Source organism: Biomphalaria glabrata, chromosome 12 (genome assembly GCF_947242115.1).
Source record: "Biomphalaria glabrata chromosome 12, xgBioGlab47.1, whole genome shotgun sequence".
Lineage (NCBI taxonomy): Eukaryota > Metazoa > Mollusca > Gastropoda > Planorbidae > Biomphalaria > Biomphalaria glabrata.
Window position 1 is genome coordinate 15,863,538 of NC_074722.1, and position 139,296 is coordinate 16,002,833.

Below are 139,296 nucleotides of genomic sequence, written 5' to 3' on the forward strand. Positions count from 1 at the left end.
ATATTGATGCGATTAACAACTGTCCTTTTTTTTTCCAGTTTTATTGTGAAATATTCTTCACAATTTGTTTTTCGTTCTCATTTTGTTGGTGGGTTCAGATGGCGCTATCTGAGGTGAACTGCGCAGTGGTGCCCAGATCAAGCAGTGCTCCGTATTCTCCTACAGGTTGTGTTTGGGGCCAGAGATGTGTTCGGGCCTCTGGAAATAGTATACAGCGTTGATGGACATGTTCTGCAATATCTGTTGAAACTTCACAAGGGCTGTAGCCCCAACTTTTAGCTTCGGGAACATATGTTGTCTCTTTTAGCTGTGTCTGGTGGCAAAAAAACTTAGACGTTAGTCGTGTCAGGAAAGCTTAAAAGAAATGAAACACTTTAACAGCCCCACCACTTACAATATTAAACAAAAGACTCGAAAATTCATTTATATCAGAAATTGAGGTCTGTTGCACCCTAACTGGTGTAACGCCCGAGACTAAAAGAAGGAGAGAAAGACTGCACCCTAACTGGTGTAACGCCAGAGACTATAAGGAGAAAAAGACTGCACCCTAACTGGTGTAACGCCAGAGACTATAAGGAGAGAAAGACTGCACCCTAACTGGTGTAACGCCAGAGACTATAAGTAGAGAAAGACTGCACCCTAACTGGTGTAACGCCAGAGACTAAGAAGGAGAGAAAGACTGCACCCTAACTGGTGTAACGCCAGAGACTATAAGGAGAGAAAGACTGCACTCTAACTGGTGTAACGCCAGAGACTATAAGGAGAAAAAGACTGCACCCTAACTGGTGTAACGCCAGAGACTAAGAAGGAGAGAAAGACTGCACTCTAACTGGTGTAACGCCAGAGACTATAAGGAGAGAAAGACTGTACCCTAACTGGTGTAACGCCAGAGACTATAAGGAGAAAAAGACTGCACTCTAACTGGTGTAACGCCAGAGACTATAAGGAGAGAAAGACTGCACCCTAACTGGTGTAACGCCAGAGACTAAGAAGGAGAGAAAGACTGCACTCTAACTGGTGTAACGCCAGAGACTAAGAAGGAGAGAAAGACTGCACTCTAACTGGTGTAACGCCAGAGACTATAAGGAGAGAAAGACTGCACTCTAACTGGTGTAAAGCCAGAGACTATAAGAAGGAGAGAAAGACTGCACTCTAACTGGTGTAACGCCAGAGACTAAGAAGGAGAGAAAGACTGCACCCTAACTGGTGTAACGCCAGAGACTATAAGGAGAGAAAGACTGCACTCTAACTGGTGTAACGCCAGAGACTATAAGGAGAGAAAGACTGCACTCTAACTGGTGTAACGCCAGAGACTATAAGGAGAGAAAGACTGCACTCTAACTGGTGTAACGCCAGAGACTATAAGAAGGAGAGAAAGACTGCACTCTAACTGGTGTAACGCCAGAGACTATAAGAAGGAGAGAAAGACTGCACTCTAACTGGTGTAACGCCCGAGACTATAAGAAGGAGAGAAGACTGCACCCTAACTGGTGTAACGCCAGAGACTATAAGGAGAGAAAGACTGCACTCTAACTGGTGTAAAGCCAGAGACTATAAGGAGAGAAAGACTGCACTCTAACTGGTGTAACGCCAGAGACTATAAGAAGGAGAGAAAGACTGCACTCTAACTGGTGTAACGCCAGAGACTATAAGAAGGAGAGAAGACTGCACCCTAACTGGTGTAACGCCAGAGACTATAAGGAGAGAAAGACTGTACTCTAACTGGTGTAACGCCAGAGACTATAAGGAGAGAAAGACTGCACTCTAACTGGTGTAACGCCAGAGACTATAAGAAGGAGAGAAAGACTGCACTCTAACTGGTGTAACGCCAGAGACTATAAGAAGGAGAGAAAGACTCGTGTACATTTAGAGGTCACCTTACTTTGGGGATGAATCTAAAAAAGACATTTTGTGTTTCCACATAGCACCAAGGTTTCAGGAAAGTCTGTTACATGTGTCAAACTTAAATCGGCTCTTAGATGAAAGCATTCCGAAATTAAAAACTAATACAAATAGACTCTACAGGACGAACACCTTTTTTTTTTTTTGTTTAAAAATAAAAGAACAGTGTAAAAAATATTTAGTATCAAATATCTTACAACATATCCTATATATATATATATCATGAGCGTACCCGGGGGGGGGGGTTCAAACACCCCTCCCCCCAAATGAAATCGGGGGGGGGGGAATCAAAATTTAGTGACTGATTTTTTGCTTTGATTTTGTTTATTTTAGGTGAGATTTTAATACTAAACCATCACTTCTGCAGTTAAATCCCCCTCTATAAAACAAAACAAAAAAAAATGCAAACGACAATCCCCAAATTCCAAGAGCACAGTTAAGGAAGATTTTGATTTTAAAACCCCCTCCAAAATTTACGATAAACCCCCTCTTCGATATAAAAAAGGCAAATTACACACTCAAAATTCTATGAGCGTAGCCAAGGGGTTTTGAGTTTACATCCCCCCCCTCTTCAGTAGGGTTTGAAGCTAAAAAATACCTCTTCAATATAAAAAAAGCGAATTACGGACTCAAAATGTTATACGCGTAGCTAAATGGGTTTTCACTCAGTTTTGAGTTTAAACTTTAAGCAAATTACCCACTCAAAATGCTATGAGCGTTGTCGAAATGGGTTTTTAGTTTAAACCCCTCTCCTACAGATGGCTTTTTTTAAAGTTTAAAACCCCTCCAGATGGTTTTGAGTTTAAAATCCCCCTACAGAGCGTTTTGAGGTGGAAAACCTCTATCTTCAATATTATTCTAAAGCAAACTACAGTTACTAAATTATATTACCGTAGCTACATGGGAATTTGAATTTAGAAAAAAAAAACTCCAGAGAATTTTTATTTTAAAACCCCCAACAGATGATTTTGACGATAAAACTTCCATTTTCGATATAAATCTATAGCAAACTACATTCACTTAATTCTAAGAGCGTATTCAAGAGAGGTTACACATTTCTACCAGTGGCGGGGCTCCATTAATAAAGTGCAGTGAATAGTCATCTGCCGAAATTAAAAAAACACTAAATGTGGCTCAACAAAGATGGCTAAGACAGATTTTAGGAGTCAGTTATAGAGATCGGGTCTAAATCAAGGAGATCCTATGCCGAACTGGGAGTCGACCCCTTAGCAAGATTGTGACAGAGTCGCATGAGGTTTGTGGGACATGTTATCTGACAAAATAAATTACGCATAAGAAGAGTTGCGATGACATCCTAGTACAATTTGACGCCACACATTCATGGAGGTCCTCAGAGCTGGTGGGAGGAGGCTTCAGACATTACCAGTGACAGATTTTTGTGGAAACAGCTTGGTGGCAAATGCGCCGAACGGCGCGGGAGGGTCTAAATCAGTAAGAATAGCACATTAGGGTTTTGAAATAAAACTTTTTAATAGCAGGAAAATGCACTGTAGATACCTCAGAATATGCATTTTGTTGGCTTTCAATACCAGAAATAGTGCTTGGCGGCGGGGCTTAGCCCCGCGCTGGGGGAGCTCCTAATGCTCCCCCAGATCCCCTTGCTGGCAATAGCGTGGAATCTACTATTTTTCCACTAACTCCAGGAAAAACCTATTCTAGGGCACAATAAACGTCTTCCGAAAGAATGAAGGGTCAGAATGTAATGAAGATTATGTACACACACACACATAAATACATATAAATATTTTTTTTCGCAGAGGGGGGGGGGGGTTGGGGGGGAGAAGAACCCCCCGAAAAAAATCCTGGCTACGCCCATGATATATATATATATATATATATATATATCCTAAATTATAGGGTTACTAGATGTCCAGATAAAGCATGTCTTTTTCTCCTTTATTTTACAGTTTCAATGAAACGTCGCTTCCTTATTATACTTTTGGCCCGTAAATTCCAGTATCCCTTACGTTCAATGGGAACGGACCATTTTATATTTCCTAATTTTCCTACTTTTACCTACTTTTGGCCTGGAAATTCTAGTATCACTGTTTGCTCCCCCCCCCCCTCAGCAGGTTATGGATATGTTTATTTGGCACATCTCGATGGTAAATTGTTCGAAACCAGTCCGTCGCCATGTCCCGCCGTCCTTTTTCGGAAGGTTTGGGCTTGGCTGTAAGAATAATTTATCCGGAATAAACATTTGAAACAATTTTAGACCTTGTTAGAACTTCAAGGACTATCTATTCCCCTACCCAGCCAAACCTAAATGGAATTTTTCATAATGACGTACCCGCCCCCCCCCCCCCAAAAAAAAAATAGTCCTAGATACAATCCCTGATTATTCGTCGACTTCCAAAGTCAATATCGAAACATTTTATGAATTATCTTCTAGGTTGTGACAGATTTCGAAAAGAAAATGTATTATATCTCATGAAGACATATGTTAAAAAATAACTGAGTGAAATTTCACATAAAAAAACAACTCAACCCACCCAGAACAGTCCTCATATTTACAGTGATAATTAATTAGTTGGATTTCTAGGGGGGGGGGGGTTTAGATCTTAAAAACAAATTTCAATTTGGTTTTATTAATTGCGTTTTTTTTTTGTTTTTTTTTTTTTGGATTGTTGTCCAGTTGTACCAAGATTAAAAAAAAGGATATCTGTAGAATTAAAAATTTGATCTATAAATTGGAGCAAAAAGGAAGTAGAATTTCTTTGCTTTTTTAAAAAAGAAGAGTAAATTTTGTTCTATGCTGGCTTTAAAAAACAATATTGGGTCGAAATTATGAATAAAACTCGTCTTTGTTAAATTTGACAGCTGCGGTTTCGATCGAGTAAATGGCTTAGTGGTTCTAGTCGCAAGAAAAGTAATAACAGGTTAACTTTACGTAGGTCTACTTATAAATATAAAATGGTTCCCTGATCACTCTATGTTCATAGAGGTAAAATCAAAAGCTCATAAAGAAGAGCGTGTTCGCTTCATAGGGCGTGACATGGAGTCATAAACAGACCTATGCATGTAGTCCATGTCTCGTGCAGAATTTTAGCCATTCAAACCCTGGCGAGTACACAATAAAGGGACGCAACTCTTTCACACAGGTACCTAAATACTAAGAAAAAAAAACAACAACCTCCCACAGATCCCAGTATCACACCATACATGACACCGACAGTTGATGAACTAATCAATATAGAAATATTTATTTTCACGATAATCAAGTCTGAGTTTTTTTGTCTTTTAACTTAAATAGAAACTTGATATTTCATTCAAGATTCTAGTCTGATTACATTCATGGGGTTAGCGTCCCTGCATTCAATAACGCGTCCCACCTTTACACAAGCTGGTGGCTGCTTCTCGTGATCCGAGCGTGTGAATGGAATCAACTACGCCAGCCTTCCGTTCGCTCACTTTAGTAGCGACATCTAGATTTAGATGGTGTCCCATGTTTCAGTGATACGATGAGCCTTTACGTCCTTCCTCTGGGCATAGTTTCGCTGTTCGGTAAGTTTAGGCAGCACCTTGGTTTTGAAAATATTATTTCACTACTTTTATACCACCCACCAGGGTCCTTTTATAAACGAGATATAGATATCAAACTTTTCATGTCTTTTTGTCATAAAATTATTAAACGCTAACATTAATAAAAAAAAATAATACTTTTTTTATAGTGACATTTACAGTCTATAAAATGCTCAGTACCCAATACGCTATCTCTTTTGTGGACCTGTGTGTGTTGGGTTTAGTCCCCTGAAATAATTGTTAACGCTGTTTCTACCTCACGCATTCTCCGATCTACTTGAAACTTCAAACAATTATTTATTGTACCTAACAAAACATGAATCAATAAACAAAAATACTCAATTAGTCAATTATTTATTGGTAATTAATTATTTTGTTTCATATTGAATAAGGGAAACAACTTGTACATTACTGGTGGATATAGTTTTAAGGACATAGTTCTCCCCTTTAGAAAAGCTTTGATTTTTTAAATATTTTGCTTGTTGGGAATTATCACGATAAGTCTTCGATTCTGAACAATGTCAAAGTTGTTCTATTTAAAGATCACTGTTGTCAACTAAATAATGATTTTAAATAAAAAGGTGAACGACCTGAATTCCAACTCGAGGGCTAAAGCTTCCTCAGCCTCCTCAAGACAATACACTAACCACTGCGCCAGTATGGTGCTTATGAAAATAAAACAAGCCGGCGATATCTATTATTAGTTTCAAACTTTTCTCTGTACCAAATATAATTCAACTTATAACACCTTTCAGTCAATTACAATGTTTTTATCTTGTTCGAGATACCAAACAAAATAATTAATTACCAATACTTAATACTTAATAATAATCTTTATTATCCATAAGGATAACTGATTGTTTTTTTTTTTAATTGATTCTTGTGTTTTCAGATAGAAGAAATAATTGTGAAAAATCTCTGCTTGATCCGAGATTGGGTGTGGGAGAAATAAAGTGTACAAACTTTTTACCAGACAGACAGACAGAGTTGATAAAAGCTTTGTATAAATTAGTTTATGCTACAAATGAAAGAGCTTAGAAATTGTATTTTACACTGCTAAACTGTGCCTTAAATGTATCGCATACCTTCTAAATTATTTAGCTAATCCCATAGACATAAATAAATATAGACTGGCCGATTAAAGAGTTTTATGAAACGAAAATTTGTGACTTGCAATTTTGTGTACTTTATTATACAGCATTTATGAGCAGTATAAAAGTTAGGTATTCATATCTATTTCAGCTACACATTACACACCTATATATATTGTAAATAAGGAGGCAGTGTAGTTTTGTTTAATCTCTAAGAATGAAGATCATGGAATTTTTCATAATTCGGAAATCCGAATACAATAGATATACATGTTTTCAAGTTACACGAAGTTACTTCCTTCGGCCAGTTTATATTTATTTATGTCTATGGCTAATCCACACTTTCCATTTTCTGTACACAGGATATACCAAATAGATACATAATTATAGTTATCCACCATAGATGAAACTCTCCGATAGTTGAAAGGTAATGAATATAACTGTCAATATTTCCTATATGCAGTGTGGAATGTGAATGGACTGAATGGCAGTTGTACTACTAATACTTACAAAATGGACAGCGTGAACTGCTCTGTCTACTATCAGTGTGACGTCAACAGTCAATGGACACAAAGAGTGTGCCCCAGTAGCTTAGTGTTTGATGAATCCAAAAATACTTGCGATTGGCCTCCCGGGTCTTGTGGTAGGTGACTAAACAATACTATACGAATTTTTAAAAAAGTAATCAATTTTTAGTTCTTTTTTTTATCTAAAAAAGTTGTTTTTTTTAACCTAATGGTGTACTTATATAATTTAAAGAAACTATAAATGTTGTATTCAATGCAATATACATTGAGGTAGTAGCTGTTTCTTTACATTAACCATTGCAATGTTGTTGTGGTTGTTGTGGTTGTTTTCCTCTGTTTATAATGTTATTTTCTTATTAATGTTAGCGTCTATTTTTTGTTGTTGTTGGTGGTGTAGTTGCTTTGTTGTTGATGATGTTATCATTATTAAATGTTGTTGATGTGAATGGTAATATTTTTCGATGATGCAGATGATGTTTAGTTGTTAATGGGCGTTGTTAATACAGGTTTGGCTTTTTCTTTGATTGGTCTGTAATGGTGACACGCTATTGTTGTTATTGATGGTTTTTGTTTACGATGTTGCAAATGGTGTTATTGTTGTCAAATGTCATGATATTTTTATGTTGTTGATTATTGTACTTTTGTTGATGCTGTTATCATTATTGAACTTTTTAAAAAATATTATTTCGCTGTTCTTGATGCGGTTAATGTTGTTGTTTATAATCATTTTATTGTTGCCTCCAATTACTATAAAATTCTTGATTTTGTTGGTGATTATGATGGTACATGGTGTTAATGTATTTTTAACATGATGTTGTTACTGCTGATGGCGTTGTTGTAGTGGAAGGTATTGATGTTGTTGTTGACGATGGTGCTTTTAATGTTGATGTTGCTAATGATAATTGTGGATGGAGTGTGTGTGTGTGTGTCTATGGTGACGGTGAGAAGAAGTTAGCGATGGTGGGTGGCTATGCACTGAGACTGATGAAATAGGAATTGAAAAGTCGTAATGCACATGATGTGAACGGAAGACCACATAGAGATTTAAAAAGTAAAGACGTTCTATTTTGTTGTTGTTCAGAAATAGATTTTGCTTACAATACTATTTTAGATTATTGCTACTACATTTATTTCATTTCATCTCAAGTTGAATTATATAACATATAAAGCATTTTCCTGCATTGTGACTTTCATAATTTTTTTTCTCTGGCGTCTACAGCGCATTTTTCCTCCCGTATTGAGAAGAGCCCATGTCAATGTTAAAGTATAACGGAGTGGGGCAGGTTTTGTCAACTTAACGATGGTAAACACTTGAAAGAATTTTGACCCTTCGAGAAGAATCACGTAAGCGGAAAAGTTTTGAAAGGTTCTTAATCGATATTGATATATATCACGAAAACGACAATGGATGGCTGCCTAAACGTGCGGTTTGCAAGCTGGACTGTCGTTTGGATTTATCGATGGTCCCGGGTTTAAATCCTGCCCGCTCCCACCCCCGTCGTCCTGCGGGAGGTTTGGATTAGGAAGTAAATTATCTTTATCTCTGAAGGAACATCTGAAACATGTAAAACATTAAACAAACATTTTACAGATGCATTTTTGTAGTTGTAATCTTTATGAAGTTGCTTTTAAAGTTTTTTTCTTTTTTCTCTTTGTCTTGTGTCCGTACACATCATTTAATATTTGTAAGACTAAATTATGAGAGTCATTGTGCTCTTCATAGTAATGTTTATACTTCTACATACCAGGTTTGATCTCTACACAAGCTGCGATGCCACCACCTAACACCACCGCACCTGCAGTAACCACAGAGCCTGTAACCACACAAGCGCCCAACTCAGTCACATCTACCACTGTGCCCTCAAACACAACCGAAAGAATCACCCAGATAAACACGACCGCAGCGCAGAGCACATCACCACCGGATACAACAAATACGCCCTACACAAACTCGTCCACCGCAGCCTCTATGACAACACAGACGATCTCCACACCTCAGTCCACAACCATCGTCTCGCCCAGCAGTGTAGCAGCCTGGCCAGACATGACCTACCGCTACTTTGTGCCGATGATTCTAATGGACTCCTCAACGGACAAATCTGACTTGGATATATCAATTTCCACAACATCGTCCAACGTCACGTATATCCAGCTGAGAATTGTATCATCTAGTGTGACACTCTACGATCGTCGTATTGAGGTTACTAATTATAGTCCGATAGTCTTAACCAACTTCTCCTATTTTCTTACACTAGAAACGAATTCAACGAGTGTATGTGATACCTTGGTACACTTGTTGGCCAGTGATCCGATTTATGTCTTACTTTTTCACAAACACAGTGATCTGTTAGCGGCAACGATGGCGTCCATCTCTCCAATATCGTCTGCTAATTATTGGTTTATTATCTCCGTTGCTCATCCAGAGAACCAAACCTTTACAGGCTTCGAGTCCTACATCGCAGTTGTGGCAGTTGAAAATGCTACGCTGGTATCTTTAGCATTTCCGTTGGGGAGGCTACCCAGAGTTTCGCTTAAGATAAATAGAATAGAAGTTGCAGGTCCTCGCCAAGGCCTGGTCTTGCTGGATAGTATGCAGACTTTACTTGTGGTAAGCGGTGCTGATATGACTGGAACATTAGTTAACTGCAGCAGACCTGTTGTGGTTTTCGCCGGAGCTGTGACGGTAAGTATAAATGTTTGATGAACAAATAAAATGAAAAGTCATTTTTTGTTTTAAACGTATACATAGTCTTATTTATTTTCGCAGGCTACATTTGGTTTTTAATGGATATCCCATGAAATAATTTGAAATAAAACTCGTTGCGTAAAATTAAAATATTTTTCAGTTGAAAAAAAAAAGATGGGCTTATAAAATGAGATTACGTTTTAGAAGCTTCATTAAAAGTCGAGGCAGCAGGCCTCCATACCCAAATATAAATGTGAAGCTAGGTACTGAAACAAATAAATGATACATACATGTTGGTTCCTGGTGCTGCTTTTCATTTATGTTCAACATGTATGTATCACCTAAATACCTAAATGAAGACCAAAACGAAGGACAAAGCCTTACAAAGGAGGACCAAAAAAAAAAAAAAAGTAAACTTTACAAACTAGACGTATATTAAGCTGATTAAACGTTTAGTAAATCGAAGGCTGTAATGTGACTTTAATACACAACATATTTCTGAAAATAAATAACTTTTTGGCAGTAGTTCATCATTGGCGCAGGACATCATCTTCAATGCACTTTGTGAGAAGAATACCTCTCACTGAGTCATGGCTTAGTTTCTCTCTTGTGTCTACTCAGCTTTTATCAGTGAAAAACTCTCTAGCGTTGGCCCTGAAATGCAATAGAAAACTTCACAAATTTTGAGGAGATCTAAGCAACAAGTTGAATTAGAATAGCTTTGTATATACGCATAGCACTGCTCACGAAGAAATATATATATATCATTAAAACCTTGTTATACTTCTGTTCTGCTAATAATTTCAAATCGCAGTACTGGTCAAACAATGGAACATTGTGGATAATACCTTTTCCCGTTAGGAACTGTATGCGTAACAATAAATCATCGAACGTGGTCTCTTTTTACGTATTTAGAGACATCCATCGAAATCACTGGAATTCCTCAAATTGTGCCATCCATTTTTCAAAATATTCAATGCTTCTTTGGTATGTAAATTGACTGTGTGTCACAAATGTCATGCGTTCGCACAGTTTTTTTTTTTAAATTCTTCTTTTGATCTGATATAACACATCTCTTTATTTTACTACTAGCGCTAGCGTTAGCCGACATGATGATAACAAAATCAAATTGTTAAACACTACAGCGAGCACGAAACGATCGGTTGATGCTATGCATGAAAGGTCACTAGTTGGTCTCATTTAGTCGTAGAATGACAATTGTTCATCTTGTATAGCACTTTTTATGTTACTGTAGAGGGACTAGAGACATATTCTGGAGATAAATTCTAGTCCTCATATAACGCAGTAAATGTGGCATTCGTTTTGGTGGTAGAGGGACCGGTCATTTCTCGTTTGACTCGCTTTCTTTCAGAGCTAATGCTTGTAGCTTTCTTGGTCACCATCTCTCTCCACTTAGTGCTGTCCAGGGCTATGACTTGCCAGTAGTCACCATCTCTCTCCACTTAGTGCTGTCCAGGGCTTTGACTTGCCAGTAGACAACATCTATGCCCACTTAGTGCTGTCCAGGGCTATGACTTGCCAGTAGACAACATCTATGCCCACTTAGTGTTGTCCAGGGCTATGACTTGCCAGTAGACAACATCTATGCCCACTTAGTGCTGTCCAGGGCTATGACTTGCCAGTAGACAACATCTATGCCCACTTAGTGCTGTCCAGGGCTATGACTTGCCAGTAGACAACATCTATGCCCACTTAGTGCTGTCCAGGGCTATGACTTGCCAGTAGACAACATCTATGCCCACTTAGTGCTGTCCAGGGCTATGACTTGCCAGTAGACAACATCTATGCCCACTTAGTGCTATCCAGGGCTATGACTTGCCAGTAGACAACATCTATGCCCACTTAGTGCTGTCCAGGGCTATGACTTGCCAGTAGACAACATCTATGCCCACTTAGTGCTGTCCAGGGCTATGACTTGCCAGTAGTCAACATCTATGCCCACTTAGTGCTTTCCAGGGCTATGACTTGCCAGTAGACAACATCTATGCCCACTTAGTGCTATCCAGGGCTATGACTTGCCAGTAGACAACATCTATGCCCACTTAGTGCTGTCCAGGGCTATGACTTGCCAGTAGACAACATCTATGCCCACTTAGTGCTGTCCAGGGCTATGACTTGCCAGTAGTCAACATCTATGCCCACTTAGTGCTGAACTTCCCGTTTGATTACTTCCACATATCGGAGATGGATACATCCAACTTTCCTTGAGCCCATCGTGAGTTGTGGATGGATGACTTTCGGGATAATATTACCCTTCATCCTGCGGACATGATTAAGCCGTCACAGGCGACGTTGTCTAAATATTCTAAAGTATTGGGAAGACCCTTCGAGCGAGTATTTCAGTGTTACACACTCTTTCTTGCCATTTGATTTTCAAGTGCAATTATCTTGCCCCTCATATGGTGAAGCTTTCCATGGTAAAATAGGTTTTGTATATAAACCAGATGAAGTATTAAATTCAATTAAAAGATTATATGTCAATACAGTAAACAACAGGGGAAAATGCTAAAACCACCCTCCCCATCTCGAAATGAAATCGCCCCTTCCAACAATAGGAAGAGCAAAGCTAGAATTACTCAATTCCATTAGATTTGGTTTTTGACATATATTTTTTTTATGAAGAGCATCAATAACTGTAGATACCTCAGAATTTGCATTTTTTTAAAAAGTTTTAAATGCGCAAAATAATGCTTGGCGCCGGGATTCCTCCCCGGACACCGCAGAGGGAGCTCATAGCGCTTCCCTAGACCCCATAGCCATATATATATATATATGGCTCCTTCTGTCTCTGAAGACATTGGATGCGCCCAGATGAGTCACTGACTTTGGATACGTCTGGAGATGGGTCAGAATCTGGCGTGACTGATCAATCCAATTCTGGAGCGTCAGAGGTTGCCACAGTTCGTGTGTATATGCATCTGTCCTAGAGCTAGATGGCAGGGCAGATTTCTTTTTCTTTCTCTTGGCTGACGCAGCTTCGTTTCTTTTGCATTCGGCGAAGTTCGTACCAGCACGTACATTCTGATAGATAGATAGATAAATAGATAGATAGATAGATACATAGATAGATAGATAGATAGATAGATAGATAGATAGATAGATAGAGCGTGTGTGTGTTTGTGTGTGACTGTGTGTGGGGTGAGAGTAAAATCCGGGCCCGGGAGGATTTTCTAATTCCACCCCCCATCCCCCACCATAGCTACGCAACTGCAGTTACATCTTATTTTATATAATTGTTTTCTTCAAATTGAGCTGTTTTAATCTTCAGGATTCAGCTGGCGGCAGGAGAAGCTGGGCACTAGAACAGCTTGTGCCGGCTCCAGTATCCAGTTTAGTTTACGTGACGTTTCCATCTCTGAATCTTTCCTCGGAGGCGTACAGGATTGTGGCCGTACATAGTGACACAACGGTTCAGGTCAGTCATAAGTGTAACATTCATTTGTTTTGAGACATGGTTCAACGTCTGAATAGATGGCTCATTGTCTTGTCTTATTTGACCAGTGTGAAAAACAAACTTGGGTAGGTTAAGACCAGTGGTTCCCAAACTTTTCAGCCTTGTAGACCCTGTGCCATATTTTCCGTTTGTCAGTAGATCCCCCCCTCCCCCATCCCCCGCTTTTGTAAATTAATAAATAAATTAGATTTTGAATGTTTGTTTTATTTTTAGTGATTCATCTCATTGTCAAAATGTTGTCAAAGATTTCATAAAGAGCTGTTCTTCGTGGGGTTACCGACCCATAATAAAATGAAAATATGCCACTAGTAATGCTTCTTATAAAAGTTCAAGTCTAGACAAGGTTCGCTCACATACGGTAAAAATCATATATATATATATTGTAAATTCGATGGTGGTAAATAAAAATTAATTAAAATCACCACCTTCGGTGGACCCCAATTTATTTTTCACTTACGTAGACCCCTTGGAAGTCGTCATGGACCCCCATGAGTCTATATTGAACATTTTGGGAATCACTGGTTTAGATCGTGAATCGGTTTTAGGACATGCGATCTTTTGCCATTTAGCAAAAACGTTCAGAATACGACAAACTATACGCTTTGCTGGGTGAACTCAAACTTGTTGGCAAATCTAGCAGCAGACTTGAAAGTAGAATGTGTTTTTTTTTAGCATTTTCATTTCTTGTTATTAATGTGTGCTTCACATTGAAGGCAGAGACCTCCCAAAGCTTAATTCGAGAATCAGTTTTTGTTGACTTCCCTGAAGCTTCTCAACCCAAACGTCACCAGCACCGGCCTTAGGCAGCCGCTTAGGGCTTCGGATTGGTAGGGGCCTCGTTCAGGATTGTAAAAGTATTTTTTAGGTAAGAAATAGCCAAATATATTTCTATTTCATTTGGGGGCGACCAAAGTCACTTTGCCTAGGACCTCCAATTATCTAAGACCGGCCCTGACGTCACTCTAGGGTAGAGAAGACGAGCAAGCTAACAGGGAAGCAAAATAGGGCTGCGGTTGGAGTGTCAAATGGAACCCTGTTCATTGCACTGGCAGGAATGAAAGAAAGCCTCAACAACCTGTCATAAATGTACAAATAGATAAGGAACTGAGAGGGTCCCTCTAGCCTGAGTGCCTTACGTTGGGGTTTGGATCTGCTTGCAAACTGCCTCAGACAAAAAGATAGCTTTCGTTCAGACCGGTGGAGGGGCGCCTCCACTCAAACAAGGCCTCTATAAATCGAAACATAACATATTTTACTTTGACCTAGTTCCAAATAATGAACTAACTGCATACAACACATGCCCTCTCCATAGAACAACAGCAGCTTTATTGACCAGCGTTCTCTCTTTGTCTAACTGATCTAGTGGTCAAGTAAAGTTCCCCCTTTCAGACCTTGCGATCTATAGGTCAGATGATGTTAAGGTCATCTGTTTCTTTGGCCAACGGCTAACGAGCAGGGTGTCATGTGGTCAGGACAACGACCAACTAAACACATGAGTTGGCTGGACTCAGAGGCACCCTAAAAATCTCGAAATTCAAAATCCCGGTGCTCATAAAAGAGCTAAGCGTTTAAGCACTCAGCCACTAAAACTCATGCCATGTTTTGTTCACTTTGCTTAATTCTACATGTATATAGGGATTAAGTTCCTTACACTCTGACACAAAGACTTCAAATTTGATCAACAAAGGAAACAAAGACGCTTTTCGTGCCTCTGTTTTATGGACACTTCTGTTAAATAACCGAATTGAACTACATAATATTATGTTTGTTAACCCTTTGCCGACTGATAACAATGTCTTGGGATCAATATCTCGAGAACAAAATAAGTGAAGTGTACAATTTTCTTTAACTATTATCAAAGATCAAACAAAGCTTCCCACTGTTCATATTTCGCTCAGTTGTTCTTTTTTTATTTATTTCTAAGAAACTAAATATATCTGTTTCTTGTAAAAGATTTAGAACTTAATTCAGCTCTTTCAAAACGGAAACGATTGATGTAAAGTCCATTGGAATAGGACAGGCCGACTCCTACTATTACACCGGGACAAGCGTTCACTTATCTTTGAATACCTTACTGAATTAAATGAGTTCTGCCTTGACAGCCCGGGGACTGTGAGACCCAGAGCCACGATACCGTCTCACGCCGCATGGGAACAGATGATTGGTTGGTGCCTACTAAAGCCAAGGGAGATGTCATAAAACAAGAAATCGTTGCCACGGTCAGGAAAGATAATCTCGGGCAGGCATGTGATTAAATAAAACTGGATTGAGATGGGTCGACTGAAAAAAAAATAGGATCGGCATGTTTCATAGGCGTAGTGAGGGAAGGGTGCAAAGGGTGCATCATGCACAGGGCGGCGCCACACGCAGAGAGGGCACCAACAGATTTTGAAAACAATTATGATTTTTTTTTTGGAAATTGTGAATAAAAAAAATGTTCTAGAAAATATAATGTTCACTAACATCTCTTCTCACACAAATCTTATTAGTTTTTTTTCTTCTTGATCTGTTTTACATATGTCCGTCAAAGGGAGGTTTCACCCCTTTGATTATCAATTTTCTTATAGTTTTTACATTTTTCAAATAATTATTTATCCATGTCTCTACACTAGAGTAGGCCATGGCTGATGATTCATATCTGTAAGGGTTTATAAAGTTAGTATTCATTGAAAAAAATAGATTTTTTCCTTTGTAATTAATTTTCCTCCAGTTTATTTTTGTTGACTAATTTTCTGACATTGATTCAAATTTTAATTAAATTTTACTTCTAAAAGGGTCCCTCACTGATGTAATCGCCGTTCCAGATACGATGCACTGTGTTTATCACAAAGTGTCTATGTGCTATTGCTATAATCTGGTGTTCAATGAAAACATTTTTTTAAAAATAATTAACAAATCTGATTCTCGATTATAATTTAGTGAACAGTGTAGAAGTAAAACTGTTATAACAGCGTTCAATAGACTAATTAAATAGACATTAAAAAGACAATATTTAAATTATCTACAATCTAAATTACTACCGTTTAGAATAGTATAAGTTCTCTTTTCTGTTTTGTTAAAATTTCTCAAACTATATGGAGGAAAATTAATCTTCATTTGTTTTCTTTTATGGACTAAAACAAAAATCTTGTATTTGCATTAGGCCCTACAATCCGGCCTACAGTTATAATCCATATTTGTCTATTAATTAAGTAAAAATAATAATATTACCAATGTTTCAATAAAATAATATATCTTCCTGAACACAATTATGATCTTTGGTTAGCCTGTTACAAACGAAAAGGCTTTTACGCCTGCTGGTGTGGTATGCACGCTGGACTGTCATTCGGTCTTCTTGATGGTCCCGGGTTCATACCCTGCTTGCTGTCCTGCGGGGGGCTTGGACGAAGAAGTAGATTATCTTAAACTCTGAAGCAATATCCGAAACATGTAAAATATTTTACTTTTTAAAATTTACAATTAGGAAGCCTGCAATACATCAATCTGAACGTGAATATGATCTGCGATCAAGACCATTACTAACGACCATGCTCAACTGCCTCGAATATATCTCACAATTAAGTATCGAACCGTCCCAAGCTTTCTTACTTTGACATGCGCTTTTCTTCCTAAGAGAAATAGTGTATTAGATATACATCAATGGATAGTGAATTTCTGAAGCTTGCAATGCAGACAAACGCTTGGCCCCGGAGTTTACAGACCCATTAGCAGGATATGGGTGGGAGGTGCCAACGTGATTTTTTTAAAATAGGAAAACCTACGCTTCGAGATTTAAATAGAACAACAATACATCCAATTGTTATATCACTCGATGGTTCAATGACATTTGACCTCGCAGACCTTCAAAGCATTGATCATACCTCAGTAGGTAATTGTTGCTAGTCAAAAAAGCGATACTGCTTCAGATCTGCCACATCATTACAAAACCTGCTAGTTCGGGCACTGTTAAGGGGAGACTACCATAAAGTGTATTTTTCCTTTAATGAATCCCGATCAGAGCCAGAGAATGACTAACAATAAATCCTAATAATATCTAGGTCAGTAGTGGAGCTATTAAGAAAGCTAGTTAATGATGTACAGTTCTTAGCAACAATGCAGAGACAAATATTTTATAAACTGTGTTATATCTGTTGGCTGTCTCAAGAGCGCAGACTGCTCGATGACCTTCTAAAATACTTATAACAAAGAGGTTCTCAAACCTTTTTGCCCCATGGCCATTAATATAGTCAAAACTGAAGTGAAAAATTCTACATAAATGCATAGACTATAAATTACAAATGTATTTAAAAAAAAACATTTTGTTGAAGGACTGTTTATTAAAATTATTACTTTTGTTTCAATTCAAATTTAAACAAAGTAATGACTAGGATAAGAAAAGAGCATTTAACCAAAGGAAAAAAAATAATTTAAAAAATTTTTGTTTACGGAAATGTTTGTTTCTTGTGAAATAAGAGATTGACCCTTTACAAAACAATTAGATCAATTAAATATTCATTATAAGTCATCAGTTAGGCCAGGTTCACATCTAACTTCACATTCACTTTCACCTATCCTTTGGTCCGGTACGTGACGTTTTGGCGCCGCAGTTTTGGCGCCGGGACGTTTTGGCGCAAGCCGTTTTGGCGTCGGGACGTTTTGGCGCGAGATATCATTTGACGATAATTTAATAAGCACGTAGCTTTAATAACAATGTTTATTTCACTCTACCATAATATTGTATGTATAGTATGAATTCTAACACCGTTCAGCGAATTTTATTTTTTTTTAATTATAAAGGTTTTGCTTATTTCATGAATATAGGCCTATAATAAGTCAGATTTCTGAAAGGTAATGACATGCTATATGTGAGTTCTGCTAATCACACTGGATGACATTTTTGGATTTCTTTCCAATAGATTTTTTTTATTTGACATTAGTGTAATATACGAACTAGCTAAGTGTCACACTTTAATATAACAAATACAATGTTAACATCTAAAGCTTTATTACGCTGAATGACGACAATAACTCCACACATAGTAAAGATCAAGACACGGAATGTGGTCAGTACAAACTCTAACGTGAATCCACAAATATAAACAAACACTCTGGGCGACAATAGATAGAAACAAATTCACGACACTAAGATACTTTGAAAAGATATATTTGAGAAATTGGGTAGGGGTGCTTTGGATGACACATCTCGCATTGACGCAGGTAGAGTTAAACAAATGAAGACAAGACCAGCACCGAGCACTGGTTGATGGAATACGAGCTGTCCAGAAAGGCCTTGACCTTATATATGAACACTATATCAGGGGAGACCAGCCATCTTCTAAACGAAAAAAGTATATTGACACAGACAAAAGAATCAAATCTAATTGTACAAACTTATCAACAGAGGAACATCATTGAATACCTCTAGGGACTTGCACACAACTTTTTAATGAACCCTTGAATTCCAGCGACTTAGGCAAATACCATGGTGTCTATGTATACTTAACTTAAAGTATTTTGAGAAACATGGTACATGTATTATATTTTTACTTAGTATTAGCAAGTGTTTGGTATGTATAGCTGGAGATACCATACAGTCATTAAATAAACCAATGTTAATGTAAACAAATAATTGCATCAATTTTTAGTCCATCATCGTTTCATTTTTTTTTTGATTTTTGTTTTTAATTTTGAAGTAAATCTTAAAAAACTTTTTTGAAAATAAAAGTGTGCCTCTTAATAAACACACTTATACAAGCCAAAATGTTTATTAAAGAAAATGATGTGAAAAACAAACACATATTTACATTTAGTACGTGAAAAATATGTCTTAACACAAACACTCATTGTCAAGACTCATTTCTTCTCTAATATACGTATGTGTATTACTAAATGTACCCAAGTCCTGGGCAATACCACCACGACACATACAACGATAAAACAAAGATTCAGAATGCCAACTCACGGACATATAACATGTTTATTACATTATCTGTACTATAATACAGAATCAGTTAGGACATTTGAAATATCCGGTATCGATTAAAAATATATCAGCTTAATATTCCATAGACTGAATAGTGACAACACAGAAAAATGATTAGAGTCCACACTTAGACTATATCTATATCCAAAAGTCCAACTGTCCTGGACTAGGAACAAAAAACACTCTGCCTTATTATGAGTTACATTATATTCAACAAAAACATCTCACCAAGTAAAAACAACCCAAAACAATAACAGTTTTGAAGTCAACAACCTGAATTGCCCCCTTTCTCCTCTACAGTAAACAGGAGACCCAGGCTGACCAGAACTCAGTCCTGACACTCATACTAAACATAGATATGAATAGTTCTTTTAAAAGAAATAATACAATAAACGTAATTAATGTATTTCGCGCCAAAATGTCCCGTCGCCAAAACGGCTCGCGCCAAAACGACCTTCGCGCCAAAACGGCGTCACCAAAACGGCGGCGCCAAAACGTCCTGCTTCGCTTTGGTCTGCTGGACCGCTGGGGCACCACACAAGATCTGTTAACCTTTTTTCTCCATTCTTCTCTGTCATTTGTCTTTGATAGAATTTCATTCTGATAATATTTAAACCTGCCTTTTTACCCGCCTGGGTGGACCACTTCAAGGGCCGATTTTCAGTTTGTGTGGAACACAAACTGTCTTTGTAACCTTGTAACCTTCTGAAGTAGCTAACCGATTTGGTAATCTCAATTTTTTAACATTTTTTTTACAGTTGTTCCAATCGCTCAGATTGTGCTTAAGAAATTTGAATGGGTAAATCTGTATGGAAGAAATGCTTTTTTTTTTTTTTTTTTTGCAAGAAGAAAAATAATAAATATACAAGAGAGATAAATGACCTGATAACATTTATTTTCAATTTGTATCAAAGAATTCAATCCTCATTGTTTCGACATTCTTTCAATGAACGTCTAAATTAGATGAATTACAGAAATGGGAATCAAATTGGAGCATGTCTTTCCACCCAGAAAAATGTCAGTTGTTAAGAGTAACAAAAAAACTAAAACAAATTAATTCCACTTATCTTATTCATGGCAAACAAGTAACACAGACTAAAAACGCAAAATACCCAGGTGTTATAATAAATGAAAAACTGTCATGAAATCCACATATTGATGAAACTATAAAAAAAATCAAACAAAGCATAAGGATTTATTAAAAGAAATTTCTATAAATCAAATAAGAACATAAAACTAAAATGCCATTTAACCTTGGTTAGGCCAATAATAGAATATGCATCCTCCGTTTGGGACTCCTCAACTCAAGAAAACATTAAGAAACTGGAACAGACACAAAATAGAGCAGTGAGATTCATAACAAACGAATATTCACATTTGACTAGAGTAACACCTTTAGTAAAATCACTAAATTTAGAAAGCCTTCAGGACAGAAGACTCAAAAGTAAAGTAGCAATTAAACATAAAACTGAACCATAATCTTCAAATACAAAAACAAAATTTAATAAAATACTCTGAAAGACACAAAGATAAAGGCACATTCCTCGTCCCATATGCTAGGACAAATTTGTACAAATACTCCTTCTTCCCTAGTGCTATTAGAGCATGGAATGGGTTGCCTGAGCTAGCCAGGAAAACCAGTGACTTGGCTGAATTTAAGTCATTGGTTAATATGCATGACTAAATGCATGACGCGTAGGACGTAATCATCTTCTTTTTTGAAGTAACGTCTGTATTATATAAGATAAGATAATTGCGTTAATTTCATACCAATGTGAAATATATTGCGATTCGAAGCATCGGTCTGATGGTAGGTATTGGGGCATTGGAGAAAGTTTGTAATTACAAGTCATGCATTTTTAACTTACAAGTCAAGAATTAGTACCTTATAAATAAAGAATTTGTACTTTACAAGTCAAGAAGTATGTACTTTATAAGTCAAGAATTATGTACTTTACAAGTTAAGAATAATGTACTTTACAAGTCAATAATTGGTACATACAGAGGTTCATACATACAGAGGTGGCGTGCCTTCCTTGTATAAGGTGGGCTATGTCCCCAAACGTTCTCAAATAATCTGCATTTGTTTAGAGCCTCCCCCCCCCCCTCCGGAAAGCCGCTATTAGTTATGTGTCGTCTGTCTGTCTCATTTAGATCGAAAAAGTAGAAAAACTTTTAAAAAGTAAATTTCTCCTTTAGGGCAAAATAAATAAATAAGTAAAATATTAGAAATCTCATTATCAGTAATAGGTTGTTCAGTTTGTTTTCAAGTAAAAAAAAAACAACGTCAAATGAATCTTTGAAATTTAGACAATCAAAACAAGTCCATGGCTTGAGTATTCCTTGTCCATGAGCGGATCTGGTGGGGCTGTCTCTGAGTTTGTGTAATCTTAATTTATGTCTCTTCTTCTTCATCTTCTTCTGTACACTGTTCTTCCTCGTTCTCATTATTATGTTGGAGCGTTCAGATGACTAGACCAATATACAAGATGAACTATTGGAGCTATACAAGATGAACTATTGGAGCGTTCAGACGACTAGACCAAAATATGAGATCAACTGCGTAGTGGTTTCCAACTCAGGGAGCGCTCCATATAGTTCTCTTTCTATAGGGGTATTTTGGGGCCAGTTGTCACGAGTCGAGTCTGTGACCTATTTCGACCAGTTTCTAGAAGCAAGTTCAAACCAGTGCAAGTGTCCAGCGTAAACAAGTTAATTTTAGATATCCAATCAAAGAAAGAGGTTAAGGGAAAAAATAGCACACGTCAGCTTCTAGAAGGTCAAAGTTACTAAAATAATTATCTGAGAAGGTTCCATGATTCTGGAACGTACGATCAAAGAAAGTATAAATAAGGGGAAAGTCAGTTAGACGGGGTCCTCGCATAGTAGTAGTTCTTGTAGAGCGATGGTCCTCGCTTAGTCCTCGATAAGTAATAAGTTTTGTGATATTAGCGGGTCATTAAGTAAAGTTTTAGTAGTTGAAGTTGAAGTTATACTAAGTGAAGTTTTATGTATCTTTAAGTTTTATTTATGAAGTGTCAAGTTGTTATTGAATTAAGAAGTTAATTTGATGTGAAAGTTGAAGAAGTTATTAAAGAAGTTTGAAGAAAATACAGAGAGATGTTTCTTTCTTCATTTCATTGAATTGTCAAGTTTGATAATATAATCCCCGGCAAGTGTGATCATCACACCAGTGTCTTGTTCGGCCTCTGAGTAAGGAATGCAGTTTTGAAGGACATGGTTAGCATTCTCTGGTGACACTCCACATGGGCAGATTTCACTAGTTGTTTTATGTCTCTGAATCTGTGTAATCTTGGTTTATTTTAACTGTTTAATTTGTGTGTGTTTGTGTGTGTCACGCATAAGTCGTTAACATAACGATGTACAACAAGTGACGGAAATTCGACTGACTTGACAAAAGCAAGTCGAGAAGACTCACGTTTGTCTTATTCAACAAAGTCGATATTGTTACAGGCGCCTCTGGGGAAAAGGAATTCAGTGTTTGAAAGTTCCTACTTAGAAGAGGAAACAACGTCTCTTACCTCTTACTTAAAACGCATTGCATTTTAATTTTTAATATTCAAACATGGATTTACAACAATGAACCTACATTATTTTTTATTCCATTGAAAAGTAAATTGAACGCCCCCCCCCCCCCCACCATTTTCAGGACGTTGCCCCCCCCCCTTTTTTTTTTACCCTGGAGTTCTAAAAACGCCGCAAGGTTTTTAAACATGGTAGTTATTTCTTTCAAACGTGGTAATTATTCGACTACAAACTGTCGGGTCACAAGTTATTTGGGGAAAGAGAAAATCTTTCATCAACATCTTTTAAAATGTATAGGTCATGGATGATAGGAGCAGCATAATTAATTCGTTCTTTCTAAAAGGCAGTCTAATGCATATCGATGTAACGGCTTGTTACAGCTAAAAAATGTTTAAGTTTCCACAATACTTAAAATATGTTTTGTTTAGGCTAAAAGTATCTTCAAGCAATCTATTTCAAATGTAGCAATTTGTTTGAATTGCAAACCTCAAATATCTATCTATCTATCTATCTATCTATCTATCTATCTATCTATCTATCTATCTATCTATCTATCTATCTATCTATCTATCTATCTATCTATCTATCTATCTATCTATCTATCTATCTATCTATCTATCTTCGTTTGGCATATTCTTCTCCTGTCTACTGCATTATGCGTACAGCGACATAAACGAAGGTGTGTTTCTCCATACAAGATCCTCTGGAAAACTATTTAATGTATCAAGGCTGCGGGCAAAAACCAAGGTTAGGAAGCTACTCGTCAGGGAACTCCTGTATGCTGATGATGCAGTCCATGGTTGACAAACTATCTGCTGCTTGCCAGAAGTTCGGCTTAAACATCAGTCAAAGCAAGACTAAGATACTTGTCCAAAACACAAACACTGCACCTCAAGTAAGCATTAATGGCCAACCACTAGAAATTGTTGATCACTTTTGTTACCTTGGCTCCATCATATCCAACAACACTCTACTGGATAAAGACATAAACAACAGGATAGCCAAGGCAATGGCCACCATGTCACGGTTGCAGAAAAGAGTCTGGGACAACATATTGCTGACTAGTAGTACTAAAGCCCTAGTCTACCGGACCTGTGTGTTGAGCACCTTGCTGTACGGAAGTGAAACATGGTCAACCTACTCATGGCAGGAAAAAAAGCTGAATGTCTTCCACCTCCGATGCCTAAGGCGGATCTTTAAAATAAGGTGGCAAGATAAGATAACCAATGAGGAAGTGCTATATAGAGCAGGATGCCAGGACATCCGCTCTGTTATCAGCAGCAGACGCCTTGGCTGGCTTGGCCACGTTCGTAGAATGCCAGTAGGTCGACTTCCACAGGACATCCTGTATGGCGATCTAATAGAAGGCCACTTTTACGTTATACGGATGTTTGCAAACGCGACATGAAGCTCTTCAAAATCGACACTGGCAACTGGGAAGAGGTGGCACTGGACAGATCCACATGGAGAGAGAGCATAAAGAAAGGGTCACAGATTGCAGATGTCATACACAACAGAAGCAGAAAGAAGGGTGAAAATGCAACGGCGCCTGGTGATTACATATGCCCAACCTGCGATCGCAGCTGTGTATCAAGGATTGGCCTCTTTAGTCACACAAGAAGTTGCAAAGGGAAAAGATCGTCTCTCGAGACGTAAAATGCCACAGATCTATATATATATATATATATCACTGTATAATAATAATGCTTGTCTTCGAGTCCGAAGATTAATGAGGAGTGCAGTATTTCCCGTGGCTACGTAGCCCCAGCTGTGACCTACATATCTTGCAACATCCAAGGCAACCATTACCATTGACCGCCGGTGGTCGATTAAGATTTTCTTTTCGCCGTCTGCGTCTGTCCTCGGCAGCGGTTTTTCTTTTGGTCTCCGGTGTGTATCCCTCGACTCTAATTTTTTTATATTAAAATTTTATTTTTCAAATTTTAACCTGCTCTACCTTAATTAGAATTATTAAAGTATAATATGAATTCCTGCATTTTCATGACTTCTTTTTATAGCTTGAAAACCGTTTGATTGTGAAAGAAAGAATTGAGAAATATTGAACTTTTTGTGTTCGTCTAGAATAGTCTTTAGACTTCGAATGTCACATTTTCAACGAACTGTAGATCTAGATTTGAGACACACTTTACTTACACACTCAGCATTTAAACTGTCCTGTCATTGTGCTTGTTGAGCTGCTACAGTCTCATTATGGCCGAAGCTGGCGGCAGTAGCATGATGAAGAGACCGCCCATTATTGCTTGCAATTATTGACATAGATGACAAGATTAATGACCTAACAGTTACTCGATCAATGTTCAGTTCGACATCAGAGTGAATCATAGGCTTAGCGTAGTTGAATAAAACATTTTGCTAACATGTTAAAATATTTTAAGAAGCACTCCATAGGACTTCACACCCACCCTCCCCCACACATCATCCGCATTAAATGTGTTGTAAAGTAAGAAAGCAGTTCGAAAATAATTCATACTGAGCAAGAGCAACAGACATATATAGGTCTGTGTCAAGAGCTGCTCAGACTATACTATAGTATAGTTCCATGCTCAGACCATACACAATTCTATTCAACATGTTAGACCTGGATGATGGAGAGAGAGATCGAAGTGCAATAATATTTTGCTCTATTTGTTTAAAGTGGCTCCATTATTTAATGAACGCTATTGTCAATTGAGAGATGAGATATAGATTACATTATAGATCAACTAGAGATCAGACCCAGAGGCAATAGTTCAAAGTATCATCTATTGTTTTGTTTCTAGTTAGCCATTTCTGTTGTTTTTTTTTTTTTTTTTGTCTTATGTTTTTGTGACAACTTTCTAGACTTATGAGAGGATTTTTTTTTCTTGTTGCTTTTTATTTTTAGTAAGTTGCAGAGAATATAATCCAGGCAGGGCAGGCCTTAACAATTGCGGAGGCTCTAAGCGAAACGGATTGCGCTGGGCCCAGTCTTGGTAGGGATTAGAATAATGTCAAAATTAATATTTTGTATTAGAAAACACTTTCTTCATTGCAATAAATTTTTATTAAATGAAAGCTGGCAATGCCGTTTTTTTTTTTTTATCGCGCGTAGGAATTGCACTCCGAAATTTTGTCAATTTTTTCAGGAGCTTTTTATGAGTTTTCAGGAAATTTCAATTATTAAAGGAGATTTCCAGGACTTTTTCGTATATTTTGCATTCACAGGATTTTTCCAGGAGGCCCTGGAAAATCAGAAGGCCGCAGAAACCCTTTTATAATATAAAAATTATAATAATTTACACCTAGCGCGGGGACCTATTAAAGTGCGGGGCTCACTGCGACCGCATAGGCCCAAGGCCGGCACTGAATCCAGTTTTATATAACGTATTAAGACAAAAAAAAATGTTATCCGAGTAATTGTCCTCACAATGAATATTGGCTTTCCTAGTGGAATTAAATGTTCCCATATATTTCATTCAACTGATGCTCGTTATCACCTTCTGCTTGGCTTTTTTTTTTCTCATATTGTTATAACTCTGCCATGCGCACTGCCATCCAGGCTAGTGCTAGAAGGTGCGCACCATGATTGACTAGAGCTAAAAGGATGTTAACATTAGAAAGAGAACGATTTTCGCCCAAGTAGAGAGCCAATATGGAGAGATTGTGCCTAAGATAGATGTTGTTTTGTGTACCTGTGATGTCGTGTAAATAAACGTCTATGTCTCATTGAGTTGCCTCACTTAAGTTATTACAATATCCTGCAGTGTTCGTGGAATAAGGGGAAAGAACCTAACGTAGACTTGTTTTTAAATTACAATCGATACGTTTTTTTATGTTGTCAGGTTCTGGAGACTCGCCACTATATCTTTGCGATCAGACATGTTGTTTTTTTATTATCTCAAGGGTGCAATGCGCCCCTTGATTCTATAACTCACTTTTAAATGTATGTTTAACTGCTTAAAATACACAAAAGAGTAATAGACTTACTTTACATTCTGTTCTTCTCTTAACCTATATCGTTGTGTAGCTCTGTAACAAAACGAACTTTCATATAAACGTATTAAAACAAAATTACATAAATATGAAAGTTTTTTTAAATATTATTTTTCAAAGAATTTTTTTTTTGGGGGGGGGGACTTAAACTCTCATTAATCTTAATCAGCTTTTCTCAACTGGTGGGGCACATTTTGCTGACTGGGGCTAAATGTATCTTTTTTTTTTCTAGAAAAAAAATTGGTTACATTTGCAATGTAGCTTTTAAGCTCATATTGGAATATTAATCAATTAAAACATTAATAAAAAGTTTTTTTTTAATATTAGACATTTTAATATGTATCCGCCCAACCAATTCTACGAGTTTTGTTGTGCTTTAAAACGGACGAACTTCCCAGCGTTGTACCATCGTCCTGTTGAGGTCTTCTGCTAACCAAAACATGAAGATAAACTGACGGTAAATAGGCCCAATAAAGACCTACTTACGTTGCGTGTGCCTTGTTTCAATATCGACCCGTGCCCCCCTTCCTCCCCCACATTACTTTATTTCACCTTTGTAAATAGAATGAATAGCTGTAGGGCGTCTGGAGATGCGTTTGTGCTTCTAAGAATGTATCCATTGTCTTTCGAGACAGAAGGTGTCATTATATACACACTAATCTTTATAACAAGTCACTTATTTCATCTCTGCAGGTGACATTATATACACACTAATCTTTATAACAAGTCGCTTATTTCATCTCTACAGGTGACATTATATACACACTAATCTTTATAACAAGTCACTTATTTCATCTCTACAGGTGTCATTATATACACACTAATCTTTATAACAAGTCGCTTATTTCATCTCTACAGGTGTCATTATATACACACTAATCTTTATAACAAGTCACTTATTTCATCTCTACAGGTGTCATTATATACACACTAATCTTTATAACAAGTCGCTTATTTCATCTCTACAGGTGTCATTATATACACACTAATCTTTATAACAAGTCACTTATTTCATCTCTACAGGTGTCATTATATACACACTAATCTTTATAACAAGTCGCTTATTTCATCTCTACAGGTGTCATTATATACACACTAATCTTTATAACAAGTCGCTTATTTCATCTCTACAGGTGACATTATATACACACTAATCTTTATAACAAGTCGCTTATTTCATCTCTACAGGTGTCATTATATACACACTAATCTTTATAACAAGTCGCTTATTTCATCTCTGCAGGTGTCATTATATACACACTAATCTTTATAACAAGTCGCTTATTTCATCTCTACAGGTGTCATTATATACACACTAATCTTTATAACAAGTCGCTTATTTCATCTCTGCAGGTGTCATTATATACACACTAATCTTTATAACAAGTCGCTTATTTCATCTCTACAGGTGTCATTATATACACACTAATCTTTATAACAAGTCACTTATTTCATCTCTACAGGTGTCATTATATACACACTAATCTTTATAACAAGTCACTTATTTCATCTCTACAGGTGTCATTATATACACACTAATCTTTATAACAAGTCGCTTATTTCATCTCTACAGGTGTCATTATATACACACTAATCTTTATAACAAGTCGCTTATTTCATCTCTACAGGTGACATTATATACACACTAATCTTTATAACAAGTCGCTTATTTCATCTCTACAGGTGTCATTATATACACACTAATCTTTATAACAAGTCGCTTATTTCATCTCTGCAGGTGTCATTATATACACACTAATCTTTATAACAAGTCGCTTATTTCATCTCTACAGGTGTCATTATATACACACTAATCTTTATAACAAGTCGCTTATTTCATCTCTGCAGGTGTCATTATATACACACTAATCTTTATAACAAGTCGCTTATTTCATCTCTACAGGTGTCCTTATATACACACTAATCTTTATAACAAGTCACTTATTTTATCTCTGCAGGTGCCTCATGTTGTTGCTCAAGATCCTACATCCGGTGAGATTTATTTCAAAAATGCTGGTGACGCAGTAGATCTTGATTTGACGTCTGCTGACTTATTTCACGTCATATTGGCCGACAAGCCTGTCCAAGTCCACAAGTTCATCTGGTCAACATTGAACTCTTCCATCGTCGCGGACGCCTGTAACCTGCAGCTTGTGTCCCCGCGGTCCAACAACATCTCGTGGATGCTGGCACCTTACCTGACAACCCGATCTGATTTGTTGGTGCATCTCTTCATCATCACCTGGGCGTTCCCGGAACCCGAATTTCTCATGGATGGTAATAGCCTGGACATGCCTTGGCGGAACCTGACTGAAGGAAGCTACAGGAGTAATTTGAAGGGCGCCTACCTTAAAGTAGACACCCAGCATCACTGGGTCAGCCTAAACCAGTCAGAAGGAAATTTCTCGGCCTACTTAGTTATTTCTGGGCCCGGGATTAGAATGTGTACGTCATTAAGTCACGTGATCTCTCAGGTATTGCCAACTTAACATTGGTTTTCATATATTTAAAATCACTCTGAAGCACGAGGATCTTGAAACATTTAGACTTTATATGTGAGCTAGAGTGGGGAGGGGAGTATTGAAAATGTCACATTAGGAAAGTGATTCACCCTTATGAAAGTGATTCACTTTTACGACCGATAATCCGTAAATGTGATTGATGGACCTAAACTTTTTTTTTACAGCCCCACAAATTAGGTTTCTTGTGTATGTCTATTTATAGATCGTATGTTTTTATGTCTGAGAATATCTATTTATGGTATTAGGGCCTATCGTTTTCTTGTTTAATTGTATACAAGGATTTCTTGGTGTCTAAGAGAGAAGTAAAAGTAAAAAGTAAAGTTTCCCCTTTCAGACCTTACGATCTATCAGGCAGATGATGTTAAGGTCATCTGTTTTTATGGCCAACGGTTAACAAGCAGGGTTATGTGGCCAGCACAAAGGCCAACCGCCTTTAATTTTTCCCCAACTAACCACTCAACCACCGCACCCCCCCCCCCCCCAAAGAATGTGAAACCAATTTCCTTCTTTATATTTAGTTTGAAGTAGATGTAATATCGTCCCATAGAAACAAACACAAAAATAGTAACCCCTGCTGTGTCCTACCCCCCACCCCCACCCTCATTAGCCACATACCTTACGTACTTTTATCCTAGCATTCTTAACAGTAAAGGGACGCCTATGATGAACAATTTTAGCCTTTCAGGCTCTCCTCGTTGCTCATGTCTCAATCTTATACTAACTTGAGGAATTTCTGAACGATAGAAGGAGAGTTAGCATCATAAATTTTAAGTCAGCAGCCAAAACAGTTTTTATTAAGTCGCTCCGTCTGTCGGGACAAAATCTTGTACACATTGTTTTCTCCCACTTCCCATTCTCGGATCAAGTTGAAAATTTGCACAATTATTCATTGTCAATCACAACACACCAATCAATACAAAAAAATAATCAATAGGTCGTAATTAATTAATTTAGTTTTGTATGGATACTGTACTAAATCGGCGAAGGGCAACACATGACAATAATCAGAATAATGTAGGGAATTGGGTCGTTCATTAAAAAAAAAAACAACTAACAATAGACTTATAAAACCTTCTATTTTTATAAGTAGGCTACTTGAATAGCTCAGTGGTGAAACACGTCGGCTTTCCATCATGGAGGCTAGAGTCTGAATCCAGACTCAAGCAACGTTCTTTTCCTTTTTTTAACTTCGCTTACATCAAAGCGCGAATAGATGACAAAATGCATGCATTGACTTGACAAATTTGTCAATTCTGATAGTGCTCTCTGATCGAACTCAAAAAGCTAAGGTCCACTGATAAACCAAACTGTTTATTCTTTGTGGACAACTAACCTACGTGGAATTTCAGGCAGCCTATGTGTTTACTTTTGGAGTCAGTAAAAACATAATTGGTTTTTTTTTAAGTATTTTTTAAATATTTAACTTGTTTTCTTTCTCTAAACATTATCTTTCACTTTACTTTTTTTTCCTTTTAATCTCAGATGTCCACCGATGTCTACGGTGACTGGACATTATGTGGGGAGCAGGTAATCAAGAGTGGATTCGACGTACTGACCACAACCACGGAGTCTCAGACCACAACCACGGAGTCTCAGACCACAGAAGTCAACTCTGACGGAGTCTCCTCAGATATGACAACTGCTCTCACGTCACTTGCTTTGGCTTCCGCTTCCACTACGCAATCTACTTCTGGAAATCGCACTGTGGACTGCAACTTCTGTTGGAAAGCGACTAACCTAACGCTAAACTTAACAAAAGAAGAGCTCGATTCGGTCTTGGAAGCTATCAGAGCACAGCTTTTTGTCAATCATAAACTCACGTCTGCCTACAGGCGGTCCTTGGAGTGTGCGCAGGACTTCAGACCCGTCAGCAATGGAATCGGATTTGTGGGAATCACTTTTTGTATTTCTGTGATATTTTGTGTAATTGTGACAGATCTATCTTCCTTTGGGCGAATGTGTCGAAAAACTGTAAGAAATGACAGCAGTTAGTTACAATTAGCTATGCCTAATGACTAATGTGAATTCAGTTAGATTAATAGTGTGTACGATTCGGACCCATCTAAGTCTGTAGGATCATTTTGATTTTTATAATTATTATTATTATTATTAAACATTCTGACTTTTATTAAACAAAGAAACTACATAAAGGTATGATAAAAAAAAAATAGAAAAATCAGAAAACTATCGAAAGTTCAACAGCTTTGGTGCTTAAAAGGTGTTTACTCTAGGAATATGGGGAGGCGCGGTGGCTGTGCGGTAAAGCGTTTGGCTTCCGAACCGAAGGTCTGGTTTCGAATCCTGGTGAAGACTGGATTAAATTTTTTTTTTATTTCGGGATCCTTGAGCACCTCTGAGTCCACCAAGCTCCAATTGGTACCTGACATTAGTTGGGGAAAAGTAAAGGTTGTTGGTCATTGTGTTGGCCACATGGCACCCCTGTTAACCGTAGGCCACAGATACAGATGACTTTTACATCATCTGCCCTATAGATCACAAGGTCTGAAAGGGGAACTGTACTTTACTAGCAATATCTCTAGAAAAGGAATTGATAGATAAATACAGAATAGTAAAGAATTTTTTTTTAAAATCGTTAACAAAAATGGCTTTGGTGGCTTCAATCTAATTATGACTATGAAAGTTGAAAACAAAATGTTCTGATCATAAGCCATGTGTCTAAGTAATATATAAAAAAAAAACACCGACGAAAGTTTCTGAGACGAAAAGCTAACATTGTAAGTAGACATAGAACCATGGAGCTCTACTACATTAAAGATCTGAAATACTTAAAACTAGACCATTAGACATAGAGCTCTACCATGTTAGAGATTTGATGTAGATTTAGAACTAGACCAGAAATATTTATTTGAATCCTGTTTGCGGCGATGAGGCACGCTATGCGTCTGCCTAGTTTGTCTATGCCTAAGTTCCGCCCTGCTAATTAGCCTATACGATTCATATCGCTAATGAGAGAATTATTCTTCTTAATAGATATTTAGGAATAATCCTACGCTTCATCAAATTTCCACATTCTTGAAGAATTTTAGTTTTCATAGAACTGTTTCGACATTTTCTTCTTCGTTTGAAAGTTACCTGGCTAATAATCCGTTTTATTCTAGTCACTTTTAAAACCTCTATTGACTTCTACAATCTTCAAAGAGATTTTAAAGATATTTTAACATGTTGGTCCCATATACACAAAAGGTTTGCTGAGTACATTAGGTAAAATTGATTTTCTATAGTTGCATTGATTAGGAGCTACAGATTTTTTTTTTAAAGTTCGAGTTAGAACGTGATTTTATCCCTGGGGAATCTCTTGATAGAACTACAAACATAGGCCCAGATATATGTGGTAGCCTATACGCCTTCTAGTGGTGTTTTACTTTAAAAAAAAAATGAAAGATTATATATCATAGTTATTAACTTAAATTCTGGTCTGAGGTAGTGTGAATGTGATTGAAAAAATGAGTTTGTATGAGACGTAATGCGTGAGTTTCACTCGTACGTTACACTCCTTGTTGCACATTAAGTCATTCCCTTTAGTGCAGCGTGGTGGGAATCTTGTAATGACGTAAGCACAAGAATGACGTCAGAGAGACGACAGCGTGGATGCTGCTTCGCCATTGATGTTGATGTTGAATACTGTTTTATAAATAATAAAAATGATTCTAATTTAGAACTACTCTGACATCTAGCTGTTGGATTTATTTTAAAGTTGTGGTCCACTTGGATATAGATCTAGTTCTAGTTGAAAAAATGAATAATTGTGTAAAGTTTCAACGTGATCTGAGAACTGTTGTGGGAGAAATAGAGAGAACAAACTTTTTACAAGACAGTGAGTTAATACAAACTTTGTAAACACTAACGCAAACTACAGTCACCAAGTTCTCCCTATTTAAAAAACAAAAGCAAAACTGAAATGAATTTCATGAGCGTAACCTGGGAGGTTCGAGGTTCAACCTTTCTCCCAATCTAAAACAAACAACTAAAGCAAAACTACAATTACCAAGTACTATGATCATATCTCCCCTAAGTAGTGTAGCCTACGTCTGTATATATAGGCCTATATCTAATGCAAATAAAATACGGGGCATTTTCGGGCAAAGTACGAACTGATTTTCCATTTCCCACATTGCTTAGGCATTCTATAGAACGACTAGTCTTGTGTCAAGCAAAGTAGAAAATGTCTTCTGTAGAAAGATATTTATAGATTACATATCAATGACTGAAAAAAACAACAATAAGAGATAAATAAACAACTGGATTTGTTAAGACTAAAAATACCTCTGTAGGCCCATGTCTTAATACCCTAAACTAAGTATAATTTCAATTTTCTAATTATTAGATAACTTTTTAAATCAATGATCGTATTTTAAAATAGTAATACACATAAGGAAATATAAAATTGTTTCATTTCTTCAAACTATACTACAATTTGAGGAAAGCTGGGGGAAGTGCTACAAAGAGCAGGGTGCCAGGATATCCGCTCTGTTATCAGCAGCAGACGCCTTGGCTGGCTTGGCCACGTTCGTAGAATGCCAGTAGGTCGACTTCCACAGGACATCCTGTATGGCGATCTAATAGAAGGCAGGAGAGCCGCTGGTCGTCCACTTTTACGTTATACGGATGTAAGCAAACGCGACTTGAAGCTCTTCAAAAATCGACACTGGCAACTGGGAAGAGGTGGCACTGGACAGATCCACATGGAGAGAGAGCATAAAGGAAGGGTCACTGATTGCAGATGTCATACACAACAGAAGCAGAAAGAAGGGTGAAAATGCAACGGCGCCTGGTGATTATATATGCCCAACCTGCGATCGCAGCTGTGTATCAAGGATTGGCCTCTTTAGTCACACAAGAAGTTGCAAAGGGAAAAGATCGTCTCTCGAGACGTCAAATGCCACAGACTACAATTTGAAATTAAAAGATGTCGAGACATTGGGACTGTCTACATTTAACAGCTAAAAAAAAAAGAAAAAGAATTAAAATAATTTATAACACTTTTAAAAGCTGCTCTTATAATTTTTTTTTGTTTATTTATTTTTAAATACAATTATAAAAGCAATATTACGATGTTTAATTAGATGTCTTAACTTATAAAATGTAAAAGAATCCGTTCATTTATGAAAGTCTTGTCTCCCAAGTCTTGTATGTGGTTTAATTGTATTTCCCAAGTTTGCTTTGGTCTCTTCTAATAAACTTATTTAGAGAAAAACGTTGTGAGACCCACTGAGGCTTATCAGTCAAGATAACAAGAACTGAAATAAGGAAACACTTTATAATTATTAGAAACATCATTTCTTTGTGTGAAACAGCCTACTGAGTTGATTATAAATTATTTCAATAACCAAATATGTATACACGATTTATTGCCCTCGATTTGGCAACATATGAAGGTCACAGCTGAGGCTGCGTATCCACGGGAAATACTGCATTCCTCACTATCTTCAGACTCGAAGACAAGCCTTATTATTATTATTAATATTATTATTATTATGTTAGAAGTGAACGAGTAGTCATTCTCTGGCGCTGCCAGGGTCGAGTTTCGCTAAAGAGAAACAAATTTCCTTGTAGTCCCTTTATCAGTGTCCACTGAGAAATTTTCTGGTGATGTGGCAGGTGTGCAGCAGTACCGCCCACTGACAGGAAACGTAGATGTTCCTAGGAATGTTAAGGGCCTTGAAGGTGTCTGTGAGGTCAGTTGTTATTATCCCCTCGGTTGATATAACAATGGGTTATATTTATATTTTGGACAATTTCCATAGACGCTTAATCTCCAAGCCTAGGTTCCCATATTTTTTTTTCTATCTCAGTTTTTCTTAAATTATGAGACAGTGGTACGGCGATATCGATAATGTTAGCGTTTTTTTCTTTTTTATCGATGAACAGCAGATCCGGGCGATTGAAACTACCGTTTTGTCGGTCAGAATAGGCCTATCCCAGTACAGCAGATGTTCAGTAGACTCGAGAACCTCTTGTGGAGAGTATTTATAATAAGGAGGAGTGTCCTTACCGATCAAATTGTACGTCAAAGCCAGGTGTTGGTGTATTAACTTTGCAACTTGGTTATTGCGACCTAGGTAGGCTGATTCTGATAGGGCTGGACATCCTGCCATAATGTGTTCAATCGACTCGCCCACATTTCCACATTTTCGGCATTTGTCGACAACATTGAGTTTCAGGATATGCTTCTCGTAATTTTTTGTCCTGATTACTCTGTCCTGTATTGCTGTAACAAAGGCTTCTGTTTCAGGGTAGAGAGTTATTATTATTATTATTATACACACACACGATTAATTAATTAGTTTGTACCACAATCATTACAACCAAAGTTTTATCAGTTTATGAATCAAGATCTAGTCAAGTGGTTTCTTCTTAGTAGTCCTATTTACCTTGTTCACATATTAGACATACTTTTTTTTTTCGCTTTTCATACAACAATATATAGCCTATAATTAAACGTTTCGTTTTTAATTATCTATTCAAGTTAAAAAAGAAAAAAAAAAAAAATCGAGAAATAATGTAATAGCAACTGACTTGTCAGCGACATTTCTTCAGTGTGATTTATGGTTTGTCTCTAGGACATAAGCAAATCTCTTTCAGGATACATTTTGCCACATATGGAACTTTTACAATGTTGCCTGATTCTCTAAGAACTTCTAACAAAGAACCAGCGATGCACTGGAGATACAGAAAGTTAGTTGTTGTGACAATCATATGAAAATACTTCATTCGGAATTTGTTTCGTATTTTACAGATCTGATAACAACTCACTTTGTCTGTCTGTCTGTCTGTCTGTCTGTCTGGTATAATTGTTGTACACGTTATTTCGTCTACACCCATCCTCGTATTAAGTTGAAACTTTATAGTTATTTATTGCAACTAGTAAAACATAAAATCAATCAAAAAATTAACCATTAAGGTAATTTATTATTGGTAATTACTTATTTCGTTTGGTATCGTAAAATGGAAATATTATTGAAAGATGTGGCGTATATTTTTAATTAAGTAGCATTTATTCCCCTTATTTCTGTATCAAACAAAATAATTAATAATCAAACAATTAATTAACTAAATGGGTAATTTTTTTTTTGGTTCATGTCTTGTCATGTTCAATGAATAATTGTGCAAAGTTTTAACAATCCGATAAAGGGAATGGCAGAAAAGAATGTTCCGTTTGAAACAGACAGACAGACAGACAGACAGACTGAGTTGTTAGAAGCTTATTAAACAAAATCATATCTCCGTGCCTTCATTTTCAAAGATGTTTTCTTAAAATCGGCTTTCGGGGTTCAAATCCTGGTGAAGACTGGGATTTTTAATTTCGGGATTTTCGGGCGCCTCTGAGTCCACCCAGCTCTAATGGGTACCTGACATTAGTTGTCTAAAAGTAAAGGCCGTCAGTCGTTGTGCTGGCCACATGACACCCTCATCAACCGTTGACCACATAATAAACAGATGACCTTTACAGCCCTATAGACCATACGGTCTGAAAGGGGAACTTTACTTACTCTTTTTTTTTTTTTTGGTTTAAGTATGAGGTGTCCATGAAAATGTCAAGGTACTATATACAATCTGGTCATAAACTGGAACTGCCAATTTTATGCTACACCGATTCCGTATTGTACTTACTTCCTGTAAATCTGTCGATATCTAAAATCGATTATAGTTTATGGCTCGTGAAAACCCTCCCCCCCCCTCCATCCCTCCACTCACTCACTACTTATATTTTTTTTAATTTCTTTTGGTATAAAGAACCTTTTTATAGGTTACCTATAAACCAGACGATGCGTGAAGCATGCATCTGAACGGATCAGTGAGTACATCTACATTATGTTATGTTACGCCGCTGAGGGCTAAGGGGTTGTGAGTATTGTATTGTATTGCCAATACTTGTATTACTAAATGCTGTGAGGCAATATGTTGTGACATGGAACATCTACTTTGGTTAAAAGCTCAAATCCATACTAATACTTTTTTTTTGGCATATGTACAAACAACTTGGCAAGCTACAGCCATTTTAACAAGTAAACCAAAAAAAGAATACTTGTTTAAAAAGCAAAGCTTATCTGAGGGAAAGACCCGCTAATCATTGCCATTTATTTCAAGATGGCAGGATTTAACTCTATTTCTGCTGCATAAGAAAACATTAATTAATACTTATAGATTGACTAATTTGGCAATTTTTTTTATTGATTCCTGTATTGTCATCGATAATGAATAAGTCTGCAAAATTTCAAATTTTTCTGAGAATAGGAAAAAACGTAATAAGGGAATAAACCCATACATACACCCACATCCCTTATTAAGTAGAATTTATTCCCTTATTTCAATATTAAAAAAAAAAATAATTAATTACCAATAATTAATTCACTAATATTAAAATTGGATAATTTTCTGTTTGATTCATGTTTTGTCGGGTACAATAAATAATCACGATAAGTTTAAAATTGATCCGATAATGGAACGTTCCACTTTTTATCAGACAGACAGAGTGAGTTGTAAACATGGCAACAAAAGTGAACATGTTTGTGTATGTGAGTGTGTGTGTTCAGTTACATAAGCGTAAAAAAGTAGACTCTTAGACATTATTATGTGTTTGAATTAAGGCATTTCCTCACTATAACACTATAAACTGACAAGTAAATTCCATTTTCAGAAAAAAAAACTTGTGACCTTGAACAAATTGTTCTTTCTTCACGTGCTTTCTTTCTATTATAATTCCTCTAAGCTTGCAAACTTTTCATGGGCTCCAAAAGATGGGGGAGGGGGGTAACACTGGATGGACACAGATTTCGAAAATGTCTTTAAGTGTGGCGGTGAGAATTGGGGCAGTGCATTGAACAATAAAGTAAGAACGTGTCTTCAGGGTAAGAATGTGTATCGTGTGCCTCAGGAGAAAGTGTACAAGTTTCTTCAGAGATTAAAAAAAAAAAGTAAATTTGACACATACTGGGCTACAGTTTACTTTTAATGTAAGAAAGAATATAGAAGATTAACAAAGTAGAAATATAAATATTTTTTGTTCATGTATGTACAATGTTTAGTTTCTACTGAGAAAGTTTACCTCAGTTTGAAGCGCCTCACCACTTGATGCACCGTACGGCCCGCATCACCCGCACATAGCTAGCTACGCCTCTGCAGCGAAGACTATATGATTTCTCTTAATCAAAATCGATTTCTGTGATGAACTGATGAATGAGAAAACATCAAAACTATGAAAAGAAAACTCTTCTTACTACTACAAACCTTCACCTTTGTCTTCTTACTTAACAACGCTATAAGCAGTCTATGGAATGTACTGGGTTCAACTAGACTTCACGCTGACAACATCTAGCTATCGACAGAAGATTTTGACACTTCGTTTATTGTTGCTTCTTTTTATTTGATGTCCTAATAAACTTGTTCAACTGTTTTAATTTGTGATGAGCTGTCTTTAATTTTACCAAGGCGTGTTTAATTTTGAATTACTTACCAGATGTCAAGGTAATGTAGGCGGACAATGTATAATGTGGGCTAGAAAGTAGTGTTACCAGCGTGCTCGAGAAGCTAAGTACGCTTGAACTTGGCTACCTATGAAGGGGGCTCGAGGTTTGACACCCGACTCGAGCAGAGTTGTGTTGCAGAGTTGTGTTTACTGAGCGCCTTCTCCCAGGTACCCCTCCACCCCACTGGTCCACAAATGAGATTGGACCATAGCGCTCTGAGCATGCTATAAGCATGAAAGTTGCGCTATATAAAAGCTATAATTTATTTTACCACTTTAATTTATAAATTTATAAATGTATGCAGTAGACTGTTAATGAACTGTTAAGACGTGCCAATGACTAGGTGATAGAAGTATTTACCATATATACGAGTCATCTAATAAGGCTTGATTCCGAGGACGAGGAAGAAGTGTGTCACGTGGTTACACAGTCCTATCTGTCATCTACATATTTAGCCACATCCGTATCCATTTCCTGCCTGTGGTCGGTTAAAGTTCTCTTTTTGCCGTCAACGCCTGTCTTCGGCAGTGGATTTTTCTTTTGGTCTCAAATGTGTATCCTGCGGGTTTCTTTAGGTCTCAAATGTGTATCCTGCGGGTTTCTTTAGGTCTCAAATGTGTATCCTGCGGGTTTTGTACGACAATCCAAGTGTCTTTGTTACAAGCCGCCTTGTCATTTGCTCTTTTCTATCCTAGTGAAAGCAACCTGGCGCTGGTGATGGTCTTTAGAGTGTTTCTTTTTTTTTTTTTCGTTTGAGAAAAGGAAATGGGGGCAGCCTCTTTTAATTCGATCACTTTCAGTTCACAATAAAATTGTGTCTCTGGTTTACCTTGTCCCCTATACGTGATATGTGCCCAGCCCATCGTGACACATAAAGCAGTCCTTCTACGACGTCTATGCCGGCATGGTTAGAACATGTAGGTACTCACTAAATAACAGAGGTAATATAAGTAGACTACTCATATCTTGCTGTCGTAGGGCATGAACTCTTGGTGTGCTAGGATAATGTAGAAACTCAGCACATAGACTTACATGATTAATATAAAGCCAAACCGTGTGTGCTTGTGGTGTAAATACCCACCACGTATTAGTGTAATATCAACATTCACAACTCTCCTTTGACGAAGTACCACTTGACATCCACAACTTTAAAATACCTCACTTAGTGCAGTTCGTTTCAGGTGGCATCTAAATAAGTTCATTCTTAGAGCTCAATCGATACCCATCAGACAACGGCTTGGACTACGTTAGATTTGATAAAACTAATTTCATTTAAAAGGAGAACGAAAAAAACTTTATTATTAACCTCCATTGTCGTTTCTGAAGTCGATAAAATCTAGTTCGGAGCTATTTAAACACTTCCCTTTATTTGAGTTTGACTTTGATTCAACTACTTGGCCAGCTTGTGCAAGCAATGTGCTGTCAACGTCTGAAGAAAGTGAACGCCAATATTTTTTGTTAACATGCCAAAGATTAATGAAGTGTTAAGTAATGACTGTGTATAACAAAGAGTCACAATAAGGATTATGTTTTTTGTGTGTTTGTGGTAGTTGAATTGAAATTATATGTGACTAGCAATTCCCACTGTCGACGCCCGTCAATTTGTTCCCATGCCATATGTTGTTTATTTTGCCTCTTACTATAACAATAAAATTATAAAGTTCACAAGTCAACACTCTCCCATACATTTCTTTGACTATTGAAGTCTAGTATCTGTTACAATGAACTGGAAGCAGATGATTCATTGGTGGCTCCTCCGGTGCCTCGGATTTTATGTGAAAATACAAACTCTCAATTGTCATCTTCTTACCTGTAAAATTGAGTGCAGCCTAAATTTAGAACTTTGAACAAACACAACTCGTATGCTTCAATAACTTGAAATTTTATGGGTCACGTTAAAAAAAAATTCCCTTCCCTGACCCTTGTCCCATATCTTGTAACAATCACTCTATAGTATTTTTTTTATTATTACAAATGATCACAACTTCCTATATATCTAATTCATTAACAATGATGAAATGTCTAACACATTTAGACTCCTTAGATGAGATTAAGATTGCCCTCCTCAGAAGATTTCGATCACCCCCTTGTGTAAAGTAATTCAACTTATTTATACATAAATACGTATTTATATTATATACTTTTTGCTATTTCCCAACCAGTCTAGTAAATAATATCATAATACTTTGGACCACGACGGCAAGACCAAGAGAAAATTAAGTTCCATTAATATGGTAAACTTTAAATCCTTTTATCTTAGTCATTGAATATTCACCCTGGAAAGGAAATTTAAAGCGCATTCATTGTATTTAATCTAAATACAGAATAAAGAATCCATAGAAATAGCAGATATGATTAAAAAGAAACAAATAATATTTTTTTTTAAATATATATTCCATTCTTCAATTTTTTTAAATATTTCAAATAAAACGAAAGGTCATTAAACAGCGATGTATATATTTAGCTATGTTCATTTCTTTGGATTAACTCACAACTATTAATGGGGTAAAAAGAAATGTAGCCTAAGTCAAACAAGATTACAAAGAGAGTTTGTGTTATCACATAAACTCATAGGCGGCCCCATCAAATTCACCAATGGAAGAGAAATATATTCAAGCCATATTCTTGTTTTGATCGTTTAAAGAAATTTGGCGCTATTTTTCACATAAAAGCAAACAGTGCAACACGTCTTCTTTGATAAGACTCTTCTAACTCTTCTGGAATAAGTAGAGTAGCGTTAAGTGATCACCTAAGATCAGCATGGAAACCTCCCGATACACTGTCGATGGCACCTAGTGCAGTAGCACAGGGTGTCACCCCTCCCCATCAACTTTCTTGAAATATGTTCCAATGAACACTATTGCTAGTTTGTTTTTTTTTGAACCAATACAGTGAGCTGATTACCTACTTTTATTGATTTATTACTCAAATGTAAAATCCCAATGTTTATTACATTTATTCAAATGTTATAGCAAATTTTACATTTAAACTACCATCTAGATGTGTCAAGGCATATTTGGGCATATATCTAGAGATTTTATTTTTATCTTTTTCAATGTGTCTTCTTTTGCCAAGTTATTATTTTCAAACTTGGTTGTCACCCCAAAAATGGTGTCGGCCGGTGGGGACCTCACCCCTCGCAGACTCCTAGTGACGCCACTGCTCCAAGATATATCTTGAGATTTTATTATTATCTTTTCCGATGTGTCTGCTTTTATCAAGATATAATTTTTCCAACTTGGTTGCTCCCCCACCCCCCAACATGGTGTCGAGGGGAGCGGACCGCAGCCTCCCCCCCCCAATGACGTCACTGCTTCAAGATACCTACTTCTTCCCAACAATTTCGAATAATATATTGGAGTAGACGTAGTAAGAAATAAAAAAAAAATGATCCTGCACAGCTCAGCAAGTTTCCCATGCGAACAGCATATGCTAATTCCTGGCTAATACACTATTACACACAAGTAGGTATAGGCCTACCAATCCTGATCATAATCGCTCTATTTACTTAATAGGTCTAGACTAGATCCAGAATATAGAATATATATATATATATATATATATATAGAATAGATCTAGACAAGATCTAGATTTATGACTAGTTCTAGATATGATATAGTCTAGATCTAGAATCTTGACTAGTAGAGCTAGAATTGAAATCTAGGCTAGAACTAGATTTCTAGACTAGTTGTAGGCCTAGAACTAGTTTAGATCTGGATCTAGACTCTTGAATCTTGATCTAAACTAGATCTAAATCTAGACTAAATAGACTCTAAATAAAGACCCAGAACTAAAATTAGACTTGATCTAGAAATCTAGAAATAGAATCTAGATCTACTCACTGGCGGATCCAGAACTTTGGAGTGGGGGGGGCGATTTTTTTCCAAACCCTAACCCTAACGCCCAGTAAACCCTAACCCTATGCATAAACGTGCGTACAGCATTCGATATATGTATATATATATATATATTCGATATATGAGAATAAAATAAGACTGTTTCTCAATCTTCGGCGAAAAAAAAAAACAGGAAAAAAAAACAGTCATGTTGAGGCCTTTCTCTTACACGCTTGGGGGTCTGGGAAAGCGCTGTAAGTTTCCTCAGTGGGGTTCGGGGCGAAGCCCCGACAATCAAAAGCGCTTTCTTGCATTTTTCACTGCAGAAACGCTTTCTCCTGACATCTACAGCTCCTTAATTATCAGTGGGATTCGGGGCTAAGCCCCGACGCAAAAAGCGTTTTCTTCCATTTTTTACTGCAGAAACGCATTCTCCTGACATCTACAGCTTATTGTTTATCAGAGGGGTTCGGGGCGAAGCCCCGACGCAAAAAGCGTTTTCTTCCATTTTTCACGGCAGAAACGCATTCTCCTGACATCTACAGCTCATTGTTTATCAGTGGGGTTCGCGGCGAAGCCCCGACTCCAAAAGCGTTTTCTTGCATTCTTCACTGTAGAAACGCATTCTCCTGACATCTACAGCTTATTATAACATCAGTGAGGTTCGGGGCGAAACCTCAACGCTAAAAGCGTTTTTTTTTGGCATTCTTCACTGCAGTAACGCATTCTCCTGACCTACAGCTCATTATTCATTCTATTATAAAGGGCCTTTTGAATAATATGGAAAAATATTCTAATATTCTAATATGAATTTATAGTCCCTTAATACATTGCAAATACAACCGATTTGTTCTTTGAAAAGATAAGATACCCAACATATTTAGATTAAGGCTTTGAGGATCGCCGCCGAAAAAAAAAATTCGATTAATAATATTCAATAAAATGTAAGCATAAATTGTGAGTTATAGTCCTAAATTTATTTAACTAGAAAAATATGAGATAGAGTAAAGGTTGGAAAAAGTCGACTAGGAAAAGATTATCTGGCTTTTGAACTCATCTCAACCGTGACTGATATATTGAAAAATTTCGTTTGAATTATAAATTTTCCAAAGCAAAGTCTTTCTTAAAATAGTTATGATAAATTCATGTCAAATTACACAAACTCTGTCTGGAAAGGGGAAGAGCGGTAAAATGAAAACGATTAATCCTCCCTCCTTTTTATAATTTCTGCTAATGATTGCATTTTGCATTAAAGAATAGGGATTGGGCGACTCGATATAAGAATTTACTTTATAGCATATATAAATTTAAATTATATTAGTGACAGATTTTTTTTTATTTTGTAATTTCTTACTATAATACAAAAACGAAAAAGTATTTGTTTGTCCGTTGGGGGTGAAGGTGATTGAATGTATCGCACTTCCACCTATTTATATTATATAGATATTCGACTAATTTTGTTCACATACTATGATTTCTCCATAAAAGTAGGACCGCCCCCCCCACTCAAAGGGGTTTAGATGGGAAGGGCAGTAGAGGTATTCGCTCTTCCCCTTCCAATCGGCCAAAGATGAACGACATAATATAAAGACCTGTTAAAATACCAATAACAAGTTTTAATCATATAGATATTTAATTGATTCTGTTAGCAAGCTGTGATTTCTACAAATAAATAGGACCGCCCCCCCCCACTCGAAAGTTTATGGTGGGGATGGGGGGGGGGCGGATTGATGCCATCGCCCCCTCCCGACCCTACCAAATCGGCCAAATTACTAGAAGGGGGGGGGCGAAATAATCCAAAAATAGGTTGAAATATAAATAATTAGTATATATTATTAACATAAGTAATAAATTCGTATACAAATTGTGTGAATTCTATACTAAAATTCGTCCGCCCCCTTCGGGGGGGGGGGGGGTCGGCCGAGGGGGGGGGGGGCGATCGCCCCTACCGCCCCCCCCCCCCTGGATCCGCCAGTGGATCTACTACACATAGATCTAAGTCAATATTATGATCAGGATTAGTTGGCCTACTACTAGGTAAGGCGTATGCTGTTCGCAACAGATTCACTTCTTGGTGTAAAACTAGTGCTTATAAAATAAATAAATCTGCACCCCTAAGCTATTAGAAGATAAACTATTTTCTTAATGGATTATAAATGTAAATTTTGTTCAAATTGTTTAATAAAATAAAATCTAAATCTATGTCTGGCCTTTATTTAGTCTAATTTAGATTGTTGCCAAGTGTATAGCCTAATGAGGATATGTGAAAACTGCGCGCTATAAAAGTAGGCTAGTTTGTTTTTTTTAACTTACAATTGAAATAAAGTTCGTAATAAAATTCTTTTAAAAACAACAGTTGAATCAGTATTCTATTACATGAGTTAGTTAATAAATAGAAAATCTATTTAATAATGATTTTTTGTACCAATGCGTAAATCTATTAATAAAGTCTGTGACCTTTTAAAAGATTAACCTCCCATGATGCTTTTCATTTAAAAGTGGTGTAATTTTTTGAAAAATCTGCTTGCATATATAATTTTAAAAAATAGATGGTTCACTTTCGGAAAAGAAAAAAGTAGCCGTTGCATCAGAACTTTGAATGATCTAAACTATCAAGAAGTCCTATTTTAATTTTCTCTTCTAGTTTCTGAGATCTAATCGGGACGGTCGGACGGACGGACAGACAGACGGACAGTCGGACAGACAGGCCACACAAAACTAATAGCGTTTGAATAGAGTTTATAACCAATAAGGTTTATAACCAGTCTTTTTGGTGAGTTAAGAGATGGTCGACGTAACAGAGGTGCCCCACGGAAGCACTTTAAAGACCAGCTTAGGCGCCAAATTTCCTTAGCTAACATAGAATATTTGCATGCGGCTTCAGAATGAGACAGCTGTAGGTCACTCACAAAGACCGCGGGATACACATTTCATTCCAAAATAAAATCCGCTGCCGAGGACAGACGCACACGCGAAAAGAAAATCTTGATCGACCATCGGCGGACAATGGTTATGCATGCCCTGGATGTGGCAAAATATGTAGGTCGTAGCTGGGGCCGCGTATCCACGAAAAATACTGGATTCATCATTAATCTTCGGACTCGAAGACAGGCCTTATTATTATTATAACTAATAAAAGGGTTTTCTATTTATCTATTTTTTTTTATTATTATTGAATATCGGTTACTTTGTAATGCTATGCTCTATCAAAGTTAATAAATAGCTTAGACGTGTATAAAAAGAAGTCACTATTTTGCATAAAGATGTAAATTGTTCAGCGTAAGCGACAATTTTAAACTCTGTATCGATTAACCCCTGCACACGAACATAGGATCTACTTGGATAAAATGATTTGTAAAATGTGTGTATATGTTTCGGATGTTCCTCCAGATTAGAAGATAATTACATCCTAGCAAGATGACGGGTGGATGACAGCGGTTACTTTTCCCTTTTTCCATTGTTCAGACAATTAAGTTCAGTACGCTGGTTTCATATATCTAGAGCTTATAAATAAATGCCTTAGACTTTAGACTCTAAAAAAGCAGTTGAAGAGGAATGACAAAGACAAAATCTAGTCAATTTCTACTTTTCTAGGGGTTTGTGAAATTACTATCCAAGTACAATTCTCTACCGAAAGAACAAGTGCTCCAGAATAAGCTTAGATCCAGAACTAATACTTACATGTCTCTACAATTACAAAACAATATTGGGTGATAATGGAACAAATATTTTTCAATTTTTTAAAAACTTCACCTGACATCACAAAACTGGATCAATTTTTCCAAATGTTGAGGTTACGTTGTCATGGATAATGACGGGGTACAAATTCTTTAGTCTTTCATTAACATCATCTTAATTCATTATTGCTCGAACCATTCTTTGAGTTTGGCTGGAATCAGGGCTGAAACTTAAATCTATTTAGTAGGCCTAACATTTTTCGGCGCACTGGACCGTTTACCCACTTTTTAATGACTTCAGCCCACCCTAGGACGTCCTCAACGAAATAACCGAAACTAGCCTTAAGCGCTTTGTTAAATGCGCTGGAGCGCCAGAGGAGCAGTAGTTAAGAGTTTTATGGATTCATTTTCAAAAATTATAGAAACTCTACTAGAGACATTGACTAGAACAGATGAGAACTCTTCTACTAGGTCTGAAGAAGGCGGCTTGTTAGTTGCAATCCAGTCTTCATTTTTTGAGGCCTCCTAAAGAGGAAAAGACGCTATTAGTTTTTGTGAAATGTCTGTCCGTCCGTCCGTCCCGTTTAGATCTCGTAAACTAGAAAGATATTGAAAATCCGAAATCATGATATTTTAGACTTTAGACCATTCAAAGTTCTGATGCAACGGCTATATTTTTCTTTTCTGAAAGTGAAAAATTTCATTTTTAAAATCAACTATGCAAGCAGTTTTTTCATAAAAATACACTATTTTTACAACTATTCACTATTAATAGTAACAAACACAGGATGCTATTTAGAAAGGGACAGGCCTATTTTCCATATTTTTAACACATTAATGCAAACTATTAGATTTTTTGTCTCAAATAAAAATATTTTTTTTATAAATATATTGCTAAGTTATGTAAGTTCTGTCATACTAACTACTACATTCACAAAAATTGGTTACTAATTTTTTCAAAGAAAAATATTCTATTTAATATGCATATAAGTGGAATATAATTTAAAACAACAATATTCATATTATCGCGTCAACTGCAGGACACGCGCCATCCCAAGCACACTGAACTAAGGGTTTATTTTTACAAAATATTTTTTTTATGAGGCTTTGAATAAGAGATTGACCCTATACAAAACAACTAGATCAATAAGATAATCATTATATGAAATCAGGCCAGGTTCACATCTAATTTCACCTTCACTTTCACTTATCCCTTGGTCTGCTGAACCGTTGGAGCACCACACAGAGGTTGTCAATCTTCTTTCTCCATTCTTCTGTCATTTGCCTTTGATAGAATTTTATTCTGATATTCTTTCTGAAAATATTGAAACCTGTCTTTTTAACCGCCTGGCTGGACCCCTTCGGGGGCCAATTTTGAGTTTGTGTTTCCTCACAAACTGTCTTTGTAACCTTGTTTCACCTATCTTGGGTATTTGACCCCTGTATTAACTGAATTAAGGGCGCATTAGTCTACCTTCAAAAACAAGAGATTGTCAATTCGAGACTGCGCACTTATAGGCCTACAGAAAAAAATTAAAATATTTTTAACTACTAGTCGGAAGAACATCGCTGAAGCATGTGTTTATCTTTACAGAATGCATGTGCTCAGATTTTGGTGATGAGTGCAGAACCTCAAAGACCTGTTAGCCACAAGATGCCTGACGAAAAAGGTGAAGATTCTGTATTAATACATAAGAAAGAGCAAAGGATGGAAATTTATTCTTCCTTGGACGGGATATCACCTGATATGAACAATATCATAATGTAAAGTAAAGTAAAGTTCCCCTTTCAGACCTTGTGGTCTATAAGACAGATGCTGTAAAGGTCATCTGTTTCTGTGGCCTAAGGTTAGCGAGAGTGTCATGTGGCCAGCAAAACGACCAACAGCCCTTACTTTACTTACCCAACTAAACTAATGTCAGGTAGACTTAGTGGCGCCCAAAGATCCCGAAATTGAAAAATCCCAGTCTTTACCAGGATTCGAACTGGGATCCCCGGTTGGGAAGTCAAGCGCTTTACCTCTCAGCCCCCGCGCCGCCCAATATCATAAAGTGGTAGGTAAATATCCACAACATCCACATCCACAACAGATATGATTTTCTCCCTGCGGCAACAAAAGGAGAAAAGCAGAGAACAAAAGTAGTCACTCTATATAGCTTTTATTGACTTGACCAAGGCGTTTGACCTTGTCAGTAGATCCGACTGTTTGTCGTATTAGAGAGGCTGTCCAAACAAGCTACGGAAACTAGTGTCAGCTTTTCATGAAAATATTCAGGGCACCGTACAGTTTGACAGTTCCGCCTCTAGGCCATTCTCCATTACGAGCGGAGTAAAACAAGGATGTGTTCTGGCTCCAACACTATTCGGAATCTTCTTTTCAGTTGTACTCACCAGCGCTTTTAAATTTCTGGAAGATGGAGTATATATCCACAGTAGATCCGATGGAAAGCTATCTGGCAATCCCTAAAGCCTTAAAACGAAGAGACGGCTTATCTTCATTAGGGAACTACTTTTCGCCAATGATGCGGCACTTATATCTCACACACAAGAAGGATTGCAGAGGCTTTTGAATGCTCTGGCAGCTGATTGTCAAGAATTTAGCCTTACAATAAGCCTCTCCAAGACCGAAATCCTGGCACAAGATGTCGCAGAAATACCAGCGATACATATTGGAAATCACACACTTACAGTGGTGCAGGAATTCACATACTTGGGAACAACATTAGCCTGCAACCTAGATTTAGACACTGAGCTGACAAAAAAAAAAAGAATAGGAAAGGCTTCTGCAGCAATGGGAAAACTCTCCAAGCGCGTGTGGGAAAATACCAAATTGACTACGGCAACCAAAATCCCAGTCTACAATGTCTGCGTTCCGAGCACACTTCTTTATGGCAGTGAGAGCTGCGGGCAACTTACATGCGTCAAGAACACAGATTAAATAGATTCCACTTACGCTGCCTGCGACGCATAATGTGCATCTCCTGGAGGGATCATGTCTCCAAACAGGACGTTCTGAAACGGGCCAACATGCACAGCATCTATGCTCTTCTTACACAGAGAAGACTACGCTGGCTCGGTCATTTCACTCGCATGCCAGATGGAAGAATACCTAAAGACATACTATACGTTGAGCTTGCAGAGGGAGTCAGACCCAAGGGCCGCCCAAGACTAACCTACAGAGATGTCTGTAAGCGAGACACGAGAACCACGGGCATCGAAGTAAGTAGGCTATGTGGGAGGAGACAGCCCATGACCGGACAGCATGGAGACAGACTGTACGTGCTGGTACGAAACTCGCCGAGTGCAAAAGAAACGAAGCTATATCAGTCAAGAGAAAGAAGAAGAACGCGGCCCTGTCAACTAGTCCTAAGTCAGATGCATATACATAGACGAACTGTGGCAAACTTTGCCGCTCCAGAATCAGTCACACCAGATTCCGCCCAATCTCAAGACGCAGCCAAAGCCATTGTAGGCTCTATCTGGGTGATCGCTTTTTAAATGCAATAATAAAAAAAAAGAGGAAAGATCTCCTCGCCTCCTCAAGTGGGCCTCAAGCCAATACACAAACCAAAATGCCAGCGAATCGCTATTAGAAAATAGAAGCTTATATAGTTATCTAGTGTTAGCTTCAAACTTTAAAGCGGCGACCCACAAAGTATAAAGGGGGCTAATTCAACTTTTATCACCGCATCAGTCAAGTACATTTTCTTTCCCCTGTTCGAGATAACAAACAAAATAGTTAATTACCTATAGTTAATTAACTATTTTTATTTAATTGAATCTTGTTTTAAAAGAAATAATTGCGCAAAATGTCAGTTTGATCCGAGATTGGATGTTGGAGAAATAACGTGTACAAACATTTTACCAGACAGACAGACAAGCTGAGTTAATATAGACTTTGTAACAAGAAAAACATTTTTTTAAAATACTTTTCTTTTTAAACAAAGCTTATACGGATCAGTCATGTAATTAAACGTGTAGGCCTAATAGATATAGACCATAGACTATATATTACAAGACCAACAACAATAAATCTGTGCGATTAACAATACTTTTAGCAATTGTTTTTATTTAGCGGAATCTTATGCTTTAAGCCAGTGATGCTCAACCTTATTCGACCTGCGGGCCATTTTAACTTTCGAAACGCGTGTCGCGGGCCACATCAACAAAAAGGTACGAAAAATGAAATCAAAATTCCCCTGAAACTATTTGAGACTATTGGATCTAGTACTTACATTAATTAATGGGATAGTTAAAGTCTATCATTTTTCACGCGTCTTAAAATGGTTTCATTTCTCTACTTAAAATGTGAGCAACATTTTAGCTACTTTTACCACCTACTTATTTTCTTGTCTCTTTTCAGTAAATATTCACATCGATCCTCCAATCTCTAGGGCGTAGTTTAACCAATCTTTTAGACGCGGCTCAAACCAAGAAGACCTTCATATTTGTTTTATAATGCCGCTGTATATATTGTTGCTTTTGAAACAGCCCTGGAGACTTTCTTTACAAAACAAATATGTTGGCTTATTATCATGTTCCACAAAAAAAAAGATCCATTCACTTTCCCTGGTAGATTCTACATTCACAGTTCCATTTCATTAACTCATAGTCGCACACTCGTTAAAGGTCATGGTATCAATCCATCACAGAAAATGTGAGGGCCTAACGAAGGTAAAGATACATTTACAACTATTTTTAAGGGGGGGGGGAGGATTTTCTACTTTTTGTGCCGACGTTTCGGTGGGCCGGATGGAACCACATCGCGGGCCGGTTCTGGCCCGCGGGCCGTACTTTGGGCATCGCTGCTTTAAGCTTTTTCAATACGCTATGATCCCATCACTTAATGGCTCACGCTTCCTCGGGCAAACGCGCTGACCACTCTGCCTATGACTCACTATGAGGTACTTGTATATTAATGTATATATATAGTTATAGATTGTTTGCTTCAATTTAGAGCGGCGACCTGTAAAGGGGACTACTTCAATTTAATTAATTAATTATCAATAGTTAATTACTAATTGGTCTTTTTTTTATTCCTGTGATGTCAGTTAAAAGAAATAATTGTGCGAAATTTCATCTTGATCCGAGATTTGGTGTCGGAGAAATAACGTGTACAAACTTTTTACCAGAGTGAGTTGATTTCCATTTATCTTTATAGGTCAGTGCTGGTGTATTATGGTAACTTAGAGTTGGTAACTTGTAATTCAACTTCCGGTCAGGCCAATGGCAATGGCGGTTGGAAACGATTCCAACTTCTTGGAAATGGATGTCGAGGAAGAAGATTTCGCCGCCATGCGAGAATCTGTAGAACTAAGACACGGTCTTATGTTTATAATAGGAACCATTTCGTTTTTCAATCTTGTGAATTGGATAGTTAAATCTTACGGTCCTCCTAAATCTTTAAAAGATGAAGAGTGGAAGTGGAGAAATTTGTATGTTTCATGGGTTCATGCTTTAATTACTTCTTTATGGACTTTGACTTGGTAAGATTTCACCGCTAGAAGACTAACCCTTAATTATTCTAGTTGATGAAGCTTTAGTTTGACATCTGAACTGTCTAAACCTTAATAAATTAGCACGAGTTACCAGCTACTTCTCTGTCTTCCTAATCATAATGATCGGTAAAATACTTAAATTAGTTAAATAGTAAAAATACTAAATCAACTATAGTAGGTTCTTATATTTTGGACACCCCGTCGAATGCTCCTTCAATGAATGGGTCGCTTTTTTTGTTTGTAATTCATTTGTTTTTATGTTTGGAGCAAAAAGCAACGTTTCAGAACTGCGCATGTCCAATTTTAGATAAGTTCCGGTAATTTTGTTCCGTTTTTCCAAAGAAGATGGCAGTTTTTTAGATTCTCAGTAACCATGTATGTAAAGCTGTTGTTTTAACCTCCCCCTGCAATTCATACCCATATAAGGGATGAAGGCTATATTATGAGCCTGTTTGATCGTAGGCTGATGGGCATATCAAAATAAGCTTCCAAACATCTTTAGAAAGACATTCCAATCACATTTATACCGTTAGCTGTTAAATAAAATTTAATAAGGGGGTGTACAACGAATAATAATGAATTCAGCTCATTCTCCTTCATTGCACACAGCAAAATCATAATAAGAAATATTATTGGGATGAATAAAACTATGATTTTTTCAATGAATAAGCATGACCTAGATCGAGATATCTATAATATATAATTTATGAATGAAAGAAAAAGTGCGGGCTGCTAATTTGAAGCCATAGACCATGCCCACTGCATGTGATCACTCCAGATGAGCTGGCAGTGAGGAGAGGTATACACTTAAGCGTTTAGTGTCACAAACTATCAAACAGGCAGTGGAGGGAAGTGGGATAGAGTCATGAAAAGAATTATAAGCATCTATGGGAGGGAGGGTTTGTTAATCATTAATGTGTCACAAAACGAACATCCAAATTATGAAAACAAGAAGAGGGTCCTTGGATGGATTAAAAGAAAGACAGAGGAAATACATGTAGCCAATGTAGCCTAGTCGCCCTAGTTGAAAATATCATGTTTATTAAATTATAATAATTAATTTACAGATATATAATTTATATAGATTTATTTCTGTCTGTTTCTACACATAGATTACATAGGTATATAAATAATAAACGATATATATATATATATATATATATATATATATATATATTAATATATTCTATATATATATAGAGAGAGTTAGACTACAGTTAGAGGAAATAGACTATAAATACATATTGCAAAAGTGAATCTACTTCTTTTAATACAATCTAAAAAAATTAAGTAACACAGATATAATTTATTAGCAATTACATAGTGGTGTACAATGACGGTGCTCACTGTCCAAGTGAGGAGAAAGCCCAAAATCTGTGTTCAATATAGGAGCATGAAGTGACCTACTTTATTTTAAAATAAAATCTTGACTATGAGTGGTAATTCAAAGGAATACAGCTATTTTTATAGTCCTTTAGTTGCAGAATAAGAATCTGCTTTCAGTTTTTTTGTAAGTTAAACCTTCACCAAATAAAAAAATAAAATAAAAATTTGACCTAGTTCCTGTAAGTCTGTGTTCAGGTATAAGAATCTACTATAGATTCTAAATGATCCTAAGACCTAATCCTAGGCCTAGTTAGGACTAGGACTCATCTCACTTAACTCATTAGTCTCTAGAGACACTCTTTCTAGAGTAGTCTAGACTCTAGTCTAGTCAATGTGAGGCGGTGAGTGTGACGCTATTAGTATTGTCCCTATCTCATGACTGACATGAGTATCTGTCTTACTAGTCTTAGTATCTTCTATATTATTTTTTAGATTACTAGACTATAGTCAGTAGTGTAAATCACTAAATGATACTAAATTATGTTTTACAATCTTGACTGACTCTCAACTGACTGAGTGAAGAGTGACTTTGTTATAGTTTGTAAAAGTTTGTTGCTAACTTAGAAAAACATGATCTAAATCTAGGACAGATCTAGACCTATGTCAAGTCATGGTGAAAATAGTGCCTAGTCCAGATTCTAGATCCTGATCTCTACTAGGATTCTAGGCTCTCCTCTATATTCTGGATCTATATTTATATAGATCTCTATCTATAGATATTAACATATTTATCTAAGACCCTGATTATGACCTGATAAATCATAATGTGATATATATCATGTCCTCTTTTTCTTTTAGTCTTCAGGCTTTTCTTGAAATGATTATAAATTGAATCTAAATTATATTATTCTAAATAATGTAAACTTCCAAAGGTAAAATTCTTCTTTCAACCTTTCTTTTTAAATTTTGTTTCTCTGTTGACCAGCAGGAAGATCTAGATCTATTGCTACTTATACTTTATAAATACTTATATACTCATTTGGCAGGGTCTTGGATCAGTAGTCATTGGACATTGTTGAGTTCTTTGTCAGTCAAGCTTCCTTTTAAATTGAGCTAAATAAGTACAATTTATAAATTCAAGTGATTTATATTTTTGTAAATTTATTATTAACTGTACTTATCGCTGAGTTGGATTATAATTCATTTTCTGCTATTGACTTTTAAGATATTTAGAAATATTCTAAAATTCTAAATGTTGGGAAGAACAGAACTTTATTTGCGAAAGGCATTGAATATCATTACCTCCTAGGCTCATTAATTTTTGTTTCTTATTATTATATTATTAAAATAGGAATATTTTTAGCAGAAAAGAGCAACAACTAAGGAACAGGAAAGGCTGGAAACAAACAGTCTACAATTTAAGTCACTAAAATAGGGTATTTTTGAAATTGTCACCTATATATTCATTTTAAATTATCTGCTGCCCTATTTGAAAATCTTGCTGGCGAGCTTATATATATTGCCTCTAGACCTTCTACCTACCCTCATCGCCTTCTTTCTCACTTTATCTCTCTTTATCAGTCTTCTTTTTACCCTATTCTCCACATAACCAGCGAAAGTACTGACTAACCAACTACAAGTTTTTCATGGAGAATTGTCTCTAAGCATAATTAATGGCAGTCAATAATAACAATGTAATTGATTATTACCATCTAAAAATCTTGGGTTAAAAGACCTTTAAACATTTGTGACAGTCACTAAGGAGATAAATATTTTTTTATCTAGAATTTACATTTGTAAAAAAAAAAAAACCATTTGTAAAAAAAAAAAAAAAAAAAGAATGATATATTGTTTTATTTTAGCTCTGAGATTGATTTTTATTAGTTGATGTCTGTCTCTCAATTGACGCACAGTGTTGAAATTAATTTGATTTTTTATTAGAAGACAACACAACAAGGGAAGTGGCTCCGAGCTTTAAAAAGAAAAGAAAGCAACATATCACTGAGCATGAAGTGCCAACTAGGATAGGGTTATGTTTAGTTAAATCATTAAAACCCATTCACTCCTAGCTCCAGTTTTGAAAAGTTGTTTAACTCCTAGATATGCAAAGAGAGAGCTATTTCAAAAAAACTTGTAAACTATTTTATATCTTTATAACAGAAAAAAGGTTCATAAACACACTCTTTTATGGGTGACCTTACACACTGCTGTATCAGCCTTTTTTTTTTTTTTTTTGTTTGTTTAATTAAAACTTCTCATTTTTTTCTTCTAGCATGATTGTGTACCCAGAAATGTTTTCCAGTTTGCTGCAACACATTAACTATGTCACCTACTTCTGTGTTTGTTTTGGAACTGGTCAGTATCTATATAGACATTTTAGCCACCTACATTGTGTTAATTAACAATTTACTCAAATCTGTGAAGACTGTACCAAAAAAAAAAAAAGAGATTTTTCAATTTAGCTTCAAATGTCATTTTGAATATTTTTAGGAATACCACTTGACAAAGTTTGATTAATGTTTCCTTCATTAATGGTTAAAAAAAAATAACTAATAATAAATGTTTGTCAAATGTTTTACATGTATTGGATGTACCTTCAGAGTTGAAAATGATTTTCTTCAAAGTCCAAACCTTACATAGCATGATGGGGGATAGCAGTGGGCAGTGTATGAGCCCGTTAAGTCGGAATGACAGTCCATCGCGCATACTGTATGGCCAAGCAGCCATACAAATGGCAAATAACAATAATGTTGATATAATATTTATATAATATAATTTTTTTTACCTACTTAATGGGAAAGGAAGCTGAAAATATTACTGATGCTTACTGTTTTTTTTTTAACAGGTTATTTCTTTTATGATCTGTTGGATCTTATACTAAATAACAAGTTTTTCATCATGTGGGAAGTTGTAGTTCATCACATAGCTGTAAGTTGATCTTTTTTTTTTTTTTCAATATATATTATATGTACTCTCACATACTGGCATGTGACATTCAGAATGGGTTGGTAGACATATGACGCGACAATTTCTGCGTACTAAGCTGATCCGCCATCTTGTCTGTAAGTTTACACTAGTTACCTTACTCTGACTATAGACGAGTAACTAGATCTAATAATACAATCGGGTTTAAGTTTCCAAAACATAATCTCTACACCTTTATTGCATTAATTTAAACAAAATTCCTTGCTACTGCTGCATGAAAGGGTGCTCAAATACTAGAAGAGTAATAACTTCATGGCAAAGTAATCTCTTCAACGCTAGTCTAGTCTAGTCTAGACTAGCGTTGAAGAGATTACTTCCAAAAAGATTTCTCTCTTGGTTGAAACCAATCAACAGAAAAGGATTTACCCCAAAATATGTTGAAGGGAAACCTTGGCTTAAAGTTTGTGGAAATCATTTTTAAAAAGTTAAATCTAATCTAGTATAGATTCTTGTCAATCTAGTCTAGATTCTAGAGCTCGAGAGATAACTATGATGTCAGAGTACTATGTCTATGTGAAGTATGTGTGTAGATCTGGTAACCTATGTATACTATTATGTAGAATTTATTTATTAAATATAGACTCAAGCTCTAGACTAGATTCTAGATCTATTACAGACTATTAATAATACTATCACGATCTAGATGCATGTTTATAATCTGTACTTGTATTAATTATTAGATCTTGCTTTAGATTCTAGATACCGTTGTAAGTCTAGATCTAGACTTATTGGAGACACATTCTAGAGATAGATCTTGATTAGATTGTTACTAACTTTCAACTTGTATTTGATCTACATGTTACTTTATTGTTGTTGTTTTTTTATTATTATTATTCAGATCAGTAGATCTACTAAATGTAGCCTGATTAGATTTACCTATAAATCCTTTATAGTAAGATATATAATATAATCTATATCTGTAACATATTATATACTTTGACATTAGCCATAGGAGTAAGTGATATGAAATCTAGCATTCCAGACTAACACAGGTTTCACCAGTCACTTGAGGAAGCACAAAAGCCCAGTGCAAAGCGTTCAGCCATGATGGACAAACTATTTATAGTATTATCTAGTTAATATAGTTCTATCTACTATTATCTAGATATAATTAAATCCACTAAATTGTATTGTAAAATGTTTTACATTTTGGAAGTTTCTTCCTACTCCAAACCTCCTGCAGGACAACAGGGGATGGGAATGGGTAGGGTTTGAACCCGGAACCATTGGTAAGTCTATCGCGCCAAATGCATGACCAGGCAAACATCTTGATTGGAATAAATAAATAACTGAGATACTTTATATATCATAATTTATTTTTTTTTAAATAGATCTAGTTCTTGACATCCATTGTCATGCAAACAGTTACATAGAACAGGATTTTGATCTAGAAATAAAATGATTTATTTGAATAAACAAGTTAACCTGAAAGACCTTATGATAATATTTAAGATAATAATAATTAATAAACAAACAATATTTAAATTCATTTCTTTTATTTCCACAAATAAATGAATGCATTATATGATTTGAATAAATGATTTGAATAAATATATCTATATATTAAATTATATAAATATTTCTCATTGGATAGCTTGGATATAATACAGGCACTGTCTCACATTTACACATATATATAATTTAATTTAACTACCTTAATTATGAATGTACACAAATTATTTTTTTAACACACATTATTACAAATATTCTAGGTAAACCTGCCTATGTATTAGCTGATATGTTTAAAATTCATCCCACAACTGCCTCTAAGATCTTCATAAACGTTTTATATCTTATGTATGTCAACATGTTCGATTTGATTTCCTGGCCTAATAAGGAGAGTCTCAGAAAGACAATGCCCAAAGAATTTATTCATACTTATGGCAGGAAAGTGAAAGTAAAATATTTTACATCCCAGTAATAAATGACTGTTTTGAAATTTTCATTGAGAGACCTAGCAGCATTAAAGCACAGGCACAAACTTATTCTTTCAACAACACAGTAAAATATCTGATTGGAATAACACCTCAAGGTGTTATCTCATTACTTTCAATAAATGAATTAAAAGAATGTATACTAAGCTTTATAGTTTCTCTGGATTTAATAGCCTTTGAATTTATATTTTTAGAAGCGATGTTGTCCACAAGAGAATCAAATTTAACTTTTTTTTTTGTTTTTGATGAGGTGAAATCAATCTGAGAAACCTTAGTTGACAAAAGTTTTTTAAGCTTTGATGGATTCGTCCAGTAAGATGACACTCCTGTAACTGTCTTTATTACTCTCTTTTACTCTGGTGTTGGCTTCCAGCATAAATAAAGTGGCTGCCACATGAGTGCAGACTCGCCAAGTCCAGCTATACAAGAACATTGGGCTGATAGAATAATACCATCTTGACTTATTACTATCCAGGGCTGCAATACCTTTTCTGCTAACCGCTGAGAGTGAAGAACCTATTTAAAAGAAAAATAAAATAATTAAAAATACCTGTACATATCAAGACATTGGTCTCATATACATGTAAATACCTATGACTATCATTATATAACAATATTAATTAATTACCTTTTCTAGTACAACAGTATTTGGGTAGTTGTGTGGTTTATAAGCCATAACATCTTGAACCCAGCCATCTAGGAACTGGTTGTAGGCTGCTTAAGTCTTGTAAGCCTGTAGACATTAAGTAAAAATAGCGTTAACATTTTAATAATAGAAGTAGAGCTTTTGTAATATAAAAAATTGCTTGGATTTCGGAGCATTTGAGAATTGTAAAAGAAACACAGAACTAGTATCAGTTCAAGGACCATTAGATTTATCGACAAGTTACTAGTCCTGATGAGCCTAGTCCTAGAAACAAAAAAATCAAAAGTCTTCAGCCCTAGACTTAGATCTAAAATGGATAGTAAAGTTTTCTTTGGTTTAGATGCTAGATCTAATCTAGTATGTAGGCTAAACTCTAGTCTGAGACATCATCCAGGTTTTGTATATATATAATATATAGACATATAGTATGATATAGATCTAGAATCTAATCTAGATCTACAAAGTTACAAAGTCTACATATAATATATTCTAGATCTAGAATACTATGTAAGTAACTAGATCTAGACCTTGAAGACTTGAGTAGTTGTAGAATGTAGATCTATCACAATATATGAACATTATTATATGTTACAATAATCATAATAATGTTGATTAGTTGATCTAGAAGATTCTAGATCTAGTCACAAAATTATCTAGTCCTAGACAATAATAATAGAGTCTGTTCAGTCTATTATAATTTACTACATTTATGTAAAAAAAAATATAGATCTAATCATATATCTAATGATCTAGTGAAATCTAGTCTAAATAAATACTAGAGATGTCTAGATCTAGCTAGATCTAATGTCTAACTTACTAATGAGTCTAATGTTAACTTAGTCTAGATTAGTAGATCTAGATCTAATCTAGGTTTAACAATAAATAGAATAAATCCACTTCTAACGTAGATCTAGATCTATAACTAAAGTATAACTCCTACCTTGAATTCATCCTTTGTGATTGTGTAAGCCAGGCACTTTCAGTCAGTCCAGTAGTCAGGTAGAACAAGACGTTACACGATAATAAGTGAAGAGATCTGGATAACACAGTCACAAGGAGGGCAGCAAATCGTTTTCTTTATTACACAGGCTTGCTTTTAAAGTGTAAGGATTAATATTATTTATTTCTGAAATTTTCTTACTATATCTTTCTTTGTTCGACTCATCCATGGTAAGTCACAGTAAGTGCCTAAAAGGGAAAGCGTTTGTTGATTGTGCATAGAAACCAGATTTTTACCACCAATATGTCTGCCGTGCCCAAATCACGTGACTATGTCTACCAACCCATTATTCGAAGGGGATACACACATATATCTATAATCTATATATATATATATATGTTTTGTTGTTTTTTTGTTTTTTTTTACTTTGACATCTTGTGTCACATAGTGTACGCAGCAAGGTTTCAAGATATGTGTAAACAGGAAGTTTACACATGTATTGGTTTCACGAAGCTCAAGTTTTTTAAACAGAAGATTGGAGAATGAAAGAGGGTTTATTTACTTTTTCCTATTAGAGAATTTAAAAAAAAATATTTTTTTTTTTGAAAACATAAAAGAGAAGAGGAGGCAAGCTTATATCAAGGTCCATCAGTAAATAAGTTTCATGTTATGTCTATTAATGAAATTAAGTTATATTGTATTATGTATATGAGTAGTTTGTGTTCAATCTTGTCCTTGTGGACATAGGGTCATCAGATTTATCTTATTGAAAATGAGATGTATTAACTGTCATGCGCATCTTCTTTTGGTGTTTTTCTTGGTGTACCATAAGAGATTGTGAGTTTTATTTCTAGGGACACGCTTTTGTTGATGTCATTTTGCTTCCTTGCTTTGCTTCTGTTTTTGTGTGCTGAGGCTGGATCTCTTGTGAGAGCTTCTCTTCTGTTTTCTTCCCCAGTATTGGGTAAGTCAGTTATTTACTTTATTAGTCTTCGTGGTGTAGCTCCAAATTCGTTGTTCCTTTGATCGTGTGGACGGCGATCTCTAGGAATATGTATTTTCTTAATAGGGACGCAGGCTTGGGACTCTGTTGGAGTTAAGCTTGATTGGTCGGATGGATGGGTTGTGCCTCCATGGTTTTAGGTTGTGAGCTTTGAGTTGTGACACTGATATTAAGTTCTGCTATGTTATTTTGAATATAACTTATAATATACTAACCTTGTAAATGCACTAATGATATTTATTCATTATTTTGGTCTCATTGTATCATTAATTCATTAAACCTTTGTTTGTCATATGAAACCTGGTTATCCAAAAGTATACGTTGCTAGTTGTTGTAGTTGCTATTGATACTCATTTAACAAATTACTTGTTATAATGTTAGGGGTGCCAAGGCAGACGAGCCACGGCTAAATTACAACCCCGGCAGAAAGTTAATAACCAACATTCAGGTGGGGACCCGGCATACCCTAGACCCAATAAACACCACCTGATAGAATCGAGCCAGTGCACAATGTAGAGTCACAACACTGCCCCTACTTAGTTATGTTTGTCCCGAATATGCCCAGATTTACGACAGGGCAGCAGAATTGTCAGTGCAGATGAAGTTCTGGCAAGAAAGTTATAGTCCCACTGGAGGCCAGGTCATAAAACACAATCATTTTCAGCTATCTCCAGAAAGTATGCCTATCCACACAGATCCATTAACCACATTATCAGTGTCCAGGTTCCGCTGAAATGGATTCATCTTTTACTCTGCTTTGTGAAGGCAGATGTACACATGTTTGTCAAGTCTAGACCTGTTGATGGTTTTTCTGGCATTTGCATTGTTCATTCAAGGTGCCGCACGTACAGTTCTTATTAATTTTCTATCTGCAGTTAGACTTGGTAGATAAACAGAAGTATTTGACACAGACCCAACGTTGGTCATGCCCATTGAAGCATTCATATCAATGACATCGAAAGCAATAGTTTCACTCTCATTATAGGTCGCGCCTCTAATTTCTTCATCTAGCATTTTCTTTTCAGGTCTGCGCTTATCGTTGAAAAAGTTGCCACTTTCTTTATCTTGAAAGCTAGACTCATATGACTTGTAATTATGATCATCGACGGCGCTGCCACCACCAACACTTTCCTTGTAACTACAATGATTGGTTGATGTTTCATTCTCCGCTCTTCTAGGATGTAGCTGGCCTTCCAGTTTATCCCAATGTAGCTGGCCTTCCAATTTGTCCCACATCAGTTTGTCCCTTTTATGATACCTGTTTACTGGCAGATTAAACCATTTTGGTATGGTCGTATGTTCGATTCATTTCACCTGAATGCCTTCCACACCATCATCAAGCAATGGGAACTCTATGTGTCCATATTGTACAGTTCCACTTCCAATGTTTAGAGATAGACCTAATTCCTGCATAAAATCCAGACCAAGGATGCAATCGTCTACAACATTGGCGATCAGAAAATCATGACTAAATGGTTGACTTCCTATTTCAAAATTAAGCGTATCTGTCCTAATATAGGTAACAGTTCGCCACCTGTCATTTTAAGATTTTAGCCATTCACTCGTATTATTTCCTGATCACCAGTCAGACTGGGTCCAGCTATTGACCGCATAGCCCCTGTGTCCAAGAGGAACCTATAAGAACCAACGCCAATCTTTCCCTGCACTCTCAAGGTTCTGCTTTGCTCCAACACTCTGAAAGGAGTCTTTATTCTCGGAGTTTCGATTTCCTGGGCTGCCCGTCCTTGCTCCCTAAACCCGTAGAATCGTAGCAGTTGACGTTCTGATGCACAGCCTTGGCCTTGGAACAACATGTTACAATTCCTCCGTAAATATTCGGATGGCCTTCTTAAGTTCAGAATCTCGCACTCCATCTATAAAGGCATCTGTGACCAGAACATAAAAAAATTCCTGTGTTGCCGATGGATAAGCAAGACGAGTGAGACATTCTATGTCTGCTGCTAATTCCTGTAATGTCTCTTCGCTTTTCTGTTTTTGATTCTTTAATTGCATCCTGAAAACTTCCTGCAGGTGTTCATAGCCGTATCGTAATTCCATTGTTTTGACCATGGCATCGTAGTCCGTCCGATCCGTCACAGTCTGTAACAATTCTGCTGCCTTGCCTCTGAGTGCCTTGGTATCCCATCTGTTGATTTGCTCCGTCGCTTTGAATTGTAATCGATACACCAAGACACAGAGCTGTCAAACACCAGTGGTTTAATCTTCCCTGTCATTTCAGTCACAGTGGCACCCGCATCTTGTTTCTTTTGCAGCTCCGCCTTCATTTCTTTCATAATTGTTGAATTTTAGAATCAACATCCCCCACCATTTGAGACCTTAATTCAGCTACCTCATTTCTTAATTGTTGTTTGAAACTGTCTATTCAGACACCAAGGATTCTATTGAGCTCAGTTTATTACCTAATTCATTTCCAATTCTCCCCCGTATCGGGTTCTATTTCGAATAAATAGGTGTCTGGATCCTGTTCATCTATGATGCTTTGCTTCAGACGCTCCATGGGCATCTCTTTGTTGCCGCTTACCTTCAGCTCTCTACATCTGAGTTCTCGTCTAAGTTCTATCAATGAAAGCTGACCAAGTGTTTTCATTGACGCCATCCAGTATCTTTCTTATGTTGGCCTACCAAAACTTACGCTGGGTTATCGGAAAAGAAAATTCAATGTTGTAATGGTCGTGTACAAAGACCTTCTTCCCACTTACGTTGAGAATCCCACTTCTGATACCAATAGCTATAACTTAGCAATTAACCTCAACGAAAGGAATATAAAACAGAACATTTAATAATCAATTATAAACTACATCTAGAGCCAAACTAATAATCACATCTCAGGCCTTCTTGTTTTTCATCTCTCCTCTGTTTCTCCATCGTGTCCTATGGTACACAATATCGCACCAAATGACAGTGCGCAATGTAGAGTCATAACACTCCAATACTGGGGAAGAAAACACAGAAGAGAAACTCTTACAAGAGATCCAGCCTCAGCACACAACAGAAGCAAAGCAAGGAAGCAAAATGACATCAACAAAAGCGCGTCCTAGAAACAAAACTCACAATCTCTTATGGTACACCAAGGAAAACATCAAAAGAAGATGCGCATGACATCCCCCCTCTCCCCCTAACTGGATCTTGTCAAGTCCAGTCTTTAAAAAGACATTTAAAAACTTAAGTATTAGACAACTGGAATAAGCAAAAGAAATTAGGACCCATGTCAAGACCTGAAGCCAAAGATACAAACTTCAGATAATCAATAATAAATATCTATTCACACGGATGCTTCCGCAAAGAACAACATCCATCCTAAAAATATTATAACACTGTAATGCATAATAAAAACAAGCAGTAAATATTACATAAATATACCTAAACATCAAGCAATAACTATAGTAAAATAGTCTTTTATGAGAAACACACCAGTCTTGAGCACAAGTTCGCTAGTATGTTGTCCTCTCCTTTGATGTGGCACAAGTCGAAGGTGTAGTCCTGGAGCATCAGAGCCCATCTCGTAACACGGTGGTTCGTAAAGTTCGTGCTCCGAAGGTACGCCAAGGCCTTGTGGTCAGTTTGAAGGTGGAATTTCTTGCCCGTCATGTATTTGTCTAGTTTCCTAATGGCAAATACGATAGCCAAACCTTCTCTCTCGATGATGGAATACCTCTGCTCCTGAGGCAACAACTTGCGACTCACATACTTGACTTGATGCAGAACACCATTCACACACTGGCTCAGTATACCAGAGAAAAAATGGCAATGATTTTCTATAATTTTATGATCAGATGTATTTCATTTGGGTGTCCATTTTGTCTTTTCTTCAATTTAAATTCCAATTTTTTTCAATTTCCAGGTGGCTAGCATGTTTTACTACAATGTTCACATTCGAGCACATATAGGCTTCAACATCATAGCCTTAAGTGTCGAGGTCAACTCATTTTTTCTTCATTGGAGGAAGCTGCTTCAAATGGTCAAAACACCATACGACAGCCCCAAGTATCTTGCCATCAAGTATTTGAACCTGACCACATTTATTGTGTTCAGGGGCGTCCCATTGTCCATGATCACCTACTGCTGTTTTGTATGGCGGCACCGTGTGTCAGCTATGTATTATGTGGGCATCTGCCTCAGCATCTTTGTGATGGATGTCCTCAATGTTATACTTTTCTGGCGACTGCTGAAGAGCGATATGTTGCGCGGGCCTGAAAAAAAGATTGGTGGGTTGAAGACAGCGAGCTCTGCTGTCTGCGAAAATCTCCATTCTTCAAATGGGAAATCTAGCAACGGTCATGTGTTAGTCAATGGGTACAAACCATCATTAAAAGAAAGTAACCTGCTCACCAAGAAAGAGGACTGATACCTGTAAATGTTTCAAAACTAATTCTGTCCATTAACCATTATTTTATAGGAAGATGGGGTTGAGGTTCGAGGTGTGTTGAAACATATTTTTAGAATACTTTTAGTTCTAGAAATGTGTTCTGATGAAATGTAATTATATAATTATTTTTTTTTTGTAAATCATATATTTTATGTACTTCAATATTTACCAAATACTAACTGGCCCAGTTTAGTATATGGTTTCCTGAACATGTTTCAGATGCATCAGATATAATGTAATTGATTTTGGAATTCTAATGCTGCGTTCTATCGCCCCTGTTGTACTGTAGGTGGTTAGGGCTCAATTATAATTGTCTTTCCAAGCAGAACATACAAATTGTAAGAAAGCTTTATGACTGACATAACTTTTACATAAAGTTTTCAATACTCAATTATTATTCTTAAAATTCTTTTTTTTTATCAAAAGAAATCTCAATTTTTCATAGTTTTAAGTTATAACTTTTAAATAATGATATTAAATAATATATACACTATTTCTGAAGACAAGAACAAAATGAGGCTTTTCAAATTTACACTAAATTTTTTTTCTTCGTTTCTTCTTATAAATTAGCTCTATCCACTTGTCACTAATAGATAGACAGAAGACAGAAATGTGAAGTGAAATATTTTGCCATCCTTAAACTATGTGCTCATTTGTTTGGGGCATTGCTTTTATTTGAATCTTTTCTTTTAAAAAGCTTGTATCAAATCACTCTGTCTCGTAAAATTGTTTACACATTATTTCTCCCACACCCATTCTGGGATCAAGTTGAAACTTCACACAATTATTCATTGGCATAGACAAGACATGAATCAATAAAGTAACCAATTAGGCAATTAATAACTGGTAATTAATTATTTTGTTTGATACCAACAAGTGAAACTAATCCTTCATTATTCACGGATATGGCTAAATTTGTTTGGTTTAGTCCCCTTAAATAATTGTTAAAGCTATTTCTTCCTTGTGCATTCTTGTTGATACTTTAAACAACTTTTAATCGTAGCAAACAAAACATGAATCAAAAAAAAAAAAAACAATGAGTCAATTAATTATTGGTACCGGTAATTTTTTTTTTCTTTGATATCAAATAAGAGAAATAACTTGTACATTATTGATAAATATAATTTTTAGGGTGGAGTTACTCCTCCTTTAAATAAGCTCTGCTTAAAAAAAATATTTTTTATATTTTGCTTGTTAAATACTAGATTTAATTACAACTAAAGGTTTAAAGGAAAAAATGACTTTATAATAATTATCATAAAAGTCATCAAATTGTCTCACAGCTAATTTAAATTACTTTGAATACAGATTTACATAATTATATAATTATTAACTTTTTTTTGTTGCACGAAATAAAAAATTTAAAATATTGAAAATAAAACAGTTAAAAATAGTGATGATTTTATATGTATTATTTATACATTTTATTTATACTTAATATCCTTTTCTGGTCATTTTTCTAATATGTTAAGTAGCTTTGTTTAATAATAGTTTCTAATATGAAGTGTTCACCACAGTGTAGTCTTGTACCAATATACATTATTTCTAAATCTGCTTTTCATTGTTAAGAATTGTTTTTACACCAGTCATCAATGTAAAACAAGTTTTAGACAATCCGTTTACTAAAATGTTTTTTTCCTCCAAAGAATTTCCATCAATTTTGTTCTGCTATTTGAACAAAAATATTTTTGAGATGGTTTCCTTTTTCTTATTGTTACCTTAGTGTATTTAGACCTTTTTGTTGTTGTTTCAATTGCTAATTATGTTAATCTATTTTTTGAATTTTTTTTTTTTTACAAATACATAATAAAAAGGATAGATTAAAAAGAAGAAAAATATTATTGCAAATAACATTTATTTTGGAAAACTGGTTTTAAATTAAAAACATTATAATAATAAAATAAAACATTTTTTTTATGCTTAGTAGGCTAATGGATTGTTTTCAGAAGACACAAATGTTAATCTTAGTCCTTTTTTAGCATTTGGTGTGTTAACAATAACAAATACTTTTTTCTTTTTGCTTCATCATGTAATTTATAGTATGTAATTTATGGGATTAAATTCTTGAACTCTGCACCTTCTCAACAACAATCTGGCTACAATACATTCTATAAATTGGATCTCTAATAGAAAACTGAAACATTGAACTTTGGATCTATATATATATATTATGTACTTTTTTTTGTTTTGTTTTTCACCATAAGAATGTATATAATGAAGAGCTCATAATAAAACAAATATGTTTAAACAAGTTTATGACAATAATCAAATGTATACATTATAAATAATATTGCATTGGTATGCACTGTCTATATATTTATATTTAAAGATACTCTATAATTATGTAGTCATTTTCTGAAAATATATATATGTATTCATTTTTATTGACTTCAACAATGTATGATTCACCCAATGTACTGTACTTTTAAGCAAATTGTTTTTGTTTTTTTTTTAATTTTTAAACAAAATATGTAGTCTAAACTGGAAATGTGTTGTTTAAATATTTTTTTTTCAATTCTACATTTTACTTTATCATTTCAAATGTGTCAATATTGACATGTTTTATAAGCTTTAAAAAAACAACAGCTGCCTGACTTTCAAATAGAGACTTTTTAGACTGAATCTTAATTTTTTTTTTAACCATGCTGTTCATTATTTTATTGCTGTAGATGTAAAGCATTTTTATTGTCCATTTATGTTAATCAGAATATTATTCTATATAAAAATCTTTAGCTGGAAATGTAATTTTTTTTTTTTTGTATCTGGAGTTCATTGAGTTGATTTTAACTTCTTCATATGTTCCTGTGCAATGTTTAGGAAGCTGGTATTGTTTTTAGCTGTACCTGTACTGCAAAGCATCCATTGCAGTTCAAATGTTCTTTTTTTAATTTTTTAAACGTGTCTGTCATAAATGAGAGCAAAGTTGTTTTTTTAATAGATGGTGCAATTTCAGTTTTTGTCATTTCTTTTCATTAGAGAGACCTTTACTAGAACATCAGTAGAATGTTAATGTCACAGCAACATTGGACTTAAGTTGTATAGAAAGTACAGCTACTAATTAAATTACACATGTCTCCTTACATCATGTGTTGTAAGCTAGTCTCCTTGTGCAATTAGCTAGTCACCTTGTGCAGTAGGTTTAATGAAAACCAAATAGTAGTGTGGAGATGATCAAAGATAGTAAATGTCTAATTGTTCTCAAATTTGCTGATGCCACTCAGTACAGAATTCTATTCACAGCTGTGGTTTACTTTGTCCTCGATTTGGCATTAAATCTATAATGTTGCATATTTATTTTATTCTCATTTAGATATTTAAACTTTACAAAATAGGTCTTAATAAACAATTGTATTCTGAAATGATGATGCATAGCATATGTTTTATTTATGTTCAATAGCTATCACTACTATGGGAATGGTTGTCAGAACTTGAATGCCTGGTCATTCACTGTGATACTTTTGTTAAATTTTCTTTTCTAATATTTTTGTTTTCAGTTTGTTTCAAATGAGATAAGGAAATATTACTTAGAGGTTTATGTATTGTATTGATTAATAGGCCAACTCTCTTATTTTAAATGGCTCTGTTACTAAATTTTTAAGCTGTATATTGCAAGAAATATGTAAATTTTATAGACATTTAAGGCCCAGTTTTGCATTAACATATAGAACTTTAAAAGAAAAATTGTAGCACAGACATTCTCCAAAACATTGAAAAGTAAACAAAACAAAATTAAATAACAAGAAAAGGAAGAAAAAAAGGATTACTTTTACAAATGATAAAGAAACAAAATTACTAAATATATTTTTTTAAATGGAAAAGTTATGTATCTGATTTTCTACTTCTCATTGCAAAGGAAAGGAGTAAACATTTTTGTTTATATAATCAAGTTATGAACAAAGAAATGTTTCCATCTGATAAATATTGAAATTAAATAATTTGACACAAAATATATTGTTTCAGTTAGCTCTGAAATATTTTAATTCTTGTATAACCAAGAAACTTGGAAATTGTTTGTTTCTGATTTTGGTCTCGGTTTGAATAAAATCAATCTTTTCTTATTAGCAATATACTGATTTGCTTTTCTAGTTTAAAAAAAAAAAGAGTATTCCTACACAATGACCTGCTGAGCCATCTACCTCCATAGCAAACATATATTCCTCTTTTGTAAGTTCTTCTCTCAACCTGATCAAATGTAGTCAACCTCTTTTGAAATGTTCAGCTCTTTAATCTAGCTCAGTCAATACTTTTTACTAGGAACTCGTCGAAGAAAATAGACAAAATGAATATAGTCGGCTATTTGTATAATTGAAGTTCTTGACCTCGGTGTATGTTTATACCTTGGCATATACACTAATAGGGGCTGTGGTAGCTTAGTGGTTAAGCCCTTGGCTTTTGAACCTGGGATTGAATCTCAGCTCTAATGGGTACCTGACTTTAGTTTGGGAAAGTAAAGGCGTTTAGTTGTTGTGCTGGCCACATGACACCCTGCTCACTAACCAAAGAAACAGATGACCTTAACATCATCTGCCCTATAGTTTGCGAGGTCTAATAGCAGATTTTTTTTTTACTAATTCTTCTGGTTTATTTTCTTTGGTTGCTGTTATAATGATGTTCATTATACACTGGACTTTCTATTTCTTAAACTGGAATCATCTAGTCTATACAAACATACATACATATTTATGCATATTGCTCTACTAACTTGATATATAAATATATATAAACATGCAGATGTATTTGTGTATACATGTGAATCATAGTTTGTTACAGTGTTTTAAATGTACGTCCATTGACTTGTACTTCCACTACAAAGTCATAAAGAAACATTTTTGTCATTATTTTTTGGTATAATAGCTTGCATTGTTCCTTGCTTTATGAGAAATAGAACTATTAATTGTAATAAATCTGCTATTACATTATAGAAGTTAAGATGTTAATGATAGACCAGACACGTCTTCATTATTTTTAGACATTTACCATATTTATATTTCACATTAGTTGGGGCTTTACATTAAAATTATTTTTAGTCTTTAGAAATTCTTAAGACAATAATATCATAGAATGTGCATGTATCTAATATACTATTCTTTTAGTATGGTCTGCAGAAATGTAGATCTATAAAACATCTAGGCCTGTCGCTCAGGTCAAAGCATTAGAAATTCTCATTGTTTGAAAATGTTCATAGCACCCTGTCTGTCATCATTTAATTGTATAAAACAAACTAAATATAACTGTCATGCTTATAATTGCTAAGGAAAGACTACAGTATGGCTCTAATTGGTTTATTGATCCAGGTCAAGTAGACCAGTACAGCAACAGGTGTTGCTACAAATTTAATGACATCTCTGAGCTTAGGATTGCAAGAGCTTGATAGTGAATGACATGTGGCTTGAAGTGGTGCTTGAGTATGAGAGCTATGATGATGTGTAATTGGTTGACTGGTGAGACGTGGCTGTTTGGTGACCTAACCTTTGCACTGTTAAAGACAACTGTTGAATTGTTTTTTTTAAGCATTGCTTTCCAGTTGGATTCTTTTCTGCTTCAGGATAATTTTATTTAAATCCTAATTTCTGTTATACACAACTATAATAAATGATTTAATGATGAATTCTTGTTTTCCACTTATTGCAAACTGCACAGATACCAATATGTATAGTGATGTTTTGTACAAACTGTAACAAAATGTATATTCATCAGATACAGAACCTCAAAAGTATTTAAAAAGTAGAGTAGATGCATAAGTAATCAAATTACAATAACTGTACACTACCAGTAATATGGATTAACTAATCAACTTTTGTTTAATCTTTATTTGAGAGAACTTTCTTTTTAAACAAACAAAAATAGAACTAAAACATTAGACGTAAAGGACAAGTAGGAGTAAATTCTAGCAGAGATAATATGTTCACTATCTGGTACAAAAATAAATTTGTTCTTTCTTGATTCTAATCAATGAATTCTATTAGAACTTGTTCAAAAATAATTTGATAACTATGAATTATTATTTTATAATATTTTAATTAAAACTGAGATGATACTAAATGGTTTTGTGACAAGAAAATGTGAAGCAGACCAATAACATATTGGAAGTTGTTTGTTTTGTAATGTTCTCTTCAAGCTATTTTAATCAAAAACTGACTTAGATCTAAAATGTGTTGAATTTTTTCGAACCAATAGTCATTAAAAAAAAACTGCCATGAAAATATAAATACTGTCATTATTTTAATTTAATAAAAGAAAAACACATCTTTATAAGTAATATCTACAAAGTATTTTAAAGAAATAAATTGTTTAGATATAAGTAAATGTGAGTTATAAATTAAAAAATTAGATAAATTGTCCTTTATTTGATTGATTCATATAGCTAGGAATGAGAAGACTTAAATGTTAATGCAATGACTCATCACATACAGTATTTGTCTTGCATTGCCAAAATGAAATCTTTCACACAAAAACAACTCGTTGACATTCACACCCTCAAAATCTCACTACATTTTTGGTTATGTAATCATCATAAATGACTTGAAGACATTTTGTTAAATGTATGCTAAAATAACAATTACATGTAACATTTGTTATAATTATAGTACAAAAAATATGAGAAGCTGCAAGCCGCCCCAAAGTGTTTCAATAATAAAATATAACAAATCCTGTCAACCTTGTTCATGTCAATTTCACATCTCCTGCTCGGCTGATCTCACAAAGTTTTAGAGATCGTAATATCTGTAGAGCAAGGAAATTAAAACATTAATTTTAAATAGTAGGCAAGTTAAGATGGAAAGATATGTACTGCCTGGCCTGGTGACATCAGGTAATGAAAATGGCTATTGATGGATTTTGTAATACAAATGGCTTACATTGTGGTACTCAAAAGCTTGAGATTTCAATTCTGAATTTCATGTTTGAATGGCCTAACAAAAATACAATCTCATTTCTGACTATTTATGAAATCATAAGGTTTTACCAAACTTCAATCTAACCATACACATTTTTATTTGTTTCAACAAAATCTTTTGTTTGGTCCTCATAATAAGATGATCATTTTTTTTCCAATTCTCAGTGGATCTCATCAAAACCTGTCTCCTCATGAGACCAGGAAAACAAGTATAATTTTACAGAAGACCTAATAGTAGCTAGGCAGTGACTATCAATCTATTTCTAGGATTCAATCCCTGTCCAAACAATGATCCCCTATCTAGAGTAATGTCTGAAGTGGGTACATGTTTAAACATTTGGAAGGAAAGGTAGATACAAATTTTAAAATATATCAACCAATGATGACAAAATGGCAAACAAGTCTGTTGACATAAATTTGAATAATTTATTAGGCCCAGATTTGAAAGCTTTGAAAATGGTCTGTAGCCACATTAGCTTTCAAACAGCAATGCAATGCAACCAAAAAGATAAAACTTCCAAACAGCATACAACATGTTTTGATTCCCAGTACAAGTGGGATAATAATAATAATTATAACTTTTATATCTTATCTTATATAATACAGACGTTACTTCAAAAAAGAAGATGATTACGTCCTACGCATCATGCATTTAGTCATGCATATTAACCAATAACTTAAATTCTGCCAAGTCACTGGTTTTCCTGGCTAGCATATATGGCGCTACTTTCATGCTTATTTTGGGATAACCAAAATATAAATGAAACATTTTCAGTTATGTTGAGTATAAAACAAAAAACAGCCAATAAATAGATTATTGTATTTATTAAAATGTGTGTGTGTGATCAAAAAACCAAATGGAGATGAAAACAAAGATTGATTTCTTATTTCTGTGGTTGACAGCTACTTATCAGGGGCATAGATTGGTCACACACGGTCTGTCAACAACTTATCTCAATCTAAAATAAAAAGTTTGTTAATTTAAAAAACTGACCTTAAGTTTAGCCTCTCCTGTAGCTCCAGACACTCTCAAACCCATATTATTCATTTCTTTTTGTGTTAGAGGAGCTCTTTGATGAAAAAACAAAACCATGTAGATAGTGGATAAGCTAGTGAAATGTGTAAAATGTTATATTTTTTATTGTTTCATGCATTCCTTTTGTGAATGTGGAGGGAGCTGTAGCTGTAGGCTGTTGTGTTAATTAGCAACTTTAATGTGATATGCCTGTAATGAAATGATAACGACTAGAAAACCAATAACATGGCTTTATTCGACAAAATTAGACTACAGTAAACAGTGAATGAAACCAGCACGTCTAGCATACCACTGATGCAGTCTATACACACAGACACACACTGGACATGAAACACAACAATGGCCATGACCTTCAGACACGCTGGACGCACGCAGAAGATCAACTCAGTTACACTACAATCACCCCGCCTAAAAGTTATAGGAACAAAAACATGTAAATAATGGTGAAGGACAGCGATATAAGAGGCCTTAGTATCCCTACAGAATACTTACAGATTTACTCTATTGAAAAGCATTGTATAACTATAAACAAACACGTTATACACTATAAAATTATCAGTCCCTTATGCATACAAATATTAAGACCAGTTGTCTTGAATAATAATGTAATAAGCAATACAATACAAAAAGTCACTAGAAAAGCTATACACTATAAAATGATCAGTTCAAAGTGTGTCATATTAAGCCTACAATTACTGAGTTAGAACTTGTGATATGGAAAAATAATTAAATAAATGTTAGACCTTATAATTAGGTCTGCTTGTTCTTGGTCTTAGGTTATATCTACCAGGACCAATACTGCCGTCGCTTGGAGTTGGTGACATCGGCGGCTCTCTAACAGGAGACTCAGCCCCTGCATTTACTTCTTCTTGATGTCCATTTTCCCCTTGTTGTACATATGTGTTAGGAGCAGCCATTGGTTCTATAGTCACATAGTCAGTAGGCACCTGCATCTGTGTTATAGGGTTTGTCTCCGGCTCAAAGTCTTCATGTTCCATATGTTGATACACCTCTGATTCTCCCTCTCTTGAAACGGGGGCCAAATGTCGCAATGACACTGTTTCTTCTCTTCCATCAGGAAGTCTTACAATGGCATACTGTGGGTTGCATGTAATTAAGTCCACAGCTATTGTACCATCGTCATATTTTGATGCACGGACTCCCTTTTTTAACAACACTTTTCCTGGTTGAGCTAACCATGTCGGGAGTGATTTGCCGAAGGTGGACCTGCGATAGAACTTGAATATTCTCTCGTGAGGTGTCTCGTTTGTAGCGGTACAGAGCAGAGAACGAAGAGAGTGCAGGGCTTGGTTTAACACCTGCTCCCATTTGGAAACCGGGAGTCCTTGAGTTTTTAAGGCCAGAGTTATAGCTTTCCATAATGACCCGTTTAGCCTTTCTACTTGAGAGTTCCCTCTGGGATTATAAGGGGTCGTCCTGCTTGTGGCCACCCCTCTCTCGTGTAAAAATTCCTGCACCTCTCTTGACATGAATGAGGTACCTCTATCAGAGTGTACATAGTCAGGCATTCCGAATAGTCCAAATAAATTATCTAGACATCTGATTACTGTTGAAGCCGACATATCAGAACAGGCGTATGCAAACGGGAATCTTGAAAATTCGTCAACTATAGTTAGCAGGTATGTGTTCCGAGATGTAGAAGGGAGCGGTCCTTTGAAGTTCATACTTAGTCTCTGGAAAGGTTGCATCGCCTTAATTAGAGTTCCATTAGAATTACTGAAATATCTGGGTTTTACTTCGGCACAGATTCTGCACTGGTTGACAACCAGCCTAACATCTTCACAAGAGAAAGGTAAGTTTTTCGCTCGCACTAAATGCCATAGTCTTGTTACTCCCGGATGACACAGAGAGTCATGGAGCAGTTTCAATTCATTTCGACTCATAGCTGACACACACCCGTTTCTAGAAAACGTATCAGCCGCTACATTGTGTTTGCCTGGTCTATACAAGACATCGTAGTGGAAACAGCTCAGTTCCAGTCTCCACCTTTGAATTTTCTCATTCTTTATTTTCCCTTTGCTCTGTTTGTCATACATGAAGGCCACAGAGCGTTGATCCGTGACAAGGGTAAAGCGATTTCCTACTAAGTAGTGGTGCCATTTCCTTAAAGATTCTACAATGGCATAAGCTTCTTTTTCTATAGCTGAGTGCCGCCTTTCACTTTTCGAGAGTGTTCTTGAAAAGAACGCCACGGGGCGGCCATCCTGGTTGAGGGTGGCAGCTATTGCAACATCCGAAGCGTCTGTTTCAACCGTCAGAGGTCGAGTATAGTCGATGGTGAAGATGGCAGCTTTCTCCAGCTCCTGCTTTAATTCGTTAAGGGCTGTCTTTACTGTTTCTGAAAGAGGGAACGACGTGTTATTTGCCAAAACATTTATTTTGTTAGAAAAATTTGGGATCCACTGTGAGTAGTACGCCAACATGCCCACTATCCGTTTTTGTGAGCGCATATCATGAGGGGGAGGAAGGTTTCTTAAAGCCTGGAATCTTTCAGGGTCTGGCTTGAGAAGGCCTTTAGAAATTTCGTACCCCAATAGGCAAACTTTGTCAGTGGCTATCGTACTTTTGTCTTCATTAAATGTGATCCCATACTTTCTAGAAGCATCTAGAAATCTTTGCATATTCTCATCGTGCGACTCTTGATCATGACCACATACCGTTACATTGTCCACGTATGCAAAGGTGTCCTGCAACTTTTCATTCTCAATAATTTGATTTATTGTTCTTTGGAAGCATGCAACTCCGTTGGTAACACCGAAAGGGATGCGACAGAACTGGTAGAGTTTGCCACATGCCTCAAATGCAGTAAACGGTCTTTCCTCAGTCTTGATTGGTATTTGATGGTAGGCACTTTTGAGGTCTAGAGTACTAAAAACGGAATAGTTGGATATCCGTTCTACCAGTTCATCGACTCGGGGCATTGGGTATGCATCCAGTAAGGTGAAACGATTTATTGTTTGACTGTAATCAATGACCATCCTTCTTTTATGTCTCTCGTTTGTTGTCACAAGCACCTGTGCTCTCCAGGGAGACTTTGAAGGTTCAATGATTTTGTCCGAGAGGAGTTTTCTAACTTCAGACTCAATAAATTTGTTATCACCTATTGAGTGCTTTCGGGACTTAGTAGCCACTGGTCTGCAGTCAGAAGTTAGATTACTGAATAGGCTCGGTGTTTCGACTCGTGCTGCTTTAAGACCACAGATGTGTAGAGGATTGCGTTCTCCTCCGTACGGTATGGTCAATTCCTTATGAAGACTTATAAAGTCTACACCAAGGATTACATCCGAGCACAATCCAGCAAGTAGAGAAAGTTTGACCTTTTTGTAGTGTTCTCCCTTGTACTGGACATCGGCAAATGTATGTCCTAATGTCTTTTCAGAAAGATGTGTAGTGGCCATGAATATTCTGTTTGTAGACGGACGTACTGGCCATTTATTTCTCTTGACGATGGCTTCTGATATGTAGCTTTCACAGCTGCCAGTGTCTATGAGAGCTTGCAACAGCAACCCGTTGACGTTCACTTGTGCCGTAGACTGTGTAAGCCCAGAGAAATGCGTTGATGACAAGGTACATGGAGTTATCACACTGGTCAGTGATATTTTGCTGTCAGCTTTGTTGGCTGTTGTTTTACTTGATTTACAAACAGTTTGGAAGTGTCCCTTTTTACCGCACTGATGACATAATGCATTTCGAGCAGGGCATTCAGTTCTAGAGTGTCTCCTCCTACCACAAAAGTAGCATAGCGACTTGATGGCATTTAATTCCTGGTCTTCATTAGAAATGTATGTTTCTAGATGGGTGCTAGTTGGTGTTTTTATTGCCCCACAGGAGATTTCGTTCGTTGAATTGTAAGCCTGAGCATGCGTTGTCGCTGTTTCTAACACTCTAGCTTCGTCAAAAGCGCTTTGTAGAGTAATAGATGTCTTTTCCAGTAACCGCTGTCTAATAGTGTTGGATGCCAGACCCGTTACGAAGGCGTCTCTAATGCAAATGTCTCTGTGCTGTTCAGCAGTTACTTCTTTAAAGTCACAGTCCCGGGCCAGGCTTCGCAACTTTAGCATAAAGGACTCTACCGTTTGGCCCGGCTGCTGTTTACATGTAGCAACCAAATGTCTAGCAAAAATGTCATTCTTTACCTTAATATAAGTAGTCTTGAGTGTGTCTATGGCCATCGAATAGGACGATACATCACTGATGAGCATATAAACCGTAGCAGATACGTGATTCTTCAACAACTTTAGTTTAAAGTCTTCGTTAATATCCTTGATGGACGAAAGAAAATTCTGAAATGTGTCATACCAGTGAGTCCATTTTTCTGAGGCCAGAGGAGCATTAGGATCAATGTCCAACTCTTTCGGTCTGAGTAATTTATCCATTGTAGATTAAGGAATCCAACACTAATCCAGATACATAATTTTGTCGAATAAATTGTAACGAAATGATAACGACTAGAATACCAATAACATGGCTTTATTCGACAAAATTAGACTACAGTAAACAGTGAATGAAACCAGCACGTCTAGCATACCACTGATGCAGTCTATACACACAGACACACACTGGACATGAAACACAACAATGGCCATGACCTTCAGACACGCTGGACGCATGCAGAAGATCAACTCAGTTACACTACAATGCCCATGTGTTTGTGTGCATGATGTGTGAGTACAACTGATCTGCAGGGGCTACCCAAGAAATAGTGTGCAAAACAAACTCGTATATTATGTTCTTGTTTTTTATAATGAGAAATATTGAAACAAAAAAAAATAAACTTACTTGTTTCCCTCCTCCTTAAAATGCTGCCAGAGTAATCTGTAGGTCTAGGAATACAACAAAAATATGTCACATTACTATAAAAATAACCATGCCCATTCTTTCAATTATATAATCAATTTTTAGCGGCCCCCGAAAGGGGAAAAGACGCTATTAGTTTTGTGCGAAATGTCTGTCCGTCCGTCCCGTTTAGATCTCGTAAACTAGAAGAGATATTGAAAATCCGACTTCACAATATTTTAGACCATTCAAAGTTCTGATGCAACGGCTACTTTTTTTTTTCCTGAAAGCGAAAATTCTAATTTTTAAAATTAATTATGCAAGCAGTTTTTTTATAAGAAAAAGCTAATTAGTATGCATTATATGTTAGACCTAATTTAAGACGAATAGTAATCTTATAAATGTCATTTTCGTGAACATTTTTTCTATATAGCGGAAATTTTTTTTTTTTGAGGATTCAAATATGAGATTGAGCCTTTTCAAAACAATTAACTTATTTAGTTCGAACCGAGGGTCCCGGGTTCGAATCCTGGTGAAGACTGGGATTTTCAACTTCTGAGTCTACCCAGCTCTAATGGGTACCTGACATTAGTTGGGGAAAAGCAAAGGCGGTTGGTCGTTGTGCTGGCTACATGACACCCTCGTTAACCGTAGGCCACAAAAACAGATGAACTTTACATCATCTGCCCTATAGACCACTACAAACTAGTTAGGCCAGGTTCACATCTAACTTTACATTCACTTTCACGTATCCTTTGATCTGCGGGACGGTTGGGGCACTACACAAGATCTGTTAACCTTCTTTCTCCATTCTTATCTCTCATTCGTCTTTGATATAATTTCATTCGGATTTTCTTTCTGAAAATATTGAAGCCTGCCTGGGTGGACCACTGGTCGTGCGGTTTGCGAGCTGGACTGTCATTTGGATTTATCGACGATCGAAGGTTCAAACCCTGCCTGCTCCCATCCCCCGTCGTCCTGCTGGAGGTTTGGACTAGGAAGTAAACTATCTTCAACTCTGAAGGATTATCCGAATTATGTAAAACATTTTACTTCGGGGGCCGATTTTGAGTTTGTGTTTCCACACAAACTGTCTTTTGTAACCTTGTTTTTTCTTGTGGTTGCCTCACTTAAATCACACTAATGCAATCATTACATCCTACCCTATTGAGGTCCTCCAACTTGACTCTGCCACGAACCAAGTCTGACACAGACATAAACTCATCAGTATTTATTTCTATGAATTCAGGACTGCTCTTTCTTTTGTCGTAAGCAGAAACAGAAATCACTGCAAGAAAAACAAACAGAATGATAAAAGTGTTTCCTGGAACTTAGATAGAACCTGAGAATACACCACGCTGATTAATACTTGACATTTGCAGAGGAAATTATTGGCTGCTGTTCGTTGTTAACCTGAAAGATATCTCTACTCACTTGCTTGTTGCACAGTGTATACAAACAGAATTATATGGCTCCTTCTGTCTCGGAAGACAATGGATGCGCCCAGATGAGTCACTGGCTTTGGTTGTCTTGAGATGGGGCAGACTCAGAGTGACGGTCACTCCCGTCACTCTGCCCCATCTTGCCAATGCTGGAGCAGCAGAGCTTGCCACAGTTCGTGGATGTATATGCATCTGTCCTAGGGCGTTTGACCTTGTCAGCAGAACCGGCTTGTTTGCCGTATTAGAGAGAATTGGCTGTCCAAACAAGCTACGGAAACTAGTGTCAGCTTTTCATGAAAATATACATGAATATATAACTCAACTTATATCTCCAGCATCATGATATTGTTTGAATGATCAGATAATGTTTGAGTCATTAGATATTGTTTGAATGATCAGATAATGTTTGAGTCATTAGATATTGTTTGAATGATCAGATAATGTTTGAGTCATTAGATATTGTTTGAATGATCAGATAATGTTTGAGTCATTAGATATTGTTTGAATGATCAGATAATGTTTGAGTCATTAGATATTGTTTGAATGATCAGATAATGTTTGAGTCATTAGATATTGTTTGAATGATCAGATAATGTTTGAGTCATTAGATATTGTTTGAATGATCAGATAATGTTTGAGTCATTAGATATTGTTTGAATGATCAGATAATGTTTGAGTCATTAGATATTGTTTGAATGATCAGATAATGTTTGAGTCATTAGATATTGTTTGAATGATCAGATAATGTTTGAGTCATTAGATATTGTTTGAATGATCAGATAATGTTTGAGTCATTAGATATTGTTTGAATGATCAGATAATGTTTGAGTCATTAGATATTGTTTGAATGATCAGATAATGTTTGAGTCATTAGATATTGTTTGAATGATCAGATAATGTTTGAGTCATTAGATATTGTTCGAATGATCAGATAATGTTTGGAAGAGAGAATTAAAACATCACAAAATTAACAACAGTTTAATTGTCTGATCAAGACAGACCCATCATGGCATCTCAAGCATATGTGACACTGGTGAATGTTTTTTTTTTTCTATAGTAATAATGTCTTATTTGGTGTAATGCTTTCAAAGCTACCATCAATGCTGGTCTTGGTGCCTTCCTGGTTTTCCCTAAAAATAAACACTTTGAGATAAGCGCACCCTGTGGTGATTAGTGATCAAACTTCCAAGCCGAAATTGAGGCAATTACCATAGCACTCCAGACAGTGGAAAACAAATTATATGAAGGAGTGCAACGACCATCAGATATTGTTGTCTTTACAGACTCCCAATCTACTCTGCAAGCACTTAACAGCAGCAACTCAAACAGCCCAAGAGAGTTGACAACACTCAGTGTGATAATCCACCAGATGATATCAAAATTAAATATCAATATTACACTACAGTGGATCCCTGGACACATTGGCATCATGGGAAATGAAAAGGCAGATAAGCTATCAAAGGCAGGTTCATCTATGGAACAACCAGATAGACCTGTTAACTACCTCACCCTAAGGTCAATGTTAGTCAACAATCACAAAGAGGAGTGGCTCAACCAATGGGCATCAAGAAACACAGGCAGAGCCATGTACAGAGAAATGACTACGCCTAACAAACTGGACAGTATTAACTTCCTCCCCCGCAAAGAACAATCTACAATCTTCCAACTAAGAACAGGACACACACCACTATTAAATTACCACCTGAACAAAATAAACTCCACACAACTACCCCTTTGCAGACATTGCGCCCACCCCTTTGAAACCGTAAACCATATCCTCTTTGAATGCCCCTCCCTAATCCACCTTAGGCAGACCCTACTTCCACTACAGCCCAACATAACCAACACCCTGTACGGCAGTGCTGAACAACTGAAGGAAACATCACACTTTTTTTTCCTTGGCACAGTCTGCAAAAGAGCTCACAGCTCAGCAGCAATAAAGCTGGCTAGAAGAAGAAGAAGAAGAAGTGTAATGCACAAATTGTAAGAAATGGTAATTAGCAAAAGTTAAAAAACAACATCATTACCTTCAATCTTGTTTTGACTCTTCAGGTCTGAAGGCTTTCCTTCAACTGGAGTGGGTTCTTCTTCTGCATTAGAACTGCTGCAAGTTTCTTCCTGTTCATTTCCCTGTGGGCTAGAATTCTCATGATGATAGGATGCTGGAAGAAGACTACTTTTTGAGACCCCTAACAGCTGTGACAATTCTTCAAACTGAGCCAACGTGGTGTCCTCCAGATCTGGCGTTTCCTATAGAACAGAATATTATGAACAGTATATATTAAAAACATTATAGACTAGTTTGTTATCGAAAACCAAGTCACAAATCTTTAAAAAAAACCTCTATCTCCCAAATCAATCTACTTTAAATTCTTTGTCTATGATCAAAAATATTTACTAATTAGTAATTAGTGCTTAGCAATCTGAAATGAAAATACAGTAAAAAAAAGAAGTACTGCAGCCATCTATGATATCACATGCGAACAAGATTAACTTACTCCAACCAGACCACCTAGTTTTTCCAGCATTTGTGTCAATGTGAGAAGCTGACTGCGGAAATAATCTGTGGCTTCCTGTAATAATGAACAAGTAGTAAAGTATTATCATTCCTACAGATGTGAGAAATATAAGATATACATCCATTGTACAGCTTTTGTCAAACTAGGGATCATTCCCCTAGGAGAGGACATGACACATGGATACACATAAGACAGTTGTGTGGCTGAGAGGCTAAAACTGATTATGCTTGCTGAGTGCCTAAAGGCAGCACTGAAACCTTCTCTAAGATAGCCCCTGTCCCCACTGGTCCACAAAAGAGATTGAACTGTAGCACACTGGGCATGCTATATGCATGTGCAAAATATTAAAAAAGGACCAAATTATCTTGTTAAGAAGAAATATCTAAGATAATTTATAACAGGATAAGACATGCTGACAAAGGAGCACAAAGGCAGTCTTTTTTTTTTTAAAGCAAAAAATCTGTTGAATGTAATTATTAATCCATTTTTGAATAGTATTCTAGTAAAAACAACTTTCATCAATTTTTTTTTTCGATTAGTAAAATAATCTTTTTTTTTTACCCAGATAATTTTCATTTCCCAAGTAATAAATTTTCATTTATAGATATCTGAAAGAAATGCAAATTTGGTTTTAGTTTTTAGAAAAACACCAATACATAGATAAGAAAGCAACAATTGAAATTAAATTAATAAATTAAATGTTGTCGTTTCATTTTCTTAGTAGAACCTTTCATACTGTTTTACCCAGAGGAATTTACAACAAGGTCAATTCTAGAGTCTAGACCCTGCAGTAACTGAGGATACATAATGTTTTCTTTTATAACTATAGGGAGAATTAATGCCATATTTTTATATCAATATGAAGAAGAAAAAATCTATGAATTAACTTACTTTCTGAGCTTTTTGAATTTCTGACATATCATTAGCTATGGAAGAAAACTCAGATTTGACTTCTTCAATTTTCTTGAGAAGTCTGATTGGGTTATTCTGTGAACAGAAAATGTTATGTAAGAATAGGCATTGCACAACAAGAAACAATCAGAAAGAGAATGCAGTACTGTAACAAGATTGCACAGCTTCTTTCTTGTAAACATTTATAGCCTGTTCTTTTAAAGTGTGTCTTCAAGCATCAGCAAAGAATTGAACTGCATAAACTCATTTGACAAGCTAAAAGGTGCATGTTAAATTGAAGCATTCTTATATTAAAGCTGGGCATTTTTTAAACATTGATCAGAAATTCATGGTTAATACATGATCAGAATACTTGGAGTATCATTTGATAAAAACTACTGTCTACAGTACAAATAATATATACTGTCACAATAATTCATACTGTTATAATTTAAACAGATGAATGTGTGTATGTTTGTATAATCCAATTTTACTCCAATGTATATTTCAGTGGGAACGTATGAGATAATAATCAGAAGTGTGTAAGTCTCATTATGACCAGATTATTGTTTTTTTCAATTTATTATGGCAGAATAATGGGAAGCCTAGACAGGGTGAGGAACTAGTTTAATTTCCTTAAGAATTAGGTATTCAGAGAGCAATAACATGTACCAGTATTTAGTTTATTTATAGCAATGTTAAATGGTGTTTAATAATGTTAATATATGTATGCAATGCAAAAAAAATATGCATTCTGATTGTGGTATACATAAATTTACCATTTATTTCTAAACTATGTCTAAATGTCAAGTCTATGTATATGTCTACTAGGTATTACTAGAAAATATGCAAGTTAATTGTTATTCTTGTGGAAATTTTTTAGTAATTATAAACAAGGTTAAAAATTAGGCCCTTGAATTTGACTTATGTCTTGTGACAGTTTAAAAAAAATGAATTATTAAATATAAATAAGGTAAAAAAGGTAATCAAAGACATTATAAAAGCTTATAAGTACATAACAGGTCAGGGTTGGGGTTCACAGCCAATTTCAAAAGTAAAGGATTTTAAGGTCATTTGGTACCTTCACATTTGAATCGACACAATTGTACTTTTTAAAGTGTACTATTTGTGGCGGCAAAATGTCTTGTTCTAAGGTGGTGCTGAGGGTGAAGACAATGATAAATAAAACATTGAGACATTAGTGATATTAAACATACCTCATCTTTTAAAGAGTCTTCACTCTGTAGCTGAAAATCTAGCTTCCTGGACAAATACTCTATGTCTGCCTCTGCTTTTTGAAACTAGAAAAATGATAAAACTAGACAGAAAGTTCCCTATTTCCTTGTTCTAAATATAATAATACCATCATTTAACTTTACCTACAATCATACAAAAAAATAATGTCAGATCTAATGAGACTTTATTAGAAGACTTTTGAAATTGATATTTACTACTGACCAAGTGAGTTAAAACTGTTACTCTTGATAATTTCTCTTACAATAAATTTGAAGGCACTGAGTTTAAGAAAAAGAAAGGTAGAGGGCTTTGTGTGTACATCAAGTATTGTAACAACTACTCAATTAAAAAAAAATGTGTTGTCCTTATCTAGAACTAGACCTTTTTATTTGCCACAAGACATTGTCCTGGTTTATGTTCCGCCTACCGCCAAGACGGAAGGCGTAGCAGGAATTATTGCTGACATAGTGCACGAGTTACAGAGGAGGTCACCAGACACACCAGTATTTATACTGGGTGATTTTAATATAATTATATATATATGTATATTGAATGTTGACCTACCCACTTTTACCAACACATCTTATGCCCTACAAGAGAAAAACATTAATTAACAGTAACATCTCGTGAAAAGCTACTGCTAGGATCATAAGACCTTAAAACAGTACATCTGCTCCTTAACTACCACACAAAACTTTAAGACAGCAAAATCTTTTTTAAAAAATCTGATGGTCTTAGGCAACCCCTAGTAAATGATACTAAATGTTCATGCGACCCCTAATCTAGATCTATGTAAGTGGAAGTCATCCATAATTGTACCTTAGGTAAAGGTTGCCAAACTAGATGTAGATCTAGATCTAATTCTAATGACTTTATATTTTGAACTTTTCACTTACTGACTTACTTCCATTCAATCATTGAATCATTGTGTCTAGTCTAAATATGTTTATATCTAGAATCTAGAAGAAATTAATTATTAATTTAGAAAGTAGATCTATATTATTATTATACTGTAAAACTTGAAACTTCCCATCCAAATCTTAATCTAAGGTACTAAGACTAAGGCCCCTATTGAAGAATGTTGTCATTATTGTTGTGTAAACGCAGGAAGTTTTACCTATTATTATTATATTTATAGATCTATATTATATCTTAGCTATCAAATCATCTTAGAATCTAATCAATTCTAATCTACCTATTGTAACCTATCTATCTTAGAGGTAGACCTATGACTCCTATGAGTGATGACCTATCATTATAGTATCAAGTATCATCATCATCATCATCATGTAAGTAACTAGACTAGTCACTAGACACCTAGAGTCTAGATCTAGTAAGTTAGAGTCTAGAGTCTAGTAGTAGTGACTAGTTAGTAGTGCTACTCAGTGCTAGATCTAGATGTAATTTATACGTCATAGAAATTACTAAGACTAAGAATTGAGTAAGATCTAGATGTAGTCTGTACCATTATTTCTAAGCTTTCTACCGCCTTTTCCATGTTGATTTTGATTTCTGTGGCTAATGTTTACGTTCATAACGAAAGTAGATCTAAATGTTAGATTTATTTCCGCAAATAAATAAGTAGTTTATAGTGACCTCCCTTACAAAATAGCCAATAGAAAAGGGTTGTATAAATGTCGTGGCCGTTGACTATTGATTTCCGACGCATATAAAATTACGTGTGATTGGTCCAACTCATCAGTCTAACTGCTCAACAATGTCTTCTGCTGTGACAATGGTTAGCTTTTCGTTAATAGCCTTTGCTGCAATTTTTCATCATGTTTATGGTGAAATAGTCGTTGGATCTGTAGCGTTAAACTCAGGAGTATTTGATAAGGTAAAAGAATTATTAAATAATCTAGATTCTAGATCTATCATTGAATTTATGATAATCTAGATCTATGATTGATTCACTTAACTTTAACGACTTAGACGACTTAGTCTTAGACTTAACTGATTATATTTATAACTGTCTTAATCACTGGTAACTATGATAATCATAATGATAGAGAGAATCTCAGAGTAAAGAGTGTTGTCATGTTGTGTTATATTTATAATTAAAATAGTCTACCTAGACTCTAGTCAGTCTTGTAATACATCTAGTTAAGAGTCTACTTAAAACTTAATACTAATACTAATACTACTAAATAGACTCTACTCTCACTCTGTCTTTATTAACTTATTAGATCTATTATCTATAGATCTAGTTAGTAGTTATCTAGTAGCTTCTTATATTAGGCACAGCTCATCGAATTCTCCTTTAAGAAACATGTCACTTTTTTTGTTTATAATTAATTTGTTTTTATGTTTGGAGCTAAAAACGACGTTTCGGGACAGTGCATGATCATGCATGTCCAATTTTAGATAAGTTCCTGAATTTTTGTTCCGCTTTTCCAAAGCAGATGGCAGTTTTTTAGATTCTCGGTAACCAAGTATGTAAAGCTATTGTTTTAACCTCCCCCTGGCAATTCATACCCATATAAGGGATGAAGGCTATATTATGAGCCTGTTTGATCGTAGGCTGGTGGATCTATCAAAATAAGCTTCCAAAGATCCTTAGAAAGACATTCCAATCACATTCATGCTGTTAGCTGTTAAATAAAATTAAAAAAGGAGGTGTTTCAACCAATAATAATGAATTTAACACATTCTCCTATAGTGCACAAGGCAAAATCGTTATAAGAAATATTATTGGGATTAATAAATCTATGATTTTTTTCAATAAATAAATGTGACCTAGATCGAGATATCTAGAATATATAATTTACGAATGAAAGAAAAAGTGTGGGCTGCTAATTTGAAGCCAGAGACCATGCCCACTGCAGGTGATCACGCCAGGCGAGCGCTGGTGGTGAGGAGAGGTATACACTAAGCATGTAGTGTCACAACCTATCATACAGGCAGTGTAGGGAAGGGGGGGGGAGAGTCATGAAAAGAATTATAAGCATCTATGGGAGGGAGGGGATGTTAAGGTGTTACAAAACGAACATCCAAATTATGAAAAGAAGAGGGTCCTTGGATGGGAATTAAAAGAAAGAGACAGAGAATACATGTAGCCTAGTTGAAAATATCATGTTTATTAAATTTTAATAATTAATTTATAGCTCTATAATTATATAGATTTATTTCTGTCTGTTTCTACACATAGATTATATAGGTAGGCATATATGTATATATATATCTAGAGAGAGAAGCAATATACTATAAATATTGCAGAAGTGAATCTACTTCTTTTAATACAATTTAAATAATTTTTAATTAACACAGATATAATTTATTAGCAATAACATAGTGGTGTTTCTTAACGGTGCTCGATGTGCGCTAAAGGAGAAAGCACAAAAACTGCGTTTATTATAGGAGCATGAAGTGACCTGATTTATTTTAAAATAAAATCTTGACTATGAGTGGTAATTCAAAGAAACACAGCTATTTTTATAGTCCTTTAGTTGCAGAATAAGAATCTGCTTTCAGTTTTTTTGTAAGTTAAACCGTCACCAAATAAAAAAATAAAATAAAAATTTGACCTAGTTCCCCAATACGGTGTGCCTTATATAAGAATCTACTATATATATAGTAATTCTAGTTATGCTTTTCTAAAAAAGTGATAAGTCATCATAAGTTTGATCACTTCTACATCTAATCTAGATCTAGTCTATTAGTCTAGTCAATCTAGTCTAGATTCTAGGTCTAGAATAATAGTATATAATAATGATATCACACTTCCCCTTTGCTTTCCATTAAACATTTTCAGAGTTATAGTGGGTGTTTTATATAAAAGGTATGCATATCATTTTAGAAAATTGCTCAACATTGAAAAAAAAATCTTTTTGAATTTAACTTTTCATGTATTTTTATGAATGTTTTCTTTAATGTTCAAAGCAAAAATAAACATAATCATAAAATTTTTTAGTATCTAAAATGCACAAGCAATTTATAAATACATGCTTATTAAACATTATTTTGACAAATAACACACTTTTTTGTATAATGTAATTTTGTTTTTACATAATTACTGCCACCCCCCAAAAAAATTAATATTAAAGGTATGCTCTCCCCTGCCATTGCTAAATCTATATAAAATATAGCATTGACCTATAATAATATGCTTGTGGTTTGTGCAGCAAAAGAGCACTCATGTAGGTATGTGTTTCATAGTCCAGCCTTCTGATTAGATTTATCTCCATGTAAGCAAACTTACCCGCGTAAAGATGTGGCTTGTAGTCCGGCCCCCATCCCCATTGGGGTTTATCTCCAATTAAGCAAAGTACTTAATTCCCTCATAAGGTGTGAACTCTAGACAGGTTGACTTTAAATCCATCCTATCTGACTTTTGTGATTACCTGTCTATCTACAATCTCAATGTGATGAGCTAAACGAATAAAGGGGGTGGGAGAGTTTTTCATCTCTACCTCTGGAGATCTACCCGCACAGCTAGTCAGGTCAGTGTGACATAGGAATAAAAAATGTGCCAGCCATTGCTACTGTGTATGAGCATTTATAATGTAAAGTTTCATTTCTTTTTATATTAACATGCCTTGTCTTTGTAATAAAAGATGATTGGTGCATATTCATATATTTTAAAGCAGATTATTTTATATAAGCATTCATACATTCCATAACAGAAATTAATGTAACCATGTCCACTTTATACATATTAATAGAAATGTAGGTACTACAATGTACTTTAAATTTATCCTGCAGTGATATCTGGCCGGAGTTACTAACCTGTGCAACCCAAATTATTAGTCTACATACTTGTTAGTCTAGATCTAGATTCTCCAGATCTGCATTTAAATATAAAATAAGAGACTAAGAGTACTAAGACTTCATACTTCTAGATCTATCACCTATCTTATTTTATTAATAATTGAGTCATTCATTGATGAATCTTAAGTGGAATCCCCATGTTAATATGATATCTAATCTTTTTATCTTGTTTTAAATCTAGGGCATTCTAGGGTAGCGTTCTTGAAAAGACTTGAGAGTATTCTAGAGTCTAGATGTAGTCCTCTAGAACAGAACTGGTTAATTAACTTGTATGAGTTTGAATTATTTGGATTCCACTGTAGAGGGTTAAAAAAAAAAAGAGATGATCTAGACTTTACTTATTCATTTTAGGGGAATGAATTTTAACTAGTTTTATAATTGATTACTAAGACAAGCACTAAAGAACTAGATATGGTGATCTATTCTGCATAATGCTTTATTTTCATTATCAAAAGTTTTTTTGTTTTTTTTTACAAATAAATTATTCAATGCACAATATTTTTCTTTCGTAGATAATACAAAAACACAAGGCTGTATTAGTCAAATTTGATGAAACATATCCTTATGGGAAGAAACAAGATGTTTTCAAAGAAGTGGCCAAATCAAGTACACAGCAGCCAGAGTTATTGATAGCTGAAGTTCAAGTTGCAGGTAATTGAAAATAAAGCTTTTTAAAGTTAGTATAATAATGTTTGAATTACTGTTTTTTCACTTTTTGCCGCTAAATAAAAAATGGAGAGGACTTGATCACATTTTTAAAAATCAAAGGGGAAAAAAAAAAATTCCTGTACATAAATACAATTTAGTCAAGACAAGTCTAAAGGGTTTGATAAGAAAGAAGAGGAAGTGCAAGCTAAGGTGGAAAACTAAGTGGGAGAAAAAAAAGAGTGGCCAGATTTTCCATCATTATACCATAGACAATGCTTTTTTTTTTTTAAATAACATTTTAATGTAACTTTTGTTATATTATGGTTTTCTTCAGATTATGGAGACAAAGACAACAGTGATCTGGCAGAAAAGTATGGTGTTAAAAAGGAGAACTTCCCAGCGTATAGACTGTTTCTTAATGGCAAATTAGATGATCCTATCAAATATACAGCTAGTGTGGAAAATGCTGATGATATCAAGAACTTTGTCATTAGGGAAACTGGTTAGTATCTTGTTTGTATACAAAAAAATTTGTTTGTTACTTTTGTTTGCCCAAGACCTGCAAGATGAGAGCCGGATTGATCTTTAACTTTGACCTCTAACTACTTAGCTACAATAAATTGTATTCATCTGAAAACATGTCTTAGTGTTAACTTTGTTAAATTTTGAAGGCCTGTGGTTCAATTTTTTTAACATGTAGCAGCAACTTTTAGACTTGATACTCATCTTATTCTTTAACATGTGATAATCACCCATTCTTTATTGATTGACTTATTTATTGATTTAACACTCCTACAGGTCTTTGGTTGGGTAGACCTGGATGTTTAGAGGAATTTGATAAAATTGTCAATGAGTTTTTCACTGCACCAAAAGATAAACAAGCAGCTATTGTAGAGCAAGCAGAAAAGGCAGCAGAGAAATTAACTGATACAGCAGAGAAAACATCAGCAGATACTTATATCAAAACTATGAAAAAGATTTTAGAAAAGGGAACAGATTTTGTCAAAACTGAAGTGTCGCGCATTGAAAAATTGCGTTCTGGAAAAGTCAGTGATAAGAAGAAAGAACAGCTCAGTGATAGACTTAATATTTTAACTACATTCCAGTTAAATGTCAAAGATGAACTTTAAAACTTGTTTCAAGACTTATCATTAGACTGGTTGTTGAATTCTTTGCATCAGAACTTTACTTTTGTAAAAGCTTCTTATTTTGTACTCAGTGTTTTATGTTTTGTTTTTAAGAGCATTAATTTATTATTCCATTACATTTGTTGACCAAATATCTTCACATCATTTTTCAAGTTGACTGTGTTGTTGATTGAAGAAGGTTATATGCATTATCATTTACTGGAATCAAAAATCCATTCATCAACATTTGATGCTCAAGCCAAGGTTTTATCTTAGCTACAATTCTACTGCCGAATACCTAATTTTTCATTCATTCAATATGACTTGTAAGCTCAGCATACCTAGGTATTGAAATAAAATGTGTTAGATTGTATATTTTTTATTTTATTCTTGCAGCAAATGAGTTATAAAAAAAAGTTTTTTTTCTGCAATAATTAACTTACAATGATTATATGTTGTTATTTTAAATAACTATTCAGCCATAATTGGGATTATTATGGGTTTATATTTTTCTGTTTGCCTTTTTAAAATTAATTATTGAAATTATCTCATATGTGTTTAGAATGAATGCATTTTTATTCATGCTAGATTTTTTATTTAATTAGCAATACCAGTATTTAAATGAAAAAAAATTACTAGCTGGTTTTTAAATTAAAAGTTATAAAAATTTTGGTCTCTGGATTTTTTTTATTTTACATTGATGGTGTACTAGTATTATGAATTTTATTTTCATTTTAAAAATTTTATTGCTTCAAAGTAAATTATCACTTTGTGGATTTTATTTCACTGTATTTAACTAAATATCAAAATTTAACTGACTTTCTCCATTTCTAATAAATAAAATCGAAACTTTTTTTTCAAATTGTAGAAACTTGTCTTTAATCTCATGAGAGACATAGAGCTATGTACACAAATTATAAAAAATTACAAAATATTCTATTTATAAAATTGTATTTCTTCATTAAAAAAAAAATAATAAGACTACAGAAAATAAGACAATTTGTGTTTTTATTTTCGAACTTTTTTTATGTGAATAAAAAAAAAACATTTTAAATTAGCATACTGGTATGAACTTCTTAGGTATTTCTAATACAATTGACAATGCTTAGGAAAACATGGTTAGTTTGTTTTGTTGATAAGAGAAACAATGGAGATATACTTTTCCAACTATAGATATGAATGTATTTTCTGAGGAAAAAAAATTACTTCATACATTGTATTGACATGGCATTTTATGACAGTATTTCTGTGGTACTGGTTCATTTTAAAATAAAGTTCATTTATTAACTGTATCTTATTTAACGAAAGTTGTGGTACAATTTTTTTTTCCTGACTTCCATTAATTTTGCCTTTTTTTTATTCGATATTTTACTTTTATAATAAACCATGTTTAAATTATTAGTATTTTTTTTTTTAATATATGCCAAAAAAAAATTTAAAAAAATGAACATTCAGATATATTATGTTACAGTACAGACTTTTCTGGGGAAAGAAACAATCATATTGTCACCATAATTTACAACTATAGGTCACTAAAATATTTTTAAAAATTAAATCCACACGTACTAGGAATTTTCTCCAATCGATAACATTAGGTTCTAATGAAATATTTGACTGTTGGGTTGAATTCAAAGGGGTAGTTCAATAATACATCAATACTTGGAACCAAGGTCAACAGAGTGTGTTCTTTAGGTGACCTTTAAGAAATTTTATGAAGTAATGCAAACTGGAAAAACGAGCATCAGGTAGGTTTTGCTCCACTCCATTGAATATGGCCATCTTCACAGATTAGTTCTCAAGCAGTGATAAAATTATCACAAGTTTTTTTAAACTACAGAAGTGACTTAAAACTCAGTGCAGGAAGCACTATAGTCACGTATTTCATATACATTGTAAAAGTTTACTTCAATGTAGCGTCCACTATTCAAAGTGGGTAAGTACCACTGAAAGGTTAAAGTCCAATCAGAAAAAGTCAGAAGCTGTTTTTCTCTTCCGCTTTGGCAAATTGAGCAAATGGTCTGTAAGAGATGGAATTTCTGAACCTGCTGTTGATGAAGGTGTATCACTGCCTCTTTGACTTGAAGGCGTTCTAATGGCTGGACTGCCTGGTAAAGATCCTTGGGATCTTCTGGAACCTGGGGTTAGACGAATGGGTGTTTTATCTCTATGTGTTGGTGATGGTGTGGGTGTATAGCTAGCTAACAAAGCCTTGTCAGTTGATGTCTTTATTCCTAAACGCTTGCTTGCTAATTTCTGTGCGGCTGGAGACATGGAATTAAGGCGTTCTGTTGAACTTAATCCAATTTTAGCAGATGGTGATGGACTGGGGAAAAAAAAGGCTAGGTTTAAAATTACATGATAAAAGAAAATATCTAAAGTTTGGCTCAAAAATATTATTTAAAACAATGTGCATCACTTTTCTGAAATGAGACTAAAAAAAAACTTATTTTCTCCAATTTAAGCCACACATTTTGGGGGATGTAAATTCCAAAAGCTGGAGTACTTCCATGAGGCACATTTCCCTCCAATGTGCCATTAGTCAGAGGCAAGGGTTGTTGCTGGCCAAAAAGGAAAGCAAAAGAAAAACAGAGATGACATATCACCAATTTCAGAAACACAACACAGGCATATTTTAATGTGAACTGACATGGAATAAATTCAGGAAAACAAAAGATTTCCAGAGGTTGATGAAGTCTCAGCCTTGTTCAAAGAGAGGACCAAAGTTATATAGCTTGCTATGCCTAATAACTGTCTAAAAAAAAAAGTATAGGTTCAAAAACAAACACTTTAAGGCTACCAATGGATGACAATAATAATAATTATTACATTCTTTTCTCAAAAGCTCTTCTTCAACTAGCCAGCCTAAAACATAAAATGGATGGATGTGAAAAGTGGTGGTGCAGTTAGCTGCTTAGCATGAAAATCAATTTATTAAATTACATATTGAGTTTATGAATGTAAGCTGCAACTGTATTTGGGTCCTATCAAAATCCCTTAAAAAATTAAGCTTAAATTGAAGAACATGCACTAATAAAGATTTTAGATTTATCCTAGGTAATACAGCTCGTTATTTATGTATGACACACCTTGCAAATCTTCTAGTGACTTGACGAATAGCTTCCTCCTTTTTAGCACGATGTGCCTTGCTAGCCTTTTCTGACAGTTCTAAAGCAATCCTGTCTCTTTTAGGAACAGCTGGAATCTGTACAAGAGATAACAATCTATACTGTAAAATTAAGTCAATTTTTTTTTCCAGGTATTTTATAGCTCATCTTTTTCCTAAGATATTTGAGTAAACATATTTAATGTTCTTTTGCAGTTGACCCAAGTTAATCAACTAAAACTTTAGATTTGTTGTTACCTTTTATGAGAGGACGTATGGGAAAAACTCGTACTTTAATGACTTATAGATATGTTTTATTCATTATTTGAGAGAAGTATATTGACTTACCCTAAACACAGGCCCTGGAGTCAAGGCAGGCATGGCTTCATTGCTGTCCAGCCGTGCTGGTGTGCTCTCAATCTCACCCCAGGTCATGAGCGGCGATTCTGTAACACCTGGGGCTGGTGATGGGGTAGCTACAAAACCATACCCATTTACTTGAGGGGACTGACTGGGTTGAATTTCTTTACCATCATGTCCAATCTTGCCTACAAGAGAAAATTGTCATTAACAGTTATATATGATACAAATTACTTTTTGTTGTTGTTTGTTTATCTAATAGCTGCTATTACATTTTTTAAAACTTATAAACAAAGAGAGGTAACTCTAAACATAAATAAATAAATATATATATGTATATATCTATATTATAAGAAAAAAAATGCTAACAGTCTCACTCACATATCACTAATTTAACCTTGCCTTAGGTCTAAAACAAATAATATATTATTATAATCAAAACAACAGCGATTAAATTTACCAAAAACTATTTTTATTCGTAATTTAGGCCCCATATGTTGTTTTTTTTAAATAGACGATGAAACTTCTCTCTCTGTTTATAAGCAATTATTTTAAACTATTTGTGTGTGTACATTTCTCCATGTTGTGAAAGCTTTTGTAGACAAAATAATCCTTTTTTTTTTTTGTACTCTGAAGCCAATACTGACAGAATATGTTTTTGTATGTAAAAAAAAAATAAAAACATAGTGAAATTTAGATAACAGAATTCCTTGGTAAGAGACAGTTACAACCCCAGAGTGATAACAAAAAAGGAAGTCCAACCAAAAGCAACATAGAGCTTCCAAAATACTTTCATATTAAATTAAGAAGCTGAGAAAAGTCAGTCATTTTAAGTAAAACCAATTTTTTAAGGGTGGCGAAGGGGGATAGTTAGTGATCCTAGAATTCTCGGGCCAGAAGTATGCTTTTGTGTGTGGGAGATTGATATAAGCAGGCCATTCTAATTCAATGTTACGTGCTATAACTTATGAGTCAAAATTATGCTTGGGGAGCCTTACAATGGGGAGAGGGGAGGAGGTTCAGCCAAATATTATGTGAGCATTTGATTTGCAGCATGCAATAAAAAAAAAAAACCATCATAATTTAATGGGCTTTGTTTGCTCTGAAAAAAAAAAAAAAAAACAAAGCAAACTAGATACATCCAGTTTTCACTAAAAAAAAAAGAGAAAAGAATGCCTAAGTTAATCTTATTCCGACAGAGACACTTAAGAGCTCTTCTTATAAGAAAAGAAAAAAAAAAACTGCTAGTAAATTCCTATTTCATAATACCACAATCCCATTCTACATTTACAATTCTGCATTCTATCGCAACAGGAGTTACTGGGTTACAAAGCATTAATGTGTGTTTTTTTCCCCACAGTTTTCCTCCTATTTCAAAAGATGACATCAAGTTCAGTATGAATGGTCACTTGGATGAACACTATCATGAAAGAAGCTGAGGTTCTAAAGGCCTAAGTTATGGAACTTATACAAGTGAAGAAACATGTACACTAAATTATTTAGTCTCTTACCTTGATTGATCAAAGCTTTGAAAGAAGCTGCTTTCTGCATTGCTTCTTTACTTCGGGCGTTGTTAAAAGGGTTGTACTGAAATCTTGTATTTTCATGCACTATCTGCTGAGGCTTGTATTTTTGCTCCTCTATCATTTCTTTAGCACTAAGCTCCTGGCCTGCAATCAGAAAAAGAATTCAATAACAAGAAACAGAAAAAAACAAATCTTTCATCTACATTGCACTTATCTTAAAATGAAGTGCCACATCTAAAATAAGAAACGAATGACATGTTTTTTGGACAATAATGACATCCTCTTTCACACAGTGGAACAGAAGACAATTGGATACTTGAAGAGTGAGAGAAGGACAGTAAGAAAGAGATACTTGGAGAGTGAGAGAAGGACAGTAAGAAAGAGATACTTGGAGAGTGAGAGAAGGACAGTAAGAAAGAGATACTTGGAGAGTGGGAGAAGGACAGTAAGAAAGAGATACTTGGAGAGTGAGAGAAGGACAGTAAGAAAGAGAGTGAGAGAAGGACAGTAAGAAAGAGAGTGAGAGAAGGACAGTAAGAAAGAGATACTTGGAGAGTGAGAGAAGGACAGTAAGAAAGAGACACTTGGAGAGTGGGAGAAGGACAGTAAGAAAGAGAAGGTTAGTACCAGAACATCTTGAAGGCTCATATGAGACATAGAGAAACAGAATAAGGGATTTTTTTTTATTTTTCAAAGTTAATGGAGCTAGTCATCAAGATATAATGAAGTGACCAATAAATATAGGAGTAGAGAAAATGAATTCTCAAAGTAGTTTTTGAGGCACTGGAAGAAGTTCCTGTAATAGCATATCTGAAACATGAGTTCTATTGACAGTATACAAAAGGGGTGACAGTATTCAGTACTTTGTGGTAAAACAGCCCCTGAAACCTGTTTTGAGTAGCAGCACCAAAAGTCTGTAAGTGGCTAGGAAAACACACTGGATAGTAAGGGCAGAAACAAGACCCAAGACCTGACAAAACATGTCTATATTTTGTAAATAAGCATCAGCTTTAAAATTTTGAATCCCTTCTGCTTAATTTCAGTCAATTTTTCACATTTACTAAAATATATGGTAGAAAAATTGTTTTTGCAATAGCTATTTTTAATGTTGCTAATGGCTTTAAAAATTATTTCTTTTAGACAGAAAATAGTACAAGAGAAAACTAGTACAATATTCCCTAAATAAAAAAATGTGCATTAAACCATTAAGACTTGTGATAAAAACACACACACCAATTTGAGCTTAGAATGCCATTAATTATTAATGCATATGCCTCAAAAGATTTATGTTATGAAAAATAATATAAGATTGTGTCATCTTTAACTTAAAAGAAACAAGAGTCTACAGAGAGTTGATAGGCATCATCATTTTCAGGTGAAAAGAAGAACAAAACAACAAAGTTTGCAGCAGCAGTCATACCACAAGATTGTCAGAATTTTCAAAAACATAAAATTTGGGACAACATACTGGCCTAGCAGACTATGTTAAATAGAAGAGAAGTAAAATGTTTAAATGGGAACAAACAAACACATTTTAAAAAAAGGGAGGGGGGGGGGTACAAAATCTAAATATAAGCACAGCTTGAAGTAAAGTTAGCTTTAATCTTGAATAAAATGTGTTGAAGTCTGGACCATTTCACTCCCTGGAAGTCTATTGGCCAAAGAAGTAACCTTTTCCTCAATCAGTTAACAATAGTGACCAGAATATCTTCAAAAACATCTTAAATGAGAGCTGAGTAGTTTTTTAACCCTAAATGACATCAGGCTCACATGCTAAAGTTAGTAAGTCAAGTGAACACCAACTATGCTTACCATCTGGCACATACATCACAGCATTTTCATTGGTGTATTTCCAGGTGTTGATGTGTGCTGGCCTGTCTGTGATAGCAGCCTGCTCTTCAATAGGGGGCAGTGCGATAAAATTTTCATGCTCCTGAAATGTACAGGAAATGTTTAGTGGGGAGCCAAGATAAGTAAAATACTGTGTCAAAGAGAGCCCTATTCTTTTTATTTTCACCATTAACAAAAGGTAATGATTTAGTTAAAGCTTAAACTAATTCTGGGTACTACTCACAGCCAACTGTTCTTTTTCTTTTTCAAATATCCATGCATGTTTGAGTCTATGTTTACGGTCAGACTCTTTAAGAATCTCTGCGAATGATGCGCTGTCTTCACTAGTGTTTCTTGCCAAGAAAGAATCTAAAGACAGCATAGATGTTCTTCTGTCTACAAAAAACAAACCAACAAGCTCAATGTAAAATTTAGAAATACTTAAAGCATAGTCAAAACAATTTTTTTACAATTGTTAGAAAGTTTTATTAATTGAGAATATCACTTTTACATTCAATTTAAAAGGTACAAAAAAAAAATGTAACTAGATTATTTAATGCAAATAAAGATTTTGCATTAAAAGACTGAATATTTTATATTGACTTTCTCCAAAGAATATAGTTGTTAAACTATGGATTACGGCTACCTAAATTGGGGAAAACAAAATCTTGTGCACTGGTAACCAGTAATTGTAGTCAACCCTAAGGTTTTAAACCTAAAAAAATTACCCTTTTGGTCTGAGGTCAGGATTTTAACAATTTACCATCACAGACAAGATACAAGACACTGTCACAAAAACAAACTAACACAAAAACTCATTTGTTCCCTTAGGGATAAAATTATTGAATTTCTTCTTCTTCGTTTTCATTTTTATGTTCAGATGACTGGGCCAATATATGAGATGTACTGCGCAGTGGTTTCCAAATCAGGGAGCTCTCGATACATTTTTTTTTGTGTTGGGGTGTTTTGGGGCCAGTGTCTTGTACAGGCCTCTTGGTAAAGAGAGCAGTCCTGGAGGACTTGGTCAACATTCTCTGGTGACACTCCCCATGGGCAGATTTCACTGGTTCCAATTTTGAGCTTCCAGTACATATGTTGTCTCATTCTGTTGTGTCTGGTTTTTGAATTATTGAATAAAATCTAACTTTCTGGTGTAAACTTCACATATAGTGTTGCAGTGAAACTGTGGTATAAAAATACAATTTGTATATATTTGTTGGCTCTTAAAATGTATTTTTATAACTAATGGACATGAACAATTCAAATTTCCTCACGAAAAATAAAGATTTTTGTTTTCCAACAGCTGTAAAGAAAATTATTAGTCAAATCATATTTTCACAAATTGCTTCTAAGAAGAAGAAAAACAAAAAAAAGAAAAAAGAAAGTTTTCCATGTAAACAAAGCAGTTACCTTGTTTGTCTGCTGCTTCAGCTATTTCATCAATTTCTGCTGGTTCACTGCTTTCACTAGCACCTGAATGGATTAAATCTGTTTGTTTTCTTTTAGCAGGTGTTGTTTTTCTACGTCCTACAGGAGTCTCAAAAGTTAGCGGAGAACCCACTGGAAACAAACAAATGTTTGATTTCGAAATTGATAATTACAAATTAATTACTCTACATAAATAAATACAAAAATATATCTGAAAAAAAAAAAAAAATGAAGTTTGAGTGAACTTTACTAGGCAAGAAAGAATAGAAGCCCTTTTAAGGATGGCACACTGAACAGTTTGAACATTTTTAATCATTTTAAAAAGATATCTAGAGCTAAAGTGCAGAGAACCTCTTGAGTGCTTTATTTTCACTTCACTAGTGTCAGTTCAATAGCAATTTTTCTTTTCTAGGATGAAGACCGGTGTATTTGTCCACAATGGTCAGCCAAGACTGGACAACAATTGCAAAGCTGACTGTTCATGAAAGTGTGTGCTTTAATTTATTTACATCATGATGTACTAAATAGAAACACAATTTTAAATAATTTCTTTAATCAATTGACATTCTAACAAGCTACTTACAAATGTCAGAGGAGCCAGTGTCAGGTCTTTTGAATCTCATTTGTATTTCTCGAAGTTTGACAAGGTCATTTTTTTCCAGTGCTTCATAATATTCTGTCTGTGCTTCCAGATTGGGTAAATCTGGGAAGAAATCTCTTTCTATGATCTTACCAATGCTCTGAAAAATACAAATATATTATTTGGATCCTAATGTGGCCAAAACAGAATCAATAAGAACAAAATCATAACTTTAAAGCGTTCAAACAAATTTTTTAAAAATAGGCATGTCTTATTGGCTGGAGATAGTTGTACAAAGACTTAGGTCCATCGCATTGCCAAATGAGATTAGCCCTCAGAAGCCAAAGGTGAAAATTATTTATTTTAAGAATTAATAAATTATTGTCAGTAAGGATCAAAAATGAGATATCACCTATCACTTTTTTCTCTGAGTGACCATGGCCTTCTTTTTTAAAATGTTCCACCAGCAACCCTATGGGCTTTCTAAGATAATTTGTACATTTGTATGGTTTAATTGTAATAAAATATGATCTTTTTATGTATAATAAAACTTCTGATGGTTAACCCTAAGAAGTGTACTAATGACACACCTGTCATTGCCCTAACCTTCAGCTTTAAAAGACAAAATAATTTTTTAAATGCTAACAGTAGACCAAGCATTACAGGTAAACCACAAATTTAACCCCAGTAACTGATACAAAAAGTTAAGGGTAGGTGAAGAATGACGACTTAAGAATATAGTCTCAAGCTGAAGTAGAAAGAAAATAATTTTTGAATTTAAAAGTAAATCTTATTTTTCAATATATCTTGGATTTGACCATTGCCATTAGGGATGTTCAGAGGTGTACTTCCAAAATAATGTCAATTAACTTGTTACACACCATCGATCTAGAACAATTTGACATTAAATTATATATATATATATATATATATAATTTTTAAATAAACTTAGCATACTTAGGGCATAGTACTCAAATCTGGCATAGCCAGAGTACATATCTTTACTATATAATCTAGATTTTCTTTAGTAGCCCAAAAGATTCATATTTTATTTAAAATTATTATAAATGCTTTTTGTTCTAGATTCTAGAACTCTACATGTACAGTGTTAGCTCATCTATTTGTAATGAAAATTTTCTATTTTGAAATTTTTTTTTTATAAGTTGTTGTTTTACATAACTGGCCATTTCATTAATCTGTCTTTGAATGGAAGTGTCACTTATCAGTTTCATTTCTGCGCCCCCCCCCCTATTACCTCTAACTCTAATGTGTCCAGCGCCCCCTATCCCTCTTCATTTTTTTTAAATCGACCCCCAGGGGTGGTAGCATCCTCATTGAAGACCACTGGTCAAGAGTTAAGATATATAGTTTCTTTTTTTTAATATTTAGAATAAACTAGAGTGAGTTGACTATAGATATCTAGGTGTAACGTAACTACTACTAGATCTAAAAAAATTGCCATAACCACTACTTGATCCATGAAAATAATGGAATAAAAAGGGGTTTGGCTTCAACCATCTTGATATATCATCTAGCTAGATTCTGTCTCTGTCTCTCTATATCTAGATCTATATAGATCTTTAAAAGTATATAACAGATCAGATGTTAGATCTAATCAATAAAAATGGTACTGTGAAAAAAAAAATTATTTTCTATTAGGTTTTTAGTATTTATTCCAACTTGCTATTACTTACATCTAGTGATCTAGCATCTAGATCTAGAATCTATTTATAATATTATATTTATAGATATCTAGTCCTAGAATCTACATTCACATTATTATTCATTATAATATTGTATTAGAAACTAATAGATCTAATAATTAGATCAACTAGTCAGAGTAATCTAGACCTTGATATCTAGATCTATAATTTATATAATGATTTACATTTTATAATGTTATTGTTAATAATGTCAATAGTGATTAGTGTCATTAATATATAAAATATAATAGATCTATATTCTATATATTATATAATAATGATTTAAATGATAAACCTAATTCTAAATCTAGAGTCTACTGACTCTAGTACTACTGGTAGAGTCATTAGCTGAGTAGGCCCAGAAGACCAGTAGTGTAGTCATAGAGCTAATAAAAGTTAAATAAAATAAGAGTCTGCTAGAGTAGAGTGGCTAGACGTTATTCTTTAAAACTAGATCTAAATCTCTAGATCTAGATTCTATAACTTAAACTACTACTACACTACTAGATGATAGATCTATAACCTACCTGTGAAAACTCATCTTCAGTTAAAACTTTTTTTGGTTTTATTAAACGTTTTGAAGGAATTTTAAAAATAAAAGGCACCACACTAACTTGACTAACAGTAGTAACAGTAACAGTACTAACACTGTTAGTGTGACTATTCTGTGTTGTCTGTAACTCCATGGAAATGAAAGTTACAAGTTATGAAAGTCAATAGATCTAGAATTAGATGATAATAAAGAAGAATAATGATAATCACTAAAATAATTGTAGGTAACTAGATCTGGATCTTATCTAGATCTAGTCAGAAGAGTAGTCTAGACTCTAAGAAGCACAACAAATCATCGTAGTTTGAACCGGAAACACTTTAATATAGAATAAAAAATTGCGAATGCTTACATTCCTAGTTAACCAGAAAACATTAAAATCTAGAGTCTAGATCTATTCTTGTTATCAAAATGACGTTTAAGGTAGATCTCATATTTGTAAAGAGCGAATTTAGATTTAACCTAGACCATTTAGATCTATTACATACATTATTTATTAGATTTATGCTAGAATTTTTTATTTCATTTGAAACCTTCAAGATCTAGAGTAGACTTTTTTATATGCACAAAATAAAAGGGACGTAATTAGAAAACATATTTTTTATAAACAAAAAACTCGTCTGCTAGACTAGATCTAGAATCGGTCCTTAGCCAAGTCTAGAAATAGAATTTAGATCTAGATAAAAAGCCACATCACTAGATCTATTATATAGATCTAGACTATATAAAATATAATAATAATTAAATGATAGATGATAATTAATCATAATAGTAAAATATAGATCTAGATTAAAATATAACAAAAAAATAGTCACTAGTCGGACTGAGTCACTGACTAGAGTGACTAGAGTCTCTAAGTAGTCTAGAGTAGATAATCACGACATTTACTTTACTCTACTGACTCTAGATCTAGATATAATTATAATATTATAGTCTATAGATCTATCACTATATGAGTAGATACTCTAGTCTAACTCTACTAGACTCTAGACCTAGTATACAATTATAACATAATAGTCAATTTATTATTATACTAATTGTTTTGGGTGGACTGATGGTAAAACTTCCCATCGACGGACTGACTATAACCGTATAAGGGCAACCAAGCATTAAATTTGAAATTGTTGTTGAATGAACATTGACATCTTGTATGTATACACCAAACCATCTGCTGGTGGTCAGAGTCTGGGTTAAACTCGTGTTTAATTTAACAATCATGTCCATTGACATGGACACTCCGGACTCGTGGACAAGAGACGCGACCAGAGGCTGCGGCACTGGGGCCCCTGTCATATTCCTTTAATTCACCAGGCTGACTGCGATGCGCACCATCATTTATGCAATAGCCCCTTGAGGGACGGCACCTGGATGTTGACCAAAGTTGTGGGCCTAATCGTGCCCTTCTCACAATCGTTTCTACCTGGGCGCCATGGTGAGGCAGGGTAGATTGCCTTGGACTTAGCATTAAATGCCCAGTGGGCTGGTACACAAATTCAGTTGGCTATAATATGGGTTCGCTTAATGGGCCACTTAATAAATTTTTTAATTTCGCAAATTTGAGTGGCATTCTTATACCTTTCATAAAAAACTTTACAGACTCTATAATTTATAATAACACATTCTCTTGTAATAATGGAATCACCTAGATCTAGATCTAATATTCTAATAAATCAATACCATATATACTGGTTATTTACAATCCTCTATAGATCTATTTTCTATACTCTAAGAGATTTAAAAAAAAAACAGATATATGCTTTATATTTTGTTTAATCCTGTAGAAGATGCTAATTTGAATTTAATCTACGAGACAATGATTTGAGTTTAAAAATTAATCAAGAATTTCAGGTTATAATGGGGATAAAAAGTAAATTTCCCCTTTCAGACCTTGCAATCTATAGGGCAGATGATGTTAAGGTCATCTGTTTCTGTGGCCAACGGTTAACGAGCAGGGTGTCATGTGGCAAGCACAACGACCAACCGCCTTTACTTTCCCCAACTAAAGTCAGGTACCCATTAGAGTTGGGTGGACTCAGGGGCGCCCTAAAATCCCAAAATTAAAAATCCCAGTCTACACTGAGATTCGAACCCAGGACCCCAGGTTCGGAAGCCAAGCGCTTAACCACTCAGCCACTGCGACCCTATAATGGGGATATTATTGTCATGCTTTATATATACACTGACTGTTACCAAAAATTGACTCAAATATACCGTTTCCAGTCAAACATGCATTATATTATTGGTTTTTTCATCATAGCCATAATTTGATGAGTCTGTAGTAGAAATCTAGTGTAGTCAAGAACTATGTCTAGAGCTCTAGTAATTATTTTTTTAGTTTCATTAGCCTTAGACAATCTCATGCAACCATGGCCAAAAATAAGGCATCTTGTTATATAATATGCAATTTGCATTGTTTAAATATTTGACTTTAAACAGTTATTATTAGAAATCCATGGCCATTCCACTTTTTACTTATCGCAAAAGACAAAGAGAAGCAGTTCTTTCTGATCCCTTCCAAATCTCAACAGTTACAGATGTTTCAGATTCTGCTAATCCACCAAAATGTAATAATTTGTATTAGTTTATTTACTTATTTTTTGCTTCAAAGGTTTGCATTTTTTGTCTGTACAGCAATAAGCCTTTTTAATTGTTGATTTTATTTTAGTTGGCTTGCTTGTCTTTTACTTTGCTGTGCATAAATGTCTTGTTTCACTTGTCACCACTTCTCTCCACAGTGTGGTCTGGGAATATATTAACACAACAATTATGTCATTTCACCTCTTCAAATTACATCTTTATTACTTTTACAAAAGATTTTACCACATAAACATTTGCTCAACTTTAGATGCAACCAGAATAGTTTGACAGAAACTTATGACTTTCTAATGATAAGAAAGAGTACAGCACAAGTGAAACTTCTGATTTCATTTTTATACTTTTTCCAAACACAGAGAATATAACTGTACATATATATTCATAGTAAATTCATACACACAAACGCATACACTAGACGCATGCCTGGAAACATACATATAAAAACACCCAGACACATGCATGACACAGTCACTGCAAATACACACACATAATTTGTAACTTTTTTACAAAGCTTATATTAACTCACTCTGTCTGTCTGTCTGTATGGTGAAAAGTTTTTACACGTTATTTCCCCTACACCCAATCTCGGATTAAGCTGAAATTTTTGCACAATTATTTCTTTTACCTGACAACACAAGCATCAATGAAAAGAATTAACCAATTAGTTAATTTTAACTATTGGTAATAATTTTTGTTTGTTTGGTATCTTGAACAAGGGAAAGAAATCATACTTGACAGATGTGGTGGTATACGATGAATTAGTCCCATTGAGGACTTAGGCGCTGAGTTATGTTTTTCTTGTTTTCTTTTACAGATGGCAACCCAGCTCTAAGAAATAACGGAGAACAAAAACAATCTACACAATTTAATAATTCAAGGTCCAATACTTTGAGAAATTATTCATCAAGCCATTCAGTAAAAGATACCCCTTTACAACTTATGCCAAATTCTCATTCCAGAAGCACTAATAATTTCCAACAAACCAGTACAAACTTTAGCAAAGCTGTAAACAGGAGCTTTGGCAGAGGTACAAACTTCAATGAAGTATCAACAGTGTCCTCAGCAGTACCATATAGAAACTCAATGAATGGAAACTTTCAACATTTTGATACATATAACAACCCAGCCACAAGAAATGCAAACAGAAACAGAAGCTTTGTACAGGGTAACAACTCAATGCCAGATGTTGCTTCAAAAAGTGGATTGGCGAGAGTGCCTTCTGTTGTTACCAGTTCCAATCCAAATAGATTTAGTGAAACCAGGAGTACTAACATGTAATGTGGTTAATAAAGGATTTTTTTCGTTAATAAATTTATGAAAGACAAGAACAGAAATAATATTAATTTTTTAAAAAGGTGTTAAATTACAGCTATTAGTAACATTGAATTGAAATAATGTTTTTGCATGATTAAGTTTAATTAATTTTTTTTTTATCTCAGCTATAAACAAAGAGAGTTTTTGGAAATGCCCAAGGGAGGAAAGGTTATCAATGAATGGAATCCTTCAGTGTTGAATGCTGAAAAAGTTTTGAAATCAGATGTAACATCACCTAGAGTTGTGCCATCCCAAACAATGAATAAGGTAAAAGACTATAGATGCTAAAATGCTAACGTTCATTGTCAACAATATACACTTATATTGCTTAAGACATGCAGGGGTGTTATAGTATCAAATTGATCAACAAGTAAATATTACATTAATTGAACATTAAATAGAACTGCAAAGTGCTAATAATTCAAATAAATTCTCTGAAAGATATTTATTTGGAAGTGAATACTTTATTTTGGTCTACATCCTAATCCTCTTCTTGTATCCTTTCTAATTTAACCTTTTTGTCTAAGGCAGCCACTGTTTTTATTTGATAACTGTCTTACATAATAGGTATATCTGAAGAATTGGTTTGACTCTATTTTTTTCTTATCATTTCCCCACCAGCACAATGTCTTACATTGTCTTCCAGTAGTTCACACATACTCTTATTTCAATAACTCAATATTAAAATCAGGATTATCAACTTTTGATATTTAACACATTAGTTGTATATCTTTATCATCTGGCAATATTAGGAATTATGTGTAACATTAACTTCTATTGTATCCCTAAAGTTGTATGTGTATTGCTTATCATTAGAAACTTTGTACTTAAAAGTCTGCTTCTATTTTCAGACTAGTTTTAAAAAGTCTGAGAAGGACTCATCAATGCAGATTTTCACTTGTTCCATTTCATCAATGAAATCTTGGGCATCATGCAATATAACAGATATCATGGTGATGTTTGAAATATATGGTAAGACTTTCATTTATTGCAGGTGAAAAGTTTTCATTTATTTCTTACAGCTTCTGTTGTGACTTTTATGTTACAATTAGATGAGAGTCTACCTACCAATCTCTATATTGAACACATGGATGCATTGTATTATTAGCTGCACATTATAGCATTGAAAGATATTCAAATGGCTACTGTAATGGTGTAAAAAAAAAGATGCCACAATAATATCTTTTCAATACCAAAAGTTGTTTTTTACTGGTTAGTTTGATCAATAACATTTTTTTTCAATTCAGATAACCCTGATTGTAACCTACTAGTTTCAGTTTGTACATTAATTATCCCCCCTTTATCTGTTCTGGTTTCACAAACTAAAATTGGATGAGAACCTCAGTATAAGCACTGTATTCACCATATACATGAAATTCCTTTCTGTTATTTTGTATTTCATTTACTTGAATTATAATAAATAAGTATAATTGTAATTGTTTGAAATATAATAAATATTCAGCTACATTTTCTAAAGTTGGGAAACCTATTAAGATATTTAAAGGCACTAATTAAATAAATATATTTAAAAATACAAATACTTTCCCTATGTAATGATTAAAAACCAGTAAGAATGTATTAATTAATTCTTATGCATTTGTATCTTCAACGTAAGATGCACAGTTCCCTTTTCTGACCTTGTGATCTATAGGGCAGATGATGTAAAAGTCATTTCTTTCTGTGGCCCATGGTTATCCAGCATGTCATGTGGCCAGCACAATGACTAACCATCTTTACTTTTGTTCTGTAAAATGTTCTATATATTTTGGATGTTCCTTCAGAATTGACGATAATTTACTTCCTAGTAAAAACCTCCTGCAGGACGACGGGGGATGGGAGCACGCAGGGTTTGAACCTGGGACCATCAATAAATCCGAATGACAGTCCAGTGTGCAAACCGCACGACCAGGCCACTGGCGGATCCAGAACTTTGGAGTGGGGGGGGGGGGGCGATTTTTTTACAAACCCTAACGCCCAGTAAACCCTAACCCTATGCATAAACGTCGGTACAGCATATATATATATATATATATATATATATATATATATATATATATATATATATATTCGATATATGAGAATAAAATAAGACTGTTTCTCAATCTACGGCGAAAAAAAACAGTCATGTTGAGGCCTTTCTCTTGCAAGCTTGGGGGTCTGGGAGAGCGCTGTAAGTTTTATCGGTGGGTTTCGGGGCGAAGTCAAATGCGTTTTCTTGCATTTTTCACAGCAGAAACGCATTCTCCTGACATCTACAGCTCATTGTTTATCAGTGGGGTTCGGGGGCGAAGCCCCGACGCCAAAAGCGTTTTCTTGCATTTTTCACGGCTGAAACGCATTCTCCTGACATCTACAGCTTATTACTTATTAGTGGGGTTCGCGGCGAAGCCCCGACGGTAAAAGCTTTTTTGGCATTCTTCACTGCAGTAACGCATTCTCCTGACCTACAGCTCATTATTCATTCTATTATAAAGGACCTTTTGAATAATGTGGAAATATATGCTAATATGAATTTATAGTCCCTATTAATACATTGCAAATACAACCGATTTGTTCTTTGAAAAGATAAGATACCCAACATATTTAGATTAAGGCTTTGAGGACCGCCGCCGAAAAAAAAAAATTCGATTAATAATATTCAATAAAATGTAAGCATAAATTATGAGTTATAGTCCTAAATTTATTTAAGTAGAAAAATATGAGATAGAGTAAGGTTGGAAAAAGTCGACTAGGAAAAGAATATCTGGCTTTTGAACTCATCTCAACCGTGACTGTTATATTGACAAATTTCGCTTCAATTATAACTTTTCCAAAGCAAAGTCTTTCTTAAAATAGTTATGATAAATTCATGTGAAATTACACAAACTCTGTCTGGAAAGGGGAAGGGCGGTAAAATGAAAACGATTAATCCTCGCTCCTTTTTATAATTTCTGCTAATGATTGCATTTTGCATAAAAGAATAGAGGTTGGGCGACTCGATATAAGAATTTACTTTATAGCATATATAAATTATATTAGTGACAGATTTTTTTAATTTTGTAATTTCTTACTATAATTCAAAAAGAAAAAGTATTGGTTTGTCCGATGGGGGGAAGGTGATTGCATGTATCGAACTTCCACCTGTTTATATTATATAGATATTCGACAAATGTTGTTCACATACTATGATTTCTCCATAAAAGTAGGACCGCCCCCCCGCCCCCCCCCCACCCAAAGGGTTTAGATGGGAAGGGCAGTAGAGGTATTCGTTCCTCCCCTTCCAATCGGCCAAAGATGAACGACATAATATGAAGACCGGTTAAAATACCAATAACAAGTTTTAATCAAATAGATATTTAATTGATTCTGTTAGCAAGCTGTGATTTCCGCAAATAAATAGGACCGCCCCCCCCCCCCCCACTCGAAAGTTTATGGTGGGGGTGGGGGGCGATTTGATGCCATCGCCCCCTCCAGACCCTGCAAATCGGCCAAAATACTAGAAGGGGGGGGCGAAATAATCTAAAAATAGGTTGAAATATAAATAATTAGTATATATTATTAACATAAGTAATAAATTCGTATACAAATTGTGTGAATTCTATACTATAATTTGTCCGCCCCCCCCCCCCTTTTCGGTTGGGGGGGGGGGGGTCGGCCGAGTGGGGGGGAGGTACCCATTAGAGCTGGGTGGACTCGGAGGTGCCCAAAGATCCTGAAATAAAAAATCCCAGGATTTGAACTCAGGACCCCGGTTCGGAAGCTATGTGCTTTACCCTTCAGCCACCGCATCTCCATGTTTATCAGTTACTCTTTAGAAAAATTGTATCAATGTTTCTTCATTAGGTTTGGTTGATTCTGCTACTCTCAGAGATAGTTCTGGCACAGGCAAAGAATTTATACTTCGAGATGATACTTCCAGCATCAAATGTATCTTTTATGAAATAGTAAGTGTATGTAAAGAGATTGTCTTGTTTTAGCTTTTGAATAAGTTGTCTCTCTTTTCAAACTAAACCACAAAATTATTCAGACCTAACTTTTATCTACCATAAAAAAAAACAACATTTGTAGTATAAACCTCATTTCTAAATAATAGAGATGTTTCTCTTCTCAATAGGATAGAGAACTGCCAAGACTCATCAGAGGCCAGGTTTACAGGTGAGGCATTATTATATAATTTGTGTTATATGTGGGTGTTTACATTGATGTGCTTTGTTTTCTCCCTTTAAATTGAAAATATTTAAACCCATTCTAAAAAAAAATGAATTTGGTGAATATTTTTCCTTTAGAATTCATTACTTGTGTTGTTTTATTTTCAAGCTACACCAGTCAAATCACTGTAAAGAAATTCTTATTATGATATAAATTTCTGTCATTGATTTCTTTCTCATTATGTTTATAAGGTCTGACAATTAAGGTGTATATTCTTATAAGGTCTGTGTGGTGGCATAAATTAATTTAAAAATATAGGCAGTGGCATCACAAGGGGTGCAGATAGCACTGGGTGACACCAACCATGTTTCTGAAATACAAACCTTTTTGGCTGAAATACCATTCAAATCTTCAAAAAGTTACACCATAAATTAATATTAAACAATATTAGCTATGCACAATCACATACTCTACTACACTTTCCTAGTGCAAAGAATTAATTTTTTTTTAGGCTTTTGTAATATAAACTAAGTCTACTCATTGTGGATTGACAATGAATTTATTGCTCCCGCAAATTACTTAATTCCACATTTTTCTTAGTAAAGTAACATTTGGCCATTCTTATAAGATGCTGTTAATACCCTAATAATTTTTAGTTGGTTTATTTACAACAAACATGCCTATGGCGAAGTGACTTCATGTACCTAAATTCTTTACTTAATTGCTGTGGTATTAGGTTACTTTCAGGTTGGCCAAAATTTAATTAACTTTAAAATTTTTATTCACCTCTAAAATTCACTTATTGTCAATAGTTATAATTATACATGTAAATTAATTGCAGAGTTGTTGGCCTAATGAGGAAAGACCTACTACAGGTGGTTCATGTTAGAAGTGCAGACAAAGAAGAGAGACAGGTTTGTATTCTGGCTAGTCAGGTCTCTCAGAGGGAGATGGAGCAAGTCATCAGAACTCACAATGAGCAATAGCTGCCAAATTGGAAGACAGTTTTACAATTCAGAATTTTTTATATTGTTAATTTTTGTTTAAAAAAAAAGTTGAATTTGACAATTGTATATGTTTAATAAATGTAAATGTTTTATTTGACTTCTTTAGGAAGCCAGCATCTTTTTGTGTGTTATTGTTATCTTTTTAATTTCTAGTTGTTTGTTTTGTACACCTATAAAGGACTTCAAGGAGTTATGGGAAGGGTAAGTTGCTTTTAATAGGTCATAATGTGAGAAATATCTACTCATAAAATTGTACTATGTCTCTGTAACTTGTAGAACGTCCCTTAGGGCTTGTTTTCAGGGCAAGTTGCACGTCAGAGCCTGCGGTCTTTGTGTCGTTGCAATACGGAGAGGGGAGGGTGCCATCGCAAGTCCCGGAACAACCGATCCTCTTCAGAATCACCAAATGTCTAGACTGAAATGCACATAAACATTCGCCAAACTGTGTTTGTGGGCCATTAAATTAATTTTTCAAGACAAAAATATGTATCAATGTGCATATAAATTTATGTTTGAATATGAAACGAGTAAAATGAAATTATTACCAATGTTTCATAAAAAAATATTTTTAGTGAGAGACATCGTTTCATCGTTCTAGTAGGGAATATATACTGTTTTAGCGAGAGGAGTCTGCAACAAGAAGACAATTCAATAAGTCTCCGCTAAGGCGATTCTTCTTGTCGTTTTCATATCAAAACAGTTGAACTCCTCTTGTCTGTCGTGCATCTTTCTGTGACTATTTGTACGTGTCACACACAAAAAATAAAGGCATCAGTCCGTCCCTCCCTTTAAAATGTGTACTTTAATTTTATTTGACTCTCGCTCTCTTTATTAGGAACAAACAAAAAGTGTGTTGTCTGAAGCTTATTACGCAGGGAAACACTGTCATAATTGTGAATTTGATAACGAATGTTATATATCCAAAATAAAGTGAACAATTTTATTACAAATAAATGCTAGGAACATTCAATTATATTGTTGACGCTAACAAGTTTTTTTAATCCACTCATCAATTTTGCAAATCTAAGTCAAGGTCATCACAAACAGGAATACCAAGATGGCACGAAGAACAGCAAACATTCATTTGATAGAAACATTTTTATTTAAAGAGCTCCTTCTTCCCTTGTGAAATAATGGATTATGGAAAGGAGCCTGATTTCGGGTTGCCTGAATCCAAGTGGAAAACTAATGTGGTAGCAGAGTTTCATCTTTAACTTACATACACGAAAGACTAAAAAGTTAGGTAGCAATTATTTAAAAAAACAACAACACTGAACCATTCTAACCAGTAGCCAACGTGATTTCTCATTTTCAGAATTTTAGTTGTTTAAAGTTGTTAAGAATTGGACAGTAAAATAAAAATATATGAACCCTATAAGATGTGAAGAGTGAAATGGTATTGACCCCTGATGAAATGCACATAACACGTTAGTTCATCTTGTTTTGCATAACCTTACACTTAACAAATAAACTCATTTTTTTAAGGGTGAAGGAAACCAAATAATATTCAAATTTATCCTCTACAATCTACATTATCAGTCCTTTTATTTGCGCTGTACTGGTGATGTGATGGTTCGTATAGCCCAATCCCTCCACTTTTGCGGTGTCAGCAGATGTCCTTAGCAGAATGACAAAGAAGCCGGACTATTCTTTCATGTTGTCCAGCCATTTTTTTATTTATTTATTTTTTTTTTTTTTTGCAAGACCCTTTTCGTGCTCCCTCCGCTGTACCTAAAAGGATCAATTTGGCAGTGAGTCGTGTCTTAGAGAAACAATTTAGTTTTTTGTCTTTTCAAAGTATCGGGGAGTATTTAGCCAGCCAAAGTGTTGACTTGTAAAAGGATTTTTTTCCCATTATCTGATTCCCAGCAGTTTTCTTTGGTATAAAAAACAAACAATTACATAAGAAAAAAATGGCTGAGGGGTGAGATTCTGTTTAGCCCATTCAAATTATAATATTACAAAACACCTTAAAATTTAGGACAGTCCTGTAAAAAAAAAAGTTAATAATTAAATATGTTGATGTATTAGTTAGTATGAATATGAATAAGGGCAACAAGGCTAGAAAGGATGGTAATGTTGATGTTTAGTAGGATTACACTCTACTTTTCACTTGCGATATTCTGTCACTAAAACATGTTCAGATTAATGGGCGAAACACTAACACCACTCATTGGATAGTCAGAGAATGTCTTTTTATATAACAAATTAATCTGTATGTCTGTCTAGTACAAATCTTGTATGTTTCATTTCTCCTACTTTCTCGGATCAAGTTGAAACTTCGCACAATTATTCATTGTTGATAATACACATGAATCAACCAAAAAAAAACGACCAATTATTTGATCATTTTGTTGTAATTAATTAATTTCGTTTCATATAGAGACAGTACTAGCTAAGGGGTGATAAGCCTTGTGTAGAGCATTTTAGGTCGCTGGTTAAAAATTTGAATCTAACAAAAACAAAAAAAAAACTTCTATCGTTATAATTACTTGTATAGCACAGTGGCTAGGGTGTCGACTTTCAATCATGGATACTCGAGATCTCATTTTCAGCAACTTAAAAGAAAATTGCTTTTGAAAAGGCAACATGGAAGTCTTCTCCCAGATACCCCAACCCCCACCTCATTTCCCACTGGTTCACAATAGTAATTGGACCATAACGCGCTGAGTATGAAAGTTGCGTTTAAACAAAAACAATTATGAACACAATAGTGACAACTAATCTTGAAAACCCTTTTAAAGGGAAATAATAAGCAGATGTCTCTTCCTAAATCTAATTCTATTAAGATTAGCTCCCTTTTTTTTATACCCCGTACCGAATTTTGCTGACTAAACTGGTAGGCCTACTTAAATCCGGCACTGAATATGACGGCACCAATGGAACCTAAAAAAAAAAACACCACTGGAGCAAGTTCTGAAGAATAGAGAGAATATTCTTTAACATAATAACACTATAAATAAAAAGACTATGCTGTAATTCAAAATTATTCCAAACTTTCAAACTGGTCACGGGATCAGAAAAGAGGTCTCAAACCTATCGGTCAACACAATAAACAAATAAAATAACACTTAAGAGTTTGATAACCCGCTTTGTTCTGAAACAAGGAAAATGAAAAAAAAAAACTTTTAAACAAAGCTTAAATTAAGTGTATCAATTGGATCAGTCATGTAATGGATCAGTCATGTAATTAAATTTGTAATAGAACTACACTAGCAATAATAAATCTGTGCGATTAGAAATATATTTACCCATTGATTTAGTTTAGCGCTATTTCGTGCTTTTAGCTTTCTCACTACGCTATGATCTTATCACTTGCCTCAATACGCTATGATCTTATCACTTGTCTCACTACACTATGATCTTATCACTTTCTCACTACGGTTTGACCCTATCACTTGTCTCACTACACTCTGATTTTATCACTTTCTCACTACACTATGATCTTATCACTTGTCTCACTACACTATGATCTTATCACTTTCTCACCTTGCTATGATTTTATCACTTGTCTCAATACACTTTGATGTTATCACTTGTCTCATTACGCTATGATCCTATCACTTTCTCACTACGGTTTGACCCTATCACTTGTCTCACTACGCTATGATCCTATCACTTTCTCACTACGGTTTGACCCTATCACTTGTCTCAATACGCTATGATCCTATCACTTTCTCACTACGGTTTGATTTTATCACTTTCTCACTACACTATGATCTTATCACTTGTCTCACTACACTATGATCTTATCACTTTCTCACTACGGTTTGATCCTATCACTTGTCTCACTACGCTATGATGTTATCACTTGTCTCAATGCGCTATGATTTTATCACTTTCTCACTACGCTATGATCTTATCACTTGTCTCACTACGCTATGATCTTATCACTTGTCTCAATGCGCTATGATCCTATCACTTTCTCACTACGCTATGATCCTATCACTTTGTCTCAATGCGCTATGATCCTATCACATGTCTCACTGCGCTATGATCCTATCACTTTGTCTCAATGCGCTATGATCCTATCACTTGTCTCACTGCGCTATGATCCTATCACTTGTCTCAATACGCTATGATCCTATCACTTGTCAGGACCAAATTAAAAAGGGTTGGTGGATAAGAAGGGATCGCTTTTAAATGTCTTTCTAAAAACAAAAGTGAATGACCTGAATTAAAAGCTCGAAGACTAAAGCCTCCTCAGCCTCGCCAATCTAAGACACTATAACCACTTTGCCAGGAAAGTTCTTATGAAAATTAAAGGTTTTATAGATATCTGTTAATTCAAACTTTTCTCTCTACAAAGTATTCAACTTATACCACATGATTAGACAAGTACTGTTTTTTCGAGATGACAAACAAAATAATTAATATTGTATTTGCATATCTCTAACGTATTAGTTTAGTGACATATAGATCCAGACTTTGAAACATAAAAAGACAGTAACCTAGACTGATTTCTATCATTTCTTCCCTAATACTATTAGTGCATGGAATGGGTTGCATGAGACAGCCAGGAAAACCAGTGACTTGGCAGAATTTAGGTCATTGGTTAACATGCATTAATAAAAGCATGACGCGTAGGACGTAATCATCTTCTTTTTTTGAAGAAACATGTGTATTATATAAGTTAAGATGCTTCTGTATAAGAGAGTGAAAGGTTTCTGAACGTCGAAATATTTATTTAACTCTTTGTGGGAATTTCCACTGACATGTCTTCAAGATATAGGCCTAGATAGATATGTAGACAAGATTTAACCTTAACAGATTATATTTTTAAAAACAATATTATGACGGTCAAACTAGAGTTTCGCAGAAGTGGATAATTAGCACAGACTATATATATATATATATATATATATATATGTGAGCAGGTCAGGCAGGCGCGAGTGGGAGGGCCTATTCTCTTCTGCTCAACATTTTAATTTACCAACAGTAGGCAGATGTTTGCGCTACTGGGTGGGCTCATCTGTGACACCTCAGTCTACGACCAAGGGGCTAGAGTCACCTAAGTAACCAGACATACTAAACTAAACTAAATGGAAACAAGATAACAAACTTTAGTTTACGATAAATAAAACAAAAAGAAACTTTATTTACATACAAAATAAATCAATAATAAAAAATAATATATACACTAACTACTATAAACTACCCTCTAAATCTACACCACTACAAACACTACCAAACTAACCAAACCAACTATCTGACACAAACTGATCAAAACAACTATCTAACTAAATCACTAAAACTACTACACTAGACCTAGATCTACAATAAACACACTACAATAAACTAGTCTAGATCTACAATATCCTACTATTTCACTCATAACACTAACACTAAAACAAGAATATCTTATCCTTAGGCTCAGTACCTTACTATTCACTAAGAACAGAACTGAGAAACAGACTATAAATTATTAAATATAACTAAGTTTACCAAGGCATAAAAAGAAACAAAATAACACTAGATTCTAGCTTCCCTAGAATTAGAATAGATCTAACAACAGCAGTTATAAACAACAGCTAGATCTATAAGCAGTAATATTCAGCAGCTAAAAGGCAGCAGTTAAAAGCAGTAACACAGCAGTTACACAGCAGTTACACAGCAGTTACACAGCAGTAATAATAGCCTGCAAAACATAAATGCAAAACTATATTATAAAATATTCTATTAGGACTGATGGACGCCGCCATCTTCCGTACAGCATGTTGCCAACTATTATGACAAATAGTCCAAGTAGAAAATAAAATAACTACCTTACACATAGTATAGAACTAGTAAAAAATATAAAATATTTCTACACTTACAGGCCATCCCAGGTACAGGAATAAAAATATAATTAGACGACAGACCCCAAAGATATTCAGCTGTCACACAGACAGATATGGTACTGACCACTGGTCAACTGTACACTGAACTGTTTTAAAACAGCGTGGCATCACTTTTTATACACAAAAAGCGGAAGTACAAATAATAAGTTTGGCACTAGCCTATAAAAATATAGCTCTGGGAGCGCAAGCTCACATTCATCCCGCCTTAAATTTTTGCGTCCTCGCAAAACAAAATACTAACAAACTACTTAAAATGCATTACATACATACTGCTGACATATTCTACCATCAAAGAAAATACACACTAAAATCTATTTCACACAAAAATATACATCTCCATGACATGACTTAGATTACATTGCTTTACAAGAACAAAAGCAAAAAAATATATACACTTCATCAGCTAAAACACAAAAAAGTACTCTTGATTCTGTATATGGTCAAATAGGTACAGCAACTAAGCTTTAAAAAAAAACTTTTAAATACACATGTAGATAACATGTACTCATAGAGTTGTTACAAACGAATACATTTTGATACATTGGAATGCAACCAACATATTAAATAAAAATTACAAATATACAAATGAAGAATTATGCTAGTATGGTGAGGAAACGAACTTCATTTCCTCCTCTCTTACATATCTGTATGTACTCCCATCTTCTGCTTCCACCCTGTACCAGCCAGAAGCATACTTGGGTACTGCAGTAATTACAAAACATGAAGGTTGATACTGCATGAACATTCTTCCCTGGCCTCTGACTCTCTGTTCGACAAGAACTCTGCACCCAATGTTCAGAAGGTCGTTCCTTTTCTTCTGCAACTCAGGAACCTCATGAGAAAGCAAGGTGGATTCTGGTTGGACCGGATGAAACTGTAGGAAAGGATTTGTTTCCCTACCTCCTTCTGCATGATTACCGGAAGTGTCAGGTGAGGCAACTTCGGTATGAATCGACATCATTTCTGCCACTGCGGGTTGGTTTCTGCGAACAATTGAATCAGGAGCAGTGTTGGATCGCCTAGGATTCTGTGGCACCTCAACCGACAATTCTGTTGGCTTGGGGGCAGGTTGCAGTTGTACTGCCTGTGGTTGTTCCACTGAGGCAACCTGAACGCGATTCACTGCTGCAGTGACATCAGGGCAAGCTCGGGTGAAGTGGTCCCGGCTTCCACAATTCGAGCAGTTGCTTCTAGAAGGGTGTTGCTGGTGAGCCCGGTTCCCTGGCTTCTTTCGCTGACCTTGGAACCTGTTCTGCAGCCTGCAATTTCTTGCAAGATGGCCAGGTTTGCCACAAGTGTAGCATTTCCTGTTCTTCGTTGTTGGCCTCTTATGGTTAAGAGTGCGCTTTGTCTCCATGCGCTGTTGTGAGGTAATCTGTCTCACACTGCCGCTAATGTGATCAGGTTGATGGTTGTTGCAGTGGGGACAGCTATAGTTCTGTGGCCCTGAAAATTGTAGACGCACAATCTGGGCTGCAAGCTCCTCCACTTGCTTGGAGAGCGCAGCTATCTGGCCTTCAATCTTTATCTCACTGCATGTGACGTTGACTTGTGGTGCGACATCCTCGTCTTGTGCCCACCTAATGGCCATGTCTCTTAACGCCAGGAATTCAGTTTCTGGCCTGTCAAGTAGTCTCTCTCGCAGATCTCTCCTTAGGATCCTGTCACTGAGGTTTTCTACAAACTGGTCCCTCAGGATAGACTTGCTGAAGGGAGTTTCAGATAGAGCTCTCTGCCTGTCTGTGAGTGCTTCAAATGCTTGAAGGAGACGGTGTGAGTATGCGCGGACAGACTCATACTGGTGCTGGCTTATTCGGAACAGCTCCCCAATGAGGCAGTTGATGCTCCGCCTTTCTCCATAAGTGGAGCGTAGGATTTGTACCAGGGCATCTGGACATGCCCTTGTCGTCTGAGGGTGACACCTAAGTTCGGCCTTCACTGCCTCACCTAGATGTGCAAAGAGGAAGTCACATTTTTCCTCTGGATGCACCATGTGTTGAGACTTCCAGGCTCTCTCCACATTTTGAAGAAATTCTTCAACTTCTCTGGCTGGACCATCGCCATGGAAGCGCCGGATACTCATCTCTGTCCTTGGTACTACAATCACTGTCTGAGACGGCTGCATTCTTGCTGCTGCTGCTGCCTCGCTGTTCATCTACGTAACTACTCAACAAAACTAAAGCCTCTCTAACAAACGCCCAAAGAAAAACTGAACTATACACTATCACTACTTCCTATCACTGCCTAAACTCGTACAAAAACCTAATCTATCCCAATAAAAAATACAAGTCTGGTCACTCAAGCACAGATCCCACTTCTGACACCAAAAATGTGAGCAGGTCAGGCAGGCGCGAGTGGGAGGGCCTATTCTCTTCTGCTCAACATTTTAATTTACCAACAGTAGGCAGATGTTTGCGCTACTGGGTGGGCTCATCTGTGACACCTCAGTCTACGACCAAGGGGCTAGAGTCACCTAAGTAACCAGACATACTAAACTAAACTAAATGGAAACAAGATAACAAACTTTAGTTTACGATAAATAAAACAAAAAGAAACTTTATTTACATACAAAATAAATCAATAATAAAAAATAATATATACACTAACTACTATAAACTACCCTCTAAATCTACACCACTACAAACATTACCAAACTAACCAAACCAACTATCTGACACAAACTGATCAAAACAACTATCTAACTAAATCACTAAAACTACTACACTAGACCTAGATCTACAATAAACACACTACAATAAACTAGTCTAGATCTACAATATCCTACTATTTCACTCATAACACTAACACTAAAACAAGAATATCTTATCCTTAGGCTCAGTACCTTACTATTCACTAAGAACAGAACTGAGAAACAGACTATAAATTATTAAATATAACTAAGTTTACCAAGGCATAAAAAGAAACAAAATAACACTAGATTCTAGCTTCCCTAGAATTAGAATAGATCTAACAACAGCAGTTATAAACAACAGCTAGATCTATAAGCAGTAATATTCAGCAGCTAAAAGGCAGCAGTTAAAAGCAGTAACACAGCAGTTACACAGCAGTAATAATAGCCTGCAAAACATAAATGCAAAACTATATTATAAAATATTCTATTAGGACTGATGGACGCCGCCATCTTCCGTACAGCATGTTGCCAACTATTATGACAAATAGTCCAAGTAGAAAATAAAATAACTACCTTACACATAGTATAGAACTAGTAAAAAATATAAAATATTTCTACACTTACAGGCCATCCCAGGTACAGGAATAAAAATATAATTAGACGACAGACCCCAAAGATATTCAGCTGTCACACAGACAGATATGGTACTGACCACTGGTCAACTGTACACTGAACTGTTTTAAAACAGCGTGGCATCACTTTTTATACACAAAAAGCGGAAGTACAAATAATAAGTTTGGCACTAGCCTATAAAAATATAGCTCTGGGAGCGCAAGCTCACATATATATATATATATATATATATATATATATATATATATATATATAGTCATATATATATAGTATTTTTTGTCCTAAAGATATATAAACATAAACTGTCAAACTTCTAGGGCCGTTTTTGAGATCCGTGCTGAGGTTTGAGGTACCACCCATGAAAAGTTTGCAAGCTGATAAAAGGAATTGAGCAAACTAAAAAAAGGGTTCCAAATTTAAAACTTGTTTAGTCTTTGAGACCTTGACTTTCTCATGTCTCTAAATTTCTCTAACCAGAATGACTTTTCTGTACTAGATTTTTGTTTTGGGTTATCACCTTAAAAGTATGTTCTCAATACACTGCGAATGGTTTTCTGTTATCAGTAGAGGCGTGTCTGAAAAACAATCCACTACAGCAGCTTGTTACCATTGAGTCCCCAAAGACGGAAAAAAAAAAGTCCGCGTCTCTTACTTTATCTAGCTAGCGGCTCGTAGGGAACGCCGTTATCCTCAACACAAAGTGTTTTGACCTGCGGAAATACATTTTTTTTACAATCCTTATATAAACTCACTGTCTTTCTGGCCAAAAGTTTGTACACGTTATTTCTCCGACACCCGATCTCGGATCAAGCTGAAATTTTGTACAATTATTTCTTTTACCTGAAAACACAAGAATAAAAAACAAATTAATTATTGGTAATTATTTTTTTGTTTGGTATCTCAAATAAGGGAAAGAAATAGTACATGACTGAAGTGGTGGTATAAGCTAATTAGTCCCCTTTATAGATTGTCGTCTGAGGCTTATTACACATTAAATTACATGACTGATCCAAAGTAATTGATTCACTTAATATTAGCTTTTGTTTTCCACATTTTTGGTTGTATTTTTGTTGTTCTGAAGTTTGCATTGCACGTTTCATCCCAGTAACAAGAGCCGCAGTTCAGCTAGAGAAAGAAGCGGCACGTACAGATCATGAAGTGTTAGCGACATTCCACATGACCTTCACCTTCGTCTGTAAAGAATTAGTCTTTCGTAAAGAATTTTAGTTATTAAGCATCGCGTCTTGTGGCAGGGATGACTTGGTCATTTGAAGTCGTCAACAGAACTATGCTAGCGGCGACTAGGCGCTTGGGAGAAATTCGACCATCTCACGTGAAAAGAAGGCGTAGAAATGCGTTGGCAGAGATAATTTTTTACATGTCTGCAAAAGAAATTTTGAGTTAATTTTGTGTGAGACTTTTCCTTTCGGAAGTTCAAAAGACATTTCTCAATTTAATAATTTATATTTGAAATAAAGTCTTCTAACTTCATCACTAGATCTATGTATCTATAACTACAATGAAAATAGAACAGATTTTTAGCCCCTTAAAAAATATTTCGCGCTCCTCTATATATGAGAGTTGAACCGTAGGTTGAGAATCACTATACTTAGTGATGGGCAAAAGTTAACTAAAAAGTTGCTAACTTTTAGTTTAACTAAAAAAAAATAGTTAAGGCCAAAGTTTAATTAAAAAATAAAAGTTTAGTTAAAATCCTAGTTTAATTATTTTTTTTTAGTTACAAACTAAAAAGTTTAATTACAAATTTTACAAACTTTTTTAACATACATACCAATAAATATTTAGACCTATATAATTTGGGGAATATATATATAACGGAGAATAGAGAGGAGAATAAACTAGCTGCACAGGTCACTAGAAAGCCTTTTGACCTTTTCCCTATAATGGTCGCTATTCCCGCCACTAGCGGATCCAGAACTTTGGAGTGGGAGGGGCGATTTTTTTCCAAACCCTAACCCTAACGCCCAGTAAACCCTAACCCTATACATAAACGTGCGAACAGCATATATATATATATATATATATATATATATATATATATATATATATATATATATATATATATAAGAATAAATAAGCAGTATTTCTCAGTATTTTCATGCATTCTTCACTGCAGAAACGCATTCTCCTGACATCTACAGCTCTTTATCCATCAGTGGAGTATGGGGCGAAGCCCCGACGCCAAAAAGCGTTTTCTTGCATTTTTCACTGCGGAAACGCCTGCTCCTGACATCTACAGCTCATTATTAATCAGACGTCAAAAAGCGTTTTTCTTGCATTTTTCACTGCAGAAACGCCTGCTCCTGACATCTACAGCTCACTATTCATCAGTGAGTTTCGGGGCGAAGCCCCGACGCTTAAAGCGTTTTCATGCATTCTTCACTGAAGAAATGCGTTCTCCTGACATCTACAGCTCATTATTAATCAGTGGACTTCGGGGCGAACCCCGACGCCAAAAAGCGTTTTCTTGCATTTTTCACTGCAGAAATGCCTGCTTCTGACATCTACAACTCTTTATCCATCATTGGAGTTCGGGGCGAAGCCACGGCGCCAAAAAGCGTTTTCTTGCATTTTTCACTGCAGAAACGCCTGCTTCTGACATCTACAGCTCACTATTCATCAGTGAGTTTCGGGGCGAAGCCCCGACGCTTAAAGCGTTTTCATGCATTCTTCACTGAAGAAACGCATTCTCCTGACATCTACAACTCATTATTAATCAGTGGAGTTCGGGACGCCAAAAGCGTTTTTCTTGCATTCTTCACTGCAGAAACGCATTCTCCTGACATCTACAGCTCTTTATCCATCAGTGGAGTTCGGGGCGAAGCCCAGACGCCAAAAGCGTTTTCTTGCATTTTTCACTGCAGAAACGCCTGCTCCTGACAACTACAGCTCACTATTCAACAGTGATTTTCGGGGCGAAGCCCCGACGCTAAAAGCGTTTTCTTGCATTCTTCGCTGAAGGAACGCATTCTCCTTACCTAAAGCTCATTATTCATCCTATTAAAAAAGGACCTTTTGAATAATATTGTACTTGAAAAATATTCTAATTTGAATGTATACGCCCTTAATACATTGCAAATAAAACCGATTTGTTCCTTGAAAAGATCAGATACCCCACATATTTAGATTAAGGCTTTGAGGATCGCCGCCGAAAAAAAAAATTGATAAATAATATTCAATAAAATTCAAGCATAAATTTTTGAGTTATAGTCCCAAATTTAACTAGAAAAATATTAGATTAAGTAAAGGTTGGAAAAAAGGGTACTCATCTCAATCGTTACTCTTATACTGAAAATTTTTGTTTTAATTCTAACTTTCCAAAGCAAAGTCTTGCTTAAACTAATTATGATAAATTCATGTGAAATTACACAAACTCTGTCTGGAAATGGGAGGGGCGGTAGAATGAAAACGATTTATCCTCGCTTTTTTTTTATAATTTCTGCTAATGATTGCATTTTGGCATTAAAGAATAAGGGTGAGGCCACTCGATATGAGAATTTAATTTATAGCATATATAAATTATATTAGTGGCTGATTTTTATTTTTATATTTTGTAATTTCTTAACTATAATACAAAAGAAAAATTAGTGCTTTGTCCGATGAGGGAAAGGAGATGGCATGTATCGCCCCTCCCACCTTTTTCCTTTTATATTTACTAATAATAAAATTTGAGATTAGAGTGTGGTGCGACATAATATACAAATGGTTTCACATATCAATTATATAGAAATTCAACTATTTTTGTTCACAAACTATGATTCCTCCATAAAAATAGGACCACTCCCCACTCAGAGGGCTAGAGCGGCGAGGGCAGTACATGCAATCGCCCCCCCCCCTTAACCCACCGAATCGGCCAAGATACCAGAAGGGGAGCGACATAATATCAAATTTATATATCAATTCAACTAATCTTGCTCACAAACTACGATTTCTCCATAAAAGTAGGACCGCCCCCCCCACTCAAATGGTTTAGGTGGGAAGGGCAGTAGAGGTTTCGCCCCCCCCCCCACCGATCGGACAACAGGGGAACGACATAATATAAAGATCGGTTAAAATATCAATAACAAGTTTTAATCATATTTAATTGATTCTTTTGGCAAGCTGTGATTTCTACAAATAAATTGGACCGCCCCCCCCCACTCAAATGTTTATGGTTGGAGGGGGGGCGGATTGATGCTATCGCCCCCTCCCGACCCCACCTAATCGGCCAACATACTAGAGGGGGGGGCGAAATAATCTAAAAATAGTTTGAAATATAAATAATTAGTATATATTATTAACATAAGTAATAAATTCGTATACAAATTGTGTGACTTCTATACTGAAATTCGTCCGCCCCCCCCCCTTCGGGGGGGGGTCGGCCGAGTGGGGGGGGCGATCGCCCCTACCGCCCCCCCCCCTGGATCCGCCAGTGATTCCCGCCAATTCAAGGTATTTGAAAGGCGAGAAAAATAAACGTGTTCATTATATTTCTAGCAAGTTTCGCTGCTTGATAAATCCTGATTAATTCATTGCTTCTATAGATCTACATTTTGCTGCTTTTTATTAAACACCAGTGTGTTCCTGTATAGCTGCAGGCAAAGAATTTTGCTTTACTATAGATGTAAGAGATATGTCGACTCTTATTTTAAAACTTTTTACTAGATAGATCTAGATCTAGTAACCTAGTTACACTTACAGTCTAGTGACGTCTAGTCTATTACTACTATTAGATCTATAATCTATAGTCATAAGTCTATATTTAATTATTTTAGTGTCTTAGTCTTAAGTAGAGTCTAACTCTTTGTAGTCTTAGATCTAGATCAGTGATTCCCAAAGTGGTCTATATAGACCCCCAGGGGTCTACGAAGACTTCCAAGGGGTCTACGAAAGTGAAAAAACAAATTGGGGGTCTATGAGATGTCCACGGGGGTCTATGATAATAGATTTCATTTAAGCACGTTGTGACTTTAATATTTACATCCTATTAATTTAATTTTCACACTAACATATAATGTGTGCATAAGTTAATCCTTTAAATATTTATCCTGCTATTCAAACGAAAAATTGTTGTATTTAATTTCAATAATTATTTAAATAACTTAATTGTGTCTACATGTAAGTAATGTTTAGCAAAAAGAAATGTAAACTGTATAGCGTTGATTATTTAAAATTGTTCATTCCTTCCTTATCAAACATGCCAATTGCCTTTTTATGGCGATATTAAACTAATTACGCTTGAGAATCAACTGAGACAATGTCACCCTGACAAAAAAAATTAGAAAAACCTTAGACCCACAAAATCTCTTCGACATCATATAGAGAAGATCATGGTTTGTGGGTGTCTTACACTATCTGTTTACTTATAGCAAAATAGGCGCTTGGCTACTGAACCTGGGCTCCTGGATTCGAATCTCTGTGAATTTTTAATTTCATGATTTTTAAGGCTCCCCTGAGCCCACCCAACTCTAATGGGTACCTGACTTATGTTAGGAAAAGTAAAGGCGGTTGGTCGTTGTGCTGGCCACATGGCACCATGCTCGTTAACCGTTGGCCAAAGAAACAGATAATCTTAACACCATCACAAGATCTGAAAGGGAAACTTCACTTTTTTATGACAAAACACGTAAAACATTAAAGGTAAAACATTGATTTTACCAGCCATGTAGTTGTAAACACTGTTTCACACAAACCTACACCTGGTATTATTAAAAGAACTGCTTTAAGCAACACTACAGTTCAAGGACATGTCAGTGGCATGAGTTATAAAATTAAAAGCTTATTATTATTTGCAAACGACATATATACAGTTTGGGATCAGCGGTGTCACAGGCTATGACAGGGTGTAGTGATGTGTGTTGCAAACTGCATTAGAGTCGCCGGCTCCTTTCTTTTTTTTTACTCAGGATTGACCCACAAAACCTTTCCCATGTTTGAATTTAGTTGCTGTGACAGGTGGGGAAATGTGACGTGTGTTTGGCACGTTTTATGTCTAGGGGATGATTATTTTTGAAAGCAATCACACCCCCACTTATCAGCATATGAATCGGGAGCAGACACGCAACGAGACAAGCAATGAGAGATTGATACAAATGTTAAAATAAAGGATATTTATTTACATAAATATACATATAATAATAAAAAGGGGGAGGGTTTGCATCTATCTCTAGTATATTCTATGTTTAATCATCACTCTTGCACATAATAAGAGAGTATGTCACTTTGTCCTCTGACTTAGCTGGTTGTCCTGTTGATGTCGCAGCTGGCTGTGTCCTGGCTTGAGGTTCTGCAGCTGGAGGTGGCGCTCTAGCGGATAGAGGGACGCCGGCGATATAGTTCTTGTGGAGTCTCAGTCCCAAGTTCTAGTATCTGTAGTGGGCACAGTATGGCGGGTGGCCGGATACCGTGGGCACAAGGTTACTGCGGGCAGAGCTGATCTGCCGTGGGCAGCGTGGTTGACAGGATATGTCCAGTGAGTTGCAGAGGGTTGGCGTAGCTATGACGTCTCACACAGATCTGGTCTATAGGGACGTCGCACCTAATAGCTTGACAGGTGGGCTGTCGAATAGGCGGGCAATGCCGATAGCGCCAAGTGGTAGAGTTGAGTAGAGCTCAGTAGGCAAGTGCAGTGCTGAATAGCACTAAGCACATAGATAGTAGGTGATTCTTGATATCAAACAAATAGGCAGACACCTGAGGGAGGCACCAGGTATTCCTCTAGGAGAAAGAATGAGTGATATAGTCCAGACTCGATAGCTCAGCTCGAATGAGAAAGAGAGGGTCTGACTTTATTTAATTTACCTTATATACAAAGGCCTGGAAAATGTGAGCGGACACAGGAAATGTCCTAGGCTTAGAATTATCTTACACGTGGTTGAATTAGACTTGAGCCGCACCTTGGAGTATCACGCGGTGTGTTGACCCGTGTAATCTCTTAGATCAAAGAGAGACGTGGGGGGGGGGGGGAGAGTGACCTACCTTCCACCCAAGAAGGGGGGGGGAGTCAATTGCGGCGTCAGACATCCTGCCGATGAGATCAAGGAGTCTGAGCGTATCTTTGCCCCGGTCAAGGGAAGATAAATGAAAGGACTGGCCTAATTTTCTCCAAGGTGGTGGACTAAGTCTAGCCTGGTAGAAAGAAAAAGGTGTGGCGGAGGAATAATTTTGGGGTAGGATGGATTAATAATTAAAATAAAATAAATAAATAATGAAAAATAATAATTAATGCTGTGATAATTTAGAGTGACTCTGACAGCGAGTTTTTGACTTGTCACATACGCCGCCGCCAAGATGGATCTATCGCAGAAAGATCCATAAAGTGCGAGCAGACTGATGTCACTCTAACTTTAAGATCAGTTGTTATCACAGCATTAGAAAAAAAAAATCTGGAAAAATAAAGGGATAGCCATGCCAGGAGGAGAGTCTGTCCAAGTCTGTCCGGGGTCTACTTCCCGTCCCTGTGTATGTAGTCACCTGAGTGAAACATATGGGGTTGCTTGGGAGAGTAGATTGGGCGATTGGGTGAGTAATAATTCCTTCCTGGGGCGGATTGGGGAGTGTGATTAGGGCTTAGGCGGGGTGCCCAAGGCACGTGTGCTCGTTGGTGCTTACCTCCGAAGCCGCTGTGAGGCGCTTCTTCACGAGAGTAAGTGGTCAGCTTACCTAGGTATCGTCTGACACGATCAATGTCAGGGAAGAGTGGCCTGATAAAGAATGTGGAGTTCTGCCGGAGAACGTCCCCACGAGTGCAATAATGTGGCTTACATCGTGGCTTCCTGACATGGTCAATGCCAGGGGAAGGTCGATATTGAATGGTGGCTGAGGAGCCATGGTGAGAAGTGTTTTCACGAGCGCGAGGGTTCGGCTTATCTCGTGACTTCCTGACACTATCAATGCCAGGGGGAGGTTGATTTGGAATGGTGGCTGAGGAGCCATAGGGAGAAGTGTTTTCACGGGCGCGAGGATTCGGCTTACCTCGTGACTTCCTGACACTATCAATGCCAGGGAGAGGTTGATTCGGGATGGTGGCTGAGGAGCCATGAAGAGGAGTGAGTCCACGAGAGCAAGGGTTCATCTTACCTCGGGGCATTCTGACACTGTCAATGTCAGAGAAAGGATGCATAATTGTGGCTGAGTAGCCTGGGTCAAATAGACCCTCACGAGCGCGGGTAAACGACTTAACTCGTGACTTCCTAGCAGAGTCAGTGCCAGGGCGGAGTGGTTTGAGCTTCGCTGATGAGTCGGGACTAGGCGTGTTAGTGTGGCGACCAGGGCTTCCAACAAGCTGGTAGCTGCCACCTTTCTGCTTCGTCGATCTACCGACGGGCAGAGAAAAGTATGGCTTGTTGACTTCTCCAAGAGGGACATATTTGGAGCCTAGAATGAAGTCATACACTGGCGTGTCCATAACGGCGGCGTCGATGGTGCCATGTACGTATCTGCACTCCACGTGCACCCTCGCGACAGGTAGAACCTGCGGAGGAGTGCCACGGTCAATAGACTGGATTGTCACTGTTCCACCAGTGAGATCCGATGGGTCAATCAGCTTCTTATTGATAACCGCGCCGAACGAACAGCCTGAGTCGTAGAGGCCCAAAACTTCGACACCGTTGGCCAAAATGTTCTCTACTCCCGGAGGAGAAGAGATGGGGTGAGGTAGCACCGGTGGGAGTTCTGGTTGGCCGAGATCAATGGCAGTGGGTTGAGGAACCACGGCCATCGTGGAGACGAAGTATGTGTCCTCCTCCGGTTGGTCAGAAGGATCGATCGCGGAGGGTTGAGAGACTGGCGTCACCGTAGATAGGGTCCGTGGGGCCTGCTGCTGCCGTTGTGGAGTGGGTCTACTGTCACGCGCGCTATGACGTAAGTCACGCTGAGAGTAGTTGGACTGGTTATAGCGAGACTGATGGTTGGGGCGGTTATTGTAGTTATGAGGGGCTGATTGCCGGCCTGGTGCCTGGTTGTGCTGGGGAGTTTTAGGAGCAAGGTTGGATTGAGCAGGAGAAGTTGGTTGGTCTGTTTGCTGGTCTGTCGCGGTTGCTTTACCTTTTAAGTCCTTACGGGCGTTCAAGTACCGGTCAGCGGCGGAAGCTATGTCAGCGGGAGCTGTTGCTTGTTGCTCCTTGACATAAACTCTGACCTCTGGGGACATGCATTCTAACAGCTGCTCAGAGAGTACGAGGCATGCTAGGCCATCAAAAGTCTCTGGTAATTGGCTGAGAGCGTGCCACCTGATAAGGTACTTGTCCAGCCTTTCGCAGAGGTTGCCGTAGGTCTCTCTGCGTTCGAGGCGGGAACTTCTGAACTTTTTGTGGTAGGCCTCGGCGGTCAACTCGAACTGGACGAGTAGCGCCTGCTTGAGGGCTGGGTAGTCCTCTCGCCGGCCGGAGGGAAGTTTGGAGTAAACCTCGTAGGCTTTGCCTCGGAGGCATTGGGATAGCCGGAAGCACCATTTCTCCTCTGGCAGACCGTAAAAGCGTGCTACTTCCTCAAAACGGACAAGATAAACTTCGATGTTCTCTGTCTTGTCGTCGAAGTGCTCCATTGGCATGTGGGGTAGACCGTTCAAGGAACTCTGAAAGGATGCTGGGCTAGCCGGGCGGGACTCGGAAGAAGCCTGGCGGGCGGCCTCGTTCTCTTTGTCCGCGGCTATCTTTTCTCTCGCTGTAATTTGTTGCTCCTTTTCTCGCTCCGTGATTTCTTTAGCGATAGCTATTTCAGCTTCCTTTCTTTCCCTCTCTTTAGCAATGGCTATTTCAGCTTCCTTTCTTTCCCTTTCTTTAGCAATAGCTATATCATTATCCTTTTCCTTCATCGCTAGTTCATGCTCCCTTGCGCTTGCTAATCTTCTTTCTTCCTTTTCGTCTTCCTTTCTTTTTTCTTCTTCTCTTTCAAACGCCTCAAATCGTGCTCTCACAAATTTTTTTCGTTCTGCCTCATCATCAAATAAGGTGGCTGCAAAATCCTTCAATTCAGCCATTTTCTGCTTCATGTCAGAGTCCGCTTTCGAGCGTGTGCCGCTGGCCATAATGATGAGGGGTGGGTAATGAGAGGTACTAGGATGGTGGAGGGGCCGATAGAATGGATAATGGGATTGAGCTAAAATTAAAGAAAGTGGGTTAGTGAAAGTGAGTCGCTGGTTATAAGAAAGAGTGCAAAAGGAATGTGGTGTCTGCCTATGTTAATCACAAAGTTCCTGCAAGAAAATATTACACATGAAATGCAATGATAATAATAAATAAAATATGACAGAAGTGACACTCTTGATAATGCGAAGTGATGATACTTATAAATACTTTTAGAAAAATATTGATAGGAAATTTGGTTATTGCTGCCTGTTCGTGCCTGCTGTACTAATGGGTTAAATCCACGGACGGGCTCGCCAAAATGTGACAGGTGGGGAAATGTGACGTGTGTTTGGCACGTTTTATGTCTAGGGGATGATTATTTTTGAAAGCAATCACACCCCCACTTATCAGCATATGAATCGGGAGCAGACACGCAACGAGACAAGCAATGAGAGATTGATACAAATGTTAAAATAAAGGATATTTATTTACATAAATATACATATAATAATAAAAAGGGGGAGGGTTTGCATCTATCTCTAGTATATTCTATGTTTAATCATCACTCTTGCACATAATAAGAGAGTATGTCACTTTGTCCTCTGACTTAGCTGGTTGTCCTGTTGATGTCGCAGCTGGCTGTGTCCTGGCTTGAGGTTCTGCAGCTGGAGGTGGCGCTCTAGCGGATAGAGGGACGCCGGCGATATAGTTCTTGTGGAGTCTCAGTCCCAAGTTCTAGTATCTGTAGTGGGCACAGTATGGCGGGTGGCCGGATACCGTGGGCACAAGGTTACTGCGGGCAGAGCTGATCTGCCGTGGGCAGCGTGGTTGACAGGATATGTCCAGTGAGTTGCAGAGGGTTGGCGTAGCTATGACGTCTCACACAGATCTGGTCTATAGGGACGTCGCACCTAATAGCTTGACAGGTGGGCTGTCGAATAGGCGGGCAATGCCGATAGCGCCAAGTGGTAGAGTTGAGTAGAGCTCAGTAGGCAAGTGCAGTGCTGAATAGCACTAAGCACATAGATAGTAGGTGATTCTTGATATCAAACAAATAGGCAGACACCTGAGGGAGGCACCAGGTATTCCTCTAGGAGAAAGAATGAGTGATATAGTCCAGACTCGATAGCTCAGCTCGAATGAGAAAGAGAGGGTCTGACTTTATTTAATTTACCTTATATACAAAGGCCTGGAAAATGTGAGCGGACACAGGAAATGTCCTAGGCTTAGAATTATCTTACACGTGGGTGAATTAGACTTGAGCCGCACCTTGGAGTATCACGCGGTGTGTTGACCCGTGTAATCTCTTAGATCAAAGAGAGACGTGGGGGGGGGGGGGAGAGTGACCTACCTTCCACCCAAGAAGGGGGGGGGGAGTCAATTGCGGCGTCAGACATCCTGCCGATGAGATCAAGGAGTCTGAGCGTATCTTTGCCCCGGTCAAGGGAAGATAAATGAAAGGACTGGCCTAATTTTCTCCAAGGTGGTGGACTAAGTCTAGCCTGGTAGAAAGAAAAAGGTGTGGCGGAGGAATAATTTTGGGGTAGGATGGATTAATAATTAAAATAAAATAAATAAATAATGAAAAATAATAATTAATGCTGTGATAATTTAGAGTGACTCTGACAGCGAGTTTTTGACTTGTCACAGTTGCAAGGCAGGAAAGTTTTTAATTCAGTTTTACTTCGGCTAGGTGGGTAGCCAGCCAATGCTAATGAGCCCTTCATGCTTGACGCTTACTGGCTTCGCCCCTTCTCCTGATAGTGATAACATGTTTGCGGACTCAATATATGAGCAACACTTGAAAGATCAAGAAATACGCCAGAAACTGCTCTTTGCGAAAACTTTATTAAATAATTAATATTTAATGTTTGAAGCACTACTTCATTGAACAACAAATTCCTGTTTGAAACACATCTGTAGCAACGGATGATAAACCTGCTAAAAGACATTTCCAGTTTGTTTGGTGATTCCTGCAGTACATATTAATTTTTATTTTAATTGGTTTCAATTTGAATTTTATCAATAAAAAAAAAAGATAGATCTCTATAATTTAATATGTAGCTTTAAATTACTTTTTCACTTTTCAACTCACTACAGATAGAAATTAGTTGTAAAACAATGTTGTTGAATTTGAAAAAATTTGTAAGTTATACAGGGGGTCTACCGAAAACCAGAAAACAAGGCAAGGGGTCTACGAGAGAAAAAAGTTTGGGAACCACTGATCTAGATGTTAGACTAGATCTTTTAGTTTAGAGATTCTACTATTCTAGAATTAGAGTCTTGATTAGATGTAGATATATTTAGGTAACTTATGATAGGCCTACTAAGACCTAAGATGCATAGATGATAGATCTATAATGACTATAATACTAATAATTTTAATAGTCGTCAACTAACTATTATACTAAGACCTAAGATGCATAGATGATAGATCTATAATGACTATAATACTAATAATAGTCGTCACTATACTAGGTCTAATACTAAATTAACTAAATCTAGACTAGATCTACATCAACTTCTATTATAATTATACTTATATCCATGGGCGTAGCCAGGGGGGGGGTTCTTGGGGTTCAAACCCCCCCCGAAATGAAATCTCCCCCCCCCCCCCGCAGGGGGGGGTGGGGACGGAATAAAGTGACTGATATTTGCTTTCATTTGTTTATTTTAGGTGAGATTTTAATACTAAATCATCACTTACCACAGCACAGCCGAGGCAGTTTTGAGTTAAAAACCCTCTACCAGGGGGTTTTGAGTTTAAATCCCCCTACCAGGGGGTTTTGAGATTTTAAAAACCCCTATCAGCGGGTTTTGAGATACAAATCCCTCTACCAGGGGGCTTTGAGTTTAAAATCCCCTACAGGGGGTTTTGAATTTTAAACCCCCTAACAGAGGTTTTTGCAGTTAAATCCCCCTCTTTTATAAAACAAAAATGCAAACAACAATCCCCAAATTCCAACAGCACAGTTGAGGAAGATTTTGATTTTAAAACCCCATCCAAAATTTACGATAACCCCATCTTCAATATAAAAAAAGCAAATTACACACTCAAAATTCTATGACCGTAGCCAAAGTGGGATTTGAGTTTAACCCCCCTCCCCCTTCCAGTTGGGGTTTGAAGCTAAAAAGTACCTCTTCAATATAAAAAAAGCAAATTACACACTATAAAATCTATGAGCGTAGCCAAAGGGGTTTTAAGTTTAAATCCCCCTCCTCCAGATGGCTTTTTCTTTTAAGTTTAAAACCCCTCCAGATGGTTTTGAGTTTAAAATTCCCCTACAGAGCGTTTAGAGTTGAAAACCTCTCTCTTCAATATTATTTTAAAGCAAACTACAGTCACCAAATTCTATGATCGTAGCTAAATAGGGTTTTGAATTAAAAACAAAACAAAAAAAAACCCCAGAGATTTTTTAGTTTAAAACCCCTCAACAGATGATTTGACGAAAAAACTTTCCTTTTCGATATAAAATCTAAAGCGAAATACAGGCATGTAATTCCAAGAGCGTAGTCAAGAAAGGTTACAAATTTCTACCAGTGGCTTGGGCTCCATTGATTAAGTGTGAATAGTCTTCTGCCGAAATTGAAAATCATTAAATGTGTCGCAACAAAGATGGCTAAGACAGATTTTAGGAGTCAGTCATAGAGATCGGGTCTAAATCAAAGAAATCATATGCCGAACTGGGAGTCGAATCCTTAGTAAGGTTGTGACAGAGCGTCGCATGAGGTTTTGCGGGACATGTTTTCCGACAAAATGAATTACGCAAAATAAGAGTTGCGGAAACAGCTTGCCGGAAAATGCGCCGAACGGCGCGAGAGGGTCAAAGTCAGTAAGAATAGCACATTAGGTTTTTGAAATAAAACTTTTTAATAGCAAGATAATGCACTGTAGATACCTCAGAATATGCATTTTGTTGGCTTTCAATACCTGAAATAGTGCTCGGCGGCGGGGCTTCGCCCCGCGCTGGGGGAGCGCTGTGAACTCCCCCAGACCAAGGGCGGACTGGCTATATGGGCAATCGGGCAAATGCCCGGTGGGCCGGTACTCAAATGGCCCTGTAGGACCACAGATATCTCCTTTTTTTAAATCACGTCTGTATTTTATAAGATAATGGCCGCATAGATGTTACTAAGGCAGCTATTAAATTGTTTAAGGTTTTACAAAAGGGGCTCTCTGAGCGACGTATATTCACTGTATGCACGTGTACAGCTATCGATACATTATCAAACTAGCATAATGATTTTAAGGACAGGTATACCTAGAATGGATGTCCATCATATAATATACAATGTATGGCCGGATGAAATAGAAATGCCCGAGCCGATTGTGACACCCAGTCCGCCTCTGCCCCAGACCCCCTTGCTAGCAAGGGCGGGGAGTCTACAATAAACAATAAACGTCTTCCGAAAGGGTCAGAATGTAATAAAGATTAATTATGTACACACACACACACACATATTTTTTTTTTCGCGGGGGGGGGGAGGATTCTACCCCCCCCCCCCAAAACCCTCCCCGAAAAAAAATCCTGGCTACGCCCATGCTTATATCTATTATCTAGATCTATTAGATCTAGTAGGCCTATTATGTACTAGAGTATATAGATCTAAATACCCATATCATCTAGTAAAGATAATCATAATTATAATAATCTAAAATCTCTAGATCTAGAGTTACTAAGATATCTACTAGACTATCTAGATTTTAGATCTAGATCTATATCTAGATCTAGTAGTAGTAGTAACTAGTATTTCTTTGATTATTTTTAGATTAAAATATTAATTTTATTTGATCTAGGTCTAGTAGCTAGATCTAATTCTAGACCCAGATTATATTTCTGATCATTTCGTTTGTAGAAGATATTAGATCCAGAATATTCTAGAATCTAGAGTTAGTTAGTCAACATGCAGTTTTATCATTACTTCTAAAGGTAACTTAAATTAGAACTTGGACAATTACTTCTAATTTCTTTCTATAATAGTATCACTATCATTCTAGTGATTCTATTAAGATCTACATCTATCCCATAAAGACATTTAAATCTTTTTTCATGTGCACAAATAAATGTTTATTACATTTTGCTAAAGAGATTGGTTGTGCTTTATATTTATATTTTTCATGTTTGGCTGTTTCGTCCTTAAAAAAGGTCAAAATAGTTAGTAAAAGTTTAACTAAAGTTTCTTAGTTTAGTTTAACTAATTTTTTCAATTTGTGATTAACTAAAAGTTTAATTACTTTTTTTTAGTTCAAACTTAGTTTTAGTTTAACTAAAAAAATTTAGTTTAGTTCCCATCACTAACTATACTACGCCATGCACTAACACAGCATGCATGTTCCTGAAACTATGTCAAGGACAATGAAGCATTTCCACAGCTTATATTCAGCTTTCATTGTGTTAGTCTGCTTGACTTTTTGTTTTTTTACGACCTCGCAGATTTGCGTCCACACGCTCTGGGGCGCTTGGGAAAGGGGAATGGGGGCAGTTATCAAAGATATCCCCCCCCCCCCCCACCTTTATAGCCAATGAACGATTCATCCGATTTTGCAGGTGGACGGAGTCGGCCAGTGGGTGGACACATCTGAACTTTTGAGGTCACAACCTAGATCTAGGACCAAGCGCTCTATGGACCTAGCGTGTTTGCTTTCCAGAAAAAGAAGTCAAGGCAATACCATTGTGTAACTTTGATGTTAGTGTCATCTATCCTGCACAATTAGACACAATTAGACACAATTAGACAGCCCAGTTGCAACAAAAAAAACAAAAGTAAGCCGTCGAGTTGTTGTTTAAAATGGGTTTGTGTTTAGTGATCTTCTAATTGACCAATATCATGCAAGGCATTGCTTTGTTTTGTAATTTTTAATCTGATGCTCAAATTCATGGTACTCTTTTTCTATCAACTATTATAGATGTTGTTTCTATGCTTTCGGTAAAAAATTACTTTGAACTTGTAAACTGTGAATGTTGTTCTTTGAGTATGGTTTACTGAACGCCATCATGCGCTAATAGTCACTTTTTTTTTTGGGTGGGAGGGGTGGGGAGAATAAGGAAAATGAGAAATAAGATCTCTGGTCTTTTTTTTTAACTATTTAAATCAGAAATTATTTTATTGGATTCCAAAATCTAACATGAAATGATAATTTGCATAACGAAAAATTGCTTAATTAATTCCCTTTGTTTTCTCACACTTTAAAGACATGAAAGGAGTTAGTGTAACAATCATTGACGTCTCCCGTCTCTGATCAGTCATCGCACATTGACTACTCACATATCTCGTTGTATACATACTCTTACCTTAATATCATCAATGACAACAGTGACCATGGCTTGATCAATGGGGGAGACTACTATTATCATGAATATCATGTACAGACTCTGTAAGAGAACATTTCGGTTCGTTAACAATTAAAAAAAAAAATATTTTACTTGTAGTAGGCTTCACTTCCTAGTCATCTAATGTAAATTTAGGTATAGAATCTAGAGTCTACGATATAAGATCATTGGCCCTGATGACTCACTTCACACTTCTTCTTCCACTTGCCTTAGATGATAGCAGAAAATTTGACCTGTTAACTTAAGCCTACAAAATCTAAATCATATTCATGATCAAAATAGCAGCGGTTAGATTCACCAAAAAAATATTTTTACTTTCAATTTCGACCTAATATGTTGTTAAAGCCGACATTTGAATGTCTTAAGCACTTATAAACAAACTTTTTGGTGCGTAATTTTATTTCCTTCCATTTTTTTTTACAAAGATTTTATCAAGTCGCTCTGTCTGTCTGTCTGTTTATCTGTCTGTCTGGTTAAAAAGTTTGAACATGTTTTTTCTCCCCATTTCTCATTTTTTGCACAATTATTCATTGAACCTGACAAGACATGAATCAATTTAAAAAAAACACAATTAATTATTAGTTATAAACTTTTTTTTTTTATATCGAAATAAGGGGAGCAAATGCTACTTAATGAGAGATGTGGATGTATATATGGACTTAATCCCCTTATTACGTTTTGACACGAGAATTTTGGGTTATGTCAATTGGAATGTCTAAGAAGTTCACTCTAGTGGAAATGGTGTAAGTAAAACGAATCCAGATTGAAGTTATTGATGAATTCGTCACTGCTATACAACAATGCAATGATAAAAATACCGGTCTGCAGATCAAAAACAAACTTATTTACATGTCAGGCTCCCTACAACTTTACAGGATAAACAACCGACACATTTTTACTTAAAATGAGATCAAGGCCGGTCCTACAGATTGCGGGGCCCTATGCGAAACGGATTGCTCGGGGCCCATTCTGGGTTGTGATAAGGATAATAAGTGAAAATTAAGTTTTTGTATTAGAAAATAAATTCGTCTTTGCATTTTATTCTTACTTTACTAAGTACAAAATCACTGTCAAATTAACTTTTACGAGCCATCTACAGTAGATAGTAGTTTTCTAACAAAAAGCCGATAAACTTTTAGATCAGCCTAGCAAAATCTCGCTTTTGTCTTTTTTTTTAAAGGTCGAGATAGATTTAGATCTATAGGCCTATTTCTATGCCAGGGACTATAAAAGTAAACTAAGTGTTTGAACTTCTTGTTTTGGTTAAAATCCGCCTTATTATTATATTTTTATTAAATGAAAGCTGACAGTGCCGTTTTTTTTTTTAATCGCGAGTAGGATTGGCGTTGTCCATATTTAATGACACCCCGAAATGACAATTTTGTTTGTTTTTAAGAAGATTTGCATCAGTTTTCAGAAAATTTTAATAATTTCAGAAGATTTTCATGATTTTTTTCGTAAATTTCAGAATTTCATGAGAATTCTAGGAACCCTTTAATAAAAAGTTAAAATGGTTTAATTTAAATAATTTACACCTAGAATTCGCGCGAGGCCTATGAAAGTGGGGGGCCCATTGCTCCCGCATAGGTTGCAGTGGCCTAAAACCGGCTTTGAATGAGATGGGCACTAACACTACACCCTATTCCCATTCATCTTTGCCTGACATCACTGCTCCCTTCCGATTTCCCGCTTTTACACCAGCGTAGCTCATTTCTTTTCTGCCTCAATAGAAAACAACATTGAACAGATAAGTTAACTTAAGCCTATTTTGTGTTTATTGTATGTCTTTTTTTTTTTGTTTGTTTGCTTTTTAACTGATGAAGGCCTTGTGACCCAAATTTCCCTTCTTTTCCTTGGTCAGGCAGGGTTATATATATATGCATGCTTTTTTTTTTGATACAATCGTTCACCCCTGCAGCAGTAAATCTTTGTTTTTGAGTCTTTGAACCTCCGTATGAAAGCGTGTGTTTAACTTTTTTTTTTTAATGAAAGAAACAACAACTAATTGTTTATTCCTAGAGGCAACCGCTTCCTACGGTCTTCTCAAACTTCTTTTGTTTTAAACACTGAGTATGCACATTGTAAAGTTTCCCTTTCAAACCATGTGGTCTATAGGGCAACTTTTTCTTTGCCCAAAGGTTAACGAGCAGGGTGCTATGTGGCCAGCACAATGTCCAGCTGCATTTACTTTACCTAACTAAAATCAGGTACCCTTAGAGTTGGGTGGACTCAGTGGCGCCCTAAAAATTCCGAAATTTAAAATCCCATCTTTACAGAGATTCGAACCCAGGGCCCCAGGTTTGGAAGCCAATCTCTTAACCATTCAGCCACTTCGCACCAAATTATGCATATTGTAAACATACACATTTTCTTCAAACAATATCTAATATAATCCGCAATTTAAATATTATATGTAATATTTACAGATATATGTTTTATGCAACGCAATGTGTGAAAACAACCGACCCACAGGGGCTTCCCACGAGCTTTGTTTATGAAGTACAAACTCCTTAGATTAGATGTCTACTTGTTTTTGTAATATTCATATTCATGCAGTAAAGATTTTAACATAGGCCCTAAAAGCTAACAATTACTGTTTTCATTTTATTACAAAGCTTAGATCAACTCACTTAGTCTGTCTGTCTGTCTGGTCAAAAGATTGTACACGTTATCTCTCCAATCTCGGATCAAGCTGAAATTTTGCACAATTATTTCTTTTACTTGACAACACAAATATCAATTAAAAAAAAAAGACTTAACCAATTAGTTAATTAACTATTGGTAATTAATTATTTTATTAGGAATCTCGAACAAGGGAAAGAAATCGTACTTGATTGAAGTGGTGGTACAAGCTGAATAAATACCCATTACAGATCGCCGCTCAAATTTAAACAAACAATATATAACTATACACTATTGCTATTCTCCTGTAAAAAATACCTCACTAGCAGAGTGGTTAGCACGTCGGCTCGTGGAGGCGTGAGCCACGAGTTCGTATTCAGTTGGTCCCCCTTTTTTTGTGTGTAAATGCTTGTAAAAATTACGTTAAAGTCTACCCAGATATTCCTTTCTTTCTCCCCCCACCCCCGGGCCCATTTTCTCAACTGGTCCAGAGTGAAAGGATCATGGCGTATTGAGAAACCTAAAAGCACGAAATCATCATCATCAAACTCCATTTGAGTGAGGGCTTGATAGGCTTAAATCCTCTCTTGCAAAAGCCCTGGACAGAAACCCTGTTGTCTTGCGTAGTGCATATATGTCACCATACAATCAGCAAAGTCTGGGTCAGTCAAACAGAATATGAGACACGGTTTCCTCTTCTTCCCCACAGCAGGGGCACCGTGAATCGAAATTTGGTCATAGC

At 35.9% G+C, this 139,296-nt stretch overlaps 7 protein-coding genes and 1 long non-coding RNA gene across 16 annotated transcripts; 4 read left to right on the forward strand and 4 right to left on the reverse strand.

The window, feature by feature from the left end:
- The first annotated feature begins 5,299 nt into the window (after positions 1-5,299).
- On the forward strand, positions 5,300-32,882 carry LOC106054202 (uncharacterized). 2 transcript variants are annotated; one of them, XM_056007300.1, is made up of 6 exons: positions 5,300-5,427; positions 7,000-7,179; positions 8,812-9,746; positions 13,039-13,185; positions 28,663-29,178; positions 30,709-32,882. In XM_056007300.1, the coding sequence occupies exons 1-6, from the start codon at positions 5,385-5,387 to the stop codon at positions 31,216-31,218; spliced, it is 2,331 nt and encodes a 776-aa protein (XP_055863275.1). In that variant the 5' UTR covers positions 5,300-5,384; the 3' UTR covers positions 31,219-32,882. The 2 variants fall into 2 exon arrangements, with proteins under 2 accessions (XP_055863275.1, XP_055863276.1); XM_056007301.1 differs by lacking the exons at positions 5,300-5,427; positions 7,000-7,179 and adding an exon at positions 7,758-8,114.
- Positions 32,883-51,417: 18,535 nt separating this feature from the next.
- On the forward strand, positions 51,418-70,554 carry LOC106054195 (TLC domain-containing protein 2-like). Its single transcript, XM_013209965.2, has 4 exons — positions 51,418-51,713; positions 55,324-55,406; positions 55,897-55,979; positions 64,422-70,554. The coding sequence occupies exons 1-4, from the start codon at positions 51,454-51,456 to the stop codon at positions 64,923-64,925; spliced, it is 930 nt and encodes a 309-aa protein (XP_013065419.1). The 5' UTR covers positions 51,418-51,453; the 3' UTR covers positions 64,926-70,554.
- Positions 57,974-59,902, reverse strand: LOC129922198 (uncharacterized). The gene is made up of 3 exons (XR_008774173.1): positions 59,557-59,902; positions 58,599-58,703; positions 57,974-58,486 (listed from the first exon to the last, which is right to left on the reverse strand). It is a non-coding gene; the product is annotated as an uncharacterized LOC129922198 (long non-coding RNA).
- On the reverse strand, positions 68,413-85,378 carry LOC106054196 (spindle and kinetochore-associated protein 2-like). 2 transcript variants are annotated; one of them, XM_056007270.1, is made up of 9 exons: positions 85,228-85,378; positions 83,744-83,827; positions 82,527-82,622; positions 81,615-81,689; positions 81,144-81,366; positions 78,838-78,962; positions 77,678-77,721; positions 72,836-72,911; positions 68,413-71,669 (listed from the first exon to the last, which is right to left on the reverse strand). In XM_056007270.1, exons 1-9 carry the CDS (start codon positions 85,258-85,260, stop codon positions 71,610-71,612), a joined length of 816 nt encoding a protein of 271 aa, XP_055863245.1. In that variant the 5' UTR covers positions 85,261-85,378; the 3' UTR covers positions 68,413-71,609. The 2 variants fall into 2 exon arrangements, with proteins under 2 accessions (XP_055863245.1, XP_055863246.1); XM_056007271.1 differs by lacking the exon at positions 83,744-83,827 and having other exon boundaries at positions 85,228-85,313.
- Positions 85,379-85,440: 62 nt separating this feature from the next.
- Positions 85,441-91,601, forward strand: LOC106054200 (endoplasmic reticulum resident protein 29-like). Its single transcript, XM_013209979.2, has 4 exons — positions 85,441-85,599; positions 89,042-89,180; positions 89,512-89,679; positions 89,976-91,601. Exons 1-4 carry the CDS (start codon positions 85,480-85,482, stop codon positions 90,305-90,307), a joined length of 759 nt encoding a protein of 252 aa, XP_013065433.1. The 5' UTR covers positions 85,441-85,479; the 3' UTR covers positions 90,308-91,601.
- LOC106054198 (splicing factor ESS-2 homolog) lies at positions 91,296-101,705 on the reverse strand. Its single transcript, XM_013209968.2, has 9 exons — positions 101,362-101,705; positions 99,135-99,291; positions 98,534-98,683; positions 97,368-97,519; positions 97,106-97,226; positions 95,279-95,437; positions 93,756-93,955; positions 93,391-93,506; positions 91,296-92,627 (listed from the first exon to the last, which is right to left on the reverse strand). Exons 1-9 carry the CDS (start codon positions 101,518-101,520, stop codon positions 92,267-92,269), a joined length of 1,575 nt encoding a protein of 524 aa, XP_013065422.2. The 5' UTR covers positions 101,521-101,705; the 3' UTR covers positions 91,296-92,266.
- A 30-nt stretch (positions 101,706-101,735) lies between these two features.
- LOC106054199 (spermatogenesis-associated protein 22-like) lies at positions 101,736-110,546 on the forward strand. Of its 7 annotated transcripts, none has more exons than XM_013209969.2 (8): positions 102,007-102,039; positions 103,821-103,948; positions 104,794-105,253; positions 105,419-105,560; positions 106,145-106,265; positions 109,116-109,216; positions 109,387-109,427; positions 110,263-110,546. In XM_013209969.2, exons 2-8 carry the CDS (start codon positions 103,837-103,839, stop codon positions 110,405-110,407), a joined length of 1,122 nt encoding a protein of 373 aa, XP_013065423.2. In that variant the 5' UTR covers positions 102,007-102,039; positions 103,821-103,836; the 3' UTR covers positions 110,408-110,546. The 7 variants fall into 7 exon arrangements, with proteins under 7 accessions (XP_013065431.2, XP_013065423.2, XP_055863243.1 ...); XM_056007268.1 differs by having other exon boundaries at positions 102,030-102,155; XM_013209974.2 differs by lacking the exon at positions 102,007-102,039 and adding an exon at positions 102,280-102,532.
- A 5,697-nt stretch (positions 110,547-116,243) lies between these two features.
- LOC129922185 (uncharacterized) lies at positions 116,244-119,736 on the reverse strand. Its single transcript, XM_056007197.1, has 2 exons — positions 119,525-119,736; positions 116,244-119,346 (listed from the first exon to the last, which is right to left on the reverse strand). Exon 2 carries the CDS (start codon positions 118,421-118,423, stop codon positions 116,867-116,869), a length of 1,557 nt encoding a protein of 518 aa, XP_055863172.1. The 5' UTR covers positions 118,424-119,346; positions 119,525-119,736; the 3' UTR covers positions 116,244-116,866.
- Between the last annotated feature and the right edge of the window lie 19,560 nt (positions 119,737-139,296).

Bases quoted from the DNA above. Each gene is read 5' to 3' on its own strand.
- LOC106054202 (XM_056007300.1), top strand. From the start codon at position 5,385: ATGAGCCTTTACGTCCTTCCTCTGGGCATAGTTTCGCTGTTCG. The intron at 13,186-28,662 runs GTCAGTCATAAG...TTATCTCTGCAG, and splicing joins ATAGTGACACAACGGTTCAG to GTGCCTCATGTTGTTGCTCA. The intron at 29,179-30,708 runs GTATTGCCAACT...TTTTAATCTCAG, and splicing joins TAAGTCACGTGATCTCTCAG to ATGTCCACCGATGTCTACGG.
- LOC106054195 (XM_013209965.2), top strand. From the start codon at position 51,454: ATGGCAATGGCGGTTGGAAACGATTCCAACTTCTTGGAAATGGATGTC. The intron at 51,714-55,323 runs GTAAGATTTCAC...TTTTTCTTCTAG, and splicing joins TCTTTATGGACTTTGACTTG to CATGATTGTGTACCCAGAAA. The intron at 55,407-55,896 runs GTCAGTATCTAT...TTTTTTTAACAG, and splicing joins CTGTGTTTGTTTTGGAACTG to GTTATTTCTTTTATGATCTG.
- LOC106054196 (XM_056007270.1), bottom strand. From the start codon at position 85,260: ATGGAAAAGGCGGTAGAAAGCTTAGAAATAATG. The intron at 83,828-85,227 runs GTACAGACTACA...TCATTTTTCTAG, and splicing joins TAGAAAGCTTAGAAATAATG to TTTCAAAAAGCAGAGGCAGA. The intron at 71,670-72,835 runs GTCAGTTTTTTA...CTTGCTCTACAG, and splicing joins CAGGAGAGGCTAAACTTAAG to ATATTACGATCTCTAAAACT.
- LOC106054200 (XM_013209979.2), top strand. From the start codon at position 85,480: ATGTCTTCTGCTGTGACAATGGTTAGCTTTTCGTTAATAGCCTTTGCT. The intron at 89,181-89,511 runs GTAATTGAAAAT...GGTTTTCTTCAG, and splicing joins AGCTGAAGTTCAAGTTGCAG to ATTATGGAGACAAAGACAAC. The intron at 89,680-89,975 runs GTTAGTATCTTG...ACACTCCTACAG, and splicing joins CTTTGTCATTAGGGAAACTG to GTCTTTGGTTGGGTAGACCT.
- LOC106054198 (XM_013209968.2), bottom strand. From the start codon at position 101,520: ATGGAGTTACAGACAACACAGAATAGTCACACTAACAGTGTTAGTACT. The intron at 97,227-97,367 runs GTGAGTAGTACC...TGTACATTTCAG, and splicing joins AAGAAAAAGAACAGTTGGCT to GAGCATGAAAATTTTATCGC. The intron at 93,956-95,278 runs GTAAGAGACTAA...TTTCTCTTGTAG, and splicing joins CAAAGCTTTGATCAATCAAG to GCAAGATTGGACATGATGGT.
- LOC106054199 (XM_013209969.2), top strand. From the start codon at position 103,837: ATGGCCATTCCACTTTTTACTTATCGCAAAAGACAAAGAGAAGCAGTT. The intron at 105,561-106,144 runs GTAAAAGACTAT...TTCTATTTTCAG, and splicing joins CATCCCAAACAATGAATAAG to ACTAGTTTTAAAAAGTCTGA. The intron at 109,217-109,386 runs GTAAGTGTATGT...TCTTCTCAATAG, and splicing joins AATGTATCTTTTATGAAATA to GATAGAGAACTGCCAAGACT.
- LOC129922185 (XM_056007197.1), bottom strand. From the start codon at position 118,423: ATGAACAGCGAGGCAGCAGCAGCAGCAAGAATGCAGCCGTCTCAGACA.